The sequence below is a fragment of the Dromiciops gliroides genome, chromosome 2 (assembly GCF_019393635.1).
Source record: "Dromiciops gliroides isolate mDroGli1 chromosome 2, mDroGli1.pri, whole genome shotgun sequence".
NCBI classification, from domain to species: domain Eukaryota; kingdom Metazoa; phylum Chordata; class Mammalia; order Microbiotheria; family Microbiotheriidae; genus Dromiciops; species Dromiciops gliroides.
This window is the reverse complement of record NC_057862.1, coordinates 288091235-288235413: the sequence shown is the minus strand read 5'-3', so window position 1 is coordinate 288235413 and position 144179 is coordinate 288091235. Positions and strand designations below refer to the sequence as shown.

Genomic DNA, 144179 nt, shown 5'->3' with positions numbered 1-144179 from the left:
GTTGTCAATAGGTTGTTGAAGAAAGGCACTTTATAAACCTTAAGGCACTATGGAAATAGGGAATTATCCCTCTTTTTAATTCATAATGACATGGTGTAAATGGTGTTGTGTAGGAGGACCTGAAGTGGCTAGGCCCTGTTATGAGCAGACCTGGAGCTCTGGACAGGAACCACAGCAAGCCCAGCATACAGGCAGAGGCTATATCAAAGATGATGTGTCACCAGGATCCGGACAATAACTCTGTCTGACTTTTGCTTTGGCTTGCGCTGCATTATCCAAAGGCCGTTTATCATCCTCTTCTTCCTCCTCCTCCTCCCTGAGCTCAGGCCCCTGCTCGGTTCCTCTAATCGATCATTAGGCAGAGAACATCCAGGGAAGATGGATGAGAGCCATCCATCCTCATGGCAAAGGGCAGGAAATGAAAATGGCTACACAGGGAAGCCAGTTCTAGAAGAACCTGTTGGATTCCAAAGGGGTGAAGGGACCCCAGTGGTCACAGAAACCAAGACACTCCCTGACTGAACACTCAGCTCAGGATAAAAACAATTTCTTGCTTGTTCTCACCAGTCAAAGAACTCTTGGAATTGTTGTACCTAACTCACTATTGTGACTTGGGGTTCTAGTTACCCCTTTTAAGGGGCAAATTAGTTTGTTCTGTATCTTATAAGAAAGAGAGGTATTAAAGATGCTTTGTTTTGTTTTGTTTTGTTTTAACAGAAGGATAACATATGATAGTTACGAACAATGCCCACTTAAGTATGTGATAGACTGGCTCTAATCTAAGCTCTGCCACTCTTTTTTGTGACCTTGAGCAAGTCACTTTCCCCCTTCCTCTTTTCTCTAAGCCTACACTTTCTCATTTACACAATGAGGAGTTTGTAATAAATTATCTTTAAGGGGGCAGCACTGGCCCTGGATTCAGGAGAACCTGAGTTCAAATCCACACTCAGACACTTGACAATTTCTAGCTGTGTGACCCTGGGCAAGTCACTTAACCCTCATTGCCCCACAAAAAAAAATATATATATATATATATATAACTTTAAGTTCTTTTCCAATTCTAATTATCTATGGAGTATTATGTGGAAAAGGGATTAAACTAATTCTGTTAAGCTTCGGAGGACAGAACTAGAAAAAATGAAGGGTTAGAATTTGATTTGGGAGTGATGAAAGTTTCAAAGAGGCAAATTTCAGTTGGACAAAAGGAAAAACATCCTAGTATTCAAAGTAGTCCAAACATAGAAAGGGGTATGTAACAAAGGCCTGACCAATAGGGTTCTAGTCTTTAAGCATGTGTAGTGTATTCTACCTACTGCCAAGCAATAGAGGTGAGCTCCCTATAGATGTTCCCTTGGTGAGGCTGCTTCCAGGTATACATAAAGGAGGACCCTGTCCTCTACTTTGGAGCATGCCCAAGTGTTCTATGATACTTTCTTCTTAGCTTACTGTGTGATGATGAAAAGTATTTTCATTGCCTGCTGAGCCAAAATGGTATACGTAAACAAATGGCTCCAACCTAAGAACTTGACTCTTCTCTCTTTCCTGTTGGTGAGCAAGGAAGAAATGTTCTGAGCTTCCAGGTGAGGAGATAGCAGATGCTACTGGATGGATGGATGGATGGATGGATGGATGGATGGATGGATGGATGGATGGATGGATGGATGGATGGATGGATGGATATGTGCATGCATATATATGTACATACACACATATATAGACAGTTATGAAGTATGGGAAGTATACATAACAACTGGAGTGAGGGAGAGAGGGGCAAATACTGCTGGAAGATGAAGAAAGGCCCAGTGGAGAAGGTGGAACTTGAGGTGGTACCTTCTCACAAGAAATTAGGGACACCAAGAGGCTGGATGGGAGAATATATGGAGGAGGGATAAGATGTCAGGCTGAAAAGATAAGGGTCCAGAAGAAGCCAGGACCAGGACCTAGTAGCATCCCCTGCTACCAAAGCCAGTTCTGGACAGTTTTTTATCTCTTCCATCTCCATCCTCACTATGCCCACTGGCAGAAATTACAATAGCTAAAGCATCCTTGCTCTCAGTTCTTCCTGAGAGTCCAGGAACTCATGGCACAACTCACTGTGCAGCAGCTGAGATTCCCTCACGCTAAAACCAAGCTTTCCCTTCCCCCCTGCAGAGTCCTCCTCTATTCCTCTGGTATAACCTTGATGAATGTGACCTGCTTAATATGGAGAAGACAGATGAGCCAATAACTCTGGCGCTGGGCTCTGGGCACCCGCATGGTTCTGATTTACTAGGCTATGCTCACTCCCCTCCTGCTTCGTGTTTTCTACCTGCCTGTTGGCTGCATTCCTCACATTTCCCACTGTCTTCATGATTGTTAACCAAGGCAAAGGCTCTTCAGAATAAGAACAGCCAGACCCATCTCCCAAATTCTTCCCATTCCCCTAACTTCCCAGCTGAGAAGTCCACTAGAAAAGATTTGGAAACTGGAAAGAGCTTTGGATTGGGGGTCAGGAGCCCCTAATCCAAATCTTTACATTAACACACTCTATATGACTTTAGACAACTCACAGTCTCTGTACTTCATCTTCCATCATCAATATATTGAAAGGGTTGGGCCCAGTGATCTTCAAGGTACCTTCCAACTCCAAGTCTTTTAGAATGTAGAGATTCCTCCTCCGATCTAGCCCAGAGTCTGCCAGATGGACTTCCTGAAGCTCACCTTTAATCACGTTCCCTCCTTCCCTCAAAATTTCTCAATGACTTCCTGTTTCACAAAAGATAAGGTCCAGCCTCTTCACACTGGGATTCAGGACCCCACAGTCTGATCTCAGCCCACCTTTCTAGTCTTATCTTACACAGCTCCCTTCAAAAACTCTATTTACCAGGAAAACTGGAACTACGATCTGCATCCTAAACCTGTTCCAAATTCTTCCAGCCTTTGGAAATATGTTGCCTTTGATCACATTATTCTCTTTTCTTATAAATGCCAGCCCATTCCCCAATTAACAGTTGAAATCCTAGGCAGCCTTCCAAAGATAAGATGGAATGCAGTCCCCATTAATAAATGTGGTCTCCCTGCTCCATACTTCTCCAGCTCCATGCATACCTCTCATAATCCTGATCACAGTAACTGTTTTGTAGAATCTATATCTAATTTCCTTGGTTCAATTCAATTTAACAAAAATTTATCATGTACCAAACAACATGTAAGACCTTGAGCTTTCTCTTGGGAAAAGATATAACACAGACCCCAAAGATAGTGGGAAAGCAAGAGGTAATGACATTTACACAAATAACTATATACCATGAACGTGACATAAGGACAAAGAAGGGAGTCAGGCAAAGTGCAATGACAAATTTGAGTCAGGATTGATCATTTTCACTTGGAGAGATAGAAAGGACAGGAAAGAAAGGTTCCTACCAGATTGTAAGCTCAATGAAGACAAAGACAATTTTATTCATCTCTGTGCTCCCCCCAACCCATCTCTTGGCACAGGGCCTTGACTATATAGGTGATCAATTAATATGTATTTAGCAAATGAATGGATGGAACAAGTACCTTACAACTGGTCCCATTCCATCAGCACATGTGTTGTGGGAGATGGAGACATGACATGATGCTCCTCTTTGTGTCACAGCTGGTTCACGCAGGATATATACGTAGATGAGTCTCACAAGGATCTTATCAAGATTGATATGATTCAGTTCCTCTGGTGATTTATCCAATGGTAGATCATTGGACAAGTATTTCTTATGTGGAATATCAACAGCCAACTTAGTTTATTAAATAGACTAAAAAATTATATGATTCTGAGTATCTCTGTCTCCTTTCCCACAATTCCACAGCTCACTACAGAAGGAGAATGGAGCCACATAGGACAGAAGTCCAATTTGACTTTTTCTTTGTTTTATGGATTGCCACAGCCAAAGGAGCCTGCCAGCCTACTGGTGGTGAGTCTCTCTTTAATTAGCTTGTCTTGTCTTCATTACATGGGCTGGTTCTGTTGCTATGATCACGCTTGAAGCCTTTCCAACAATGATCAGACTTGCCAGATGTTGTGTCCACTGGCATAGGTTTCCAGAAAGCAGTCCCTTCCATGCCACAATGAGGCATAAGGGTAGAACTTTGAGGAAGGAAACAGAAGGGATGTTACAGAGCATAGGATATAGAACCCTGATCAGTGAAAAAGAATTTATTAAACACATTCTCTGTGCCAGGCACTGTTCTGGGAGGGAACTCAGAGAGCTGCTAGCCCAAATCCTTCCTCCTGTGCATGGGGAACCTACAGCTCAGAAAAGGGGATCGTCTCCATAGTCACCATTTCAGATACCTGTGTTGACTTATTTAACTTCAATGTCCTCAGGGGATTTTTCCTGACCTTAGCCCATGTTAAAGAGCTCAAAGCCCTCCAAGGCACTGATTTGTCACAAAATCAGTCCTGGGGATAGGTGAAGTCCCCTTTGGATCATGGGCTTCATACTGGAAGAAACCTTAGAGGCTACCCAGTCCAGCCCCCTTATTTGACATGTGGAAAAAGGATCCTATAGAGGGTTCCCTGAGAGTGTGTGTGGTAGTAAGTTAGAAGAGCAAGGAGCTGAATCCAGGGCTTTAAATGCCAACATTCCTTCCACCAGCCTATGCTGACTCTCTGGAGAGGGAACTAGGGTCTCAGAGAGGGAAAGAGGGAGGATCACCCTTAAAGCGCTGGGCCTAGCAGTGCTCAAGCAGGGAAGGGAGGTAAAGAATGAATTAGACAAAGGGATATGATTATTACACAACTGCAATATTTCTCAGATAAGATTTCTGGCCCTCACCAAAGTGTAATTGAATTAAGTTAATTATATTCCAGAGTGAAGCTATTTTGAGGCAACACATATGTGCAGGCTGGAAGGAAGGGGCTTGTTTTCATTCTTACAGTTTTCAAGGGAAATGTCTATGCTTTAATTATCCAACTGTGAAGACGTTTTAGCTTAATAGCATCCACTGTCGCAGGTCCTAGGAGACCGAGGTTCATTTATAGAGTCTTGAGTCCTATTCTCCACATTGCATGTGTGGGGGGGGGGGGGGAGAGAGAGAGAGACAGAGACAGAGACAGAGACAGAGAGAGAGACACAAACACAGACACAGACAGACAGAGACAGAAACAGGAACATAGGCATTTCCTGATTCCCCCAACTCCCCAGCCCAAAACCATCTATTTTCTTTTTACATATTTTATCTATACTTATATAAGTTGATGCTGTTTTCCCTAATAAAATGTAAGGTACTTGAAGGCAAGTTTTAGTATCTCCAGCAACTAGCATCATGCCTAGCATGTAAGTACTTAGTAAAGGTAGAGTAAGTAAAAAACAGAGACAGAGATATTAAGAGAGCCAGAGACTGGGACAAGAAAAAAGAGAAAGAGGAGAAAGAGAAAGGAAAAGGTGAAAACAAAAAAGAGAGAAGGGAGGGAGGGGAAAAAATTTAACAGCAAAAATGTTTTCTCATTTTTGTATTTTAGAAATTACTCCTTGGGAAGACTAAAAAGTTCCTACAAGCCAGGGACCATGTTGTATATGTCTTCTGCACTAAATACATAGTAGGTTCACAGCAAATTCTTAAGAATTGAGTACGACACCCAAAAAAGCCCTCTTCTTTTCTCTTTCTCTTCCCTTTTCTTCTTCTTCTTCTTCTTCTTCTTCTTCTTCTTCTTCTCCTCCTCCTCCTCCTTCTTCTCTCTCTCTCTCTCTCTCTCTCTCTCTCTCTCTCTCTCTCTCTCTCTCTCTCTCTTCCCCCTCCCTCCCTCCTCTTCCTCCCTTTCTCCCCTTCCTCCTTCCCCTCCCTCCATCCCTCCCATTCTCTCTCCCTCCCTCCATCTCTCCCTCTCTCTCTCTGTCTCTCTCTATCTGTCTGTCTGTCTATCTCACACACACACACACACACACACACACACACACACACACACACACCCTACTGCACTCTCCCCTTTTCAAAGAAAGAATAATCTCAGGGAAGACATCCAGGAGAGACTGATAGACCCTAGGTTTGGAAGGATGGGTGCCATTTTGAGAGCAGAAGAAAACCAATATGGGATAGCAAAAAGAGCCCTGCACTTAGAGTCAAAAGACCTGTATCCAAATCCAGACTCCAGCATTTATTGTCCATGTAACCTTGGGGAAGTTACATCATCTTTTTTAGTCTCAGTTTCCTCACCTGTAAAATGGAGACAAGAATATTTGAATTAATTACCTCAAAGGGTTAGGGTGAAGAAAGCACTTTGTAAACTTCATAACCCTATAGAAATTAGAGATATCATTATGTTTGTATAATTCTTTAATTTTTCAAAGTATTTGACTATTAATTATCTCTCCTATTCATCCTGGGGAAGATGGGACTGCCTGGAGGAGAAGCAGTGAATTTCTACAGCCCTCAAGTGATAGGAAATGGAGAGAACAGATAGGGAGGAACACCACCCTCAACAACACACTGAATCTAAAGGACCATATAGGTCTTTGGGAAAAATGGAGGCCAACTGGAAAGGGCAAGAGAGTAGCTTGGGCTACTCAGCAGTTATGGGACGAGTCTTTTATGATTTGTTGTCTGGCTGGTAAAATCTAGCCTGTCCTATAGTCACTCCATTGTTAGGCTGAGTATTTGCACGAAGTTGAGGCTCTTTACTTTTCCTATAGAGACCTAGATGTGGATCAAATTTTGATTCTACAGGAGAAACTCCAAGATGGGGGCTTAAAACCCTTTAAGTTCAAACCCAAAGCTTTGGTTCTGGAACATGCATTCCAACAGCGAACACCCCAGCCCCGCTCTTCCTTGGTCTACCTTAACCCAAACTCATATTTGCAAACACATGCCTAATGTCAGTGTGAGGGTCCATAGTGCACCTTGTCCTTTGGTTAGAAAAGTTTGAATTGATGAATGTAAGAGAGGGAAGGAAAGCTTCTGGACTCCTAGGGAAGGACATATTCTGAAAGTAAAACCTGATACAGGGACAGCTAGGTGGTACAGGGAATAGAGCACCAGCCCTGAAGTCAGGAGGATTTGAGTTCAAATCGGATCTTAGATGGGGGCAGCTAGGTGGTGCAGTGGATAAAGCACCAGCCCTGGATTCTGGGGACCTGAGTTCAAATCCAGTCCCAGACACTTGACACTTACTAGCTGGACAAGGCACTTAACCTCAATTGCCTTAAAAAAAATATACAGAAGAAAATGTTTCCTCTTGAGGTAAAAAGAGAGGGAAGATGGGAGGCATAATGGAAAAAACACTAAATTTGGTGTCACAACACCTAGGTTCAAATCCTACCTCTGTTGCTCACTTCAACTCTGAGGTTCAGGAAGGGGTTGGATTAAATGCCTAAGGGCTTTTCTATTTTAAAAAAGAAAAAAAATATTATGATACTCCAGTTCTGTTCCCACTGTCTTTTCTTCTTTCATTATTATCAGAGATGCTTATTCTCCCTCCCTCCTTCCCTCTCTCCCTCTGCAACACCCTCAGGTCTTAAAGCACTATGCAAATGTGGATCCATCTTATTCTTTCTCAGGAGGCTGCTCCAGTGGCTCGTCAGAAGACATGGGTCCTAGCTCTGACACAAGACTATAGATTAAAAAAAATAATAACAAAAATCTTCATTTTAATTTTAAAAACTTAAATTTAGATAAGAAAAAGTCTATAGGTAAGTCACTGAAACTTTCTAAATTTGCTTCATGTGTAAAATGAGAGTAATATCTACCTTACCTATGTTACAAGGCTGTTGGGAGAAAAATACCTTCTTCCTGAAAACTATTCTTATTACCTCTTTGCTTCAACCCCTCTACCTTTTCATCTCTGGCCCTAGAACCTTCGATTTGTGCCCAAGCATGTGGCCCCTGAATTCCTTCCAACTTGGGCCAAACATCAGCAGTTGGAAGTAGCCCAGGTCAAAGGGATCTCCAGTTTGACAAAGACTGAGCTCCTGACTTGGCAAGCTCTGGAGCCTGACTCCCCTGGAGCAATCATTCCCCCTCCCAAAGAGTAAACTGATCATTTCCCAAGATAGAATCAGAGAAATTCATCAAACTGGCTTTTAAATCCACTGACGGGTGCCCCCCCTCCCTCTCCCCCTCCTCCACCACCCAACACAGCTGAGATTAAAATGCATTATCCTTTGATATGGGGGCTAATAAACTGAACCATCCCTCAGCCTCAGGACTCAGACCATAATTCACTCTGGAAAAATTGTAGATATCCACCCAGATAAATTCTAAATATACCACTGAGGAGATAAATATTCATACTTAGGAGGCCCCATGGAGGGTACAAATCTCCTGCTAAAACTGCCATCCAAAGTCTTCTTTTGATGCTCAGATAAAGCTAATCTTCAGAAACTTGGGGTCTAAAGAAAGAAGGAAGCTGGGGATTCTAGGAGCTAGTGAGTACTTCCAAGGATTGAGCTCTAGATTTGGATTCAGAAGATCAAGGTTCAAGTCCTTGGTTCTACTATTCATGAGGAAGATGATCTTGGACAACTCCCTCCTATGTTGGGGGGGGGGCGGGGAGCCTCTTCCATCATTATCTAGAGAATGGGGTCAGATGGTCTCTAGAACCACTTCTCATAGACTGTGCCCCCTTGAATAAGGCCCTTCTGCCAGAGCTGTAAAATGAGGGAGTTGAGCTACACGATTTCCTAGGCCATTTCCTTCCTTGTGATTATTGTGTGATGAGGTGATGAGATTCTGTCATTCCTGCTACAGCGAGGGTCCTAAACCTGGGCTCCATCATTTGTGGATGAATTCAGGAGAAGCCATGGGGAGGGTGGGGGAGGGGAAGGGAATTGCATCTTTATTTTCACTAACCTCTACCTGAAATTTAAATTTCCTTCCATTTTATTTAAAAACATTGTTCTAAGAAGGCATCATCAGACTTCCAGAGGAACCATAACACAAAAAAGGTTATGAACTTGACCTTCAGCCCCTCCTCAGGACTGGGAAATAGCTTATGCTATGGATAGATGATGGATAATGATAAGGTTCTGTTATGGGAGTATTATTTTTTTTTATTTATTTTTTTTTTTTAGTGAGGCAACTGGGGTTAAGTGACTTGCCCAGAGTCACACAGCTAGTAAGTGTTAAGTGTCTGAGACCGGATTTGAACTCAGGTACTCCTGACTCCAGGGCCGGTGCTCTATCCACTGCGCCATCTAGCTGCCCCTATGGGAGTATTATGGGCCCTGTTACCCCAGAAGTTGTCTGGGGAGGTCAAGGAACTTTTTCCTTGAAACCCCAGGAGTTTTCCCTTGAGGAATAAGAAGAGATAACATGAATTCTTATTATTACATACAACATGCCTATGAGGTAGGTACCAGGGAAAACACTAGCAATTGGGAGGGTGGAGAAAGAGACAGAGAGAGACAGTCAGAGACAGAGTGAAAGACAGAGACAGAGAGAAACAAAGATAGAAACAGTGTGGGGAGGGAGGGAGGGAGGAAGGAAGGAAGAAAGAAAGGATAGAAGGAAGAAAGGAAAGTGAAAGAAAAAAGAAAGACTGGGGGGGGTGGAGCCATGATGGTAGAGGAAAGGCAATAACCTCTCAGAGCTCTCCACATGATCATGCTAAAAACCTCCAAATAATTCCATAAGACAACTCCTGGAGCAACAGAACCCACAAAAAGATGGGGTGAGATCATGTTCCAATAAAAGATGGCTTAGAAAGTTGGCAGGAAAGGTCTGTTGTACCAGGGTAAGAGCAAAGCACAGCCCTGTGGCTGTGTGTGCAGATCCAGCCCCAGGCTGGCTGCACCAGAGAAAGAGACCCCCAGAACTGAATTGCTGATTTGGCAGCAACAACAGCGTCTTCTGTAACTAAGCTCATGGTCTGCTGAAAGGGCTAAGAGGTAGTCCAGGGGGAGATTATATGGGTCCCTGCTGGTGCTGAGGTGAAACTTAGTTGTTTCACCTGTGCTAGGAAACAGGAAGCAGTCTTGAGTGACAGCGGCCCAGGTGAAGAGGAGTTCAGACTCACCAGAGTTAGCAACCACAGTGAAACGGAATTTTTTTTCCAGGTTAAAGAGCAAGTAGGCCTGAAGTTATTTATAGACCAGAGCACAGCCCAGGTGAGTGAAGAACCTACTCCTTCTTAAATCGTACAACTTTAGACTCCATGAAGCTTGGGACAGTGCATCCTAGAAACAGTGCCCCACTTTAAGAAGGAGTTAAAAAGTCAAAAATAGGTTTGTAAAATGAACAGATAGAAAAAAATGGGGACCATAGAAAGTTTCTTTGGTGATAAGGAAGATTGAGGTGCACCCTCAGAAGAGGATAACAAGGTCAGGGCTCCTACATCCTAAGCTTCCAAGAAAAATATGAATTGGTCTCAGGCCATAGAAATCCTCAAAAAAGACTCTGAAGACAAAGTAAGAGAGTAAGAGAGGAATGAGAGTGAGGTAGGAAAGTCATGAAAAAAAGCCAACAACTTGAAAAGTGAAATTGGCCAAATGGAAAAGGAGGTATAAAAGCTCTCTAAAAACAATAATAATAATTGCTTAAGAATTAGGATTGAACAAATGGAAGCTAATGACATTATGAGAAATCAAGACACAATGAAAGCAAATCCAAATGAATGCAAAAATAGAGGGCAATGTGAAATATCTCCTTGGAAAAACAGCTGACCTGAAAAATAGATCCAGGAGAGATTATTTGAATATCATTGGACTACCTGAATACCATGATAAAAAAAAAAAAAGCTTAGACAAGAGGGAAAAATTGCCCTGACATTCTAGAAGCAGAAAGTAAAATAGAAATTGAAAGAATCCACCAATCACCTCCTGAAAGAGATCCCAAAGTGAAAACTTCCAGGATTATTATAGCCAAATTCCAGAGCTCTCAGGTCAAGAAGAAAATATTGCAAGTAGCCAGAAAGAAAGAATTCAAGTACTGTGGAGCCACAGTCAGGATAGCACAAGAACTAGCAGCTTCTACATTAAAGGATTGGAGGGCACGGAATAGGATATTCCAGAGGGCAAAGGAATTGGGATTATAACTAAGAATCACCCACCCAGCAAAACTGAGTATAATCTTTCAGGAAGGGGCAGGAATGAGACTTCAATGAAAAAGAGGACTTTCAGGTATTCATGATAAAAAGACCTGAACTGAATAGAAAATTTGGCTTCCAAATACAAGACCCTAGAGAAGCATAAAAAGGTAAATAGGAAAAAGAAATCATGAGGGATGTTAAAAGGTTAAACTATTTACATTCCTACATGGGAAGATGATACTTCTAACTCATAAGAACTTTCTCAGTATTAGGGCAGATGAAAGGAATAAATTTAGACAGAGGGCACAGGTGGGAATTGATTATATAGGGATGATATCTGTAAAGCATTTATTTTTTTGTTTATTTTTTTGTGTGGGGTGGTCAGGGTTGGGTGGTATGCCCAGGGTCAAGCAACTGGTGAGTGTCTTGTGTCTGAGACCGGATTTGGGCTCAGGTCCTCCTGAGTCCAGGGTGGGTGCTTTGTCCACTGTGTCACCTAGCTGCCCCATGAAGACATCTTTAAAATAAAATTAAGGGGTGAGAGGATTGTACTGGAAGAAAGGGAAAGGGAGAGGTGAGATGAGGTAAAATACCTCACCTAAAAGAAGCAAGAAAAATCTTAACGAGTGGAGAGAAAGATGAGGGAGGAGCAGGGGAGTGAATGAGCCTTACACTCGTAAGAATTGGATCAAAGAAGGAATAACATACACACTCAAGTGGGTATAGTAATATATCTTCTCCTGCAGGGAAGTGGGGGAGGAATCAGATAAGGAGGGAAGGGTGAAGGAAGGGAGGGCAGATTGGGGGATAGGGCAGTCAGAAGCAAAACACTTTTGAGGAGGGGATAGGGTAAAAGAAGATAGAAAAAAGAGTAAATATCATGGAGAGCCAATAGGATGTAGGGAAACACAGTTAGCAATAGTAACTTGGAGGAAAAAATTGAAGCAAAGGCAAGAGCAATGTAAGATGAGGATGATGATGGTGGTGGTGGTAGTGGTGGTGGTGGTGCTTACTTTGCTGAGCTATTGTGAAGAAAATTCTAAGTCAGGTATAAGGTACTATATAAATGTTAGCTATTATTGTTATTGCAATAATCAACCCCATGAGTGTTTTGTAAGGAAATTTCCCTTTAAAGTACTATATAAATGTAGTTTACCATTAAAAAAAAATGATGAGCAGGATGCTATCAGAAAAACCTGGAAAGACTTACATGAGCTGATCCAAAGCAAAATGTACTGTATACAAAATAACAGCAATATTGTAAGATGATCTGCTACAAATGACTTAGTTATTTTCAGCAATGCAATGACCCAAGACAACCCTGAAGGACTTATGAAAAATGCAATCCATCTACAGAGAAAGAACTAATGGTATCTGTTTCTGTTTTTGTTTTTTTGGCAGGGCAATGAGGGTTAAGTGACTTGCCCAGGGTCACATAGCTAGTAAGTGTCAAGTGTCTGAGGTCAGATTTGAACTCAGGTCCTCCTGAATCCAGGGCCAGTGCTCTATCCATTGCACCACCTAGCTGCCCCCTGAACTAATGGTATCTGAATACAGATGGAAGTATATTTTGTCGTTGTTGTTAGTGCCTTTTTCTAAAGGTTTTTTTGTCTGAAATGTTTTGCATGACTGCACATGTATAACTTATATTGAATTGCTTGAGTTCTTAAGGGGAGTAGGGAGGGAGGAAGAGAATTTGGAACACAAAGTTTTAAAAATCAAAAGAAAAAAGGAAGGAAGGAAGAAGGGAGGGATGGAAGAAAAGAAGGAAGAGAGAGGACAGAAAGTGAAAGAAAAAGAGAAAGAAAGAAAAAAGGAAGGAGGGACATATGGAAGAAAAGGAAGGGAGGAGGAAAAGGAGAAGGAAGAGGGGGGAGGAGAGACAGAGAAGAAAGTGTTGTTGTTTTTCCTTCATTTTCAAAATTGGATTTAAGTGAGCAAGAGCTGTGCAAGGTCACCAACCTCACTCTCTCCCCCAAAGCCATTGACTAGAGATGACTCTGGATCTTTAAGGCAATTGGGGTTAAGTGACTTGCCCAGGGTCACACAGCTATTAAGTGTCTGAGATGAGATTTGAACTCAGCTCCTCCTGACTCCTAAAAAGGAAGGGAGGAAGGAATAAAGGAAGGAAAGGAGAGAGGGGGGAGGAAGGGAAGCAAGAAAGGAAGGAAGGAAGGAAAGAAGGAAGGAAGGAAAGAAGGAAGGAAGGAAAGAAGGAAGGAAGGAAGGAAGGAAGGAAGGAAGGAAGGAAGGAAGGAAGGAAGGAAGGAAGGAAGGAAGGAAGGAAGGAAGGAAGGAAGGAAGGAAGGAAGGAAGGAAGGAAGGAAGGAAGGAAGGAAGGAAGGAAGGAAGGAAGAAGTCCTTACATAGAAGGTGGTGCTTGGGCTGAGTATTAAAGTAGGCCAGGCTTCTTTAGTTGGGAAGGCAGCATAGTGCAAGTCATAAGACCTGAGTTGAAAGATCACTAGCTCTAGAGTCAGAGTACATGAGTTCAAATCCCACCTCTGATGTTTTTTACCTGCATGACCTTATATGTCATTCATCCTGGAGCTCAGCTTCCTCACCTGTAAAATGACAGATGATCTCTAAACTCCAAATCCTAGGACCTTCCAAAAGTTCTTACAACTTTGATGAAAAGCTTCCGACACTACCTGGTTGAAAGGCAACATCAGCCACCCCTCACTCATTACAGCACAGGAGCTATTAAATGTGAAGTAATGATAATTGTCAAAAAAAAAAGATGATAGTCTAATAGAATCTCTATCATTATCAAAGCAGTATCATAACAGCAATAGCTCGATAAAAGCACTAAATAAACTCCCCAAAAGGAAAATAGGAGAATTTTACCACAAAATCAATTCACCTTTAATTCGAATGTGCTGAAAAAGGTATTTCATCTTAATGACTCAATTATTTCATTATAAGGTGAGTAATAAAGTTTCCTATCCACTCTTTGCTTGACTATTTAATCCTCTTTTTCCAACGTCTTCTGGGGAGGATGCATTTATAGATTCGCACTTTGTAAATTGAGTACTTTGTTTCCATTTTATTAGTGATTTTATAGAATATTTAGCCATTTGCCTTAATGTAAAGTCTATCATTTAATTAGTCATCGGTGGGATTCTTGGAATACTAATCTCAGTGTGTTTGTTTGCATGCACACCCACAATGCAATTACACCCTATCCTGAGTTCCCATCATAGTACTGGGACATAGGTTTGATATTACATACTCTCAAATTCATTATGGCCAAGGAAAGGAAGCTAATAATTGTGCTTCAGTTTCTGACTCACACCACTGTTTCTGCTTTCTGCTGCAGCCTGAAAAGGCCCTGAATTATAATATACCCTCATCTTCCCAAAGCAGGGTAAAGGAAAGATTAAGCCCCCCCCACCCCCCCACCCCCACCCCACACACACACACACACACACACAAAGAGCCAGGCTAGATCAATTCTTGCTAACCCACAACTGGTGCTGCTGACCTGGAAACCTTTGTTATAGAGAAAATCAAACTCTGGGAGTGCTGGTATGTGTCTGTATGTGTCTGTCTGTCTGCTTGCACACACACTCACACACAGATGCTCAATCTGTGGCTGAAGCACTTAACATACATTATCTCACCTGATGCTCACAACAGCCTCATAAGCTAAATGCTTTTGTTATCTTTGTTTTGAAGGTAAGGAAACTGAAAAGTGATGTGGCTTTCCCAGTGTCAAGGGGGAAAAGGGTGTGGGGATCCTTAGGTATTCCTCTTAAAGAATTACACTCTCACACACAGTCCAATTAGAATTAAAATGGCCTTTTATTTGGCACCAGAGAAAGTGACTGAGGGGTAAGTCAAAGACTTTACCCCTGGGGAGGAGCACTCAAACATTCTCCTCCCCAAATAGAAGGAAGGCAAAAGCTTTTGTAGAGGATAGATGGGGTAACTACCTGAAAATAGAAAGTTCCTTTTGGGGATGGGGTGGGGAAAGCTTAGGTACTTGTTATTCCTGAGAGCTAAGGGGGATTATTTTTTAGGAATTATGGTCCTGACCTCTAGAGTTATCTCGGTCTCCTGGCTCTAGTCAGGTGATGGCCATGCCTAATTGACTTTCCTGCTATTGCATTTTATCTTCCCTTATTTCTTAGGTGTGTCTGTTCTGATATATAGTTGGCCAGTTTAAACTTTAATAGGCCCTTATTTCCTTGATATGTCTGTCCTGCTATCTGGTCATCCTAATCCCCATGTCCCCAGGCTCATACAACTAGTAAATATTCGAGGGTGGACCTGAACACCAGTCTTCTTAACATCTCAAACAGTTCTTTATCCAATATACCATACCCCTTGGACATTCCCTGGAGAAACCTAGCAGAATAATGTGGGGTTTTTTTTGTTTTGGGTTTTGTGTTGTTTTGTTTTTTTGTGGGGCAATGGGGGTTAAGTGACTTGCCCAGAGTCACACAGCTAGTAAGTGTCAAGTGTCTGAGGCTGGACTTGAACTCAGGTACTCCTGAATCCAGGGCCGGTGCTTTATCCACTGTGCCACCTAGCTGCCCCTCAGAATAATGTTTAAAGAGAACACATGTCAGATTTCCAGGTCATGTGAGCAACAAGATGGCAGACAAGACATTTTCTCAGATCACCATTACCTCTCAAATCTCTCCAAAACAGAAATTTATGCACCAAAGATAAAGCATCTTCAGCTGTTTCCATGGTTTAGGACACCTAGAATCCAAATAGAAGTTCAAACAAAAAACAAACCCCAAAACAGAACTGACTCTCTTTGATCCTGAGTTCACTCAGCACCCCACGCCAACATCCCATGCTACCAGCAGCAAGGCTGCACTAGCAGACCGAAGCCCACAACACAGGCTTCCATCAAAACCCATCCCTGCAACTCATTGCCCCATCCCCTTTCTAGGGCCATAGAGACCCTGGCTCAAGGTTGCAAAAGTTTGCTTGTGCCTCAACAGCCTGCTTGGTCACAGCTCTTCAAGATCCAAAGCCTGCTGAAGGCTGCAACCCAGAAGCAACAGTGCTATAAAATTCTGAACAAGGGAAAGCAGGCTCAGGACCACCAGTGCTAAGCCAGAAACCTAAGGAATAGAGAGAGTGGAAAAGGTCATCAGGATAAGACACTGGTCATGTTTGGGGGGGGGGGTGCAACGATCCACCAAGCCTGAGGGAAAGAGCACGGCACCCAGCTGGGACATTTCTACATAATAATAACAAAACAGAAGAAGCAATAATAAGAGGGGAAATGCCATTCTAAATAATTACAAAATGCACAAACTATCTAGGGATCAACCTCCCAAAGCACACAAAAGGCTTGTATAATTCAATTACAAAGCATTCCTTAAAAAAGAAATCTAAATAGCTAAAAGAATATTCAGTACTCATGACTAAGCCATGCCAATATAATAAATACCACCAAGATTAATTTTTACTTTTAATGCTATACCAATCAAATTACCAAGGGGATAATTTTCCAGAGCTTGATGAAATAGTAACAAAATTGATTTGGGAAAACAAAAGATCAGGGAAGTGATGAAACTAAGGACAAAGGGGAAATAGCACTTCCAGACCTCAAATTATATTATAAAGCAGCAGACATCTAAACCATCTAGTATTGGTTGAAGTATAGAGAGATAGATCAATGGAACACACACAGAAAAAAAATAACTCAATAACTCAGTGTTTGACAAAATAGAAAACAGGAAAAACTAAGGGAAAACTCTCCATTTGATAAAAACTGTTGGGAAAACTGGGAAGCAATCTGGAAGAAATTAGATTTGGACCCACATGCTAATCTACATTCTAAATGAATACATGACCTTAATATTAAAGAGAAACTATAAAAAAGAATCAGAAGAGAAACAGATAATATACCTCTCATATAGCTATAAGTAAGAAATGTATTCTTAATCAAACAAGAGATAGAGGCAAATATAAAAGATAACTAACTGATTAATTGAAACTGAAAAGTTTCTGCATAGACAACATTAATGCTTCTAGGAGAAGAAAGGAAGAGATCAAATAGGGGAAAGTTGCACATCACATTTCTCTAATAAGGTTTTGATATTTGAGATATATAAACAATAAATACAGATTACATATGTGTATATACATATCCATACATATGTGTGTGTGATTATATACATTCATCTATATGTGTGTGATTCTATATATGATATATGTATGCATATATACACCTGTGCCACCTAGCCACATATACACATATATATGACATATACATTTACATGTAATGATTGGAATGATGCCACCTGCTGGAGAGCTACTGTAGGAATGCTCCACCATGAGGAGAAGGCATCTGAGGGCAAGCCATGTGGCTTTCTTTGGCATCAGGAAGTGATGTTTGCTCATGGGTACTGTCAATCAAAGACCAGCCAATTAGCTTGGAGCTGTGTGGGGGGGAATTTCCCAGTTTCACAGGAGGCTTCTGGGAGGAAGGAGGAAGTGTTGGGTCTTTTTTGTTCCTGACCTTGCCATGGCAGGTCAGATGATGGGGTCTCTTAGAAATAGATAGATTTTTACCTTTCTCTCTGATCCTAATGCTCTTTAATAAATACTTAAACATTTAAATACTCTTGCTAAAGCTTATAATTTATTGGCAACCACTCATTAGATTTTAGATAGTATAGCTAGAATTTTAGCTCCTTACATACACATACATATACATCATATACATGTACATATATATGACAAAGACATAATACACACGTACATCATATGCGTGTGCATATGCATACACATACACATACACATACATATACATATATATTAATAACCATTCCCCAACAGGGGAAGTTAGGTGGCAAAGTGGATAGAGCACTGGCCCTGGAGTCAAGAGGATCTGAGTTCAAATCTCATCTCAGACAATAGCACTTAACCCCAATTGCCATAAAGTATCTGGAACCATCTCCAGTCATTATGATATATATCTTACCACTGGACACAGATGGCTCTGGAGGAAAGAATGAGGTTGGTGACTTTTCACAGCTCTCCCTCACTTAAATCCAATTCAGTGCAAGTCATGACATCACCCTGCTGTCATGGTCTTCTTTGAGAATGAAGGACAAACAACAAAAACCTTCTTCCCCAACAAATAATCAAAGTAGATGAACAAATAGTTGACAAAAGAACTGCAAAGTATTCACAAACACATGAAAAAATGCTCCAAATCACTAATAATAAGAGAAATGCAAATTAAAATAACTCTGAGGTTTTACCTCACATCCTGCAAATTGACAAAAATGACAAGAAATGGCCACAGTCAAAGTTGAGAGAGTTGTGGGAAGATAGGCATACTAATACTTTGTCAGCAGATCTGTGATTTTGAAAAACAATTTGGAATTATGGAAATAAGAGACAAAAACATCTATATGCTTTGAACAAGAGACTCCATTATTGGATTAATACATCAAGGAATCCATCAGTAAGAAAAAAGCCCCCTTATACTACAAAATATTTATAGAATGACTTTTTTTGATAGCTAAGAATTGGAAACAAAGCAGATGTCCACCAATTGGGGAATGGCTAAACAAACTGTGGTACATGAATGTAATGGAATATTACTGAGCTTTAGAAAATGATAAATACAGAGAATCATGAAAAGATCTATATGAATTGCTGGAGAGTGAAGTAAGCAGAACAAAGAAAACAATTTGCACAGTAACTGTAACAATATGGAAATGGAAAAAGCAGTGATGCACCAAAAAATCAAAAGTAAATGTAACAGAATTATAAGTGGGACTTGAATGAAGACATATGAGAAGACACTCCCAAATCTACCCTTTTGTGCAGATGAGAGGACCATGAGTGTTAATGTATTAATCAGTTGTGCTGACTTTTTTTTTTCTTCTTAAAAAAAATATTATGGGGGGCGGCTAGGTGGCGCAGTGGATAAAGCACCAGCCCTGGAGTCAGGAGGACCTGAGTTCAAATCCGGCCTCAGACACTTGACACTTACTAGCTGTGTGACCCTGGGCAAGTCACTTAACCCCCATTGCCCCACAAAAAACAAACAAATAAACCAAAAAAAATATATTATTTGTCATATGGGATGACTCTCAGGGAGAGGGAAATGGAAGGCTACATGGGATACTATGGTGATGAAGGAAACAGAAAATATCAATAAAAACTTTTTTATTTTTTATTTTAGTGAGGCAATTGGGGTTAAGTGACTTGCCCAGGGTCACACAGCTAGTAAGTGTTAAGTGTCTGAGGCCGGATTTGAACTCAGGTACTCCTGACTCCAGGGCCGGTGCTCTATCCACTGCGCTATCTAGCTGCCCCAAAAACTTATTTTTTTTTTTAAGAGAAAGACAACATATCATAGTGGTAGAGTGATAGATTTGAATTCAGTTAGCATAAGGTTCAAATTCTACTGGCAATACGATGAAAGAAATTATTATGTTAATAAACAATAATTATATCCATAACCAAATATTGAATTAGGACTAAGGTTTTTCCCCTTTTCTACTTCCTTATTCATAAATTATCCCCTGTAGGTTATTCAGGCAGCCTTTGAAGGGCTGATAATAACAGGGAAAACTCAAATCTGATCTGTTCAAAAGGTAAAGAAATTTTAGTTTAGATGAATTGATAGATTTGGACTCATTGTATTTTACTCAGACAGGTCTGGGTAAAAGTGAATTCCCCCTTTTGTTTAGATTACCCTAGGCAGGGTGATATGGGTACAGATAAGTCTCTTTGACCATGACTAAATGATCAGTCACAGCCCTTGGACTCATTAGAATAAACCCACCTCTCATTATAATATCCATTTTCTCATTACTTGTTAACCAATCAGAGTTGATTTCCATCCTCAAATGCACCCCCTTTTCCAAAGGCTTTATAAGTATTGAAGGTTCCCCAGGTTAGGCCTCTTTGATTGTCGAGAGGAAAAATTAGTCCTTTCTTTTTCATTATTTACTAGCTGTAGTTGGTAAAATTGATTATCATTTACCCAGAAACTCTGTCTCTGGGAAATTTTTACTCAACCACAATGGTTACATGACTCAAATGAAATATTATATATAAAGTGCTTTATAGCCTATATCAATATCAGTCATTACTTACAAGAAAACCAGCAAATAAGACAATGGTCACCAAAAGTGGTTGCTTGAAAAGCTAGAGGTTGGCCACTCTCTCTGTGTGGTTAATGAACAGAGCCTCTGTGTTCTTCACAGCAGTCAGAATTTTCTGGATGATGTAAAGATTCAGAAGCGAAAAGTTTAAAAGACACACGGACTAGGGAGAATCAATCACAAAGGAAAATTTCACCTCTTTTATAGATGTTACTCAGCTACTCTCTCTAGTACCCTACCCCTGCTTGAGCATCTCAAACCCCCTCCCTCTATTTCCAGACACACAAAGCTAGCTGCCCGATGCCCTGGGCATGTCCTAAGTGCACACTGTCTACCCCAGTGGATGATGATAACCTACCTGAACTCATTCCTCAATAATGAACATACTTCTACCCTATCATATTCACCTCATCTCATTGATTCTGAACCCCCAGTTGCCATTATTCAAACCCCATATTCTAGCCCCCTTTATTCTGATCCCCCTTTATTCTGATCACCCCTTTATTTTCAACCCCCTTGAGAGTGAGAGGGAGTAAGAGTGAGAGCAGACCAAGAGCAAGAGGGAAAGGGAAAGGGAGAGGGAGAGGAAGAGGGAGAGGGAGAGGGAGAGGGAGAGGGAGAGGGAGAGGGAGAGGGAGAGGGAGAGGGAGAGGGAGAGGGAGAGGGAGAGGGAGAGGGAGAGGGAGAGGGAGAGGGAGAGGGAGAGGGAGAGGGAGAGGGAGAGGGAGAGGGAGAGGGAGAGGGAGAGGGAGAGGGAGAGGGAGAGGGAGAGCCCTGATCTACTCTAAAGGTACCAAATTTTTCTACTGTGCTCTCAGAAACACCAGCTCCACTGGTAGCTTTCGTCTTATATCTTTTTCTTTTCTTGCTCCCTCCATCTCCTTGCACTCACTGAGACAAGGCCACTTTCTGATAACGTCTTTCCTAGCTACCCTTTCCAGCACTGGTTGCACTTTTGCTCATACCTCTGACTGATCAATGTGGCATGTGGAATAATCCTTGCTCCTCCTCTTCATCTCCATGCTAATGATTCTCAAATTTACTTATCCAGCCCTAACCTCTCTCCTGACCTCCATTCCCTCATCTCCAACTGCCTAGTGGACATCAGACTGAATAGAAATCTTAAGGTCAACATGTCTAAAACTGAACTCATCACCTTTTCCCCAAAACCCTCCCCTTTTCCTAACCTCTCTATAACTGTTGAGGGCAGTACTCTCTTCCCAGTCACTCAAGCGCACAACCTAGTTATCATCCTCACTCTCTCATCCCCCCTCTATTCAACCAATTGTCAAATCCTGTCATTCCAACCTTCCTAATAGCTCTTGTATTATCTCTCCTCCAACGTTGCCACCACTCTGCCTGGGGTAAGTTCTCATCACCTAACTTCTGGACTATGCAATAGCTTACTGGTTTGACTCTCTGCCTCAAGTCTTTCCTCTCTCCAAACCATCCTCCACTCATTTGTCAAATTGATCTTCCTAAAATGCAGGTCTGACCATATATCACCTCCATTTTGATTGACTCCAGTGGCTCCCTTACCTCCAGGATCAAATATCAAATTCTACATTCAGTCTTTAAAGTCCTTCATGATCAGGTCAATTCCTAATCTGTTCCCCATGCCTGGGTTATATGCATTCATGCATACATACACATATATACACATGTGTGTATATATTCACCTATATTCCACAGTCTTGACTTTACTTTGCATTTGCTCATGGAGAAGAAGTTGATGCTATCACCTTCTTACACTCTGGAAACTCCCGTCATGCTGGTAAGATTCTCCTAAAATTGTTGTCTCCCTTCAAAGCCCAGCTCAAATGCTACCTTCACCACGAAAACCTCCCTGATTCTCTTGCCCCTTTCTTTACCACGCACACAGTCTGCTGGAATGTGATTTTCCCCTCCTCCCATGTTCTGATAGGTGTGTGTGTGGTTTTTTTTCCCTTGGCTCTCCTTTGTCCTTAAACACTCTCACTAGTCCACATCTTATTCTCCATTATGGAAGCCACTTGATGCAAAGTAAAATTTTGTTGAATTGAATTGAACTGTATTGAATCGACAAGTATGGGGGGGGGGTGGAAAACTTTTTAAATGACTCTTTTTCTGATGCTTAGTCACTTAAAAAGCAGTAAAGCCAGAGATGTCCTAGAAATGTGTAATTGAAATGCAAATAAGAGGCCCCTGGCTCATCACAGCCAGACTGTGTGGTTAATCAGAAATAGAAATGAACCATAACAAAGGGAAGTCCTGCTCCCAGCCAAAGGGTGTCTACCAATGCAAATTCTGAGCACACAAAGTAACCTATCTGCCTATGGCCTCTGTACCCAAATGGGCCCTGCTCTAGAAAAAAACTGTCAGAGCCAGAACAAGTCAGAATTGGACCTAGGGCCAGTTTCTTTGGGGTAAGGGACACAGACACACTGAAGAGAACTAGGCAGCAAGGTTCAGTGGAGACAATGTGTTACAGTCATAAGATAGCTGGATTTGGGGGCAGCTAGGTGGTGCACTGGCTAAAGCACTGGCCCTGGATTCAGGAGGACCTGAGTTCAAAACCGACCTCAGACACTTGATACTTACTAGTTGTGTGACCCTGGGCAAGTCACTTAACCCTCATTGCCTCGAAAAAAACTTTTTTTTTTTTTAAATGATGAGCTCAATGATCCTAGAAGGGCATGGAAAGACTTGCAGGAAATGAAGAGTGAAGTGAGCAGAACCAAGAGAACATTTTTTCCAGTAACAACAATTTTTTTTTAAGAATGACTTTGATCAGGGCAGCTAGATGGTGCAGTGGATAAAGCACTCGCCCTAGATTCAGGAGGACCTGAGTTCAAATCCGGCCTCAGACACTTGACACTTACTAGCTGTGTGATCCTGGGCAAGTCACTTAGCCATCATTGCCCCATCAAAAAAAAAAAAAGTAAGAATGACTTTGAGCAACTAAGTCATTTTGACTATTACAAATACACAAATTAAAAATAAAGGATATATGAAGAAAGATACTATCTGCATCCAGAGAAAGAACTAATAGAAGTATGTATAGAATATATATATATATATATACCTATTTGTGTCTAATGGTAGCCATGGGGGGGGGGGGGTAAAAGGAAGGGAAGGAAAAAAAAGAAGAAAAAAGAAATTTACATGATAACTTTGTTATTTGGAGGGAATAGCAAATAGCACATGGTAGATTTGCCGTTTCATGTGCAATCATCTTTTTTATTGTCCTGTTATGAAAATGTTTTTTTGTTCAGTGAATTGAAAATAAAATTGATTTTTTAAAATTTAAATGGAGAGTATTGGCCTTGAAATTAGGAGAGACCTTAATCTGATTGCTGCCTCTGACACTTTCTAGCCTTGTGACCAGGGAAAGTTCTCTTAATCTCTCTCAGATTGGATTTCTTCAGCTATAAAATAGAGATAATAATGCCTGTAGTCCTTAACTTAAAGGGTTGTTTTGTACCTTACAGAATCCACTGAGACAACGTATGTAAATTGCTTTGTGAGCCCTAAAGCTTCTATAAATGTCACTTACTATTACCTAACTGTACCTTCTCCAGGCATCTCTGTTCACTGTAGCTGCTTGTTGTGTTGGTTGAGTTAAATTGAATTTCCCAACAAGCACTCTACCTGGAGAGCACTGGATGATTCACTCCTGCCCTCCAAAACATTCTGAAAGCACCTGCCAATGTCAATTGGCAGAAAGCCTCCTTAGGATTCTCCCTTGTCAGCGTGGCATCAGGCCTCTGAATTCTCCTAGTCTGCTCTCTACACACCAAGGCAACCATAGCAACACAAAGGGGTAATCAGTAATGGCACATTTAGAACCAAGCATTGGTCTAATGGGGAAAGTGTTGCATCTGGCACCTGAACTATAATCCTGGCTCTGCCAACAAATCACTGACCCTCTCTGTGCCTCAGTTTCCCATCTCATAAAATGAGGGGATTGCTGTTGATTCCTTCTAAAGTCATCTAAAAAATAAACATAAAATCATATATGCTACCTCTTGGAAGAGGCCTGTTCTGATGTCCCTAAGTGATCTAATACCCTCCTCCCTTCAAATTGTTTTTCATTTATTTTATGTGTGCATACTTAAGTGTGTGCATGTTGTCTCCCCCAATTCGATATGTTTCCTTAAGGCCAGGCATTGTTTTACCCTTGCCCTATATTTCCCACTGTTAAGGGCTAAAATTCTAGCTAAACTGTCTAAAATATCTAATGAGTGGTCGCCAATAAATTATAAGCTTTAGCAAGAGTTAGACTTTTAAGCATTTATTAAGGAGAATAAGAATTTGGTAAAGAGAGAGAAAAAGGCCTAGATTCCTATCTATTAAAGGGAGAGCACATTTCTAGCTCCCTTCTCCGCCAGAGTCCAGAGGAAAGAGCGCGAGAGCGAGCGCCAGTCTCTTCCTTCCTCCTCCCACTAGCCCGCGTCACTTCCTGACTCCTGGTCTTGCCCTCAAAGACCTTCGCTTCATGGGCAGAACTCTTCTACAGTTAAGTCTCCAGCAGGTGGCGTCATTCCAATCGTTACAGTCCCCCCTGTTGTTCCTCAAGAAACAAAATGTTTCCTTGACGGAACAGTAAAAACAATATAATAACTATTGCTAACTAATAATATGTGAACAACAATATAGAAAAGGAAGAGAGGAAAGTTTTGTCCAGAGGGGCGATTTTTTTTTTTTTTTTTTGTCCTCATGAACCGACGCTTTGACATTGGTCTTGCAAAGGGAGGGCCTCTGCAGAGAATACATGTTACAGATGGTGTATATTATAACAGAAAGAGAAAAAAAAACAACAAAAACAAATCAAAACTGTTCATTTAAAGTCTCTGAAAGTCTTTTCTCAGATGTCCTCTAGGTGTAGTCGTGGAATGGAAGTCTTTTCAGGGGTTGAGGTATGGATGCTGGTAATCAGCCAGGAAATTTCCTACAAAATTGAGCTTAACACAACTTTAAAATAGCTTTGTCAATAATAAAATCAAACAATGAAAGTTCTCAAAAACATGTCTAAGGGAATACAGAATCTTAGTTGTTACACATGAAACATATAATAAAACAAAAATTGAAACATTCTTTAAAATTATAATATTACTATAGTCCCCCCCCTTATGGAGGGTAATTGAGAAGACAATTGCTGCAATATTAATTATTAAAAATAATTTTTATCTGTTTCATCACTTTTTGCATCATCTGCCTAATTATCCTCATGCCATTATGAGAAATTTTAAAATCTAATATAATTAGTAACAGATGTCAAGGCCAAATTCAACACTGTTATTTATCATGACACCTGAGATAATTATGGGGGTTACCATAAAAGAACAGAGAAATGATGGGATATGAGCATTCCCACACTTGAGCAATATGTACTGCCCATACAGTATGCCAGGCTTAAAATAGGTGGATGGAATATATGTCCAAGCCACCGAACATATTGGAAGAAACTGAGTCAGACTTAATCAGATGCATGGGATTGAGATGTCCATGGCATCAGGCATATAGGAGGGAGCATAGAAGCCAGGTGTAGAAGTGAGATGGGTGGGATCAATACTTCCAGCCATCTGTACAATATTGTGGGGGAAAAGAGAATAAAATATTAAACCAAGAGAATCCAACCTCAACATTAGTCAAAAGCCGTTCCCTCGGCCATACCTTGACTTCATGCATGTCTCCCCTCATGTGACAGTTCAGTGTCTGCTCCTTGAGCAATATGTATTCCTCTTGTGATTGGATGGCACCTTGGCCAACTGGCATCTGATAACTCAGAATAAAGGCAATTAATGTCTTAAATGATAAGTTCCCATAATCCAAGTCTCATATGGATTTAAAATTGAGGATAATAAATGATTGCAAAAAATGTGAATACATCTTGACTCAAAATATAATATATAATTATGCAACAATTTCAAATAATACCCTTTTTTTTACTTAGTATACAATTACTTTTGTGAAAAATCAGAACATATTTAAATACAAGTTAAAGCACAACAGAATCTCAAAGAAAACTTTTTTTTTGAAAAAAGAAAACTTTTACAAATGTTCCCCTCTTTTTTTTTTTGAATATGCTTATCAAAAATAATACTTCTAGAATCAATTTACACTTGCCATGGCAACCAATTTGCCAGGGAAATGCTTTGAAGAGTTTGATCAAATAATCAGTTGAGAAAAAATAACAAAAACAAACAACTCAGAACATGGGAGCACAATACTCCTAGAATTAACATTGTATTATGAAATCAAAACCATCTTGCAATTTTTCAAAATTAGATAGACAAATGAATAGAAGAAAATACACATGGAACAATAAAAGACAGTGAAATTCAAACTAAGGAAATCTAAATGAATATGAACTTAATATCAATAAGAGTATTATAAAATATAAACTTGATCACATGACTATAAAAAGCTTTTACAAATATTCTCCTTGTTTTAGAAACTAGGTATAAGACACAATCTCAAAAGCATGAAAATCTCTATGAAAATAAACCCATACCATTAATTTCAAAATGTATATGTAATAGCATAGAAATCCTATGTAACCTCTAAACTGATACTATTAGTAATCTGAGTGAATTTAGAACACTTTTGATTCCGATATCTAAAATCCCCAATACTCATATCAATACCTTGCTGCTTACTTCTACATTTCTGTAAAATATGTACCCTTCCATGGCAAAAGAAGCGGAGTCTTGAACTATGGTGATGATTGTCATTCTTATTCAGCTTAAGTTTTTCTTCTTTAACCCCTCTATATTGTCTGTCAGTCTTTTCACCATACAAATGCTTTATAAGATTACTAATTAAAGACAAAAGCAGGTTAGCAAAATTATGAACAAAACGAGCATATCTGGAATTTAAAGAGTTTTCTAAAGTTGTCTCCGAAGCACAGCCAGGCTGGGGAAGGGGTGAGCCTGAAGCTGCAAATGCAGTTAGAGAAAGTTGAGCATGCGCATTAGATCTTTGGACTTCCCGGGCCAGGGAAGCAATGGGCTTGGGCTTGGCCATGGGAGGAGTAGAGGGTGGGGTTTGGAGAGGAGGGGAGGGACCAGAGCAATTAGAATCAGACTTGATTTTGAACTCAGGCCTGGATTCCTCTTCCCCCACTTTGCCTCCAGGTGCTAGGGGATTAAAAGCTTCTAGAGGGTGGGTCATTGCCTCCAGGCATGCAAAATTAAAGCAACAATTAGTGTTAGAACTGGGAAAAGCTGCAGGAATCTCTTCAGGTTTCTCTGAAAAAGCATGGTTGGGAGAGGGAGAGATATTTCCTTGTGTGAGTAAGTTGCTGGCTCTTTTAACAAAAATAAAAAGAAAAATAGAAAATCCACAAAAACAAAGCATTAACATGATCTTATCTCCCATTTGTCTGGTTAAACAGACTAAAATCAAAAATAGGGTAATTAGGGAGTTTAAAAGGTCCATTCGAAAAAATTTAAAGGGAAAACACAGCCAGTGCGCCAGTACTTAGCAGTTTAAAGGGTAGGGGAAATTTCTTACCCAACCAGAAGATCAGAAGACAGGTTTAGCTTTCCTCTTCGTGGTCAGCCATCTGTTAAGGGCTAAAATTCTAGCTAAACTGTCTAAAATATCTAATGAGTGGTCGCCAATAAATTATAAGCTTTAGCAAGAGTTAGACTTTTAAGCATTTATTAAGGAGAATAAGAATTTGGTAAAGAGAGAGAAAAAGGCCTAGATTCCTATCTATTAAAGGGAGAGCACATTTCTAGCTCCCTTCTCCGCCAGAGTCCAGAGGAAAGAGCGCGAGAGCGAGCGCCAGTCTCTTCCTTCCTCCTCCCACTAGCCCGCGTCACTTCCTGACTCCTGGTCTTGCCCTCAAAGACCTTCGCTTCATGGGCAGAACTCTTCTACAGTTAAGTCTCCAGCAGGTGGCGTCATTCCAATCGTTACACCACATATAGCCCAGTACCTGGCACAACAGAAGTGCCTGTTGATTGATGGATATACTTCAGAATTCCAAGAACAGTAATCACACTGACTTTTTTTGTTGTTGTTATAAAGGACTTTTCTACACTTTCTTTTTGTTGTTGTTTCTGTTTGTGATAACACTTTCAAATTTCACATACCCTTGTGAGAATCAGACAAGAATTGACTTGCCTAATGTCACATAGCTAGTAATAATCAAAGCCTACACAGAAATCTGTCTACAGCAACAGACCACACGTACACAGTTGAATAAGAAAGAAAAGGAAGAAGAGGATGCCTATCCCTATCAGTGAAGGGTATGCTCAAAGCATCTCAAGTCAACTGGTTCAGAGAGCCTAAATTTTCAGTGTAAGCATTTACACCTGAGATACCATCAAATACTTGCTTTACAAGGCTTAATTTATTGTTCTGTTGATTGTCAGATCTAAGAAAGTGACCAGAAAAAAGGTTAAAAATGAAGGTTAAACTTAAGTATGTCATGCATACTTGGCAAGTCAGTTGTTAAGCACTGACCAACAAACCCCTGCAGGGAAGTTGCTTTTGATAAACTTTCATCTCACCAGTTCCAGCTGCTCCTTTCTCAATGGGCTGTCGCTGGACTATTCTGTGCTGGTGTCCCTGATTTAGGACTATTACTCTTAATTCCTTGAGGAGTCCTCCTGAGGCTCTATCACTGCAGTTTGGTATATTTTCAGGAAATGATTTTTTCATAGGAACCTAGGATTTAGAATCACAACAGAACTTGGAGTACATTTTGCCCTATACCCTCAATTTATGGAAAAAAAAACATGATTCCCAGAGAAGGTGCCCAGAGTCACACAATGAATAGTCTACTCAGATTTAAGGAAATACTGGAATGTTTGGCCATTTCTTTCTCCAGCTCATTTTACAGATGAGAAAAATGAGGCAAACAGGGTTAAGTGACTTGCCTGGGGTCACACAGCTAATATGTGTCTGAGGTTAGATTTGAATTCATAAAGATGAGTTTTACTGATTCCAAGCCAAGTGCTCTACCCACTGCTCCGCTTAGCAGCCACCTAGCATTTATATTGAGCTTTAAGTTTTTCAGAGTGCTTTACATATGTTATCTCATTTGATCTTCACAGCAACCCTAGGAGATAGGTGCTATTATTATCTCCATTTTACATATGAGAAAATCGAGGCTCACTGGTCACATAGGAATAGGACTTTCCTGAAGTCACTGAGTTTATTAATGTCAGAGATAGGATTTGAACTCATGTCCTCTGATTCCATGTCCAGTAGTACTCTTTTTTGGGGGGTGGGGGAGGCAATGAGGGTTAAGTGACTTGCTCAGGGTCACACAGCTAGTAAGTGTCAAGTGTCTGAGGGGGGCAGCTAGGTGGCACAGTGGATAGAGCACCGGCCCTGGATTCAGGAGTACCTGAGTTCAAATCCGGCCTCAGATACTTAACACTTACTAGTGACCCTGGGCAAGTCACTTAACCCCAGTTGCCTCACGAAAAAAAAGAAAAAAAAGAAAAAAAGTGTCTGAGGTTGGATTTGAACTCAGGTACTCCTGAATCCAAAGCCGGTGCTTTATCCACTGATTCACCTAGCTGCCCCCAGTAGTACTCTTTTTTTGTTTGTTTGTTTGTTTGGTGAAGCAATTGGGGTTAAGTGACTTGCCCAGGGTCACATAGCTAGTAAGTATCAAGGGTCTGAGGCCGGATTCGAACTCAGGTCCTCCTGATTCCAGGGCCAGTGCTCTATCCACTGCGCCACCTAGCTACCCCCCAGTAGTACTCTTTTAACTGTACTTCTTCCAACTCCTGAAAGAAGCAAGAGACCCACATGGGCTTGACAAGTCAAGGAGGGCATCCTGGTGACCTCTTGGGGTTTAGGCCAGTGGAGAAAAGGGAGAGGGTGGGGTGGGGCAATGGGATCCAAGGTCCAGAACAAGTCTGATGTGTCCAAAGGGCGACAAGACCAGGGAACATTTCTAACTGGCAGACTGGGGCAGTCACTACCCCTGGCCTCCTGCCCTGGTCTCTTGCTTGTTTACACAATCATATGCTAAATAGAATGGCCAGAATGCCACACTTTGCTAGGGCTTTATTTTGGATGCAGACACTCTAGTGCAGAGATAATTCTAGGGCTTTGGAACCAAAGTCCTCCCCTAGGAATCTCCCCTCACACACACCCTCTCTCACTGACAAGGGCAACCCCTCCTCCCTGGAGGGCAAAGAATCATAGAATGATAGAGCCTGGGGGCCTTTGAAATCATTTAGGCCATTCTCTCACATATAGAAGGGGAAATCAAGGTTTCAAGAAGTGAAGGGACTTATCCAAGGTCTTCTATCAAGTTTGTGACAGTATTGGGACTCAGACCTATGAATACCTCTCGACTCCAAGCCCAAGGTTAATTCTGCTAGAATCTTAGAAATGACGAACCTCTGAAATCACATAATCCAGTACATGCTCGAAGGTGCCTAGGAATTGTGACAATTGGCATGAGACCACCTGTGGAGAGATACTGTAGGAAAGCTCCGCCATGAGGAGAAGGCGCCTGAGGGCAAGCCATGTGGATTGGAAGGTCAGTTCCTTGGCATCAGGAAGTGACTTTTGATGTTTCCGCTGTAAGGATTAGAATGATGCCACCTGCTGGAGACTTACTGTAGAAAAGCTCCGCCATGAAGTGAAGGTCTTTGAGGGCAAGACCAGGAGTCTTTTCTTTGGCATCAGGAAGTGATGTTTGCTTGTGGGAGGAAGAAGGAGCCTGGCGCTCTGACTGGGTTTTTTCCTGAGGACTCTGGTGGAGAAGGGAGTGAGAAATGTGCTCTCCCTTTAATAGATAGATGAATGTAGGCCTTTCTCTCTCTCTTTACCAAATTCTTATTCTCCTTAATAAATGCTTAAAAGTCTAACTCTTGCTAAAGCTCAGAATTTATTGGTGACTACTCATTAGATATTTTAGACAGACTAGCTAGAATTTTAGCCTTAACACCTGTTTAGACAGGAGGCTTGTGGGACAAAGAAGGGATGAGGCTCTCACTCTCTTTCATCAGGACCTCATGGAGAGTGGAGGCAGAAAGGCTGGCTCCCTGAGAGAGAGAGATGTAGGCATCTAGGCCTCTTTCTCTCTCTTCACCAAATTCTTATGCTCCTTAATAAATGCTTTAAAGTCTAAACTCTTGCTAAAGCTTCTAATTTATTGGTGACCACTCGTTAGATTTTTTTAGACAGACTAGCTAGAATGTAGGCAGCAACCATTCAGTATATAGAATGTAGAATGTCAGGACTGGAAAGGACATTAGGGCAAAGAATGTTAGAGCTGCAAGGACCACTGGAGCACAGAACATAGGAAGTCTTATTAGCAAAAGATCTTAGAAAGAGAACATCAAAGACTACCAAATCTACATATCCAACCCTAACATCTCTCTTAAATTCCGGCCCTATGTTACAAGTCAGTCTTCTTCTAGACATCTCCCCTAGATATCCCATAGATACCTCATGGTATGTCCAAAGCAGTATGGTCATCCTTTCCACATAGAGGGGATTAGGAGAGATATGGAAAATCCATGTACAAAATTTTGGCCCTCCCTTCATACCAGACAAGAAGTCTGAATTATTATCATTTTAAAAGATAAAATAGGTTGATATTGTACAATATTATACATATATTTTATTTCTGAGTTTTTACACGTTTCCTATGTCATCCGCAGGCCTTCACATTTCATCTGCAGCTTCTGCAAAACTCCCAAAAAATTACCATTTAATTTCTTATGCCAACCCACGATATATCAAAACCTTGACAGGAAAAGTCATAATGTGGAAGGGATAACTGTACACATTTTCCCAAAAATGTATTCCTCTTTCAAACTTTCCTATTTCTATTTAGGGAACAATTACTCTTTCAGTCACTTGGACTTGAACCGTTAAAGCTATCCTTGACTCCTTCCTCTCCCATATTCCCCAAATCTAGTCAAGTATGAAGTCTCATCCATTTGACTTCCACAATATCCCTTGCATTGACCACCTCATCTCTATTCATTTGGCCTCCATATTTCTTTAGACTCTCACCTGGACTCAAACAATAACCTCCTGATTGATCTCTCTGTTTCCAGTCTCTCCCACCTATTAACCATGCTACACAAATCGATATTCCTCAAACACAGATCTCACCATGTCACTCTCTCAACTCAGAAATCTTCAGTGACTTCCTATTGCTTCTAGGATAAAATATTAAATCATCAGCTAGCCATTTAAAGTTCTCTAAAAAGTGGTTCTCTTTTAGCTATTCCCTATGCATGACATTCCATCTCTGTTCCCTGTTGTACCTTTGCACAGGTTGGCTCCATTTCTAGACTGTTCTCCCCTTGACTTCTACCTCTCAAAATCCCTAGCTTCTTTCAGAGCACAGGTCAGATGCCACCTCCAAATAAGGTCTTTATTTACCCTTCTGCTAGTTCTTAGTATTGTCTCCCTCTTTGAAATTTCCTTACATTTATTAATCTGTGTATGTGTTATTATGTTCTTCCCAACAAGCCCACCCAGATCCTTGGTAGCTGGGGATGTTTCGTTTTTATTTTTGTGGCCCTAGAACCTAGCCCAGAACTTTGCAAAAAGGAGGTGTTTGTTGCTGAACTGAATAGAATGTACGACATGTGTGTGCCCATGTGCATGTTCATATGGGTTATTAGAGGTGGTTCACAGATGGCATGGATAAATATCTCTGGACTCTGGCTGACTCCTTCCCAAGGGAGTCTTTGATTTCTACCTTGAGGGGAGCAGCAGGACTACACATTACTAGTGTAGAGGTACAAGTCTGGTTCAGAACAAAGGCTCCCTCTTGGATTGCTCTTAGTGGGACGGGTAGCTACAAGCTTCCACCCGCCAACTTGACTTCTTCCCATCAAACACTGGTTACATAAAATATTATCACAAATAGCAAATGGTGCAAAAAATCCATTTATCCAAGCAAACAGAAAGCAGAGAAGCTATGCAGATTAGAATATATCAGAAAATAGACAATAATGAATGAGCAAGAGATAGGAGTAAGATAAAATCCCAGCTCCAACCAAGAGAGAGAACTCACACGTGAAGAAATTTTCTAGCCACAGCCTCTAAGGAGGCAAGCTGGAATTCAGGGACCTGTTGAGGACTTGATTTCCCCTACATGTCTGTAGCTTCCAAAGTCTTTTCCTCTCTACACATCTCTCCTGAATAGTCTCTGGAACCACCACTGTTTCTCTCCCAAGCAGCTCTGAAACCAAACTACCCCTTCTATGGTAAGTAATAATCGTCTCAGCATTCTCTCTACCAATTAGAAGTCCCATTTCATCCCACATACCAGAAACACACAAAATGTCCCGGTTTGGCTGGAAGTCCAGGTAACAAGAACATAGACTACGAGAGAAGTAAGAGATCATCCAACCTAATCTTATTAGTGTGCAGATTGAAACACTAAGGGGACGAGGGAGGAAAGACTTGCCCAGGGTCACACAGTGACTTTTTAGTGACTGGGTCATTATTTGAGTTGCATTGTTTTTCTTTGCAAACACACAAAGAACAGAGTCTTGGAGGGTCTAACTCCATTGGACAGCTCCAGGCCCTGCTGGGTTTATGTGACATGATGGTGAAGGAAGATAAAGACCATATTGATGAAAATTTCTATTAGAAATCAAGGAAAAGAAGGAAGGAAATAATATTTTTTAAGTCCCTACAATGTGCCAGTCATTTTGTTAATGACTTAAGGAATTTATTTCATTTAATCCTCACAGCCTTAAGTGGTAGGTACTATTATTATCCCCATTTTACAGTTTAGGAAACCAAGGCAGAGAGAAGTGAAATAACTTGCCCAGGGTCACACAGCTAATAAGTGTCTGAGTCTAGATTTGAACTCAGGTCTTCCTGACTCCAGGCTGAATGCTCAGTGGATACACTGCACCACCTTCTCTCTATATGTCTCTCCTGAAAGGTCTCTGGAACCACCCTTTCTTCTCTCCCAAGAAACTCTGAAACAAACTCTAGCCCTTTTGCATGTAGTCAGCATTGCTTCAGCATTCTCTCCACCGATTAGGATTCATGTTTCATTCCACATACTAGTAACACCAAAAAATGTTCAGGCTTAGTTAGAAGCTCAGATTACAAGAACAAAATGTCAGAGCAGTTTAGAGACCATCTCATCTAATCATACTGTACAAATTGAAATACTGAGGGGAAGAGGGGAGTAAAGAAGACAGTAAATCATCCTCTGATGTCTCACTGTAATGTGGCTGTGACCGTAGGCTGCAATAGCTGAAGATAAAACTTATCTGTAAAACGAGGGCATTGGACTGGAGCAGGAGTTCTTAACCTTTTTTTGTGTCATTGACCCCAAGGGCAGTCTGACAAAGCCTATGAGCCCTTCTTAGAATAATGTTTTAAAATGCATAAAATAAATACAAAGCATTACATAGGAAACCAATTATATTGAAATACAATCATCCAAAAAAAAATTAAGTTCATGGACCCCAGGTTAAGAACTCCTAGACTAGGGGCAGCTAGGTGGTGCAGTGGATAGAGCACCGGCCCTGGAGTCAGGAGGACCTGAGTTCAAATCCGACCTCAGACACTTAACACTTACTAGCTGTGTGACCCTGGGCAAGTCACTTAACCCCAATTGCCTCACTAAAAACAAAAACAAACAAACAAAAAATATGAAAAAAAAAAAAAAGAACTCCTAGACTAAGGGGGAGCTAGGTAGTATAGTGGATAGAGCACTGGCCCTGAAGTCAAGAGGACCTGAGTTCAAATCTGCCCAAAGACACTTAATAGCTGTGTGACCCTGGGCAAGTCACTTAACCCTGATTGCTTCAGAAAAAGGAAAAAAAATAGAGCTCTTAGACTTAGATGTTTGCCAAGATGTTTGCTTTTGTTTATAAGACCCCTTCCAACTCTTAATTTTTTATTTCTAAGGTTCAGCCCAGCTCTAGGATTCTTTATAGAATTATACTCCCAGAATCCTTCAAGCTCTGCCATGTGATGTTTTATTCTAATATCTAGTTCTTGACTCCCAGATCTAAATCGTATGATCCCTTGAGTTAAAGCCTTGTCAGTAAAGATATTCTTTCTAGGGGGGCAGCTAGGTGGCACAGTGGATAGAGCACCAGTCCTGGAGTCAGGAGGACCTGAGTTCAAATCTGGCCTCAGACACTTGACACTTAGTAGCTGTGTGACCCTGGGCAAGTCACTTAACCCCAATTGCCTCAGCAAATAAAAAAAAGAAAGAAAAGAAAAGAAAAGAAAAAGAAAAAAAAAGATATTCTTTCCTGCAACCCCATTTGTTAGTGAATGAGATCTCCCCACCCCCACCTCCAAGCCTTTCTCCTCTGGCTTCTGGCACTTCTCACAGGACAGCTTCACAAAACACCAGAGGCACGGACCTTTGAATGAATTCACCAGGGAAAAGCCCACAATTTTCCTTCCTGGTTCATTCTTAAGCTTGGAGAAATTCAGTCTTCAGTTCAATTCTGAATGGTTGCTTATTGGGGATGTTGTAGAAAGGGATTCTTGTTTAGGGATGGGTTAGACTAGGTGGGCTCTGAGGTCCCTTCCAACACAGAGCTCCTGTGATTCTGTGACTGCTCTTCAGAGGGCCTTGTGACTGACTGTTATACCACTGAGAATTCGATTAGCCACCTGGGGACTCTTATCAGAAAGCCATTAGTGGGTTTTTATTAGATGCTTCTCATTTGGGTTTGACTTTTCTAGGTCTCCTTATTGGGTTACTGTGTGCTCTGTAGACATTCACTGATAAGGTTACTCACTGTTCAAATGTCTCCTGCCAGCTTTCATTTGGGTCACCCTGCCCTACCAAGCCCCCCTACTCACCTTGCACTGATGTATTTTGAAGAAAAGTGAAAATACCATGCTAATAAATAGGTAACTCATGAGGAAACCGAGGTTCAGCGAATTGGAGGGGCTTGCCCAAGTTCACTAATTGAGTTGGTGGCAAAACAACAACAAAAGTATGGTCCGCCTGACTGCAAGTCTTGCACTTTAAGTAGTATATAGTGAGAAGAAGCTGTAAAGAGAGATGGAAGAATCCTGCATTCACAGTCATAGAATGTCAAAGCTGAAAAGAACCTCAGAGTCCAACCCATATGCGAGAAGGGATCCCTTCTTTAACACCCCTGACAGGTAACACCCCTCCAATGATAGGGAATATCCTCCCAAAGGAGACTATTCCACTTTAGGACAACCTGCATTGTTAGGACATTCTTCCGTACATAGAACCAAAATCAGCCTCTGTTCAACTTCCTTCCATGGCTTCTGTCCATCCAGTCATTTCCCCATCCCTGGACCTCAGTCACCCACTCTGTAAATGTAGTGGATTGAAAGGTATGATCTCAAAGGCCCTGTCAGCTCAGATATTCTGTGATTCCGTTGCTGTTTCATTGTGAAAGCAACTTTTAGAATGGTGGGTTAGAGAATGGAAAGCTGTGAAGCAAGGTCAGTGTCCAAGACAGGCCTGACCTCTCAACTAGGCCAGTATCTCCCATAGTGAGTATCTTGGTGACATCCTCAGACAAAATACTAAGGGGACTCTTGAAGCTAAATGATGGTATTTCCCATTCAGCTTCCCTCACAACTACCCAGAGAATAATGCACAGTGTTTACATTATTACCCCATTTTACATATGAAGAAATCAAATCCCAGAGAGAAGTGACATTGACAGTAAAAGGATGAAAACCCAGGTCTCTTCCCACTATACAATTTTGTCATTTACTGGTGGCTATTTGTGTATTTCTTATCAGTGACCACAGTAGTTTCCTTTCTTTAACATCTCTCTGAAGGAGAAAAGTAAGTCAATTACCATGTTTTCAAGTAGTATCTACTATGTGCCAAGCACTGGGGATGAGGTGGGGAAGTGGGGAGAAGAGAGAGGGGAAAGCTAAAGCTAAATGTGTTTTAGAGAGACAGACAGACAGACAGAGAGACAGAGACAGAGAGGGACACAGAGAGAGACAGAGAGACAGAAACAGAGACAGAGAGAGACAGAGACAGAGAATGGAGCAATTCAAGCTGTCTCCAGCCGTGGAAAGAGTCCAGAACTGAGAGAAAAAATGTCTGGGTTGTTGGCACTAGATTTCTGGGCTAAATTTGATCAGAATATATGCTATATGTCAAGTGTTTCAGGGATTTCCAGGTGGATCAGACCTGTTCCATTTGACCTCATAGGGCAAAAGTAAGATGGTCATTTCAAAGAAGATTTAGACTGAATAAGAAGGAAATGTCCTTAAAATCAGTTGTCTAAAATCAAATAGGCTGTCCCAGAGGTAGAAAATTTTCCCACATTAGAAGTGCTTAAGCTGCCAGTGGAACTTGATGATGGCTTGTCATTAAGGGGATTCCATCCTGAGTATGTTCTGGACTTCCAACTCAGTCCTGTTATGCTTGCCCCAGCTCTACCACTGATAGACTCCTGAGGCCACATGAAGGTGAGAGAGACCCTTCCCCTTTCTGGTCCTCAGTTTCCTCTTTGGTATAACTAGGGGGCTTGGACCCTTCTGATTCTGACAGTCAGGGTTTCTGGTCTGGTGAGAAAATTTCTGGTTAATAATTTTACCCCCAGCAGTCGTCTTCTTCTTCTTCTTCTTCTTCTTCTTCTTCTTCTTCTTCTTCTTCTTCTTCTTCTTCTTCTTCTTCTTCTTCTTCTTTCTTCTTCTTCTTCTTCTTCTTCTTCTTCTTCTTCTTCTTTCTTCTTCTTTCTTCTTTGTCTTCTTTCTTCTTCTTCTTCTTCGTCTTCTTCTTCTTCTTCGTCTTCTTTCTTCTTCTTCTTCTTCTTTCTTCTTCGTCTTCTTCGTCTTCTTTCTTCTTCTTCTTCTTCTTCTTCTTCTTCTTCTTCTTCTTCTTCTTCTTCTTCTTCTTCTTCTTCTTCTTCTTCTTCTTCTTCTTCTTCTTCTTCTTCTTCTTCTTCTTTGTTTCTGTATCCCTAGCAGTAGAACAGTGCCTGGCATACAGTAGGTGCTTAATGAATGCTTGCTGATTAATCTTTTTTTTTTTGGTGGGGCAATGAGGGTTAAGTGACTTGCCCAGGGTCACACAGCTAGTAAGCGCCAAATGCCTGAGGCTGAATTTAAACTCAGGTCCTCCTGAATCCAGGGCCAGTACTTTATCCACTGTGCCACCTAGCTGCCCCCTAGGACCTAGCTTCTTAAATTATGGGTCGGGAGTCCATATGGGGTCGAGTAACTGAAATGCCTGGGGGGAAGAGCAGGGTGTGAAAAATTTGACAACAGTAAAATGTTATGTATACCTCTTTTATATACCCACATACCTGGGGTCCGATCAAAATTTCTAGGGCAAAAAGGGGTCGCGAGTGGAAAAAAGCCCTGCTCCTGGGGGCAGCTAGGTGGCGCAGTGGATAAAGCACCAGCCTTGGATTTAGGAGGAGCTGAGTTCAAATCCGACCTCAGATACCTGACACTAGCTCTGTGACCCTGGGCAAGTCACTTAACCCTCATTGGCCTGCAAAACAAACAAACCAAAACAAAAGAAGAAGAAGAAGCAGCCCTGCTCTAGGTCTTTGAAGGCTTCTAAGAAACATCAAGGCCATTAGATGAACCAGGGAAACTTCCCCACTCAGACAGAACCCATCCTGCCCTGCATTCTGGGGGCTTTCAACACAGAATCTGCTGCTCTTGTTTGCAGACACCCCATAGCAAAGGAGGCGGATGAAATGGGCCCTTCCCCCCTCCTCCTATCTTCACCCCCCTCCTCCTATCTTCACCCCCTCCTCCTATCTTCACCCCCTCCTCCTATCTTCACCCCGTCCTCCTATCTTCATCCCCTCCTATCTTCACCCCCTCCTCCTATCTTTACCCCTCCTCCTATCTTCACCCCCCTCCTCCTATCTTCACCCCCCTCCTCCTATCTTCATCCCCCTTCTCCTCCATCCCTACCCGCTGCCCCTCCCTTTCTTCCTCCTGGCCCGATATCCTCCCAATTTGCTCCTTCTCCCAGCTCCCTGCCATCTCCCAGCCTTCCCTCTTTAATTCCCTAATAGTCATCTCCCGGCCCCTCCTCTTCCTCCCCCTCCCGCTCCCAGCTCAGAAATTCCAATCCCCGGACCCTTCTCCGAAAAGATTTGGGATGGCCTGGGGGCGGAGAGGGAGAAGGAGAAGAGGCGGAGAGGGGAGAGGGGGAGGAAAGGGGAGGAGGAGGGGGACAGGGAGGAGGGATGGGTTGTGTTTGCAGAATATTCCCAAACCGGGCTCGAGCTCGCAGGCTCCTCCACCTCCGGGCCGTTTCCCCCCCGAACCCGGCTGAGTCGGAGAGGAGGGGGCGGCAGAGGAAGAGGAAAAAAGTGGAGGGCCGATCCCTGCTCGGGAGAGTAGGAACCCCGCTTCTTCCCCCCACCCCCCAAAAAAATAGGCCACAGGATCCGCCAGGGAGGAGACAGGCCTTGGCCTGAGAGAACCGGACCCAGGGAGGATCTTGGGACTCCAGCGGCAAAGAGCGGGGCCGCGGTCCCCTGAGCTCCACCGCTCCCTCCGGAGCTGCTGTGTCCCGCCCCCGGAAAGCTTGGGGCTAAACAGCCACCCCCTCCCTCCACCTTCTCGCCACCCCCATCCCCCACCCAGACTTTCCAGCTGCAGCTGGAGAGACTCAGGTAAGACCTCAGAGAGAACAGGGCGGGCTCAGTCTGACTTCCTTTGGATTTGGGAAAGAAACAAGGCACTGTGTACAAAACATCCATTTTCCAGGGCTTAGAACTAGAAGGGATCTCAGCTGTCCTAGGATTTAGATCTCGTCCAACCCTCTTATTTTATAGATGGAAAAACTGAGACAACCTCTCGTCCTCAGGCTAAATTAACCGAGTAAAGGTTGTGGAAAGATGACTCGGCCAGGGAGCCATGGGAACTGAATTCTAACCGAAGCGCGTCCATGCAAGTATGACCCTGGCCAGTTTGGGGGAGGGGGGGAGGGGAGAAGGGACGGCCTTAGTTTCTTTATTTGAAAAATGGTAATAAGGCTCAAAAGAGAATGCACTTGGAAAAGCTGACCAAAAGTAGCCAGCTTGGAAAAACCGTTAGAGATAATCTCGTCCAGCCCTCTTGTTTTATTACAGAGACAATGAAAGGTCAATCCTCTCTTCAAGTGTGGGAAGGTTTATCCTGAGATTTCTCTCTTTCTTTGTGGCCCTAGAAGGGAAAAGTAGAAGGAGAGAGAGACAGAGACAGAGACAGAAAAAGAGAAATAGTTACAGGGAAATATTACAGGCAAATAGATTTTTAGCATGGGGAAAACTTCCTGACAATCCTGTTTGAAAATGGAAGAGGGATCACAATCCCTTTGTCCCTTGAGGTATTCAAGGGAAGGATAAATATAAATACTTGTCAGGAACGCTATGGACAGGCTTCCTGGTCTGGTAGAGATCGGGCTACATGTCCTCTGAAACTTGTCATTTTACATTTTGGGGAAAGACTAAATTCCCACTTTCCTGTTATTCCTCCTTTGCATAATTAGGCATTCGTCATCCTTCCTTATCCTTTGAAGTCTCAGGCTTGCCTTGTATTTACCATTTGTCAAAGCTGGAAAAGATCTCAGAGATGGGAAGTGATTTGTTTAGTGTCCTACCAGAAATTAGGGCCAGAGCTGGGTCCAGGATCCAGGTGCCCCATTTCCTCCTTTTTTCGATGCTGAGAGGCTAGAATTCTAGCTTAGACAAGTTTCGGGATCACTTTCCAGGTGAAGGTGTGAGGAATCATCATCTTTCAGTTGATAACAGACAGCTAGCAGTCAAAGGCAGAAATTGATCCTTGAGTTTCTTTTTGGTTTCTTCTCTTTCCTGTTCACTGGAGTTTCCAGTCCCTACACCTAATAAGATAATTACTCTTACTCTAGACTCCCTGAGGGGAGTCAAAGATTAAAGTCATCAAGAAGTTTTCTCTATTCAAAATCAGCTGATAATTAAAGTCTGTATTTTTAGACATTCATTTCATTTTCTGAGCAGGCTATGGCTGCCAAGCAGGCCCCTGGGGCTATTGTATAGTCCGGAAAACTAAGCTGAAACTTAATGACTCATTTGGTGAGATAGAAACTAGACCTGTGTTTTCTAGCTAATCAATATTATGGAGCAAACTTCTCTTGAAAGATCCACCTCTCCTGAGGGAGCGAAGATGTATATTTTACATGAACCTCAGTGGGGTCAGATAATGGTAACTTAGGGTACACTTGAATTAATGTTAGCAGGCCTTGCTTCAAACTCTGGTTCTGATGCCTGTGACCATAGGTAAGCCATTGAACTGCTATAAGCCTCAATTTTCCTATCTGTAAAATGAGCGAATAGGACTACATTTTTTAAGTGTTACTTTAAAAAAATAACAGACAGAAAAAGTAAAACTCTCCTGATTTGATATTGACAGGGCATGTTAAGATTTCAGTCAACAATTTCACACATTTTGGGGTTTTTTGTTGTTCAGCCGTGTCCGACTCTCCATGACCCTATTTAGGGTTTTCTTGTCAAAACCACTGGGGTGGTTTGTCATTTCCTTCTCCAGTTCATTTTACAAATGAGGAAACTGAGGCAAACAGCGTGAAGTGACTTGCCCAGGGTCACACAGCTAGCAAATGTCTGAGGCTGGATTTGAACTCAGATCTTCCTGACTCCAGGCCCTTAACTCTATCCCCTTCACCACTCACTAAATTAAGGCCATAGTCATTTCCTAGCAGGGAGCCTTTGTTGAAATCAATCACATTTTTGGAGTAGGGATATGCAGAAGAAAGAATGGCAAAGGATGAAAGAGAAAGAATAAAAGGAGATGTAGTCAGAGGATGATAGAAAGGAACAAAAGCAGCAGCCTGGAAGGGAGAAAAAAGGAGCTGGGAGGCTGAGGAAATTTTGAAATATTCAGTAGTAAACTCCTTTTTTCCTTCTCTCTGCTATTTATATGAACTATTGACACGCAAGTCAGCAGCATCTTAACATGGGAATTAGCTGGTTAAGCACAGTGAAGATTTAAGTGGAAAGGGCCTTCCAGATCATCTGGTTCAACCCCTTCATTTTACAGATCCTTATTCTTAAAAGCAAATATTGGAGGGGAAAGGAGTGGGGGCGGGCAGCTAGGTGGTACGGTGGATAAAGCATGAGCCTTGGATCCAGGAGGACCTGAGTTCAAATCTGGCCTCAGACATTTGACACTTACTAGCTGTGTGACTTTGGGCAAGTCATGTAACCCTCATTGCCACCACCACCGCCCCAAAAGAAAAAAGCAAATGTGCAGCCACCCTAGCAGAGGCATCAAGTAGAGTGGACTTCAGAGTCAGAAGCCCAGGCGCTGTGCAACCATGGACAAATCACATAATTTCTCTGAACCTCAATTTCCTCATCTGTAAAATGGAGATGATAATACTTGGCTTCCCTGCCACCCAGAGTAATTTTCAAAGCAGAAATAAGGTCATGTTTGTAAAGTGCTACAGAAATGTCAGCTGTGATCATCATTATAACTATAATTATTATTGATAAAAACATCCAGATGGCCCAAGCCTTCCCCCCCCCCATTCCCCCAAAAATGCTTGTTTCAGTTATTTATGAGGAATAGAGAGTATGTTGTGGCCAGCACTGTATTTGAGAGTCAATAGATCTGACCTCTAGTACCATCTAACCCACCTGCTAGCCACACGACCTAAGGGATGTCCCCTTGTCTGGGCTTTAGTTTCTCCCTCTAAACCGGGAATAATGATCCTTTCTGGGCTTCCCTCTCAGAACTGCTCTTAAGGTCCATGGAAGTAATGGGATGATATTTTGGAAGCTGTGATTCCCCTTACATACTTGAGGAATTATTATTATTGCCTTTACATCCATTAATTGCATGTCTTGTGGATTGGTGATATTTTTTTTGGTTGACAATCCCCAACATCTCACTGTATGTTCAAGTCTACTTGGTGTTCAGCAGTCAGAAGCATCTCTCATGTCATTAATATTTCCTGACTCCATTCCATCTCAAGTGAGGAATATAAGAATGTCAGAATTAGAAGAGCCCCTTAGAACACAGAGCATAGAATGTCAAGACAAAAAAACCAGTCATTTTTTTAGTCATATTCAACTCTTTGTGACTCCATTTGGAGTTTTCTTGGCAAAGATACTGGGGTGGTTTGTCCTTTCCTTCTCCAGCTCATTGTACAGATGAGGAAACTGAGGCAAACAGGGTGAAGTGACTTGCCCAGGATCACACAGCTAAAGTGCCTGAGCCAAATTTTAACTCAAGAAGAAGAGTCTTCCTGACTTCAGGCCTATCACTGGCCGCCAAAAGACCTTAGAATAAAATAATGACTATTATTTATATAGCATTTTTTAAATTTGCAAAGCACCTATTATATATTATCTCATATAAACCTGACCCTATGAAGTAGATATATTATCTTCATTTTTCCACATAAAGAAATGGAGGTTTACTGACGTGTTAGCAAGTTATATGACTAGTTAAGTGCCTGAGAACAGGGACTTTTGAACACAGGCAGGGGTGTCCCGGAGTCAGCTCTTGATCCCATCATTAAATATTAGTGCAAACATCAGAAATCAACAAACACTACCAATGAGGGCTCGATTTATTGGTCATCTAGGCTTAAGAAAGAAATGGGAAGGGGGCAGCGAGGTGGCACAGTGGATAAAGCACCGGCCCTGGATTCAGGAGGACCTGAGTTCAAATCTGGCCTCAGACACTTGACACTTACTAGCCGTGTGACCCTGGGCAAGTCACTTAACCCTCATTGCCCTACAAAAAAAAAAATTGAAAAATAAGAAAAAAGAAAGCAATGGGGAGAATAGTAACAATGCAGATTAGACTTAAAAGCATTTTGTGGGGTTTTATTTCCAGAGAGCTGGTTGTTAAACATTTATCAGCAAGTCTGCCTCCAGAATTAGTTGTTATCCTCAACACCACAGTATTGTCATTGTCATAACTGACAGGCCACTGAGAGCCCATCTAGCCCAACCTTCTCATTGTACTGAAAAGAAAACTGAGGACCAGAGTGGGTGGAGAAAGGATTCATTCAAGTCATGCAGCTTATTCCTTACTACCATGGAGTGAGCCTGGCCAAGCTCCCTCTATCATCAGCATTCATTTGGGAGGAGCAATGTTTAAATTGGCTCTGCCCCTTCTCCCCAAACACAATTTGCAGCACACTGTTCATTATGTTGCTTTATTTTTCCCAGAAAAGGAAGCAAACTGTGGTGTCGCATGGCTTTTTGTCTTTTCAAAAGAAGACACAGTGTGAGATAGTGTTAAGGGCAGTGAACTGGGAGACATAGGATGGTAAATTTTAAGAACTAAAAGAGAACCCAAGAAGACACCAAACCTAGTCCAACCCCTACCTGAACAAGAGCACCTCAACCATCCTCCACCTAAAGAGCTCCTGGAATGGAGAGCTTCCCCTCCTGAGTCTGTTCCCCTTGAGGGCAATTCCATTTGTTAGAAAGTTTTTCCTTTGGGGGCAGCTAGGTGTCTCAGTGGATAAAGCACCAGCCCTGGATTCAGGAGGACCTGAGTTCAAATCCAGACTCAGACACTTAACACTAGCTGTGTGTCCCTGGGCAGGTTGCTTAACCCTCATTGCCCCACCAAAAGAAAAAAAGAAAAGAAAAAAGAAGGAAGGAAGGAAGAAGGAAAGAAAGAAAGAGGAAAAAAGTTTTCCCTTCATCAAACCAAAATCTACCCCTGTATCTCTCTACCACCACCATCAGCACTAGTCCTCCACCAATGTTGTTGTTCTGTCCTCTGAGGTCAAGCTGAGTCTGATTTCTAATTGCTCTTCCTTAACTAATCCAGTATCTTGGCCAAGAAAACCCCAAATGGGATCACAAAGGGTCAGACATGACTGAAACGAGTGAACAACAACTATATGCAGCCCATTCATCCCCCCTCAAATCAGATCCCATCTATGAGACTTCCTAACTTCATGAACTTCTAAAATGGGGATGAGTCCTGATAATCACCTACTTCCCAGGCTTTTATGAGAAAAGGGCTTCATGGAAACCTAAAAGCACCATGGAAATGAGAGTTGATTTTATTGTTGCTATTATTTCCATAATGTATTTTCATAACATTATTTTCATGATAATAGCTAGTTTCACTTTAAAGTTTATAAAGCCGTTTATATATGGTATTTTGTTTGGTCCTCACCACAACTCATTGAAGTCTAGGCTCTATCCCCATTGATTTTACATATGAGGAAACTGAGGTTCACAGGAGTTGAATGATTTACCCAGGGTCACCCAGCAGTAATTTCCTGAAACAGGATTTGAACTCAGGTCTGCCTAACTCTTAGGTCCAGCACTATATTTACTCACTATAAATACTCACAACACGGCCGTGTCATGGGCTAGGACAAATTAATAAATGAACAACATTTATTAAATACTTACTATGTTCCAGGCATTGTAGGAGGCCTAGAGATACAAAAACCAAAAAGGCTTTGCTCTCAAGGAACTAGGGAACAATATGTACACAGAGAAGATATACAAAGTAAATCAAATGGTCTACTTTATTACTTTATATGCTTTTCTATTTGATCCAGTAATAAAACATATCCCAATAGGGTAGACTTTAGACTGAAGTTTGTATCTTGTTCCTGGAGTCACTGGAAGAAACAGCCCATCATTGAGCTCACAGCAGGGTTTCTGGCCTCCTTCCAGGGGGTGTTGGCTCCTGGGCTGCCCCTCCAGCTGGCAGGATTCCCCAGAGGACTCTGCAGTGAGTGAGCAGCCCTGTGTTTCTAGTGACTCCTTCTCTTCTTTTCCAGCAGTTGTGGTTGTCTTGTTGCCTCGTGGATGGAAACTTTAGAGTTGGTTTTGAACTTGGTCAGTGAAGCCAGATGCTCCTTCTTGAGATCCGGTTCCCTAAGTGGCCTTGGGGGATCTGGTTCTGATGCTCTGGTCTGATCGCCACAGCCACAACAGCGGCAGTCCAGGAGAGGGTTTGGCCAGGCTCAACAGGCCATTGCTTTGCTGACGCTGCTCTCCCTGGGAGAAGCTGGCAGGTCCTCCAGCTCAGCAAGGAGATGTTCCTGGGACATCTCATCCAAAGCCACAGGTAGGTCAGAAATGTGACATGCTAGCATGAAAGGGGAAGGATCTTGTAAAGAGTTCTCATTTTATGGGATGTAGTAAAGAAAAGGGACAGAACAAGAAAGACAGAAACATAGAGACAAGGAGAGAGAGAGAGGCAGAGGCAAACAGAGACAGAGACACCAGAGAGACAAGGAGAGAGAAAGAGACAGAGGCAAAGACAAAGACACAGAGACAGAGGCAAAGACAGAGACAGAGACACAGAGACAGAGGCAAAGACAGAGGCACAGAGACAGAGACAAAGATAGAGACAGAGACAAGGAGAGAGAGGGACAGAGGCAAAGACAGGCACAGAGACAGACACAGAGACAGGCAAAGACAGAGGCACAGAGACAGAGAGACAAGGAGAGAGAGAGACAGGCAAAGACAGAGGCACAGAGACAGAGAGACAAGGAGAAAGAAAAACAGGCAGACAGAGACACAGAGACAAAGACAGAGGCAAAAACAGGCACAGAGCCAGAGGCAAGGAGAGAGAGGGGCAAAGACAGAGACACAGACAAGGGGAGAGAGACAGAGAGAAAATAAGAAGTGAAAGAGAGAGAGATACAGTAAAATATTATAAAAGAATATCATATTAGTCCTGATTTGAATCCTTGCTCTGCCCCTTACTACCCATGGAAGACCAAGCTTATCTCTTCATCTCACTGGGTCCCAGTTTTCTCTTCTGGGGAATGAAAGGGTTCATTCTCTCTAAACCCAATGATCCTGAGTGACTTAGCATCAGATTTTTACCCAAGCTGTCTGAGATCTGGGCAAGGATATCTGGAAGAGTATGTCTCCATCCCCAAGGAAGGCAGAGGGGAGAAGAAATTGGCTGAACTTGGCATGGAAGAAACTTAGATTTTTAAAAATGTAGACTGTGACCTCTTTGAGAGCAGGGATGTATGTATATGCATGCTTGCTGCTTTGTAGGCAATTAATAAATGCTAGTTGACTGACCAGGTGACTGAATTCTAGAATACTGTGAGATTCTGAAATAGGCGATCAAAAGACACTAGGAATCTCAGGGCATTTTGTCTGAATCCCTCAACCCCCTACTAACCCTCATTCTACCCTCATCCCCAAGATGAGTTTGATTTATCTGACTCTCCTTTGTCTCATTTGGAATTTGTGACCATGTCTTTATCCTTTTAAGTAACTTCCTGAGGTCAGATATTGTATCATTTTTCATCTCTATAGCCCCAGCACCAAACACAGTGCATAGCATATAGTAGGTGTTTACTACATCTAGTGATTTGAAGTAAGGTCACATTAGTCCAGAGGTGTCAAACACGTGACACCTGGCTAACAGCACTCCCTAGTCCTCTAGAACCAAATTAAAAAGGAATTGGGGGGCAGCTAGGTGGCACAGTGGATAGAACACCGGCCCTGGAGTCAGGAGTACCTGAGTTCAAATCCAGCCTCAGACACTTAACACTTACTAGCTGTGTGACCCTGGGCAAGTCACTTAACCCCAATTGCCTCACTAAAAACTAAAAAAAAAGACAAGAACAACAAAAAAAGGAATTGGGAAATATTTAACAAAAATGAAAAAAAATACAGTAAAACATTGGTAACATTATACTTTAAAACTCTTAATATGTGACCCAAAGGAATCTTTATGTATGGTTTAGTGGCCCCCATTTCAATATGAGTTTGATGCCACTGATGTAGCCCAACCTTCTAATCACTGCTAATTAAAGAGGGATGGTCTTCTCCATGGTGACTAATTGTGGCGTTTGCAGATGACAGATTTGGAAGGGACTGGAAGGCAGACTTGTCACAAGAACATTAAAACATGGTGGCACACTTTGACAAGCAAATGTTAGTTTCAGAAACTCTTTGTGAAACTCCACCCCCTGTTCAATCTCAGGATTGAACCCTGTGATGTGGCCCTGGAGGTGGTGTGGTGCGTCAGAAGGTATCCCAGTCTTAGAGCCAGAAGGCTTGGGTTCAAATCCTAGCTCAGAAGCTTACTACCTGTGTGATCTTCAGCGAGTCCTTTTGCCTTCTCTGGTCACCATTTTCCCCATCTAGAAAATGAAAACATTTGGCGAAGGGATCTCTGGGGTCAATTCTAGCTCTAAATCTTGCAATCTCATATCTCTTCATTCAGTCCCCTCAGCCTCTGCTTTTGAACCTGATACTGACCCTTCTGATCTAGATGACACTTTCCACCTCTGAGCCCTCAGCTCAGCCATGTGGCCCTGGTCTCCAAGTCTAGCTTATTGTATGAAGTTCTAGGTCCAAACTTCCTGGACACTGTCTTTTCCTCATTCCAAAGCTAGAGAGCTTTCAGCCTACACCACAGAACAGTCTGAGCCTAAATCCATGGCAAGTAATATCCCTAGCCCTGCTGTTTCTAAGTTAATGCTGAGTCCATTCTGCAGCACCTCCAACATCTCTGTCAAGGGCTCATCATCAAACCTCAACTTGGACACTCCCATTAATAGGGAGCTTACTACAAAGGAGGAGCAGCTGGGGGGCCCAGTGGATAGAACACTGGCCCTGGAGTCAAGAGGACCTGAGTTCAAATCTTACCTCAGATACTTACTAGCTGTATGACCCTAGGCAAGTCACTTAACCCCAATCCATCTCTAAACATCATGATGTATATCTTGCCTCTGGACCCAGATACTTCTGGAAAGTGAGGTTGGTGACCTTGCACAGCCCTCCCTCACTTAAATCCAATTCAGTGCAAGTCATAACATCACCCTGATATTATAGTCCTCTTCTAGAACAAAGGACAAATAACAACTACAAATGAGAAAACCCAGAAATCTTTCCTATTTGTGAGTTTGGTTACATCACTGTTCTGCTCAAAAATATTCAGTGGTTCCCTATTTCTTACTAAGTAAAGTTCAAACTCCTAATCAGAATATTCAATGCACTCAACCATCAATGTAGTCATTGAACCTGGTCATAGAACCTGAAATACATCCCTATCTCTACCAAAAGTCTACCATGGAGTCAAAGTAACTGGATGAGTTATGTGATTTCTCTGGGCTCCAATAGCCTCACCTTTAAAATAAGAGGTAATAGTAGTAATACTAGTGGTGGTGGTGGTGGTGGTGGTAGTAGTAGTAGTAGTAGTAGTAGTAGTAGTAGTAGTAGTAACAGTATTTATATAGCAACTGCTATGTTCCAGGCACCGTGCTCAGCACTTTACAAATATTATCTAATTTGATCCTCGCAACAGCCCTTCAAAGTAGGTGATATTATTATGCTCATTTTACAATTGAAAAACTGAGGCAGACAAATTAAGTGACTTGCCCAGGATCACACAGCTAGTAATTGTCTGAGGCTAGATTTGAACTCAGGTCTCCTGAGTTCCAAGCCAAGAATTCTTTCTATCCACTGAGCCACTTTGCTTACTTCAAAGGTTCTTCTAGCTCTAATTCTATTATCCTGTAATCTTTTCTAACTTTATCTCATATTACTCACCTTCACAAACTCTAGAGTCCCACTGAATTGTATTTCTCCCTGCCCCAAACATGCCCTTTGCTCTCTCCTCTTTATGCCTTTGCTCATGCTATTCTGTATGCCTGGCATGCCATCCCCACCTTAACCTGATGAATTTGCACCCATCCTTTAAAGCCACAAACATGTCACCTCTTCTTTGAAGCCTTCTGGCAACTCTCTTTTCATAAAGTTCTTCTCCTGTTGAACCTCACATAAAATTGTGTCACTCACTCTCTTATGTGCATATTGAGTGTTGTTGTTCTTCTTCTTCAGTTGTTTTTCAGTCATGTCCAACTCTTCATGACCCCGTTTGGGGTTTTCTTGACAGATGCTGGAGCGGTTTGCCATTTTCTTCTCTAGCTCATTTTATAGATGAGGAAACTTAGGCAAACAGGGTTAAATGACTTACCTGAGGTCACACAGCTAGTAAATGCCTGAAAGCAGATTTGAACTCAAGGAAGATGAGTCTTCCTGACTTCAGGCTCAGTGTTGTATCCACTGGGCCACCTACCTGCTTATTGAGTAGTATTGCATATTACTGGTTTTTGTGTTGATGACTTAAGTATGGATTTATATTGAAGAAGTGGTTCATCCTTCCTCATCCTTCTGACTTCTAAGCACATTCTGCCTTGTCTTTTAGCTGTGCATGTAAATGTCATGGCCTCACAGATTTACAAGACATCAGTTCTGGGAGGGACCATAGAAATTTTATAGGAAACAGGTGTGGTGCAGTAGACAGGAGTATTGGGCTGGGAGTTAGAAAACCTGGTTTCAGTTTTTCCCTTGTATAACTAACAGGCACTGTAATATGGGGTGGTAGTGGGGTATACTGTGGGGCAAGATCAATACATATTGAGTTGTTGTTCATTTTCAAAGAGGACCAACAGTATCACAGGTGATGTCTTGACTTGGCATGAATGAATTTAAGGGAAGTTGTCAGCCTTACTCCCTTTTCCTTAAGCATGGAAGTCCAGAAGAAGGACAAAAGTCAAGACAACTGGTGATGGCCCAGGATGCAGTGAATGACTTTGGCATCTTCAATGCCAAGCTCTAAGCACTTCACAGCCACCCTTTGAGCCATTGGAATAAATTGTTCTCATTCACCCCTTCTATTGGGGGAAACCTTCACATGCTTGGGGTAGACATCCCCCTAACTCACTGATGGGTTTGGGGCTTGTCAGTTACTTTCAACCTGGTTTAGTCCATTGCCAAAAAAGTGTCCCTGGGTATGACCACTGTGGGTAGTATAGCTTCTTGGAGCCACCGGTGAGAGTTGGATGAAGGTGGACACCAAATGTGGATGAGCAGCCCTGAAAAGGAATTGGCAACCCTCTCACCAGAGGGGCTGGTCCTCCCTGAACACCCCATTCACCCCATATTGAGTCCCTACTCTGCAAAGGACTCCATGCTAGGATGGGGCCCTACCAGGGCCATTCACATCACTCTATCATAGTTAGCCTCCTACTCTACTCAGCCTATGGCTGAACTGGTCATTTCCCTAGTTTCTCAATCTGAACAGATGAGATTTGTTCTGTGTTTCCCCAAAAGATAGAACTTTGACCAAGAGGAGGAAGGAAGCAGATTTCTACTCAGTGTAATAAAACACTTGAAACAGATTGCCTTGAGATGGAGTGAGAGCCACAGAAAGTATCCAAGCAGAGGCTGGAGTGACCCCTTCCAGGGGAAGCTACAGAGCAGGTGTGTTTCATGGATCCTCTTGGCAGTCTGGTGAAGCCTATGCAGGCTACCTCAGAATCAGGAAATAATTGAAGAAAATGCTAAATTTCAGTTAGAGGTCAAGGAAAATTAAAATACCATTTTTCCTATCCAAATTCATGGACCTGCTAAAACCTACCCACAGACCTCCATGCCTGGGAACCCCTGCTACAAAGGGATGCAGGCACTGGGAGGGCGGCTGAGCCAGATGACCTCCAAAGTTCCTTCTTCAAGGATTCAGCCAGTTCTACTCCTTAAGCACTTACAGTGCTCCGCTCCTATTGTATGCAGAGCAATATTCTAGGCCTTGGATAAAAACAAATTTAGTTGAGCCACAGCCTCTGCCTCCCTAGAGCTCAGCCTCTAGGGAATGGTGCAAGACTATGTCTACACTGGGACATTTCTGATCATGCATCACACAGTGTTGGAGTTGGAAGGGAGCTTAGAAGTTATATAATCCACTCACCCTACTTTGCAGATGGGGTCCATAAAGGGGAAAGTACTTACTTAAGGTCACATAGTCATTAACTGAGCTTGGATTTAAACTCACTTCTCCTGCTTCCAAGTCCAATGCTCTTTCTTAACAAATATTTCCATTTGATAAATATGAAATACCTATATCATGACATATGACTAGAAGAGGAGGTGGACTGGTTGCCCAGGGAGATAGATAGAAGACCTGAGTATTGCATTATTATCCAAGAAATTTTTTAAGTTCCAAAGGAAGGTCCATAGTGCATTGGGTAGGTCCCCTATAAAGGATTTATTGAAGGATAAGGTGAAGAATTGCATGGAAATCATGGAGAGGTTTCCATATGTTCTAGTGGAGGGACTCCTCACACAGAAGAAAGCTCATGGATCCCTCAAAGTACAAACCAGATGCTGCCAGGCACTGACACAGTCTCTGCCTTCAAGGAACTTAACTGTACCAGGGCAAATACTAAGTATGATACATGACAGGATGTGATGAGGCTGAAGAGGGATCCAGACCAACATAGGAAATTTTCAGAAGGGATAATTCATTTTCAGGTGGGAAGCGCAGGGAAAGTTTCATGGAGGACTTGGTCCCTGAGCTGGAACTTGTATAAAGAAGAGGGTTTCTATCATAGAGTGAGAACTGATTGAGCTGCAGAAAGGTACGGAATCTAGAGAAGGCACAATGAGCTTTTCACAATTGGGAGCTGTCCAGGGTGAAAGGAGTTTACCTGGGAAGTAGTAAGCTATCTTTAGGGAGCACCTAGGTGACACAATGGATAGAGTGCCAGACAGGAAGGTAGGAAGGCAGGAAGACTTGTCTTCCTGAGTTTAAATCTGGCCTTGGATACTTACTAGCTATGTGACCCTGGGCAAGTCACTTAGCTTTATTTGCCTTAGTTTCCTCATCAGTAAAATGAACTGGAAAAGGAAATGGCAAACCTCTCCAGTATCTTTGCCAAGGAAGGGGGGTCACAAAGTGTTGGGTACAACTGAAAAACAACTGAACAAAAAAGATGTGTGACAACATGTTAGGGATCTCTTAGAAGAGATTCCTGCCCAGATATGGGATCAACTAGATATTCCTTCTCTGAAATCCTACAGGAGATATATATAACTCTCACCCATGTTTGAAGCCAACTGGAATCCTCCAAACTAATTTTTCTGGGCCCATTGGGTGCCCCTTGGTACAAGATTCTAGCACAAAGTCCTGATTCTAGGACCCATTTCACAAATTAATTCTTGCAGGAACAAAAGTCTATGCTAGTGGCTTTCACGTCCTCTCCTCTCACTTCTCAAGCCCTTGCAGTCTATCCTTTCTCATCACTCAACTGACACTGCTCTAGGTTTACCTCTTAATTGACAAATCTGAAGGCCTCTTTTCAGTTATCCTTCTTTATCTCTCTACAGCTTTTGACATTAATGGCCTACCTTTAATGGCCTAGCCTTCCAGACATTCTTCCTGTTGCTTCTAATTCTCTTAATGCCTGATTGCTCCTTTTCGGTCCCCTTCACTATGTCCTTCTTTTCATAGATGGGTATACTGCAGGGTCTTGTCACCTATGACCCCTCTTCTCTTGCTGTGCTCTCTTTTGGTGATTTCCTCATCTCCCGATTCAATCATCAATGACTACATCGATGGCATATTGACTGCCATGGGCCTCAGTTTCTCCATCTGTAAAATGGAGGGAGTTGAAGTAAGTGGAAACTGAGGTCCTTTTCAGCTCCAGAACACTAATCCTATGATATCTACAGAGATGACTCCCAGCTTTATATATCCTGACCCAACCATATTACCAACATCTTTTTTTTACTTTTTTTTTTGAGGCAATTGGGGTTAAGTGACTTGCCCAGGGTCACACACCTAGTAAGTGTTAAGTGTCTGAGGCCAGATTTGAACTCAGGTCCTCCAGACTCCAGGGCCGGTGCTCTATCTACTGCACCACCCAGCTGCCCCACCAACATCTTAATGCTTAAAATGTCCAAAACAGAACTTACTATCTTCCCCACTAAGTCCTCCCCACTCCTGAACATCTCTCTTCCTGTTGAGGACTTCTCTTTCATTCTAGTTAGCAATCTCAGAGTCATCTTCCCCTCCTCATTCTCCCTCACCATAGCTCGTCATCATCCAATCATTTGCCAGTCAATTCTATCACTAAAATCAATCTGTACTCTCCTCTTGATTCACATAGCTAACACCTTAATTCACATCATTATCCCCCTCAAGTGGGCTATCACAGTAACCTCCTGATTGGTCTCCCTGCCTCCAATCTCTCCTCCCCAATGCACCCTTCTCACAGCTGCCAATTTGATAGTCATAAAGCTTAGGTTTGACCATATCGCTCCCTTGCTCAAGGTGCCCCAGTTCAAGGCTTCAGAACTTGTTTGTTTCCCTAACATTTCAATGTTATTATTATCCCCATTTTACAGATGAAGAAACTGAAGCAGAAAGAGGTTAAATGACTTGCTGACTTGCCCAGGGTCACACAGCTAATAAGTGTCTGAGGCCAGATTTTAATTCAGGTCTTCATAACTCCAAGCGCAGAGCTCTATCCACCGAGGCGTCAGTGGCACAGTGGAAAGAGTGCTAAACTTGGAGTCGCCCACTTGCAACTTACAACACTCCCAACTGTACCTGAACCAGAAAAAAATGAAATGGGAAAGTATTTAACCGGATAAATAAAAACACAATAAGACATAAATAATATTACATTGAAAACTAAGTCGAAATGGGATCCTTATGTGCAGATTAATGACCCCTATTTCTATATGACTTTGACACGACTGATCTCAGCTCGATTGTCACATGGGAGACAGAATGGATTTGTTCTGGGCCCCCTAGGGAGGAACAAAAAGAGAACAATGGGAAGAAGGCAACATAGTACAGTGGAAAATGAGTCAGTCCACAGGTCTTTTTTATCAAGTGGGAGGGGGTACAGAATGGAGTGTCCGGGCCTGAGTTCTAATCTTACCTCTCTTCCTTATGGATTTTTATGACCTGGAGCCCAATCACTTTAAGAGCTTATTGGGCCAACATTTTGTTAACCATTAAATAAAGACCTTTGGACGAGATGATCTCTAAGAACCCTTCCAGCTCTAAATCCATGATTCCGAATTGTAGGGAGATTTTGTCTTAATATATAAAGAAAGAAATGAAAAAGAAAGCTTTTCCACCAATCGGATGGCATGCCACGGTGCAAAGAGCCTTTTGGCTCGACCTATATTCAGATTTTGACCCTGAGTCTTACTCTCTGGTTTGACCTTGGATGAGTGCCATTTTTTCTACTGACCTGATTTTCCTTGTATGTAAGAACAAGGATAGACATTCTTGCCCACTCCTGCTTGATGGGATTGTTGTGACCAATGCCTTTTAAGCCTCAAGGGCTTAAAAAGGTAGAAGAAGCTCTAGGTTCAGAGACAGAGGTCCTGAACTCAGAATTCACATCTGCCACTTATTGGTTCTGTGACAACGGATAAGTCATTGGACCCATCAGCCCTTTGGTTTCCTCATTTGTAAAATGGAAGGTTGGACTAGATCTTTAGGGTCCCTTTTGTTTGTTGTTCATTTCAGCCATGTCTTTGTGACCCCACTTGGAGCTTTCAGGAGAGAAATCCTGGAGTGGTTTGCCGTTTCCTTCCCTTAGGGTTCCTTTGAGCTCTAAATTTACTTGAATTTTATTAAATTTAATTTATTAAAAGTGGGAGGCAGCTAGGTGGCACAGTGGATAAAACACCAGCCCTGGATTCAGGAAAACCTGAGTTCAAATCCAGCCTCAGACACTTGACACTAGTTGTGTGACCCTGGGCAAGTCATTTAACCCCAATTGCCTCACAAAAAAAAAAAAAGCCTATTCTGTTCCTGACTCTATGCTAAGTCCTGGACATACAGAGACAAAAATAACAACCGCCATCCTTGCCCTCAAGGAGCTTACATTCTACTGTTTGACCATTGAACACATACTTCTATAAAATGAACACATTCAATAAAACATCCTATGAACTCACATTCCCACAAAACCTTCAAATCGACAGAGTGTGAGTATATCTCTCTGCAAGTGTGATCGTGAGAGTGTATATGAGTGTGTGTACCTCTGTGAGATTGTACTAAGAGCATGCCTGGCTATGAGATTGTGCCTGTGCGGCCAGATAAGTTTGGATGCCTGTGCTCAACTGCCTCCCCGACTATTGTGAGTGCCAACCTCAGGCAAAACTTAAAGGCAACAAAGTTGGACTTTGGAGTCCTGTTTTGTGGCGGCTTCTTCATCACTTATGCATCAGCCTCCTGCTGTTCTCAGGTTCACCCCTGCCACCTCCAGTTACAAGGGCCCCCCCTGGCTTGATTTAGGTTGTCCAAGAAAGACCCAGATCTCTTGTTATTAATCCGCCTGCAGGAGGGGGAGCTGTGGGTGGGGGAGCTCAGGCACGCATGGTGGGCAAGCCTGTCTGAAGTGTGGAGAGCTGAGATAAACCACATTCCCCATCAGTCCTGATGGCTGGCTCCAGCTATAACCCTATTTGCAATAAAACCAGATTCAGTGATATGAGAAAATTGCTTGGTTTCGGGATAATTGAACCAGCCAGGACAGATCTGCACAGAGGCATCATTAACCGAATACTTTGCTCATCTGCAATATTTATTCCTGCGGCAACATGAACAGTCACCCACCCTGTTATCTCCCAGGCGTAAAATTGTTTTATGGCCCCACACACCGTTCTCTATCTAGCTGTCCTCACCAAGGAGCAACCTGCCCCCAACTTTCCACCTCCCACTTCTCAGAGGCATCTGTTCCCTTCTAGAGCAGTCCAAGGGTGAAGGAAATAATAGAATTCATGGGACTTAGAGCTGGAAGGGACAATCTGGTCTAACTGCCTCCTTTTACAGATGAGAAAACTGAGGCTCAGGGGGGCTGACTTGCTAGAGGTCCCACAGTTCATAACAGAGGCTGTATCAAACCCAGGACTTCCTGCTCCACAGACAATGCTCTTGCCATAGAACATGGCCAGATTTCTTTTTTCTTTTCTTTTCTTTTTTTTTTGGTGGGGCAATGAGGGTTAAGTGACTTGCCCAGGGTCACACAGCTAGTAAGTGTCAAGTGTCTGAGGTCAGATTTGAACTCAGCTCCTCCTGAATCCAGGACTGGTGCTCTATCCACTGTACCACCTAGTTGCCCCCAGCCTCAGACTCTTAATGGGCAAGTCACTTCACCTCTTTTTGCCTCAGTTTCCTTAACTGTAAAGTGGGGCTAACAACAGCACCTACTTCCCAGGGTTGTTGTGAAGATCAAAAGAGCCATTTGTAAAGTGCTTAGCACAGTGGCTGACACATAGTAGGTACTTTACCATTGTTTTTTTCCTTCCCTCATCCCCCACTATTACTTTTACTGACTCCTGTACTACTACCCACCCTCCCCTGACACATTATTTCCCTCTTCCCATCACCTCCTCTTCTTTTAGGCAGAATGGTATAATTCTAGATTTAGAATTACAACCACTGGGATTGAATCTCAACTATGACACTTCAGGCTTGGTGACCTTGGACAAGCTGCTGAATCTTGGGATTTTTTTTATCACCCTAATAGCTCCCACTCTGATCCTGAGACCCCTTCCCTCAGGCCTCAAGCCTCTGTTTCTTCATCTGTGAAATGGGGCTAGTAATTCTAATGGTGGGGAGGTAAATTCTTTACAAGTAAACCTTAAATCTTAATAGAAGTGAGTTTTTTGTGGGGCAATGAGGGTTAAGTGACTTGCCCAAGGAGTGTCAAGTGTCTGAGGCCAGATTTGAACTCAGGTTCTCCTGAATCCAGGGCCGGTGCTTTATCTACTGCACCACCTAACTGCCCCCTAGAAATGAGATTTTAAAGATGATTATTATACAAGCTGCCTCTTTCTCTCCACAATCCAAGGGAAAGTTCATCAATCACTAGGAGAGTGCAGCTAAGCCCTGTGGCTAATTATAGTCATCCCTTCCATATCCAACTTTCTCTATCACAGTTTCAATATATCACAGGTCAGCATAAAAAAATTAAATGGGAATTTGGGGGGAGTTTTATGGAAACTGCAGATGATACACAAAAGCCAACAGATGACAAAAAAAGTTTAGAAACTCAGAAGTGCATAAAATATATGTAGAGTATTGCATAATGACATTTTATCTTTTAATAGCATAATAATTCAAACTTCTCTGGTACAAAGGGAGGGCCAAAAAATTTTACACAGATTTTCCAGATTGAGGGGGTGCCATGCCCCTAACCTCCATGACATGGAAGGGATAACTGTACATTGGGTTTTCTACTTCCAGCCCCCAGACATTTTCATCCAGGTGTAGTCAAGTCAGAAAGTCCCCAATTCTGTTTTCTGCTCTTCTTGCTGAAGTCGCCGGGTAGCCTTAGCCAAGTCAGAATCTCAGAATTCTGAGGGACCCAAGAAGCTCTCTAGTTCAAGCCAAAGATCAACAAGCATGCCCTCAACCATACACCCCACAAATGTTTGAAAAGGAGCCTGGTACCTTCCAAAGCAGACTGTAACTTCCAATTTTCAGACTGTAACAATTGTTAAGTCTTTTCTCAGGGGGCAGCTAGGTGGTGCAGTGGATAGAGCACTGGCCCTGGATTCAGGAAGACCTGAGTTCAAATCCAGATTCAGACACTTGACACTTACTAGTTATGTGACCCTGGGCAAGTCACTTAACCCTCATTGCCCTGCCAAAGAAAAAAAAGTTTTTTCTCATCTAAAATAAAATTTACCCATTTCAGTCTTCCCTGTCCTAACACTAAAAAGTGATTCCACCTTCAACCAATCTACATATGTCATGAACCTGAGGCTCATCATGCCCCCTCTCAATGTTCTTCATCTTATTATTCTCTTCTCTAAAATAAGGGCCCCTGAAACTGAACACAATATTCCAGATGGAGATTTAACCAGAGCAGAGGATAGAAGGGGCTATCTCCTCTCTCATTCTATATACCAAATCCTTCAATACAGACCAAGATCATAGTAGTTTGTTTTGGTTTTGGTTTTTTTTGCTAATATGTTATACTCTTAAATTATACTAAGCTTGCATTCCACTAAGAACCCCAGATCTTTTTCAGATGAACTGCTGTCTAGTTGGGCCTTTACAATCTCATACTTGTGAAGATGACTATTTTTAACCAAAGACTACACATTTAGCCTATTAAATTCATCTTGCTAATAGATTTGGCTATCTGGGCCTGTCAAACTTTTTTTGAATCCCAATTCTGTAAGCCACCCAGTTTTATTTCATCTGAAAATTTGATAATTAAGGTCACCTAGGTGGCACAGTGGATAGAGCAGTGGACCTGGAGTCGGGCTCAGTTCAAATTCAACCTCAGACTCTTACTAGCTATGTGACCCTGGGCAAGTCACTTAAGTTCTCTTTGCCTCAGTTTCCTTATCTGTAAAATGGGGATAATAATAGCACCTACCTCCCAGAGTTGTTGTGAGGATTAAAGGAAATAATAATTACAAAATGTTTCGAACAGTGCCTGGCATGTAATAAGTGCTGTATGTAGTATGTTAGCTGTTGTTTGTTGTTGTTGTTGTAGCTATCTATCCAAGTAATTAATAAAAATCTTAAACAGCACAAGAGCAAGAGCAGATCCTTGAGACGGTTCACTTTACATGTTTCTGTTATTTAATTCGACCTCACAAAAATCTCATGAGATAGTTAGCACAGCTCCTACCTCTTTGACAGATAATTGTTGTTGCCGAGTTGTTTTTCAGTTGTGTCCAAATACTCATGATCCCACTTAAGGTTTTCTTGGCGAAGATCCTGAAGGGGTTTGTCATTTTCTCCTCCCGCACATTTTACAGATGAGGAAACTGAGGGAATCAGGGTTAAGCGACTTTCCCAGGATCACACAGCTAGTAAGTGTCTGAGGCCAGATTTGAACTTAGAAGATGAGTCCTCCAGACTCTAGGATTGGCATTCTATCCACTGTACCCTGTTATCTTCCCACTCTATCTTGGACAGATAGAAACCATACCTGTTTTTCAGAGAACTAGAAACGTTGGGGAGGGGGTCCCTAATGTAGCCTACACACCCAGTCAGTCTTTCCTATTGTGGCATCAACTAGTTTCATCACATCCCTGGGAAACCTGTGGAAATCATGACATCCTGCACCAAGGACTGTTCCTCAGATTTGGGTCTAAGGGGAGGTATCTGAAGTTGAGAAACACTGATGTGAAGGGAAATTTAAAATATATCCTTCTTCTTTTCTCCTTTTCTACATTGTGAGGTCTTACCACTTGGGACTTTCAGGAGCAGGCCCGGCAAAGATCCAGGCCAGAGGCACGGCATCAGCTTGGGACAGTATGAGAACGCAAAAGATTCAGTTACTCCAATGCACAAGAAAGAGCAGGTAAGGCAGCCAGGTCAGTGTCATCCAAAGAGTCACAGAATCCCTGGTCTGGAGGGACCTCAGAAATTGGCTAGTCCAACCCATACAGGCGTTCCCTCTGCAGCATCCCCAAGTGGGTACCTAGCCTCCACTTGGATAGAACTGGTATTATCTCAGCAAGTAGAAGGTGAGAAGAGAAAATACCAAACAAAGAGACCAGCACAAACAAAGACTTGGAGACCAGAAGTCAAGCTCTCCAGCCTCTTAAAAAGAAGGGTCAAGTATTACTGACATCACCATAGTGATGTATCTAAATATCTAAATATAGAAGCCATTTTAAGGCTATTTGGCCCCTGTCAGAAGAACAAGGAGAGAATCAGTATATTATACTTGAAAGACTGATGCTGCGGGCAGGTAGGTGGCTCAGTGGATAAAGCACCAGCCCTGAATTCAGGAGGACCTGAGTTCAAATCTGGCCTCAGACACTTGACACTTACTAGCTTTGTGACCCTGGGCAAGTCACTTAACCCTCATTGCTCCACAAAAAAAAAAGAAAAAGAAAAAGAAAAAGAAAGTAAAGACTGATGCTGATAACAAATATAGCAGACCCAGGTTTGAATCTCAGCTCAGCTGTTTTGTTACCTTTAGACCTGGAGCAAGTCATGTAGCTTGGCAGTACCTGAGTTTCTAATCTGTAAGATTCTTTGGTCCTTAAAGTATTATGGGAACAGGTGTTACTGCTTTATTAACAGGGCTTTCAAAAATGGAAGGGACTGGGGGCAGCTAGATGGCCCAGTGGTTAAAGCGCTGGCCCTGGATTCAGGAGTACCTGAGTTCAAATCCAGCCTCAGACACTTAACACTTACTAGCTGTGTGACCCTGGGCAAGTTACTTAACCCCCATTGCCCCGCAAAAAAAAAAAAAAATGGAAGGGACTGCCCTGAGTTACTCAAGGCATTAAGACAGAAGATGCCAGTCCCATGAACTTGCTGTCATGTCAGCACTGTCCAATAATGGAGCTCATGGCATCTGGAGGTCATGAGTTCTGTGTCACCAGAATTGTTCAGACAGAGGGTGGCTGACCTCATGTCAAGAATATTGTCTAGGAGATTTCTGCCCTTGAAGGGAGTTTGGACTAGGTGCCCAATGAAGTCCCTTCGAGCTCTGGGATTCGATGATTTTATAATGGTATGAATCACCTCTGACAGCTAGGTCCTGCCTTGGGGCAGGGCAGTTAGCTTTAATGCACATGGAGAGAACTGGGCTGAAGTAACAGGCTGGGAGCTTTGAAACTCTGGTACTGTAAATCAGGTGGAAGCCGTGCTCCCAGCACTAAGGGTGACACCTCCATGGAGACTTAAGCCAAACCTTCCCTTAATTGCTGAAATAATGGACCCAGTGTCGGAGGCTGCTGTGAACGTTCAGGCATTGAGATGGGCGGGGGGAGGCAGAGGAAGAAGAGGTGAGATACAAGCTCTGGCAGAGAGATCCGTCATCCTTCTATGAGCTCCATATATTCAGTCATTCTGACATTTAAGATCAGCGATGTTGGAAATGGAATGGAGAGGTAGGGGAAGGGAGAGGGTACAGAGGTGAATACCATGGGGTCCTGATTTCAAAGGCATGTGATTTATACTTGAATTACAGGGGCAAGGAAGACACCTCCAGCCTCATACAACCCAAGCCATTTGGGTTGTATTGGACTGAATTTGACCAGAACTGTCAGGGTGGGTAGGCAGTGGGGAAAAGGGAAAGGAACAACAGACTGGGAATTAGGAACTCACATCTCAGCTCCTCCATTTAATACCTGAGTGACCTCGGTCATTTCCCTTCCCCTGTCTGTCCTCTTCTGAAACAAAATAAGGAATTAGACAAAATGGCCTAGATTTCCAATTTAGCCTGTCTATATATTGTTTGTACAGAATTATTTCCATATTGCCTTTCCCATTAGACTATGAGATCCCTGAAAACTTGTGGGGTTTGTTTGTGGGGTTGCCTTTCTTTGTATCCCCAACACTTACTACAGAACTTGGCACATAATGGGTGCTTAATTGAGTGAGACAGGGAGATAGTGCCTGAAAGGGTTAACAGATAAACTAACCTTTGTGTTCTTACAGTAACCAAGAGGATTTGTCCCTATCAACCCTCACCATCAACAGAAACAATAACCAGGGACCATTAACCATTAATAGCCATTAATGCTCCTGGATGACAGAACACCTAGATCAAAGTACTGGGCAGATGGGGCCCAACATTTCTTCCCTTCAGGGACTTTATTATCCAATCAAACTGGCCTTCTTGCAGTTCTTCAAATACAACTACTCATCTCCTCTCTCTTCACCTTTGCATGTGCTGTTCCAGATGCCTGGAAGGCACACCCTGGTCATCTCTCTCTCTCTCTCTTAAAGATCCCTAATTTTCTTCACAACTCAGCTCAAGTGCCACCTTCTACAGGAAAACTTTCCCAATCCCCTCCCCTCAAAAAATTACATTGAATTTATTCTGTATCTACATATACACACATCCATACGTCCATACATACATACATACATACATACATACATACATACATACATACATACATACATACATACATCTTCCCCCAATAGAATATAAACTTCCTGAGAATAGGGAATATTTCACTTTTGTATTTCAAATTCCAAGTACAGTTCCTGGCACACAGTCGGTGCTTAATAAGTGCTTATTGATTCTTTAACCAATTAAATCTTATCCCCTTCCCAGACTGGAGGCTGTAAGTGCCCACCTTCCATCTTGAGACGGAAGCCACCAGAGTACTCTGTGACAGGTGACAGAAAAAGGGCTGAGAGGCGGGTACGCTTCCAAGAGCCCGAGGGGACGGCTGTGCATGGTATGTATGCAGTGGTATGTATGCTGGAGTGGACATGGGCAGTGGTGTGAGCCTGCAGGAGGCAGTGGATGAAGGGCTGCAGATTTTTGGATGTCAGATCCAATGTTCTTTCCACCACTACCCTCTATTCCCTTCTCTTCTCATAGATGGAACCATAGGGCCCTTTGCAAAGACTTAGTTGTGTCATCCGCTCCCACTTTGAGAATTTATTCATTTGTTATTGGTAACATCAAACCCTCTTGAACTTCTGAAGTGAAGGGAAATCCTATTTATTCCAAATCCACTAATACTACCTTCTTCCATGTGCACAGCCCTATACAGCTTAAAGGAGTTTCAAGCACACTCTCTTTTGATCTCTCTAACAACCCTGTTAGAAAATCAGGGCAGATGGTATTATCACCATTTTATAAATAGGGAAATGGAGGGCCAGAAAGATGAAGTGACTTATCCAAGGTCACACAGCTCACCAGTATTGGAGCAAGACGTGGGAGACAATTGTTCCAATTCCTAAATCTATCCACTGCACCACTTAGCTGCCTATATTTTTATTTTTGTTACCCTGAGTTACTTCTCTATAAAACCAGAGAGTTCAAATTCTCAAAATAATGTTTACATCTAGTACAATGACAAATGAAAATCATAATAATGACTCTGTGTCATGGTGGAAAAAAAAATCTGAATCATTAGGGGAAAATCATTATAATCCTATAGCTGAGAGCTATAGTGGAGCAGTGAGCAGAACACTGTGCCACCACCATCATGATCAATTTAGACCTGAAAGTGACCTTAGAGTGATGTGGGGATGGATTTAATTGATCGAATTGATCTTGAGGCATTGCAGAGAATTATAAGACTCAGTGACTCAGTTTCCCAAGTTTTATTAAAATACTCTGGAGGCAGCTAGATGGTGCAGTGGATAAAGCACCAGCCCTGGATTCAGGAGTACCTGAGTTCAAATCCGGGCTCAGACACTTTACACTTACTGTCTGTGTGACCCTGGGCAAGTCACTTAACCCCCATTGCCCCGCAAAAAAAAAAAAAATACTCTGAGGCCACAGGGAGACACCAAGGAGATTGTGTCTCAATTTGGGAGATGGAAATGGTTATATTTATAGTGAGAAAAAGTAGGTTATCTCCTCATTATCTTACTCTCCTCCTTAAGGAGGTTCATGGGAGGTCTTATCCTAATTTGGACTTCCTGGGGTCCTAAGACAACCCCCAGGTGGGTACCTTTTTCTTGGAGGTGTGTTTTGGGGGTTTGCAAGTCATAAGGGAAACCTAAGGACACATTTGGTCTTTTTCTGCGCATGTTCCGAAAGACCTGCTTAAACTTGTCAGACCCAGAGGGTCTCAGTGTTTTTGACATTTCTTTACTTAAGATCTGGTTTCTAGGTGTTCTGTCATCCAGGAGCATTAATGGCTATTAATGGTTAATGGTCCCTGGTTATTGTTTCTGTTGATGGTGAGGGTTGATAGGGACAAATCCTCTTGGTTACTGTAAGAACACAAAGGTTAGTTTATCTGTTAACCCTTTCAGGCACTATTGATAACTCAAGTCTTAGGTTATCTACTCACCTTTTTTGGAGCTCCTGTCTTAGAGCTCAGATTTTAGGTTGTCTGTTAACCCTTTTTAGCCTCCTCCATCAAGAGAACTCCTAACCCAACCTCCTCATTCTTCAGATGAGGAGACTGAAACCCAGGGAGGCTGAATGATTTTCCTGACACCTGACAGGTCAGATTCAAACTTGGGTCTTCCTGACTCCAGGCCCAGCACTCAATACAGTTCTCTAGCTACCTGTCTCCATGATGAGCACATGTCATGAATTAGTCCATAAGGCCTTAGGATTTAGGGAAACAGACCTTAGATAAGATCATCTTGTGCTGGGGTTCTTCACCTTTTTTATGTCATGGCAGTCTGATGAAGCATAGCTTTGGACGCCTTCTCAGAATCACATTTTTTATTTTTATTTTAAATTTTTTTTTTTAGTGAGGCAATTGGGGTTAAGTGACTTGCCCAGGGTCACACAGCTAGTAAGTGTTAAGTGTCTGAGGCCGGATTTGAACTCGGGTCCTCCTGAATCCAGGGCCTGAATCCACTGCGCCATCTAGCTGCCCCTAGAATCACATTTTTTAAATGCATAAAACAAAATACATAGAATTCCAAAGGAAACCAATTATATTGAAATACAGTTATGAAAATATTATAAAAGCAAGCTCATCGACCTCAGACTAAGAACCCTTGATTTAGTCTAATATTTGATAGGAAGTAGTTGAAGCCCATCGAGTTTAAAAGGACTTGCCCATGGTTACACAAATAGCGAATAATAGAATCCAGATTCAAACCTAGATCTCCCTTCAAATTTATATAGTACATTGTACTGCCTTTCCTAAAGAGAAGTCACCAGAAAGAAAAAATAACAGATTATCTTCAATAGCCACCCAAGAAATGAAGCTTGATCTAATACCAAAAATAAAACAAACTAAGCAATATCAGATAATAATTGCTCTAAAGGGAATTATCAATTATTTTTGGTATCTGTAAAGAAATATCTATTATCTATAATGTAAGTTCTGTCATCAATAAAAATGAAACAAACTGATAGCAGAAGTCAGCTACATGGAAAAAGCAGTGGAAATTTTAAATAAAGAAATGGGATCAATGGGAAATGATTCTCTTGCTGGAAGGCAAATTAGAAGCAGCAGAGCATGAAGCAAAACAAGGTCAAAGGATAACTCAACTGGAAGAACGTTTGATGACTTTAGAAGCAAAAATGGAACTAGTAGAGAGTTTAGAGAGAGAATTTGTTATTATATTACCTGAAAATGAAAAGAAATCAAGTCTAACCACTTTTTTTCATAAAAATGTTTAAGAAAAGTTCCTGGAAATAACAAGATTGCAAGACAACTATAGATGAATGAAATTCAGGAAACCTCCTAAGAGGTACAAGTCAGATTCAACTCACCCAAACACTTATTGTCCTCAAACATCAAAGGTGCCCCAATTTGAATTTCACAGGATTATTCACCCATCATGAGAAAACAGAGAAAAAGCTGGAACATGATGTATAGAAAGTAAAGAAAATTGGACTTCATCTGTGACTCTTCTACTGAGCTAAACTATGGAAAATATTCAAAGATAAACAACATATGTTTGATTCCCCACAACATTTCCAAGTTTCTATAGTAAAAAGACTGACTGGTGCCTTTCAAATGCAAATCAACCCAGGAACAAGCCTCCAGGTGCTATAGTTCCTGGAGAGACCTTATTTGAAATGCAAATCATTGGTGACCATGAAGTAAAATTCTGAATCAGTAAATCACTAGAAGGGAACTCTGTGTAAATGTTATATGGGGTTAGCAAAATAACAATAGTTGTGTTATGACCTGAAATTATCTTTCGGGGCAGAGGAACAGAAGTGCATGGAAAATAATTATCATTCATGCTCAGAGGGAACAAAAATTCAGATGGGTTGTTATAGTCTGATATGCTCTCATGGGATGGAAGCATAGACTCTGAAAGGGGAACATGGAAATGTTGTACAGAAATAGAAACACTTATGCAGCTAGAGAGAGAGGTCTGCAGCTGTGTTGTTGGAGTATGAGGTATCAGAAAGTACACAGGAATGACCAGAATGTAGACATGGTTCTTGTCCTGGAACCATCATGTGGGATCGTCCAAAGAACTAAGGATTTTTCACAATGAGGAAAGGCCAGAAGCAAGGTCTTTTTGATTGATAATTAAAGGTCACGAATGGACTCCTGGTTATGGGGAGGGGGGTGAGGAGAGGGAAGGGAATGCTAGAGATCAATTAACCAACAAATAGTATTTATAAGCCTAATATAACAAAGGAACAAAAGTAAATGGAGGGTCACAAAGAGGAGGGTTTTTATTATGAAGGTCACAAATACCAAATTAAAAAAATATTGGGAGAAAGAGGGGAGAGTGGGTAATCTTTTTTTTTTTAAATGGGTAATCTTAAAAGCTGGGAAAGGTGAGAAAGAGAAGAAAAAGCATTTAAGTTCCAACTATATGACAAGCATTGTGTTAGGTACTATTGTAATAGAGGAAAATGGGGTATGGTTTGGGTTAGGGGTTGGGGTTCTTAGGAATTCCTCTTTAAAGAATTACACCCTCTTGCACACAAAAGTGGTTAGAATAAGGTGGTAGTTTATTTAGGGGCAAGGGAAGGGAAGGGTGGGGGGAGGGAAACCATGAAAGAAATCCTTGGACTTCCCATGGGGAGATAGGCACAAAGCACGTGGCTCAGAGGTACCAATCTCCTCGTGCAGGAGACTGGCAGGTACTTTTATAGAGGACTGATGGGAATGGACCATCTGCTTGTGGAAAGTTCCTTTAGTGAGGGAGGACCATCCCCCACTGGCAGTGACTGGAGGAATTGGGTGAGGGGTGGCTGCGGATCTCTCTTCAGGACACTAAGGCTGCAGCCACACCCAAATTTATCTCCCCAGGGATAAGGAAGACCAGAATGAAGGGTGGGAATCCGAAGCTAGCTCAGTCCAGCTCAGTCCGATTTGGTTCTGATTATCTCTCTGTAGGCATATCTGTCCTCTGGTTTAGCCTCTCAAGGACAAAATTCCTTGTGTGCCCCAGAGAACTTCTCCATGACACTATAAAGGGAGAAAAAGCACTAGTCAGTTGAACCAGTCCAGAAATTGAAGTTAATGCTTTGTGAATGTGTTGAGGTATCTGGTTTGAGGAGCTATAGGGATTGGTGAGGAGGGGTGCAGTATAAATACAGAAAAAAAGAAAAATCCAAACAACTGAATGTTTCTTGTGCTGGGCACTGTTCAAAGCCCCAGGAACATAAGGAATAAGGGGAGAAAGCCCTACCCTTAAGGAACATACTATTAGAGATAAATGAACTAATCCAGAAACTGGGGTATCTGGATTCAAATTGTGTCAAAGGTTTGGGTTGTCACAGGAAGTATGTGTGTATTAAGTGTCTCAACAGGTGGAGTCTAAAAGGCCTAAATTCAAATCCAGTCTCAGACGCTTACTAGCTATGTGACCCTGGTCAAGTCACTTACCTTCTATTTGCCTCCAGTTCCTCATCTGTAAATAAAATGTCAATAGTAATAGCACCTACCTCCCAAAATTGTTGTAAGAATCAAATGAGATAATAATTTAAAAGTACCTAACATATAGTAAGTGCTATATAAATATTAACTATTATTAATTTACACAGAACATGTAACCAAAAGATGTAGGCCCAAATATAGATTAAAAAGCAAAAATGACTTGGTTACGACTGAATTAAGGACCAAATTATAAAAAAATATATACTTATACGTATAATAATACAGAATACCAAAATTTATGGAATGCAGCTTTAGTAGTTCTAAGACAATTTGTTTACTTATTGATAAAAGAGAAAAAGAGGAGATTGGTGCACTCTTTCCAGTTTTAAAAAATTGGACACCTAAATGAACTCTAAAAAAAACTTTAAGGTCAAATGAGAATTTTTTTAACTTAAATAAGAAAGCCTATTTAATTAATAAATAAAACAAAGCATTGACATGGGGATTGGGACCTATCATGGAATTAAGGGACTTAAAGTTTAAACTGGCCAACTAGATATCAGGACTGATGCACTTTAAAAGTTTGGACAGACTAAGTTCTATAGCAGGAAAGTCAGTTAGGCAGCTACTACCTGAGCTAGAAGACAGAGATAACTCCAGAGGTCGGGACTATCATTCCAAAAGAAAATCCCCCTGACTCTCAGGAACTTTTCCCCACCCCACCCCACCCCCAAAAGGAACTTTCCATTGTCAGGTGGTCACCGCATCTCTCCTCTATAAAAGCTTTGGCCTCCCTTCCTGTTGAGGAGAAAGATGTTTCTAAACCATCTCCTCCCCTTGAGGTGAAATCTTTGATTTCCCTCTGGGTCACTTTCTCCATCACCCAAATAAAGGACCATCTTTATTCTCATTGGATTGTGTGCAAGAGTTGTCATTCTTTAAAGAGGAATACCTAAGCACCCCCACCACCTATTTCCCTTTCCCCATGACAGCATTTAAATTAATAAACTATTACCTATAGTGACAAAAAAGAAGACAAAACAAGTTGGCCAGGATAAAAAGCAATAAGAAAGAAATCATAAGTCATAAAGAAATAAAAGAAATTATTAGAGAATATTATGCAGTGTTATGGCAAAAATAAAAATGTAAAAGAAATTAATACCTATAAAAATATAAAATTTTCAAATATACAAAACACAAAATAAATTATTTTATTTTAGTAAGTAAATATGGAAAAAAGCCACCAAGTGAACTCCCCTATAGGAAAAAAAATCACCAGAACTAAATATATTCTTGAATGCATTCTAGCAAACATTCAAAAAAACAAATGAATTCAAGTTCTCAAAAATTAAGAAGAGATAGTACTCTACCCAATTCCTTCTATGAGACAAATGTGGTTTTAATATATAAAATGGGGAATGACACGGCAGAGAAAGAAAACTATAGGCCAATAAAATGAATATAGGTACAAAAATATTAAATTCCTGGCAAATACAATATGTCCATAATTTACTCATCATGATCAAGTGGGACTTCCAGGAAGATTACAAGGACAATTAAATGTTAAGAAGTTAATTGGCATAATAGAAGCTCACCATTATTAATCAACATAATCCTAGAAATATTGGCAATAGCAGTAAGAAAAATGAATGGATGAGCATTGGCAAGGAGAAAGCAAAAATATTTCTCCTTGCAAATGACTTGATAGTTTATTTAGATAAACAATAGAATAACGCAGAATAATAATAACAGCTAACATTTAAATAGCACCTTCTATGTGCTGGGCACTGTGCTAAGTGCTTTACAGTTATCATTTGATTTGATCCTCACAACAACCCTGGGAGGTAGGCACTATTATGATTCCCATTTTTACAGTTACTTGGGGGTCACACAGTCAATAAAAGTGATCAAGGTCAGATTTCCTGTCTCTAAGGCCCAGTGCTCCATTCACTGAACCACTTCATTGCCTCAGTCTCAAAACTTCAGCATAGAAAGAGATGTCAGAGGCCACGTAGTCCAAACTATACCTGAACAAGAAATCTCCCCACCGTGTAATCATTTATTATGACTAACATGAGATCACTTAGTTTTTGCTCATAGTCAGTTCATGAGAAAGAATCTGCTAGTCTTTCTGCCATCAAAACTTAATCTAGAGGCAGGTAGGTGGCTCATTAGATAAAGCACCAACCCTGGACTCAGGAGGACCTGAGTTCAAATCTGGCATCAGACACTTGATACATACTAGCTATGTGACCCTGGGCAAGTCACTTAACCCCATTAGCCCTGCAAAAAAACAAAAACCAAAACCAAAACCTTAATCTATATCTATAGTTCTGCCCTCTGAAGCTAAGCAGGTTATTGTAATCTTTCTACACTTTAAATATTGAAAATTGCCTCACCTTAATTTTCTATTACCCATGCTTAATTTAAATAATGTAGGGGGGGACACAGTTGATAGTGCACTGGACTTGGGAACAGGAAGACCAGAGTTTGAATTTGCCTCAGACATTTCCTAGTTGTGAGATCCTGGGCAAGTCACTTAATCTCTCTCAGCCTCAGTTTCCTAATCTATAAGATGGCTATAATAATAATACCAATTTCATCAGATTGTTGTGAGGTTCAGGTGAGTTAATATATGTAAATTGCTTCGCAGAGCTTAATGTGCATATATAAATGCTATCTATGAACTATTCAATTAAATATGTTGGGGAAATAGGTTAGTAATTTGGTAAAAAAAAATGGAACCTTGCCAACATCTCATATCATAAGCCACAATAAATTCCAAATGGATCAATGAATTAAATATGAAACACAAACAGATAAACATCACTTCTTTTAAAAAGCTATAGGATAAGAGAATGTTATATATCTTCACAACTGTAAAAATAATGAAACTTAAATTATGACTTGAAGGAAATTTTAAGAGCTAAAGTTAATGAAATTTATTCTATAAATTCTTTTGCACAATGAAAAGAAAATGCATCCAGAATTAAGAAGAAACACAAATGAAGGAAAGTGATTTTTCATCAGTCTTTTCTGATGAAAGTCCAACATATAAAAATCATAAGAAACTCATAAAAAGAATAAGAGTCATTCTCCAATAGATAAATGCTCATTGTATCCAAAAGACATTTCCTCAGAGAGTGAAACAGAAATTTACAGCATGAAAAAATGTCCAGAATCTCTCATTCTCAGTAAAATACAAATGTAAGCAACTGAACTCCTACTGAAATTCATCAGTTTGACAAAGATAATAAAAGATACAAAAATCCATGGCTAACATTGCTAAGGGAAAACAGATACACTGTCAATGCTGCTGGAGTTGCAGGTTCCTAGTATGTTTTTGGAAGGAATGTGAAATTATACAGTAAGACAATGAAACACAAATGGGTGTCCCTTTTGACCCATTGATCTCATTCCTGGAAATATTCTCCAGGGTGATTATTGACAGGGGTTGGGGGGTGGGGGAGTTATAAGTACATAAATATTCCTATTTATAACAGCAGAAAATGTTAGAAACAAACTAGGTATCCATCCATTGTGGAACTGCTGAACAAATTATGGTAAATAAATGCAAATAGAAAAGTAGTGTGTCATAAGGAACAATTTAAAGAAATATCAGAAGATTTATATGGAGTGATAAATGCAAAAAAGTAGAACCAAAAGAACAATATACATGTTAATAACTATGTAGTTAAAGTCAACAGTAAGAACAACAAATTCATCTTATACACACAGTGAGAAAGTTCAAAAAAGATTGAGAAAACAGGGATGAAATGAGTTAAAGACAATATACACATTTTTAATAGGGTCAAGGACTGGTAAGCTTCAGGAGCTTATAAACTCATCCACTTATTTACAATATCGTGTTTGCTTCAGCTTTTATCCTTTTTTCTTGTTTCCTTCTTCTTAGTCATTTGTTTACATATTTCGATGCCTCTCAGTGGAAATTAAAATAAATTTCATATTTAAAAAAACAAAGATAATTTGCAGTTCTCCAGCCCTAATGGGGTATGAGCTGTTTTGATTAACTGGGAAATTGAGCTCATTTTCCAACCAAACCATGATTCACACCCCACCCCCACCTCCCGCTTTCCTATTCCTTCCTAGACACAAAACCTTGCAATAATATTTTACTCTCTGCAGTCCTTTACTCCCCCACCTCCCACATCAATCAGTGTCCAAGACTTTCATTCCCCTCCTTTTCATTCTCATTTCTATGACCTTAGTTCAGGCCCTCATCAGCTCTTACCCACACTTTTATAATAACCTCTCAACTAGTCTCTCTGCCTCCTATCTCTTTAATTTTTCAAAACTCTTTCAATTAATTACAGAACAAACATATGTTGGGCATGCAGAATCCTATACTTGACTTCACTGTGGGAGAGTTTTAGATGGATATGAACCTCCCATTATCAACAAGCATTACATCAGAGCCCCAGAGTGTTTTGAACTAATTGCTACTGTTAGCCAATGCAGTTAAATTACAATGGTCCTAAGTACATTTCAAAAGGATTGCACTTTCAAAACCCCAATGAGTTATGCATAGTCCCTTATGCTCTTTGGAGAAAAGATGCTATTGTGCACAAAGCAAAACTATAAGACATTACCTACCAAAGACCTAAACTGAAGGTATTAAACTCATTGGCCCACCAGGCATTTGACCAACTCCTGAGTGGGTCCTGGACCAGATCAAAAGATAATTAGGAAGTATTTAACAAAAATAAGTTAAAATATAATACATTAAAAAGAAAAGAAAAAGGCAAGTAGCTTTTGCTAAGGGACCAATGAGAGTAGCACCTGGAGTTCAAAGATCAGTGTGGACCAAAGCAATCTTGAAATACTTCCAAGAGGCTGCTGGGGGGGGCGAGGCGGGGGGCGGGGGGGGGGGGGGGAGGGAGGCTGGACCTGGAGTCAGAAAGACCTGAGTTCCTCCAGCCTCAGTTACTAGCTGTGTGGCTCAGGACAAGGCACTTAAATGCAATCTACCTCAGTATCTTCGACTATAAAAGAATAATAGGAGCATGTCCTTCACAGGATTGTTATGAGGATCAAATGATATAACAGCAAATGTTTAACGCGATGCCCGACACATAGTCAGTTCTTATTAAGTGCTTGTTCCCCTCCCTGGAAGATCTGGGCATAGAACTAGACCCATAAGGAAGGGAAGAATTCAGGTACCTGTACTTAGAGTGAGAAGCATTGGGGTGTTCCATCTACAATCTCATTAGGAAGGTCTCACTCCCTTTCCCTTTGGATTGGCCCTTTACTCTGTAGTTTGGACTAAAGGATAGAGGACCACCTGACTGCTAATACAACTAAGCTCACCACCTTTTCCCCAATCCTGCTCCTCCTTCCAATTTCCCTGTTTGCCTAGTGCGACCTCCATCCTCTCAGTCACTAAGAGTGTCAGAGAATCACAGAATTGCAGAAGAGTGGGAAGGAATCTCAACAACCATTCAGTTCAGCTCAATGATGATATACTTACCAATTGGTCCTCCAGCTTCTGCTCCAAGACTTCTCTATCCTGGCTCTGTCACTTTCTCCTTGTGTGACATTGGCCAAGTCATCTAACTTCTCTCTGAGCATCAGTTTCCTTATCTGAAAGATTAGGGAGCTGTACTAGATCATCTCAGGAATCCCTTATATCCTCATAACCCAAGATCCTTTCTTCTTCTCCTGACTTGATACCACTCTCATTCCTAGTGTACTCATGATGTCCCTTGGTTGCTCACAGCCACCACCTCCCCAGACCCCCAGTATTAAGCCCTACTTAACTCCACCTCCCTGATAGTTCTCCAAGATCCAAAATTATCTCCCCCTATTCCCTCTAGTTCACAGTCCTACTCCCTAATGGATGGTACTGCCAGCCATCTGAAAAGCCATTTATAAATTCACCTACACAGAGGTGTGAATGATTGATTAGAGCTTAAAATAAGCCTTTCTGGGGGCAGCTAGGTGGCACAGTGGATAAAGCACCAGCCCTGGATTCAGGAAGACCTGAGTTCAAATCCGGCCTCAGATATTTGACACTTACTAGCTGTGTGACCCTGAGCAAGTCACTTAACCCTCATTGCCCCCCCCCCAAAAAAAGCCTTTCTGGTATGCTGCAGTTGAAAAGAAGCCTAAAGGGAAAGGAATTAGGTGCTCATGAGTAACTTAAGACATGAAGCCAGGTCAGAGAGGCTTTCCCTAGTCTGCCAACATGTAGGGCTTACCTGAGGAGTCAAGAACCCTATACCCATAGTCTTCATAGAGAAGTAATTTGTGAGATCAATGTGATGGAGTTAAAAAAGCAAGAACTGGGAGTCAAGAGACCAGGGTTCAGGGGCAGCTAGATGGCGCAGTGGTAAGTCACCGGCCCTGGATTCAGGAGTACCTGAGTTCAAATCTGGCCTCAGACACTTGACACTTACTAGCTGTGTGACCCTGGGCAAGTCACTTAACCCTCATTGCCCTGCAAAAAACAAACAAAAAAAAAGAGACCAGGGTTCTAGAATCAACTTCCTTCTGGGTCTAGTTCTATGCCCAGATCTTCCAGGGAGGGGAATAAGCACTTACTAAGAACTGACTGCATTTGCTGTTATATCATTTGATCCTCATAACAATCCTATGAAGGAGATGCTAAACTCTAAGGTATGAGGGCAGGAAATGTGTCTGACCTAAACTTTATATCTCCTCAACCTTTGACACAATCTTATGTGTAGACTGCATGCAAGACAGGCACATTCCTAAAGACCTACTCTATGGCGAGTTAGCCTCAGGCCAAAGACCTGCTGGATGCCCTCAGCTTTACTGCAGAGATGTATGCAAGTGAGACTTGAGGGCTCTGGGAATAGACATTGGCAGCTGGGAGGAGATGGCCAAGGACCACGCCCGATAGAGTGCAGTACTCAGGAGCAGCTTGCGTGCAGTTGAGATGGACCTTCAAGCTCGGGAGGAAGAAAAACGAATGAGACGCAGGAACCAACGGGCAACAGAGAGTGCAGTTTTCCAATGTCCTCGTTGCAGCAGGAGCTGTGGCTCCTGTATCGGACTGCACAGCCACACTGTGGCTTGTGGCTCTTCAAGGCACTGATCCATGGTCATCCACGACTGGTGGAAGCCTACTACTACTATGTGTAGAGCATATTGTATTGAATATGTGTAGATGCTTGTTGCATTACATCATTAATGTTGCCATTATAATTCTCTCTAGTATGGTGGAATGACCTCTGGTCTTTGAGTCAATTGGGACTTGAATCCCAACCAGCTCTGATGCTTGTCAGCTGTGTAACCTTAGGATAGTCACATCACATCTATGATCTTTAATTTTCTCACCTGTAAAAAAAAAGGGCTCACAATTGCAATCTCTACCTCATAGGGCCATTGTGAAGAAAGTGTGGTTTTTTGTAAATGTCAAAACACTCTAACAAGAATATTATTATTATGATCAAAGGATCTAGGAATAAATGGATCTAAGAAATCATCTATTCAAACCCCCTCACTTTCATCTAAAGAAAGGGGCGATCAGAGAGGGGAATCTTCCTCAAGGTCATGTAGACAGTCACAGAGCCAGGATTCCAATTCAGATTCTCTCCAAATCAAGTGTTTGTTTTGACTCTAATATACTAATGCCCCATCCCACCTTGCCCCAGCTGAAGAACATGTGTTAACACTCCTGTTTTCTCTTTGAATTCCTAGACGACATCTGCATGGACACCATTGTAGGTAAGTGTTGAGTAGTACCCAGTGCTATTTCCTGCCTGGCTGGCTTTGTACTGGGGCTGGCTCTGAACAAAACCTAACTGTTCCCCAGAAACAATGACTCCAGACTATGTGGGAGAAGCTCAGAGGAAATCTTGCCCCTCTCTACCCTGCCTCTTACTCCCACACTGCTCCAGAGACCAAGAGTCAGGGAAAGAGAGCTTTCCCCACCTCCCGATCCTACCAGGTAATCCTCACTCAGACCTATCCTAGGTACTGTGAGAGAAAGGAGAGAAACAAGATAGAATTTTAAGGTTTCTAGCAATAAGGAACCATGGAGAACATCTCATTCAACCCCCTTACTTTCTTTTTTTCTTTTTCTTTTCTTTTCTTTTCTTTTTTTTTTTTGCAGGGCAATGAGGGTTAAGTGACTTGCCCAGGGTCACACAGCTAGTAAGTGTCAAGTGTCTGAGGCCAGATTTGAACTCAGGTACTCCTGAATCCAGGGCTGGTGCTTTATCCACTGAGCCACCTAGCTGCCCCCCATACCCCCTTACTTTCTAGATGAGGCCTAGGGTGGAAAAGTCAAAGTCACACAAGAAGTAGCAGGGACAGTATTTGGATTTTTTTCTACTCATCAAGACACAAATTGTCCCCTTATGTTTCCAATCAATGGGAAGATAAGCCTTACCCACAGTAATCCTTGGGACAAGACAATGTGTAGCTCAGAAGAAATATCACAGAATCAGCATCTCAGAGTCCCAGAGAACTGGAACAGAGGCAGAAGAGGGAAGAATAGGCATTTCTATAGCATCGATTGTGTGCCTGGCACTGTGCTAAACACTTTACAAATAGCATCTCATTTGATTCTTGCAACAACCCTTGGAGGTAGGTGCTATTATTATCCTTATTTTACAGTTGAGTAAACTGAGGCAGGCAGAAGTTCAGTGACTTGCCCAGGGCCACACAGTTAGTAAATGTCTGAGGTCAGACTTAAACTCTGGTTTTCCTGATTCTAGGACCCAGAACTCTATCCACTGTACCACCCAGCTGCCTTTGCCTTCCAGTCCAACCTAAACCTATCCAGGCAACTCCTCTTTCGTTGTTTGTCCTTTGTTCTCAAAGAGAATCATGACATCTGGGTGATGTCATGACTTGCACTGAATTGAATTTGTGAGACAAGACTGTAACCAAGTCACCAACCTCAGTCTCTCCTCCAGAGCCATCTGGGTCCAGTGGCAAGATATATATATATATCAGTATGACTGGAGATGGCCCTGGATGTTTAAGGAAATTGGGGTTAAGTGACTTGCCTAGGGTCACACAGCTACTAAGTGTCTGAGGTGACATTTGAACTCGGGTCCTTCCAACTTCAGGGCCAGTGCTCTATCCATTGTGCTACCTTGTTACCCCTAACCCCTCTACAACATCCCTTATAAATGGATATCCAGGCTCTACTTGAAGCCCAATTCACTTTTAGATGGGTCTCATTTGGGGGAAGTTTTTCTGACATCAAACCAAAATTCACCTTTTCATTCGATTCTACAAACATTTATTAAGCAGCTGCATATTGCTAAACCCTTTACTAGGCATTAGGGATCCAAGACCAAGTTCAAACTTGGAGGGAGTTCCAAAATGTTACCTCTCTTTAGCTTGTATTGTGCATTGCCCCCACTCAGAGTTCCCTGGTGTTGGTGGTGTTCAGTTGTGTCCAACTCTTTGTGACCCTGTGGACCATAGCTTGCCAATACTGTCCATGAGGTTTTCTTGGCAAAGATACTAGAGTAATTTTACCATTTCCTTCTCCATTGGATGAAGGTAATAAACAGAAGTCAAATGACTTGTCCAGGGTCACACATCTAGTAAGTGTCTGAGGTCAGATTTGAACTCACATCTTCCTAACTCCAGACCCAGTGCTCTATCCACTAACAATCATCTGGAGTTAAGTCTCAAAATACAGCTCTGTGTCTATAGATGTGAATTAAAGGACACCTAGTGCAAGCAAGCACTCAAGATAACAATGCACATATTGGGTTAAAAAAAAACAGCCTTTTTTATACCTTACAGAAAATGCAAAAAAAAACTAACTCACGGTAGCCCATAATGGTAAATATAATTCTCTTCTCTTGATGAATCCCACCTTTCACCAATGCCTCTGCAGTCCCCAGCCAACCCCCATTCATAGGACCACCTTGGGGTTTGGCCTTCATGTGATAAGGAATTTAATTCACTAAGCATTTATTGAGTTCCTACTATTTATTGTGCCAGCCACTGTGCGCCAGGGATAACTTGAGATTGCTAGGAAAATAGCCCCAGAGCATTGTATTGAATCCTACTTTTGCCTCAGAGACCTATGAAGACATCCAACCTATAGCCTCGGATTCCCTCAGAAGGGAAATGAACTTGGTGTTTCTAGTGTCCAAAGAAACATATAGAACCAGAGTCTCTTACTCTCCACTGTCAAGGATTATATATTTCCTTGCCACTCTTCAAGCTGTGGAGGCCACAGGTTTGAGCCTTTCCAAGAGGCTGGCATTGACAAGGAACTTCCCTTCTCCTTTAGACTGGACCCAGGAACTCTCACTGTTTGGCCACTGTTTCCCCCTCCTGGGTATGTTTCACTATTATTTATGTTTTCCCTTACCTCTTCAGGATTGGGTTCAGAACTCCATAGATTCACTCCACCACCTACATTTCCTCCCTTCCCTCAAGAGCCACGTCAGATGCTTTTTCTCTATGAAGCTGTCATAACACTCTTACCAACTGTATCCCACCCCAAATGCATAGAACCTGTGTCAGGGACACAAATTTCTCATTCCACTTTGTCTGGCTCTCCTTTGCTTTTTGCAGCATTTATTCAGGAGTGACTTTTCCAATCCCAACTCAGACTTTCCCAATCCCAAAACAGACAAGCTGCTTCTTATCCCCTCACAGTCTGTGGCTTACTCTCCCACAAATGTACAGAGAATCCAGGGGGACGTGAGCTCATGTTTACAGAAAGTACTAACAGCTTCCAATTCCTGGAAATTCTTTTCTCCCTTTACTAGAGGCATTCATGAATTTCCATTTCAGCACAATATACAGTTTTTCTACTGGGCTCCTTATTGGAGTCTTAATGCTTTGTTTGCTTATTGTATCTTGTTTGTCTTCAGTTGCCACATAGTAGCTAGAGGCTGGTGCTCCAGGGACACTGTTAGGATGCAAGATGAAAGGGAGCCACAATGTAGCAGATAGAGAGATCGCCTTCGAGTCAGGAAGACTTGGCTTCTACCCATTAAGGCATACTAACTATGTGCCCACAAGCAAGGAATTTAATTGGCCATGCCCTTCAAAGTTCAAGAAGCCAAATATAGGGGCTCTTCTCCCCTCCAAGCCATTTCTTCTCTGGAGCTTGACTAGAGACTCCCCCTTGTGGAGGCTGTCAAAACTTTGTGTCCCATTTCTGAATAGGCTTCCTGTTTTATAAACAGCCTCCAGGGCATGACCATATCTTCTCAGCCAATACCAATAGACCTCTTGTTGAAACTCCCTCCCTTTCATCTAATGGCTTTCAAGGTTTGATCAAGGACTTTTCACATTTTGATTTATTGGTTTAATAGAGTTATCTACGCCTTGTTCATGCCTATGATTTATTGATTGATTGCTCTCACCTGACAAATTTATCAGAGCATAGCATTTTGTTGGTTACTTTAAGAAGGAGTGATGTGATAGATCAACTCAGTCGACCCCACCTTTACACATTCTTCCTTATATCATGGTTATTTCTGTCCATGTCCTATCTCCTCTAATCAGACTATACGTTTCCTTTAGGGTGAGTCAGTGTCATAAACCATAGCATCACAGAATTCTAGTTAGAAGGGGCTTCAGGGACCATCGAGCCTAACCAATGCCAGAAAAAGAATCCCTACTATAATACATCTAATAAGTGGATGCAAGCCCATACTTGAAGACTTCCAATGAGGCCAAGGACTTGTGACTAAGACTTTATTTTTAAGGGGAAAAAAAATTCTTTTAAGCATATGCAGGATTTAGGGTAAGGAGAAAGAAAGGTAGGCCCACACCTCATGCCTGGAGAAAAACTTTGGTCCCAGTTTCCAGGGTCTGCTTTCATCCTGCTTGACCCCAAGCATGGTGAGGGAATGCTGCCAATGAACCAACACTAACCCTATTCTGTTGCTGTTTCCTTCTCCTGTACCTGCAGCCCCAGACAGGTGGTCATCTGGGTGCTCTCTGTTCCTGTGCCTCTGCCTTTGTATCCTGCTTGGCTTAGCCCTGAGCCTCTATTGTGGTCACACCAAGCTGGGCTCAAAAGCCCTAGAAGAATTCCGAGCCTGGATCCTCTTCGTCCTCCTTCGGGTAAGACACATGGCCGTGACCTTCTGGAAGTGGTTTGGGAGGCAGTGACAGGCCTCCACAGAGCCCCAGCATTTGTACAGCTGCAGCCCTTCTGCTTTTCTCCGTTTGAGGAACCTCTTCAGTTGCAATTCAGAAAAACGACTTCTATAGCCCTATACCCTCCAAGGCAATGAATGGTGGCAGAGCCTGGAATATGAGAGGTTCTGACATGAAGTCCCAGGAAGCTGAGGGTCTTCTGAGCTGCATAGTCAAGTTCAAGGAGAAACAAACAGTGGGTCTACTAAAAAAGCTCCAACCACCCATGTTCTAATGGGTTCTCCAGGGCCAGGAGTAAGTGGGTTATAAGAACTTCTCTCTATCGCTACTAAAATACACATGCATGCCTACATACACACACACACACACACACACACATATGCATACACAGGCATATACACACACAGGTTCAGAGCTGGAAGTGATCTCAAAGAACATCAGGTTCAATTTGTAGTTACCTGGGAGAATCCCTTCTCAACAAGTCCAATAAGTAGTTATCCAGCCTCCACCTGAACACTTCTAGTTATGAGGATCTCATTATGTTCAGGGGCAAACCACTCCACTTTGGGTCAATTCTAATCATCGGGGACTTTTACCTTAAACTGTACTAAAACCTGCCTTTTATTAACTTTCACCCATTTCTCCTAATTCTGCCCTCTGGACCAAACAGAATAAGTCTCCCCCATGATAGCCCTTCGGGTCACTGAGTGTAGTGACCGGTGTATCTGCTGAGTTTTCCCATCTCTAGGCCAAATATCCCCAGGTCTGTCAACATATCCTCATACAGGGGGGCAGTTAGGTGGCGCAGTGGCCCTGGATTCAAGAGGACCTGAGTTCAAATCCAGCCTCAGACACTTGACACTAGCTGTGTGACCCTTGGCAAGTCACTTAACCCTCATTGCCCCACAGAAAAAAAAAAAAGCATATCCTCATACAGGATGGTCTTCAGTTCTCATCATTTGGGTCATCCTCCTCCCTACACAGTCCAGCTTTTTAGTGTCTTTCCTAATAGGTAATATGCAGAAATTCATACTAGCTATGTGTGTGCCATGGCAGAGGCCAGCCAGATGATCGCCTCCTTTGTTCTGGACACTAGGACTCTTTTAATGCAACCTATAATTGCATTTGCTATTTTGGTTACCCAGTCATCCTGTTCACTCATATTGAGCTTGTGGTAAATCAGTTAATCCCATGTATACTTATCCCCATTCACATATATGCACTTACCAACACGTGCATACAAGCATACACATGCATGTGCACACACACACACACACACACACACACACACACTCCTCTAGAACTCTCAGAAGCCCAGACACTGCCAGGTTAAACTGCTGTTCCACTAATCTCAAACTGGACTCATGTTACTATAATTTTTATCAGGGAACACTGGATCTTGAGCACATCACTTTCTCAATAATTAAAGAAAGTTTCGCTTGTTTATCCACAAATAGATCCATTCTGTTTTCCATATTTGTCGCCTTTCTCCAGTTTAACTCAAGCCCCGCAATAACCATGAAGCGATTATGCGACATGCAAGGTGAAAGATTGCCAGGGTATGATAGAAAGAGAGATGGCCTTGGAATCAGAGAGCCCTAGCTTTCATTCCTATCTCTAACACATACTAGCTATTGACCATAGGCAAGTAATGTACTCTTCCAAGCCCTTAGACTTCTCAAGACTATAACTTATAGATGTGTTGCTGGTTGGCATTGGTGGAAGGAGTTTCCATAATGAAATTTCACCTATGGAATCACATCTGGAAAAAAAAATGTATGACACTCTTTTAAGTGCTGGCTAAACATAGCCCCTCCCTTCAAGAAGGTTACGCTCTAATGGGGGAGGGAAGGAAAGGAGTAGCTACAAGTTGTAAGTAGATAAGTATGACACAAGAAAGAGTTATGATGACAAGGATAACCACAGACAAAGTGATTTAGGAAAATTTGAAGGGGAGAATTTTCAGCCAAGGAGATTTGGAATAGGTAACACCTGAACCGGGTTTCAAAAAAAGATGAATATCTCAATAGGCAGAGGTGAGAAAAGCTTGAATTTTGGTCATGGGAGGATAACCTTCAGGGCTACACCAAAGTGGAATACAGTGATAATGTCTACTAACATTTTAGAGAAAAAGAGTAGTCCATTTTGTCTGAAATAGACAATGCATGAAGGTGGAGATGAACAAGCTGACAGGAAATGTAGGTTAGAGGAAGATGATAGAGAGCTGCAAATGCCAAGCTAACAAGTATTTGTTTTATTTATCCCATGTAAAGAGCTACCAAAGGCTTTTGGACCTAAGAATAATATAGTGAGAGCTATGTTTTAAGATTCTTTTAGCAGTTATTCAAAGGATGTGTCCTGCTCTATGAAAATGAAAGTTCTTTGAGAGGAGGGCCTGTGGTTTTGCCTTTTTTTGTATCCCCAGTACTTAGCACAGAGCCTGACACATGGTAAGCACTTAATAAATGATTATTAACAGACATGACTTAGTTCTCAAAGATAATGTCATCTGTGAAAGCTCTCCTAGTTTCTACCAAGCTGGGAAGGCTTCCAATGTAGTCAAGGCAACAGACATTCTGGCTGGTGACCTACCTAGCTAAGTGGAAAGGCACAGCAGGTTGGTCACAAGATAAATGATTTCTTGGGCCATGGAAACCCATGAAAAACACTTTAAAATGAAATAGTCCTTAGTCCTGTGTGACTCCCTTCTGTGGTCTGCAGAATGGCTAAAAATGAAGGAGAGAGTACTAAGAATCAGTTTTTACATAATCCACAAGCATTAACTGTTGTTTCTTTAAATATCAAATTTTTGTCAACTGACAAAAAGGTTGACATACTACCAGAGGAAGTGAAATATACCAAATGATTGTTTTCACTGATAATGAAGTCAGAAGTCATCAAAAAAAAAAAAAAACCCTTACATGTAAGTGTAAACATCACTCAGTCATTTATTAGATGCCTGCTAAGTGCCAGAGACCATGCTAAGTGAAAAAGTGGCGGGGGGGGGGGGGGGGGGGCAGCATGTAGGCAAGTAAATAGAAATATACAAAATAGAAGATAATTTGTGGAGGATGATGATGACACCTCCTGAACTATTTCCTATTCTCTCAGGGTGCCTGGATCATGATTGACTCTCAATTATAAAGTAAGGGATCAAGCTAGATGATGACTTAGGTTTCTTCTCTAAATCCTGATCCTGTCATCCTAGTGTTTTTTCCATATGAATACAGTTGGAAATGGGAAAGAGGCAAATGAAGAAAGCCATAGATAATCACAAAAATAACAGGCACTAAAAAGTCATTTCTCAGGGACTACTGAAAAGATGTAGTATTGATATGTCGCAAGAGAGTCTATCACCTCAGTATACCTCCCAACAAAACAATAAAAATGTCCCTCTCCTCAAAGAAGTAAAATTAACAGAAATGCTTTAATGAAATTTTTGTTTAGGGTAAAAAAATGCTCAGAGATAAATAAAGAACTCTAACAGTATAAAAAATTATATGCATTAAAAATAAAAGATAAAATTTTTTTAAATAAGAGACAAAAGCAACAAAGTATATGCAAATTACACCAGAAGCACTAGGAATAAAATTAGAATTTTCTCATTAATACAACAAAATGGAAAATAGTGAAGAAATTAGAAGTAAGATATTGAATATAACAAAAAAAAACTCAGGGCAAGATGATTAAACTCAACAGTTTAGAAATATCTGTAGAAAATATTAGCAAAGGAATAAACTGAAAAACAATTATTTCATTGGAGGACAGAACTGTGGACCCATCAGAGAAAGTAGAAAAGTACAGAAAATTACACATCTAGGGAAAATTCATAATCTATACAGATGAAAATAATAGTCATACTTCTAGAGCTGAAAGAAGCTTCAGGGTCATCCATTCCAACCTACTCATTTTACATATACAGGAAGCAGAAACTGACATTCAGGGAGGTTAAGTGACTTGCCCAAAGACACACAACTCATAAATAAGAATGTCAAGGTAGAATGAGAGAAAACTTAAGAGTCATTTTGTTTCCAAAAATAATTGGATGAAGAAAATAATAAGGAAATTTAATAAGAATTTTTTCCAACAATAAAAATGTACAGATTTCAAATCAACAGAATTTACATAGAGCACCAACAGAGTGAACCCCATATTCAACTCACATGGAAACATGATTATTAAGCTTCAATACTACAATGACAAGAGGATACTTCAATAAGAAGGCAAGAAATAAAGCATAACATATCCAAAATTATCTATTTTTATTATAGTAGGTTCTTCTTTGGAAAAATAACAGGGAAAGTAGAATATGATAAAGTAAAAATTAAGAGATATGAAACTTCATACTAAATCTAGTGTCCCAGAAAATACAATTATTCTTTTCAAAAAAAAAAAAGAGTCATTTAAGAATCTGCAAGAATTAAATATTTTGTAAAGGACAGAGCCAAACAACAATCTGAGATGCTGCATCAAGGGGAGTACTAAAATCAATAAGTTCATTATAACTGTAATCACCATAGAAGGAAAAATTAATGTTGTTTTGATTAGCCACTTAATTACAGAAACAGACTTCAGGGCATGGTGGGAAAAAGAATGAGGAGACAGAGGATGTGTAGCAGAGTTTGCATGGAAGAACAATCCCTGAGTAATGTATACATCTCGAATAAGCAGAAGGTAGAGAACTCAAAGTCTTGTAAAAGTTAGTGTTAATTAGTATTATATAATAAAAGAACTGTGAATGAAAAACACAAGCACAGAGATTGAATAAGTAGGTCTTAAGATTGTAATAAAATTAAGAAACAGGTAAAATTAGGAATATTATATTATCTTCTGAAAATAATAAAGTATGGTAAGATAATGAAGTATTATACATATTACTGTTGTGAAAAGATGGAAAATTTTTTGCTATTCAACAAATAGAAGATATTATAGAACACAAAATAGGTCAGTTTGATTATGTAAAAACAACTACCTTTTGCAAATCACAAAGTAATGTTCCCAGAAAGGAAAGAAACAAATTAGAAAAATCTTCATTATATAAGTTCCTGATCAAATCTGACATTAAACTCTATAAGAAATAGGCACACATTTGTAAGTAAGGTACATTCCCCAATAGTTCAATGGCTATGAACATACAGGACATGAAAGAAAAAATATATTAATTATCAATACGAACTGAATAATTGTTCAAGAAAGTATGATAGAGTTTTCAAGTGCTTATTGATCAGAGAAACAGCAAAGCAAATTAAAACAATTCTGAGATATCATCTTAGCTAAAGGTGTTGGGGTATCTTGAATCTCATCCATTCCATTAGTTATCTCAGTCAATCAGTCAATAAGTATTTATTAAGCACCCACCTGTGCCAAGCACAATTCTATGCTCTAGGAATACAAAGAAAAGGACAGTCCCTGCTCTCCAGGAGCTCATAGTCTAGTGAGGAAGATGATATGCAAACAACTATGTACAAACAAGTTATATACAGAATAAATAGGAAATCACTAACAGAGAAATTACTAAGAGAATTGTGAAAGAATTTCTGTGGAAGGCGGGATTTTGGCAGAGCCCTGAAGGAATCCAGGGAAACCAGGAGGCAGAGATAATGATGGAAGTCTTTCCAGGCATTAGAAAATGCTTAGACTGGAATCAGGAGAGACTTATGACAGGCAAATGCACCAGGAAGCTATTTCAAGAATCCAGGCATGTGAGGAGGGCTTATGATAGAGTGGTGAGAAAAGGGGGCTTATACAAGAGTACAAGAGATGTTGCAAAGGTGAAATTGACAGGCCTTGGCAACAGATTGAATTGGGGAGGGGGGGAGATAACAAATAATTAAGAGTTTAGTTTAGTTGTAACCCTGAGGGACTGGGAAGATGGTAGTACCTTTGACAATAATAGGGAAGGTTGGAAACAGGGAGGGATTAGGAAAAAGATAATGAGTTCATTTGTGGACATGTTGAGTTTCCAGCTTTGCATCATCTGAAAATTTTATAAATATGCCATCTGTGCTTTTATCCAAGTTGATGATAAAATTTTTAAAGAGGATAAGGCCTAGCACAAATCCCTGGGGCATTACAATAATTATTATTTGGGGTTTTCTCATCATTTTTCAGTTGTGTCCAACTCTTCATGATCCCTTTTGGAGTTTTATTGAGAAAGATACTGGGGTGGTTTGCCATTTCTTTCTCCAACTCATTTTACAGATGAAGAAACTGAGGCAAACAGGGTTAAATGACTTGCTCAAGATCACACAACTAGTAAGTGTCTTAGACCAGATTTTAACTCAGGTCTACCTGATTCCAGGCCTGGCATTCTATCTACTTTGCCACCTACCTGTCCCTAATAATTATTATACTATAGCATTATAGCTACATATGAATGTGTTTTATCCCCATACAAAACTATGCTCTCCACACAGCCAGGGACTTTGTGAAATCTAAACGTTGTATCTCTTCTAGCATGTAGCACTGGGTTTTATACCCAGTAACCACGTAATAAATGTTTGTTGAATTAAAATATTTACTCAAGGGGCAGCTAGATGGCGCAGTGGATAAAGCACCAGCCCTGGATTCAGGAGTACCTGAGTTCAAATCCGTCCTCAGACACTTGACACTTAGTAGCTGTGTGACCCTGGGCAAGTCACTTAACCCCCATTGCCCCGCCAAAAAATATATATATATATATTTACTCAATAGCATAGAGAAGCCATTGTAGGATCTAACATTTTACAAAGATCATTCACAGAACTGATCATTCAAAATGTACCATTTTTCTCAGGAATCTCAATCTCAGTAGAGCCTCCAAGAGTCTAAGTCCTATAGATAAAATGGGAAATGGCCAATGCCCTCCATTTATACCAATGGGGCCATCCTCAAGAAATAATGATAACTGGTATTTATATAGCGCTTCAAAGTTTGCAAAATGCTTTACATGTATCAATTCCCAATAACCTCATTGAAGAAAATAATACTGTTACTATCCCCATTTTACAAATCATAAAATCACGGATTTTCTTTGATTTTATCTATATTCTAAAGCTAGAAGATATGGCAAAACTCATCTGGTTAAATCACATCTCTTCCACTTACCACCTGTGTGAACTGAGTTATATATTTTCAACTCTTTGAATCTCCACAACCTCCTTTAAAAGATGGCAAGTATAACAAAGGGCTACATAGGTGTGCATTAATGATCATATGAGATAACATGTGAAATACTATGATACCACAATCCTGAAGGAGGTAAGTAAATTAAATTGTGGGGCAAAGGAAATGGAACACTCATAGACCCCCTGACATTTAACAAAAGGAGTATTACTTAACAATAGCATAGAAAGGACAAGAATACAGCATTGATTCCATTGAGTACAGACCCTGATTGCCTTCGCATTTGCCATGGCTACACACCAGGTCAAGAAACATGAGTCAAGGGGATAGCTAGGTGGTGCAATGGATAAAGCACCAGCCCTAGATTCAGGAGGACCTGAGTTCAAAGCCAGCCTCAGAAACTTGACACTTACTATCTGTGTGACCCTGGGCAAGTCACTTAACCCTCATTTCCCCTCAAGAAAGAAGAAACATGAATCAAACCTGAGGAGTCCCAGCCTCTTCATGCACTAGGTTTTTGTTCTTAGGCCACCAAGAAACCATGCCAAGTGCAAGCCTTAGAGGGAGCTCACAAGGCATCAGTCTTTTCTCTCTCTGCCCTACCACCACACACACACACACACACACACACACACACACATTGCCTATAGCCATACTATTAAAGGAGAGTCTAAACCTTTGGGTATTATTTTCTAAGATATTCAAAGCAACTTTCCCAAGAATACAATCATTATTCTAACTGCCAGAACTGGGGAATTGAACCCCATTTCTCTGAGTCTATATCAGCATTAATTCTACTGCCCTGTGTTCACCCAACCCTTTCATTTTATAAATGAGGAAAGTGAGATTGAAAGAGATTAAGTGACTTGCTATGGGTCCCACTGATAGTTTGAGGCAGGATAAAACTAGGTCTTCCAGACTCCAAATACAGCATTCTATACACAAAACTCCCTCTGTTCTTTAAGCATTATCAACTCATGACCTTGCCAACAATGTAGACTGAACATCGAATCCTGTATTTGTGGTGGAATATGACTTGGTAGGAAGCTGCCTGCTCAGGAGATCGACACACCTGGGTTCAAATTCCACCTTTGTCCTGAACTTGGGCCATACCTTTCTAGACTACAATGTTCTCATCTGTGAAATGTCAAGGAAGAGTCAGAAAACCTGCCTCTGAGTTCCAGTTCTACCATAGCTTGTGTATATCAGTTGCTCAGAGCATGTCAGTTGCCATCTCTGGGCCTCAGTGTCCCCATCTGTAAGATGAGAAATTGAACTAAATGATCTCTAACACGATCCCTTCAAGTTCCAATTTTCTGACATTCTCAAATACTGAGTGTCTAAGTGACCAGTCCCTGTTCTGCCTCTTAACACAGCTATGATGAGGATTGGGTAAGATGCATGGAAAAACACAACCTTGCAAAGATACCAAAATGGTTCATACTTACATATGATTTTATGTTTTACAAAGTTGTTTATGTCTCCTCTCATTTGTTCTTCAAAACAGTTATGAGAAGTAATTACTGTAAGTATAAGTATCCCCATTTTAAACAAAAACAAACTGAGGTTTAGAAAAGGGAAGGACCTTGCCCAAGATCAAACAGGAAGTCAATGGCAGAACCGAGATTGACACTCGGGTCTCCTGATTTGAAATCTAAGACCCCTTCCAAAGCACCTAGATCCCTGTTACTTAAGAATCTGGGGGGCAGCTAGGTGGTGGATAGAGCACCAGCCCTGGAGTCAGGAGGACCTGAGTTCAAATCCGGCCTCAGACACTTAACACTTACTAGCTGTGTGACCCTAGGCAAGTCACTTAACCCCAATTGCCTCACCAAAAAAAAATTTTTTTTAAAAGAATCTGGGATATAACGATGGTATAGAAAGATGAACTGTGCTTACAGAGAGGAATCATTTTGCTTTTATGAAAGAAAGAAAGGGGAAAGAAGACTCTTCTGTTCTTCTCTTATCATGCGGAAAGTAAATGCATCTTCTATGAAACCAGGTCAGCCAGATGACTCCCAGCTGTCCCCAGCTCCCCCGGGGACCTGAAGCTTTACAAAATTCTCAACTGCCAGCAAGAGCAGCCCTCGATGGGCACTGAGCCCAAGCAAGGGCTCTGAGAGACTGACAGACGCCTTAGGGGGGGAAAGAGATGGGGCAGGCTGAACTCAGCAGGAGGGATAGCAAGTCAGGGCCCAGACAAGAAACAACCACAGAGACAAATGGGCCAGAAGATTATTCTTGCCCCCAGCTGGCCATCATGAGCTGTCACCAGTAATTAGGGTGAGACATGGGCTGTCCAGGCTAGTCACAGGCTGTCATGGGTACTCACAAGTGGTCATAGGCAGTCGTGTAGTCAGAGGCAATTACAGGAGGTCAAAGGCAGTTGTAGGCAATGATAGTCAAGGGAGAGATTCAGGCAGTCACCAATTGCCCATCATAGATAGTCAAGAGGAGCTAGAGGCAATCACAGGAAATTAGGGTTAATAATTGGCAGTCGTATGTCATCATGGGAAATCATTCATGATCACGAACAATCACAAATAGTTGCAGATTATCATGGACAGTCCTGTTCACTCCCAGACCGTTCTTGGCAATTCCTGGCTTCCATATCTCAATTTAGCCCACCCCCACCCCCACCCCCACTCAGCTTCCCCTCCTGGATCACTACCTTGTCATGGGGGTGGGGGGTAGGGGGGACAGACTTACATAGCTCAATGAAACTATGATCTATGGAGTACAGGGTTACCTAAAATGGACAGGTCATAGTGGAGAGATCCACTGGTGAAGGCAATGGCAAACCAATCCAGTATCTTTGCCAAGAAAACCCCATAAACAGTTGTGCTATGGTCCATAGGGTCATGAAGAAACAGACGAGACTGAATGACTGAGCAACAACAACAGCTTGGCTTCTCAAGTGGAGAACAGAGAAAGCAGAAGGATAGCATGAACCCAAAAAGCAGCCAGGTTTAGAAATTATTCCCAAGGGACTTTGCTTCTTAGCTTAAAAAACCCATCTCCAGGCCAGGCCCAAGTTGGATTCTTCCTTCAGGTCAAAAGGGACCACCAACGTCATGCACTTACTGCCATCCAAATGCCCAAATAAGGTTTGAAGTCCCTTATGATACATTGGGGAAGATGAGGTTCAGACCTTGGGGATGCGTCTACTGATCAGAAAGGAACTTTGCAGGGGCATCTAGGTGGCACAGTGGATAGAGCACCAGCCCTGGAGTCAAGAGGACCTGCGTTCAAATCTGGCGTCAGACACGACACTTACTAGCTGTGTGACCCTGGGCAAGTCACTTAACCCCAATTGCCTCACCAAAAAAAAGAAAGAAAGAAAGAAAGAAAGAAAGAAAGAAAGAAAGAAAGAAAGAAAGAAAGAAAGAAAGAAAGAAAGAAAGAAAGAAAAGAAAGAAAGAAAGAAGGAAGGAAGGAAGGAAGGAAGGAAGGAAGGAAGGAAGGAAGGAAGGAAGGAAGGAAGGAAGGAAGGAAGGAAGGAAGGAAGGAAAGAAAGAAAAAAAGAAAGAAAGAAAGAAAGAAAGAAAGAAAGGAAGGAAGGAAGGAAGGAAGGAAGGAAGGAAGGAAGGAAGGAAGAAAGAAAGAAAGAAAGAAAGAAAGAAAGAAAGAAAGAAAGAAAGAAAGAAAGAAAGAAAGAAAGAAAGAAAGAAAGAAAGAAAGAAAGAAAGAAAGAAAGAAGGAAAGGAACTTTGCAGCCATGGCCTCAGCCATGAAACGAAAGGCACTCATCTCCAACCACCATGCCTGTGCCCAACGCCCAGGCAAGATTACTTGACCAGGCCCAATTAAAGATCTCCGCTCTATTACAAATTGCAGAAGTACCCCCAGTTAGGGTAGAGCTGCACCCCACTGACCATGATGAGTCTCACCCACAGCAAGAGGATTCTGAGTATAGCCTGAACCACCCATGGGTGCCTGTCAGGACCCTCCCCTTTGCCCAACCCCTCTTCTCCATGACAAATGGCCAGGACTTGCCCTTCTTGTCAAAGCAGGATCGTGTTCATCTTGCCACTCACTCTTCCTCAGGAACTGGTTATCCTACACCTTCCAGGACAACAATGACAAACTGGATAAAATTCATCTTTTTTTTTCCAGAGCAATGAGGGTTAAGTGACTTGCCCAGGGTCACACAGCTAGTAAGTGTCAAGTGTTTGAGGACAGATTTGAACTCAGGTCCTCCTGAATCCAGAGCTGTTGTTTTTTCCACTGTGCCACCTAGCTGCCCCCAAAACTCATCTTTAGGGATGGGAGAGAGCAAGAAGAGACCAGCTACCCACATCCTTTCCTCCCCAGGAAACCTGTGGACTCGTATAATGATCTTTCAGAGAAAATGCCTCCAATGCAATTCTCATTATTGATTTGTAGGATCATGGAATGTTAGAGATATAAGGGACCTCAGAGGCCATTTACCCTGACCTTCCCATTATACAGATGGAGAAACTGAGACCTATAGGTCTCAAAAAAAATTTTTAAAAGAAGAAATGACTAATTCACAGTCAAACAGAAAATCATTGACAAAGCCAGAATTCCAACTCAGGTCTCCTGACTCCTCTCCCAATGTCCTTCCCATTCCTCTATGCTTAAAACTATTGACTAAACAACAAACTCCTTTGAGCTGAGAGTGGTTTTTTTCAGGCCATGTCAGAGGGGACATTAGAGTCATGGCATGCAGGTGAGAAAAATATTAGGCCAGGTAGGACCATTCTGTGCCCTTCTAACACTGTGTAAAAGAAACTCCTTCTCTACCGACATAGGCTATAAGACCTGCCTGGTGAGAGATGGTATAGCCATCCTCCAATCTGCTTCTTGGTCATGAGCACACTTCCTTTTTTTTATTAAGATTATTAATTAAGACAATAAAGTATGGGCCATGGGAGATCACCTCAGTTTGATCAAGCATTTCTCTTTTCAATCCCCTCTTTATTTTTTTCCTTCAGGAAGGGGCATTGTGGTACAAAGGAATGAGCACTGCAGCTGAAGGAGAACCTGAGTTCAAATCCCAGCTCTGCCACTTGTTATCTTTGTGACCATGGGCAAGCCATTTACCCATTTCCTCATCTGGAAAATGAGGGGTGGGGCAGCTAGGTGGCACAGTGGATAGAGCACCAGCCCTGGAGTCAGGAGGACCAGAGTTCAAATCCGACCTCAGACACTTGACACTTACTAGCTGTGTGACCCTGGGCAAGTCACTTAACCCCAATTACCTCACCGAAAAAAAAGAAATAAAGAAAATGAGGAGCTATAGACTAGATGGCTTCTAAGGCCCCTTTTGCCACTATACCTATTCTCTTATGAGTGATTCTCCTATTTAGTTACAACTTCCTTGGATCTTTTGGTTTCTTTTATAGAAGCAGTGGCAAAATTGATTATGCTTTGCTTCAGTTCTTCCAGCATTATGTCAATTCACTGGTCATTGGACAAAGATCTCACACATGCAGGGCAATAGGCAAATTAATATTTTATATGATAACGAAACATACCTCCCCCCTCTTGGAGGTGGGGGTTGAGAGGACTTCTTACAAATATAGAATATGCTATACACAATCAGGTATAATCACTTTGTATGTTGATTTTGCTTAAAGGTTTTTCTTTAATACCTAGATGGATGGGGAGAAGGTAAGAGGATAGAAGTTAAGGGGTACAAAAACAAAAGATAATGATAACACTTTAAAAAAATAACATAGAAAGTCTAAACTCTATGATTAATAGAATCATCTGCCCTTTTCCCTTCACTTATTGAAGTCACTGAACCAAGAGTCATTTTGCATTTTTCTTTGTTTCATGGGTTGGCACAAAGAATTCATCATCTAGTAATTGGACTTGAAGTTGAGCAATCTGTATTTAAATCACAACTCTTCCATTTATTTACTACCCATGTGACCTTGCATGAGTCATTTTAATTTTCTGAGCTTCAGTGTTCTCACCTACAAAGATGGGGTAATGATAATGGGGTCAAATGTTTCATAGGTTTATTGTAAATGATCTTATTAGGACAATATATGTGAAACACATTACGGGACCCCAATCCTAAAATAAGTTCTGAGACAAATCTGAGTGAAATGATCATAAACCATCTAACATATATTTTCTAATTCAATTTTATTTTATTTTCATTTCCAGATTCTATTTCCAGATTCATTTCCAGATTCCCTCTCACTGATAATTCCTCCCTCATCCTTCGAGAAGGCAAGAAATATAAACCCATCACAAATACAGTCATGCAAACCAAATTTCTGCATTAGCCATGTTCTGGGGTAGGGAGAGAGGAGGAAGAACTGCTTCAGTCTGCACTCTGAGTCCATTAGTTCTCTGTCTGGCAATTTTTATCATGAGTCCTTTGGAATTGTGCTAGATCAGAGTTAATGACTCATTCAGTTGATTATCATTACAATATTGCTGTTACTGTGTAAATGTTCTCCTTGCTTTGTATCAGTTCATATAAATCTTCCCAGGTCTTTCTGAAACCATCCACTTACAGCACAATAGTATTCCATCACATTTACATACCACAAATTGCTCAGTCATTCCCCAGTTGATAGGCATCCCCTCAATTTCTAGTTCCACAGAATTAATCACTTTTATAAATTATGTTTTATAAATATATTATACATTATAATATTACTAATAAGCACATTACATAATGAATAAAAGTAACATTTTTAGAAATTGTACATTATAAACATATTGTATAAATTATAATAATTCAAAGAATAATTTCAAAGAATGTGGTGGTTGGCCACCTCAAAAAGATCTGCTATAAATATTTTTCTATATATGGGTCCATTTCCTTTTTCTCTCATCTTTTTGATGTAAAGACCTAGTAGCAGTATTACTGGGTCAAAGGGTATGGATAGTTTTATAGCTTTCAGAGCATAATTTTTTTTCTGAATTTTTTTTTCCAGAATGGTTGGATTAGTTCATAGCTCCACCAACACTGCATTAGTATACCTATTTTCACATATTTCCTCTAGCATTTGTTATTTTCATGTTCTGTCATCTTCAGTCTAATGGGTATGAGTTGGTACCTCACAGTTATCTTAGTTTGCATTTCTCTATTAGCAATTTAGATAATTTTATATGGTTATTAATAACTTTGATTTCTTACTCTGAAAACTGCCTGTTCAAATACCTTGACCATTTAGCAATTGAGGAATAACTCTTATTCTTATAATTTTTCTCAGTTCCATATATATTTAATAAATAAAACTCTTATCAGAAAGATTTGCTGCAAAGACTTTTTCACAATTTCCTGCTTGTCTTGATCTTAGCCACATGGTTTTGATTGTTCAAAACCTTTTATACTTTATGTAGCTAAAATTATCCATTTTATCTCCCATCCACCTTTCTATCTCTTGTTTGCTCATGAGCTCTTCCCTTATCAATAGATCTTACATGTAATTGCTTCCATTCTCCACTAATTTGCATATGATATAATGTTTTATGTCTAAATCACGTACCCATTTTGAGGTTATCTTAGTATATGGTATTATATATTGGTTTATGCCCAGTTTCTGCAAGACTCCTTTCCAGTTTTCCTAGCAGTTTTAGTCAGAGTTCTTGTCACAGAAAGTTATGATCTTCAGGTTTATCAAGCATTATGTTACTATGTTCATTTGCTTCTCTATGTTATGCACCAAATCTGTTCATTAATCAACCACTCTATTTCCTATGCAGTACCAAAATATTTGAATGATTACAACTTTGTAGCATAGTTTAAGGTCTGGTTCTGCGAGGCCTCCTTCTTTTCCATTTTTTTCATTGATTCCATTGAAATTATGGACCTTCTGTTCCTCCAGATGAATTTTTTATTATTTTTTCTAACTCTATAAAGTAGTTCTTTGGTAGCTTGATTGGTATGGCATTGAATAAGTAAGTGAATATAGGTAGTACTGTCATCTTTGTTATGTTGGCTCAGTCTACTCATGAGCAATTATTATTTGCTCAATTATTTAGATCCATCATTTGTTTTGTTTTTTTGTTTTTGTTTTTCATTTTGTTTTGTTTTGGTGTTTTGGGTTTTTTGCAAGGCAATGAGGGTTAAGTGACTTGCCCAGGGTCACACAGCTAGTAAGTGTCAAGTGTCTGAGGCCGGATTTGAACTCAGGTACTCCTGAATCCAGGGCCAGTGCTTTTTCTACTGCACCACCTAGCTGCCCCACCATCATTTGTTCAGACTGTTTTGTAATTGTTTTCATATAGTTCCTCTGTGTGTGTTGGCAAGCTGACTCCTAAGTATTTCATTATGTCTGTAGTTATTTTCAATGGAATTTCTCTTTTAAACTAACACTTAACGAAGGACTTTTGCTTAGCAATAACATGGAAAGATGCAGCATTGATTCAGTCGAGTGCAGCTCCTCACTGCCTTCCCATTTGCCATGGTGTCACACAAGATCTGCCAGAGGAAGCCTGGATGCCCCCATGCACTAGGCTTTTGTAATCAGGCAAGCAAGAAGTATGCCAATAATTCAAGCCTTAGAAGTGACTGAAATACAGCAACCAGTCCTGAACAAGGAATCGGTCCCTCTCCCCTCAATGTTGTCTGCAAGCAAAATATAAAAGAAGAGCCCAGATTTCTGGTCATTCTCTTCTAAGATGATCATTATATTGTGGTTATACAGCTGAGTATGTTAGAAAAAAAGAGAGCCCAGTAAGCCATAATTACAGCAAAGCAGCACAGCCATGTGAAATGGTGACCTATATGTTCCCCTTGGCTGCATGTCCCATGAAAGTCTGATACACCATAGACTTGGAAGGAACCTCATACCAACCCATATCTGAACAGAAATTCCCTCTTCAATATCCCCAACATGTTGTTAAATAGCTTTTGCTTAGGCATTATTATCATCATTAGTGGTCCCCAGGGATAGGGAATTCAGTGCTCCCCATTTCATTTAGGGACAGCTCTGCTTGTTAGAAAAATGTTTGTTACAGCAAACCAAGACCAGCTTCTTGGAAATTTGTACCCATTACTCTTTGCTCTTCCCTCTAAAGCAAAAAAGAACAACCCTAATCCATCTATCCCATCGTAGTCCATCAGTAATTATCTCTCCAGCCCCAAGTCTCTCCTCAATGTTAAATATCCCCAGTTCCTTCAACTAACCCTTATCTTTAAAATCCTTTCCCAATCCTGGTCACCTTCCTCTAGGTAAACTCCAATTTCCTAATATTTTTTCTTTAAAAAAAGATAACCCAGGGGCGGCTAGGTGGCACAGTGGATAAAGCACCGGCCCTCGATTCAGGAGTACCTGAGTTCAAATCCGGCCTCAGACACTTGACACTTACTAGCTGTGTGACCCTGGGCAAGTCACTTAACCCACATTGCCCTGAAAAAAAAATGATAACCCAGAACTTAACCAGAGAAGATTCTATCCCAACTATTTTGGATCAGGGATGACAATTTTTCTAATCTTCCCAGGTCAGTAAAGGTCCCCTAGAGGACTAGTCCTCTAGAGGACTAGAGGCATACAGCCAGAAGCACCTCCAGAATCATGGTAGCCAACAGGTGTAAGAGTCCCTTATCAAGGTATCTGATCGAGGCATGTAGGATTCCTCTCACTGCACATTGCCATTCCTCCCCTTTAACTATAAAATTAGCCATGATGTCAGTCTTACCCAATCTTGCTAACTCCTACAAAATGATGGAGGTCAGTCTTCCCTTAGTACCATCCACTGTTTTCAGATTCAGAACTGGAATGAAATTAGACACTTGTAGACCTTTTACTAGTTAATACAAGGAAGTTTACTTAGCCATAGCAAGGAAAGATCATTCAACAAGGATGTGGCACTGATCCAGCTGCACTCCACTCCTCTGCCTCCATGTGCTGTGCTAGCACACTGGGTCAGAAATGGGTCTCGAGCCAATGGAGCCTGTGACTCCTAGTGCACTGGGTTTTTGTACTTAGGCAACCATGAAGCTATGTCAACAGGGCAAGTCTTGTTCCCTTGGAACAATAATGTCTAAAAGACAGTTTTATTACCCTTTAGGGAAAAACTAGCCTGACTGAAGTGGCAAGAACATTCTAGCACCCCACCGCACAATGGTTTCTCTCTCCTCTAAATCCCTGAGGTACTGAACAGTTTAGGCTTGGGTCATATATGCTGTCATGTGATTTCTTCGTATTAGGCTTAGGTCCAGGAAGTCCTCCCTTACCTCTCATCATCCCTTCCTTGGTCTTTTCCTAGTACTCTGTCCCTCTTTTAAGTCATCTCATTCTGTCTTTCATTCTAGTCCATGTCTTATCTTGTCAGGACCCCATAATCACCAACTCCAAACTAGATATGCAGAGGAGCATCGAGAAGGGAATAGAGAACCAGAAAGCATGGCCAAAGATGAAATCTCCACAGGCCTTGTGTTAAGGGCTAAAATTCTAGCTAAACTGTCTAAAATATCTAATGAGTGGTCGCCAATCAATTACAAGCTTTAGCAAGAGTTAGACTTTTAAGCATTTATTAAGGAGAATAAGAATTTGGTAAAGAGAGAGAGAAAGGCCTAGATTCCTATCTATTAAAGGGAGAGCACATTTCTAGCTCCCTTCTCCGCCAGCGTCCTCAGGAAAGAGCCCCAGAGTCAGCCCAGTCTCTTCCTTCCTCCTCCCACTCGTCCGCGTCACTTCCTCCCGCCAAAGAAAAGACTCCTGGTCTTGCCCTCAAAGACCTTCGCTTCATGGGCAGAACTCTTCTACAGTAAGTATCCAGCAGGTGGCGTTATTCCAATCGTTATAGTCACCCCTGTTGTTCCTCAAGAAACAAAATGTTTCCTTGACGGAACAGTAAAAAGAATATAATAACTATTGCTAACTAATAATATGTGAACAACAATATAGAAAAGGAAGAGAGGAAAGTTTTGTCCAGAGGGGCGATTTTTTTTTTTGTCCTCATGAACCGACACTTTGACATTAGTCTTGCAAAGGGAGGGCCTCTGCAGAGAATACATGTTACAGATGGTGTATATTATAACAGAAAGAGAAAAAAACAACAAAAACAACAAATCAAAACTGTTCATTTAAAGTCTCTGAAAGTCTTTTCTTAGATGTCCTCTAGGTGTGGTCATGGAATGGAAGTCTTTTCAGGGGTTGATGTGTGGATGCTGGTAATCAGCCAGGAAAACTTCCTACAAAATCGAGCTTAACACAACTTTAAAATAGCTTTGTCAATAATCAAATCAAACAATGAAAGTTCTCAAAAACATGTCTAAGGGTATTCAGAATCTTAGTTGTTACACATGAAACATATAATAAAACAAAAATTGAAACATTCTTTAAAATTATAATATTACTATAGTCCCCCCTTATGGAGGGTAATTGAGAAGACAATTGCTGTGATATTAATTTTTAAAAATAATTTTTATCTTTGTTTCATCACTGTTTGCATCATCTGCCTAATTATCCTCATGCCATTATGAGAAATTAGAAAATCTAATATAATTGGTAACAGGTGTCAAGGCCAAATTCAACACTGTTATTTATCATGACACCTGAGATAATTATGGGGGTTACCATAAAAGAACAGAGAAATGATGGGATATGAGCATTCCCACACTTGAGCAATATGTACTGCCCATACAGTATGCCAGGCTTAAAATAGGTGGATGGAATATATGTCCATGCCACCGAACATATTAGAAGAAACTGAGTCAGACTTAATCAGATGCATGGGATTGAGATGTCCATGGCATCAGGCATATAGGAGGGAGCATAGAAGCCAGGTGTAGAAGTGAGATGGGTGGGATGAATACTTCCAGCCATCTGTACAATATTGTGGGGAAAAAGAGAATAAAATATTAAACCAAGAGAATCCAACCTCAACATTTGTCAAAAGCCGTTCCCTCGGCCATACCTTGACTTCATGCATGTCTCCCCTCATGTGACAGTTCAGTGTCTGCTCTTGCATGTATTCCTCTTGTGATTGGATGGCATCTTGGCCAACTGGCATCTGATAACTCAGAATAACGGCAATTAATGTCTTAAATGATAAATTCCCATAATTTAAAATCTCATATGGATTTAAAAATTGAGGATAATAAATGATTGCAAAAAATGTGAATACATCTTGACTCAGAACACAATATATAATTATGCAACAATTTTAAATAATACCCCTTTTTTTTACTTAGTATACAATTACTTTTGTGAAAAATCAGAACATATTTGAATACAAGTTAAAGCACAACACAATCTCAAAGACAACTTTTACAAATGTTCCTCTTTTTTTTTTTTTTGGAATATGCTTATCAAAAATAATACTTCTAGAATCAATTTACACTTGCCATGGCAAACAATTTGCCAGGGAAATGCTTTAAAGAGTTTGATCAAATAATCAGTTGAGAAAAAATAGCAAAAACAAATAACTCAGAATATGGGAGCACAATACTCCTAGAATTAACATTGTATTATGAAATCAAAACCATGTTTCAAAATTAGATAGATGAATGAATAGAAGAAAATACACGTGGAATGATAAAAGACAATGAAATTCAAACTAGGGAAATCTAAATGAATATGAACTTAATATTAATAAGAGTATTACAAAATATAAACTTGATCGCATGACTATAAAAAGCTTTTACAAATATTCTCCTTGTTTTAGAAACTAAGTATAAGACACAATCTCAAAAGCATTAAAATCTCTATGAAAATAAACCTATACCATTAATTCCAAAATGTATATGTAATAGCATAGAAATCCTATGTAATCTCTGAACTGACATTAATAATCTGAGTGAATTCAGAACACTCTTGATTCCGATATCTAAAATCCCCAATACTCATATCAATACCTTGCTGCTTACTTCTACATTTCTGTACAATATCTACCCTTCCATGGCAAAAGAAGCGGAGTCTTGAACTATGGTGATGATTGTCATTCTTATTCAGCTTAAGTTTTTCTTCTTTAACCCCTAGTCTGTCAGTCTTTTCACCATACAAATGCTTTATAATATTACTAATTAAAGACAAAAGCAGGTTAGCAAAATTACGAACAAAACGGGCATATGTGGAACTTAAAGGGCTTTCTAAGGTTGTCTCAGAAGCACAGCCAGGCTGGGGAAGGGTTGAGCCTGAAGCTGCAAATGTAGTTAGAGAAAGTTGAGCATGCGCATCAGTTCTCTGGACTTCCCAGGCCGGGGAAGCAATGGGCTTGGCCATGGGAGGAGTAGGGGGTGGGGTTTGGAGAGGAGGGGAGGGACCAGGGCAATTTGAATCAGACTTGATTTTGAACTCAGGCCTGGATTCCTCTTCCCCCACTTTGCCTCCAGGTGCTAGGGGATTAAAAGCTTCTAGAGGGTGGGTCATTGCCTCCAGGCATGCAAAATTAGAGCAACAATTAGTGTTAGAACTGGGAAAAGCTGCAGGAATCTCTTCAGGTTTCTCTGAAAAAGCATGGTTGGGAGAGGGAGAGATATTTCCTTGTGTGAGTAAGTTGCTGGCTCTTTTAACAAAAATAAAAAGAAAAATAGAAAATCCACAAAGACAAAGCATTAACATGATCTTATCTCCCATTTGTCTGGTTAAACAGACTAAAATCAAAAATAGGGTAATTAGGGAGTTTAAAAGGTCCATTTGAAAAAATTTAAAAGCAAAACACAGCCAGTACACCAGTACTTAGCAGTTAAAGGGAGAGGGAGGGGAAATTTCTTACCCAACCAGAAGATCAGAAGAAGACTGAGGGTTAGCTTTCCTCTTCGTGGTCAGCCATCTGTTAAGGGCTAAAATTCTAGCTAAACTGTCTAAAATATCTAATGAGTGGTCGCCAATCAATTACAAGCTTTAGCAAGAGTTAGACTTTTAAGCATTTATTAAGGAGAATAAGAATTTGGTAAAGAGAGAGAGAAAGGCCTAGATTCCTATCTATTAAAGGGAGAGCACATTTCTAGCTCCCTTCTCCGCCAGCGTCCTCAGGAAAGAGCCCCAGAGTCAGCCCAGTCTCTTCCTTCCTCCTCCCACTCGTCCGCGTCACTTCCTCCCGCCAAAGAAAAGACTCCTGGTCTTGCCCTCAAAGACCTTCGCTTCATGGGCAGAACTCTTCTACAGTAAGTATCCAGCAGGTGGCATTATTCCAATCGTTACACTTGGGACATAGAGTCATCCTCACTGTTCCCTTTCTTGTATCCCAGATTTCAGGTATCCCCAAACCCAGATCAATGCATGAGACCTTGGGAGGAGCAGGAAGAGGGGAAGAAGAGCAACTACAATGTATTGACTCATCACTTTATGGTCTAGAAAGCACATTTTTCACAATGACCCTGTGAGACATAACACTGGGTGGCACAAACAGGGAAACCCAAGGCAAGCCACCCAGCAGTATCCAGTGTTCCCAAAACCACTTGGCTCTGCAACAGAGGCCAATTGCTCTTCTTTTAATATAATTAGTTTTACAACCACAATATAAAAGTCAGTTTAGGAAACACTGACTCAGAGATTCAAGCTTTCCCTAGTTTTTAGTGGCTGCCTTTGGGTAGCCCTAACAGGAGAAAAAGACAGCTTTGCTCATTAGGGATATTGGCACCGGTTGCTGCTTCCTGCTCAGCTTCCTGCTTGTAATAACACATCAGCTGGTTCTGGGATGGGAGTTGCTTATGGGACGAGAGCCTGTAACTTACTTTTCAATCTCTCCCAAGAATTTAACAAATGGCCCTAGACAAAAAAGTTACATGATAAATGGTTTTGAATGAATAAATAAATGAGTGGATGAAAGAAAGAAAGAAAGATGTAAGAAAAAGAGAGAGAGAGAGAGAAAGAAAGAAAGAAAGAAAGAAAGAAAGAAAGAAAGAAAGAAAGAAAGAGACAGGCATGTGTGTCTCCTTCCCTCCTTCCATTCTCCACAGTATATCCCTAAAATATGTTCCCCATAAGAGACCAATAAGGACCAGAAGCAGGACTTTCCTGTCTCTGTATGCTCACAAGCTGGAGTTGCCTGGTGTTCCCCCACCCACCCAGACGCATAGTATAGATCCAGCCTTTATTGTGGTAAGTGCTGGCTCTGTAGTTAGAAGGCTCAAATTTAAGTTCTGACTGTCGACCACTAACCATATGGTCTTAAGCATGTTCCCTAACTTTTGTGAGCCCCAGTTTCCTTCTCTATAAAAAGAAGGGATTGTGCTAGAGCATCTCTAAAGACCCTTCCAGCTTTAATCACCTCTGATTTTTTGAAGCATCCCAGTACTTCTAGAAGTGGCTCAGTCCAGCTATGGGATGGCTTTTGTCAGCATTTCCACCAAAGTCTCCGCTTATCCAGAAAGTTTAGAAGAGTTGGACAGAGGGAATGAATGGAGGTGGTTCAACAGTGGTCAGGCAGGTGGCTTGGCAAATACATGGTGGTGAGCAGAGAACAGAGGGGTAGAGGGCTGGATGAAGGGGCAGTGACAAGCACTTGCTGTGTTGGGGATACCATGATGTCTTCCCTCCTATCATCTTTAGGGTGAGTGTGGGTTATTCCTGGTATCTGTGTGGATTTGTGGTAATGATTAAGCTACTCCAGAGTCAGACACCTACTAGCCATGTGGCTCTGGTCAAGTCATTCTCCTGCCTATGCCTTAATTCCCTCCTCTCTAAAATAAGAATAATAATAGTTGGGATTTATAGAATACTTTAAGGCTTGAAAATTTTTTACAAATATTATCTCATCTGATCCTCAACCCTGAGTGGTGAGTGCTTGCCTGCTTCCTAGGGGTATTGTGAGATCAGCAATTTATAAACTGTAAAGTGCTAAGAAAAGTAAACTAGGGGGCAGCTAGGTGGCACAGTGGATAAAGCACCAGCCCTGGATTCAGGAGGACCTGAGTTCAAATCCAGCCTCAGACACTTGACACTTACTAGCTGTGTGACCCTGGGCAAGTCACTTAACCCTCATTGTCCCACAAAAAAAAAAGAAAGAAAGAAAGAAAAAAGAAAAAGTAAACTAAAAGAAAAAGATCTTTCTATCAGAGAGGGGATGGACACAAGATGAAGAGATACACATTTTTTAACATGGCCACAGTAAGGATGTATCTCACTTAACTATGCTTATTTGTTATCAAGGTTTTTTCCTTTCAGTTAATTAGGGGCCCGGAGCAGGAGTTAGCAAGAAGAGCCATTGGAACATTTGAGGGGGGTGGGGGGGGCTGGGGAGTGCCAGGGCATTGAGGGTTAAGTGACTTGCCCAGGGTCACACAGCTAGTAAGTGTTAAGTGTCCGAGGCCCGATTTGAACTCAGGTCCTCCTGAATCCAGGGCTAGTGCTTTGTCCACTACCTAGCTGACCCCGGAACATTTTTAATGCAAAGAAGTTCAGAAGGATGCTCAGATAAGCAAGACGATTTTGAAAGTAATATATAGAATAGAGGTCCTTAACTTTTTTGTGTGTGTGTCATGCCAGGGGTAGGCTGGTAAATGTTTAACAACCAGCTCTCTAAAAAATGTATATATTACACATTTTTAAACTTTAATCTGTATTTTTTACATTTTTTCCAACATTTTCCCAAGTCTAGACTATGAACAAAACAATAAATCAAGCCCCGTTTTGTAGCATTTTCTCACACTGAAAATTGAACAGTTAGTTCTCACTGATTCCAGCCTGCCCTACATGGTCCCCTTTGGCAATCTGGTGAAACCTACGGACTTATCAGAAGAACTTTTTTAAATGCATAGGAATATAAAGGAAACTAATTATGTTGAAATACAGTCATCAAAATATATTTTTTAAGTTCATGGACCCCAGGTTAAGAATCTATTGTATATTATATCAAATTGCTTACTCTCTCAGGGAGGGGGAAGATGAGGGAAGAAGAAAGAAAATTTGGAACTCAAAATTTTTTAAATTAATATTAAAAATTATCTTTACACGTAGCTGGGGGAAAAGGTAGTTTGTTTTTTGTTTTGTTTTGTTTTGTTTTTGTTGTGGAATGAGAGTTAAATGACTTGCCCAGGGTCACACAGCTAGTAAGTGTCAAGTATCTGAGACCGGATTTGAAATCAGGTCCTCCTGAATCCAGGGCTGGTGCTTTATCCACTGTGCTACCTAGCTGCCCCCAAAAGAAAATATTTTAAAGTACTTTGTAGCCATGAATTGCTATAGAAATTATCTTAAAATTGCTATATAAAATTTTCTTAAAACACCAATAGTAAAAATAGTATATATGGATGGGGAAAGAATCTATGGTATAGAATTTTATTTTATACCTTTAAAAAATTCAAGTGGTAAGAAATAGAGATTCACAGTCTCATATAGAATTCACTTTCTGTTCTACTGTGCATGTGGTATATATGGAAATGCTCAATGAGAACATATAGATCCCATAAAGATGCTACATTTCTCTTTAAAGGCTATTAATTTTTTGAGTTTAAGGTTGGGGAAAAAATTAAATATATACTGATATACATACATATAGATGACCTCATGCCTTTCTCATTCTCAAGTCCATAGCTCTATGGGATGACCAATACTGTCTTGTCCTATGGGACATTTCTCTCCTGGGGAGCACAATAGCCCTAGGTCCCTGGTCTCCCTGGAATGAGTCTAAAAGGTGAACTAGGGGCAAGGAATAAGGTATCTACACTCAAGGAGCTCCCTGTCTGGAGGAAGATCTGCCCACAAACTCAGTGATCCTTTGTATCAATGGGGGGAAGATATGATCCTTGACACTGAGGACTTTAGCTCTCAGAGTGATGAGAAAGATGAAGATGGAAGGATTAAACTCTGGACATAACTTCTAGGTATTATGTCAAGTGATCCCAATCCAGTATGATAAACCTGGTAAGGCTTCCTAGAGGAGTTGAGTATTCAGCAGATCTTTCAAAGAGAAGATGGGCCTCAAAGACTTGGTGGCCCCATCTATAAACTGAACCGGGTTGACTAGGGTCCCTTCCAGCTCTGATGTTCCATGACTCATTTGGAGCTAGTCCAGAATAGGCTTGTAGAGATGCTTTTCTGATTCTCTCCAATGACTTTACTCTCACCTTTCCAAAGGGAAAATGGCAGCATTGAGGGAAGAGAGAGTTGCAAAGTACCTCAGCACACAGAGGGAAGCTCAACCAATATAGTCTGTTCAAGGCTTGTAGATACTGGGGCATCGTTTTGCAGGTAAAAAGCAAAGTCCCAGTGATTTCCAATATCAGTGATGACTTTCCCCCAGAACTTCCCTCAACACTTATCATATATGTGTGTACATGTATGTATGTGTGTATCATATATGTTTGTGGTTCCCTCCTGGCACAAAGAGTCTGAGTCCATTTTAAAGGAAATCTCAATCCTCAGATTCATTTCCCCCACCCAGACAATCTGGGAATTTACTATATGACAATAGCATGTTATCACCACCCACCCTCATGGTGACACATGATTGTCTTGGGAGCCCACAAAGATGCTCTCTTTCTCTTGAAGACTACATTAATTCAGGCACTTATGGCACCCAATGGCCAGGGCTCCCACTGGAACTCTGCCTTGTGGGCCTCCTGTGTATCCCATGGACTCCCATGGACTTCTTCTACTAGCTTAGTCCCACATCATTTCAGTCACACCACTCTGCCTACAGATCCCCTTGGTTTCAAGCAGGTAGTGTGAGCCTTCTCTGTGCAAAACTTCTGGCACAGCTCTGATAGTCCTCAGATGGACAATCCATTGGAATAATGACCCTTTCTTGTAGTCAGCAGTTTTCAGACAGGTGTGTAGAATACTCACATCATTCTTTTGAGCTCAGTCCATTTCTGACTTGCAATCTGTCATTCAAGGCTTGCCTCTTGTCATAAGATGCAAGTGTCTTACCTTACAGGGGAGTGTCCAGCTTCCAAGGGCTCTCCTTCAGGAGTACCACACTCTTCCCCACACCCATGTTAGATCTTATTTTATTTTATATTTAGAATTTTATTTTCCCAAATTACATATAAAATACAAATTTTGACATTGATTTTTTTTAACTTTGTGTTCCAAATTCTATTCCTCCCTCCCTCCGCACCCCTCCATATTAGATCTTAAAGGCCAAAAATACTCCCCAGCTTCTTCTTCCTCCAAGTTCCCTCTCCTGATGTCTCAGGAGGGAGGAAGCCACACAATCCCAGGTACCTTCCAATGAAATGTGGAGTAGAGATGAGACATGGGAAGAAAAGATATGCAGTTCCACTGACCTATTATTATAATTATTTGTTTTCCTTTCTCTTCTCCCCTATTAGAATGTGAACTCCAATGATGGTAGGACTGTGTCTTGTGGACAGTTAATAAATGTTTGTTGAATTTGAATTTGAACCCAGCTCCATATAACCCTTGGCACCATTATATTCCCCTATTGAAAATTTTCCCTGTGCCATGTATCTACTATGTAATTTCCCCATCCAAAAACCTATTGGGAACATGTCCCCTTGTCCTAGAGATATAAAAGTGAAAGTCTCTGTGCTGTGCTATGAACTTATCATAGGTGATGAAGAGATTTGGTCTTTGGGTATGTACTAGAAATGATTATCAGAGCTTTTAGAACATATAGAATAGAGTGTCAGAGCTGAAAGGAGCGTTGGAATAAAGAAAACCAGAACTGGAAAAGCCCTTGGAAATCTTTATAGTCTAATTCTATCATTTTACAGATAAGGAAACTGAGGCACAGGTAATAAAAGTGCCTTGTCTGTTGTCCCACAAGTAGTAAGAGTTGGAGCTAGGATTTCAACCCTATCTTCTTACTATCTAGACCTCTACTCTTTCTTCTGTGCCAAACTGCTATGTAACTTTGGGCTTAACTTTCTGTCTCAGTTTCTTCATCTGTAAAAAAAAGAGCTTTGCACTAGATGACTTCTATAGTTTCCTGTACTTATAAACTACTCCTCATTTCTAACCCTCCCTGTTCTAAGATTCTTTGATTTAAGGTAAGTAAACCATAAATCTTGGGACATGAGACTTGACCCCAATGCCTATTCTTTCCCATGCCAAGGCAATGATGGGTTCATCTGCACTGGTCTCCATGATGCTCTAAGACACCCAACTCTAGCCTCTCCAGTGGCTTTTGGAAAGCCATGGTTTCCCCAGTAGCAGAGTTTAAACTGCCTGACCCAAATGAGAGGTGCCAGGGGGCACAAGATAGGAAGGAAAAGTGCTGCACCTAAGGCACAAAAGCACACCAGACACATGCTGAAGACAACTTTATTGAGAGAGGGTACAGAAATGAGACTGAGACACATTGAAGGGAGACAAGCAGAAAGAGGAGGGAGCCATGATGCTGGTCAAGGGCAAAGGAAGCAGAGTCACCCTTAACTGAGGAAAATTCCACTTCATACAAGCAGCAGGAAGAAAACATCAGGGGCTCAGCAACAGATGTAACTGTCCATCTAGGAGGCAGCAAAACAGAGGGTGAACACACTTGAAATCTCTCCTCAGGCCTCAGGCTGCTTATGCCTGGGCCCCAAACCTCATACAAAGAAACTGATGAGAGAGGAGAGGAATCTATCAATCCCTTGATGTCTACCCAGGCAGTTCAGCACCTGCTCTGCAACTAATAATCTTAATGAGGAGCCTGGGCTTTAAGGGACTTCCCTGGGGTCATGCATGAAACGCGTCTAAGACAGAACTGAACCCCAGATCTCCCTGACTCAGCTATGCATCTAGTACACCATGTTACCTTACTCCTAGTAAATACTTAGAGGTGAAAGTGTTTTTAACAATGTATATACAAATGATATTTTAAAAAAAGAAAAAGAAAAAAGATTGGGCGAAATGGAATTGAAATCAGAAAACCTGTGTTGGAGCCAAAAAGCTTTTTCACTTAGTAGCCGTGTGACTTTAAGTTACAGTTTACCCCTCTGTAAAATGGGAAGGTTGTACTGTATGGTCTCTCCCAGGTCTAAAGCTCTGAGAGCAATCACTCCATAGTCATCAAATAAAGGAGAAAAAAAAAAAAGAAATGGACAACAGTCAGATTCCAGCCCATAATTCTGTTTGGTCCATCCAGAAGGCTCATGCCAGAGGCTCTCTCATGACACACAAGGCCCAGGTACATTTGGGGGAATTCTGTCTCTCTCTTGGCTTACAACCTTGGAATTGCAAAGGTCTTGTCTCAGCTCCCTGCTTTGGGGAGGAGAAGGAAGGGTGGGAACCTTCTCATCTCCTCTCTCTTTCATTGACCTGATCTCTGAGATATCTGAAATCCATTTTTCCCTCTTGGAACAACCACCCTTCAGCTCTGGAAATGAATTCCTCTTCTTCAAAAAGTGATCATTCTTCCCAGGGAAACTGATAACACCCCCGATCATTGCTATTTTCTACCTGTGTGGCCCCACACAAATCACAGCCTGTGTCTCCTCTTTTGAAAAAGAGGATGAAAAGACATGATCTCTATGGTCTCTTCAGACTCTAAGAATGATACCTTATAGAGAGAGCTTAGTGTCACCCTTAGCAAGAACCAACTACGAACTTCCTTCACTCTCATACAAACTCTCCTTCCAGTTGACACAATGCAGAGGGAACTTCCTATGAGCTTAGATCCTAGATTCGGAGTTAGGAGGGACCTTAGAAGTCAGCTGGTCTGCCACCCTCATATGCATTTTTTTTGTTTTGGGGGGGTTTTTTGGTGAGGCAATTGGGGTTAAGTGACTTGCCTAGGGTCACACAGCTAGTAAGTGTTAAGTGTCTGAGGCTGGATTTGACCTCTGGTCCTCCTGACTCCAGGGCTGGTGCTCTATCCACTGTGCCACCTAGCTGCCCCATATGCAGTTATTTTTATAGACATTTTACAGAAAAGGGAGGTTAAGAACCCTGGCTAAGGTCACATGGGTAAAGGCTGGCTCCAAACCCAACCTTCTTGTTGCTGTCCCAAAAGCTGGTTATAAAGCCCTTCAGCTCCACTAGCCCTTTTCATTTAACAAGCCTGTGATCTAGGCAAAGCAAGTGTCAATATTCCCCTTTAACAAATGGAGAGACAATGAGGCTCAAAGAGTTTAAATGACGACCAAATCACACAGCTGCTAGGTGACAGAACCTGGGTTTGAACTTAAGCCACCTTCTTCCAAATTCAAGGTTCTTTCCACTATACCATATCTGCCTCCCAAGTGGAAAAGACCATTTTTGGTTATCAAAAGCACCTTAAAGATCTGGCAGCAGTAGGTCAAGGTCATGATTATGTGCCATCTAGAGTACTTCCGTACCACGAAATAGCTAAATCAATGTAAGATGAGGCAACATGATCAAGTGGGGAAACCATTAGAATTGGAGTTTGGAAGGCCTGCATTCAAATCCTGTGTGAACTTCCAGGCTTCAGTTTCCTCATCTATAAAGTAAGTAAGACGCTTGGCCTCCATGATTCTGAGTTCTCTTTTGGCTCTCAATCTAAAATTCATATAATCTATATGATAATTACAGAAACAGCAGTGGGTAGTAGAAAGAAGTCTAGACTTGAACTCGGGATACCTGGATTTAAATTCTGGCTCTTACTCTTCATAATTGTGCAAACTTGAGCAAATCACTTCATTTTTCTGATCGTCAGTCTTTTTATCTCTAAAATGGAGCCAGTAACATTTGAGGTACTGATGTTATAGGACTATAATAAGAAAGCAATTTACAACCCTTGAAGGACTATAAAAATGAGAGTAGTTTATTGTAAATAAGGCACAATACTTGCCACTATGAAGTTTATAGACTAGCTTGAAATCTCTCAGATTCAGCTAGAGAAATCCTTAAAAAATATTATTCCTGAAAACCTTTTTTTCTGTACTCAGGGACTATACTGGATCCCAAATATCACAAAATCACAGAATCTCAGATTTGTTCTCCAAACAAGAGCTCCTTTTTCAACCAACCTGACAAATGGACATCCAGATAAGTGATCCATAGGGAGAGTGGACTGCCCACTCTCCCATCGATCAAAAGGGGAAAAATTGAGAGAATTGAGGGAATTAGGACAGCAAGTGGTTAACCATGGGCATTGAGTGAACCACACTGACTCTATCTTGTGACTCAATTCTGGGGCTAGCTCAGTTCTCTTTCTATTCAGTTATGGGTTTAATCCAGTTTCTGTCTTGTGAGAAAACATAATTGCATTGTTTGAACCTAGCCCTGCCTGGTGGGAAACTGGACCACCTCTACCTGTTACTTAGAAACCCTTTAGTTAGTTAATTAATGAGTTGGGATGTCCAGAAACCCAGTTAGATTCAAAGACTGATGCAAGGAGTTTTCTCTCAATTGTACATCTCAAGCAATTCATATGTCTTGTCTGAAAACTGGCCCCATACTGATCAATCAGTTATTGTTTCCATGTTCGTTTGATTGTTTACAGACACTTTGGGGGAGTGGGACACCTCTTTTTCTGAGTTCAGGAAATTGCACCTGTCCACTCTCCCCCTCCCAACTTGGAAAGTCCCTAATCTTTCCTCCGATTAGAAATCAGATTTAAAAAAAAAAGAAATCAGATTACCTAAAATTATCTTGTTTCCTTTTAATTAATTGGCTTATTTGAGTAATTTTTAATGCATAAAAGTGTATTTCCATGTGTAACCTATATCAGATTGCTTGCTGTCTTAAAGAGGGGGATAGTGAAGGGAGGGAGGGAGGAAAATTTGGAACTCAAAATCTTTCCCACAAAATGAATGTTGAAAATTATCTTTACATGTAATTGGGAAAAAATAAAATACTATTAAGTGGGGGGTCTATTTTCCCCTGTATTTGGGGACCAGGGCTAAGCTGAGGTGGTCTGGTCCCAGTTTGTTGGGCAATTGGCATGCACTGCTTAATGAATCAATATGATCAGAAGATGGGACCTTTGTTAGGTCAGTGATTTCATCTTTCACATGCCACACTGCTAAGGCTTCTCTTTTCCATGCTGAACATCCCTAGTTTCTTCATATGGAATGGCCAAAAAGGCCTTCCCCCTCCTGGATACCCCTTTCTCAGTATAACAATAATAATTATTAATATTAATATAATTATTGTTCATATTAGTATCATAATTAATCATAATTAATAACTAGTGTTTATATAACACCTGAAGGTATGCAAGATGTTTTATGAATATTACTTGATCCACATAACAACCCTGTGAGACGATACTATTAACATCCCTATTTTACAAATGAGGAAACTGAGGCATATAGAAGTTAAGTGACTTGCCCAGAATCACACAGCTAGTGAGCATCTAAGGCCAGATTTGAACCCAGGTCTATCCTGAATACAAATCCACATTCTATCGACCATGTCACATTATCAATCATCTTCCTATGCTGTGGTATCCAGAACTGAACACAGTATGCCAGATGGGGACTGACCAGGTGCTAAATAATATCTTTTTTTAATGGCTGTGTGATTTGGGTCCTCAAAGGCCCATGGGCCCCTCACTGTTCTAATGGCTCTCCTTTGGATGAGAGATAATTCCACATGACTATTATCTCCCCTTATATCAGATCCATGATGAGACCTGATCTAGGGCAGACAGCTCTAAGGTCTGCTGCTACAGGGTTTGGAGGCTACTCCAAGACCTCAGACCCTATGGTGGTCACAAAGCCAAAGATTTCTAGAATTTGGAATGAGAAAGGACCTGAGAGATCAGTGAGTGCAACTCCTCATTTTATCTATAAGCAAACTGAGGCTCAGGGAGAATAAGGGACTTGCCTGGGGCATGAAGGTATAACCACTCACCCAGTTGTGAAACTTCCTGAGTTCCTAAGACATTCAAAGACATGAAAACTCAGTAGCCCAAAGAAAGGGTTACTGCGGTATCTGTCGGGAGTCCCCTCCTGGCTAGGAAATGCCAAAGCATCTGAACATTAACTGAAATGCCTGCCACACATCCAGATGTTTTGCCTGCATGGTGCCAAATACAGGGATGCTGGGCCTTCGTGATGACCATTATCCAGATGTTTCTACTTGGGGAATTGAAGCAGCAATCCTGGGAAATTAAAGGGAGCAGCTGAAGAAAAAGGGAACATTGGTGATGATAAGGTTGGGGACGGTTTGGGGTCTGACTTCTGTGGGTTGATGCCCAGCCCAGTCTCGGCTCCCCAGGAATCATGTAAGACACTGACATGATTTCTGGTCAAAGGAGTGAGATCTGGGGCTAGCCTCAGACTCTGAAAAAAGGAAATACTGAGGTCAAAATAGGGAGTAAGAGAGAGGCTTTGTGACTAGCCCAGTTAATTGGGTATATAAGATTTAGTAACAGAAGAGATGACCTCGTCCAGCTCCTTAATTTTACAGAGGAGGAAACTAAAGATGAGAGGAAAGGATGATTTGCCCAAGGTCACAGTCAAATAAGGATCAGGTTGGAACCCAGGTCTTCTGACTCTAGGTTGAACACTCTGTTAAATGACATGGCCTCGATGATCCCTTTTATCTGAGTCTGAGACAAAATCTACATCCACAGATGGGAGAAGATGTCAATTGCAAATAAGACTCACTTTCTAAATGGGGCTGTTGGCTGGGTTGGTCAAGTCATGCTCACAGGGGATAGGGAGATAGGAGGTAGCTATTCATCATTGTTCAAAGGATAATGGGTTTAGAGCCAAGAAGGGGCCACCAAGTCCACATATTTCACTAATGAGGAAAGTGAGACCCAAAGGGGTTAAGGTACTTTTCCAGTGTCACACAGCTATTAAAGGTTTAAGGCAGGATCTGAACCCAGGTTTTCATGATTTCAAAGCTAATGTTCTATATACCATACCATGCTGCCTCCAGGTACTGAACAACTTATATTCAGTAGTGAAAACTGTCCTTGGGGTGTTGAGTGGAAAGTTGCTGCAAAAATGACTTGGGTCCACTTGGCATATTACAAGGCAATTTTAAACACCAAATAAGGTAAGCTTTAAGTTAAGCAATTGGACTAAACAGTTAATAAGTCAAATCAAATCTTACTAATTCAGACCTACTCCTTAATAGGTGCTCAAGAAATATTTTTTGATTGAACTGACAAAAAAGATTAGAAACTACTTCAAAATGGGGTCTGTGCCCTATCTTTGTATCCACAGCCCCTAGAATTATGTCATATACATTCTTCAAGGATCTGTAATTTTGGGGGGTGAGAATTCACCCCCTCCCACCACCACCACACCACAGAGTATTACTCATCCATAACTTGGTAGAGAACTTGTAACCTGTTGCCAAAGACCCAGAGACACTAAATGGCTTGCCCTGGGTCACACGACTAATTATTGTGAGAGGCATTATTTAAACCCAGGAGTTTGGGCTTCTGATTCAGTATTATACCAGGTTGCCTGTCTTGCACAAAGTAGGTGCTTCTTAAACATCTCAGGGATTAAAGTTCAAATTTACATTAATTCAAGCGGTGAATATGTTATTCTCAAGCAGAAAAAAAGTGATTACAAATTTACTGCTAAAATGTTCTCCAAGCAGAAATCACCTCAGTGACATCAACCACATTGATCCTGCTGATGTGAAAGGAAATGTGAAGCGAAACTGATTTGTCTAAGTCCTTTTAAAATTATTTGTTCCTGAAAGCAGTTTAAACATGCCTCTTCCAATCTTGTTCATCAATTTACTTCACAAACCCTTTCTTGAGAGGCCACTCAAAATTCAACATTAGCCCCGTTAAACAGTGAGCAAAAATTAGCTACCCATGCCACATTAATTGCTGAGTCTATACTGTAGCTAAAACACTGGCACCATTTGGCTAGATGGGCACTGCCAGGACAAGAGAAAATGACAAAACAGCTGGGGGAGGGAAAGCCTTGAAAGTAGGGCTAGGGAGGACATAGAATAAATAGCCTCTCAATGCTACGTGGGACAGACCAGCAGACATTTCAGGTGGACACAGGTGACTTTAAACCAGACCTAATTACAGTCCCAAAGAGCAATGCCTTTGCTTCAGCAAGCACTACCAGGGAAAGGCCAGGCCAGGGGTTCTGGGGCACAAAGGGGAATGGGAGGAGGGATGGGATATTGCAGGGAAGGGGGGAAGGAGGGTGGCCCTGGAGTTAGATCATGCCACTCTTCTCATCTTGAAAAAAGGTCCTCGACGAGGCTCGGCCCAACAGCAGCTCTTTCTCGTGGATGAGGTTCTCCAGCAGGTCCTCCTGCCGGTAGTTGTGGTAAACCTTCAGGAAGGCCAAGATGGTGATGCCCAGCCAGGCCAGCCAGGCAGCCCAGAGACCAAACTAGGACAGAAGGATAGAGTGGAAGGGTCTGAGGGGGGTACAAGGGAAGGCATCATCTCCCTAGGGTTGGGGCTTAGGAGTCAATAGTTCCAAGTATTGGGAAGCGTGTTCAGTAAAGAGGAGGTGCAGAGAGAAAGGAAGGTTGGCACTTGGGCGATCAGTTCATCTGCTGAGTCAATTCGGAGCTTTATGGTGTTCCTGGGCCACTGGCACGAGCAAGAGAAAAACACAGAGTCCCTCTGCCCTGGGCAAATCTCCAGTTTCATTAGTGCTCAAACAGAGACTGGATGATGGCAGGATGTAAGCTCCCTGAGGGCAGGGACTGTTTGTTTTTGTCGGTACACCTAGTGGCTAATGAAGTGTCTTGCCCATAGTAGGTACTTATTAAATGTTTATTGAATTGAATTCAATAACTACTTGTCAGGGATTATCATGTATGTGTTAGCCTAGATGCTCTCTGAAGTCTGCTCTAAAATTCTATGATTTGATGACCTGAGAGAGAAATAAACCAAAGACAATCAGGTACTGAACCTTGGTTCAGTCAAGTAGGAATTCAGGGAGGGTGATAACCCTGGAGGTCAGGATAATCAGGGAGGACTTCATGGGGGAGGTGGGCCCAGGTCAGTAACATCTTCTCCATCCTCCAGTTGTTCCATCGAAAAATGAGGCAAGGAATCCCTGCCTTGCTTACCTCATGGGGTGTTTATGAGGAATAGGTGAGCAAATGAATGGGAAAGCATTTTGAAAAGTAAAAATAATGATTCAAAAATAATCATAATAACAGTAATAAATGATAATAATATATAACTCTTTCTATAGTGCTTTAAGATTTACAAAGTATTACCCTGTGAGGTAGGTGATAAAAGTATGATTGTCCCCATTTTACAGGCAGGAAAGCAGAGTCTCAGAAAGGTTAAGTTGATTCGCCCAATATCACACAGCTGGTGTCTGGCAGGGTCAAGAAATAACCCCAGGTTTCCTGAATGAGGATTTTGCCACTCAACCATTCTTCATCCCATGACAGATTGACTATCATTGTTTATTATTATTTTCCAATTTAGCAATCAACATGAACCAAATAAAGCACATAGCTTCCCCCTCTGTACTCTGTGAGCCCCGGCAGAATCTAGCCCGATGGGTATAGGAGCCCAAAGTCTTCTTGCGATCCCCTCCCAGCCTTGATGTCTGTGGCTCTATCTCACCTTCAGGGGCAATGGGGTTTTTCAAGAAAGGGCCATCCCCCAACACAAACCACTACTCCTTTAGATGGTGAGCTTTCTGAGGGCAGGAGCTGTCTTTTGCCTTTTTGTATTCCCAGCACTTAGCCTAATGCCTGACACAAAATAGAAGCTTAAGAAATGTTCGTTAATTGATTGTCTTAACCCCAGCCAAAATCAAAAGACCAATGGGAGCAGCCTCTTATATTCCCTGGAAGGATGCATCTCTTGTTTCTGAATCCAGGGGAAATTATGAAAATACTTTGATGACAACTAGCAGTATCTGGGCCCCCTTCGCTGCCTGCCTTTTATACACACATCAGCATCAGGGGATCCTTATAAGGATAAGGACACAATCTGTGACTCCCTTGGGATAGTGTGGTCTTTGGTCCCCTCCACACACTTCCCCTTCCTGAGGACGGACAACCAGACAATCTCCTCATTTTACTGACGAGAAAAAAGACTCAGAGAGGGCGATCAGCTTGCTCAATGTCACACAGCATTTGAGCATCAAAGCCAGGAGCAGAACCGAGGTCTGACTTCCAGTGCAAAGTTCTCTCTGCTATGGCCAGCCTGCCTAGTGAGGGCTTAGCCAAACTAAGTCAGCTTCACTTCAGCACTAAGGAATGTGGAAAGCTAACTGTCCTCCAGTGGCTTGGATGACTGGAATCTCTTGTTTTTCAGACTTTGGGGGAAGCAATCAATCAAGAAGAAGAAACAATTTTGTGAGCTTCAAGAAGGAAAAGTCTGACTAAGAGTCTGCTGTGCTCAGGAGTGGGGGACAAACTAAAGCTGGTACATGTTAGACAGCATTTGCATAAAAATCTCTTTAATATTTATTTGGAGGGTCTTATGAAAAAAGTTTATTTTTACATAAATACAATTGTTATTTCTACCACATTCTTTTAAAAATATTTCCTCTATCATTGAAATAAGTACCATGGGGGAGAGGAAAGGGCACTGGATTAAGAGTCAGAAGACATGAATTCAAATCCCAGCTCCACCATTTTACTGCCTGTGTGACTTTGGGCAAGTCACTTAACCCTATTTGTTTCAGTTTCCTCATGAGCTGGAGAAAGAAATGGCAAACCACTCCAGTATCTTTACCAAGAAAACCACAAATGGGGTCATGAAGAGTTGGATACAACTGGAAAAAAAAACAACTAAATTTCTCTTTAAAATTCTGTGAAGTAGGCAGTACACATGTTCTCATCTACTTCTGATAAAGAAGAACCAAAGTAACTTGCTTAGGGGCACAAATCAAGGCAGCAGCAGGGGAACTTGGTCTCAACCTCAGGACCTCCTGAATCAGAGCCAGTGCTCTCTACATTAGAATTACAAAACTCAAGCTGGAGAGGACCTCAGAGGCTGTCTAGTCCAAACTTCTCATTTCACAGCTGAGGAAACAGAGGACCAGGGAGGTCGTGACTTGCCCCAAGTCCCATGGACAGTAAGCATCAGAGAGGTGGTATATGAATCGGGTTCTCTGACTCCAAAGTCACTATCCTTGGCCCACTGTACCTCACTTCCTCACAACAAGCACAATTGCCAAGGTCTCTCTCTCCTAACTCTCAGTGCTCCTTACCAGCCTGTAACGGTCTGAAAGGATGTCTAGTGTAGGAGGGTTCTGGCTTTTTCTGCTCAGCCCCAGGGACACTGGAGCTAAGAATAAAGGGAGAAAGTTACAGGGAGGAAGACACTGACTCACTACAAGGGAGAATTTGGTAAAACAAACAAACAAACAAAAATCCAACTGTCTAAAAAGTGGAATGGTCTATCTCAGGATAGAATGAGTTAATGACTTCTCTGGGCCTTGGTTTTCTTATGTGCAAAATGGTAGCACTGGATTAAATGATCCCTAGGGTCCCCTCTACTTCTAGACCCATGATGCATGATCCCAGCTAGATGGTGCAATGGATAGAGCTCTGATCCTGGAGCCAGGAAAACCTGAGTTCAAATCCAGCGTCGAGCACTTACCAGATATGTGACCCTGGGTGTATCACTTAACATCTGTATACCTCGGTTTCCTAAACTATAAAATGGGGACAATAATGGCACCTACTTCCCAGGGTGGTTATAAGGATCGAATGAGATAATAGTTATAAAGCAATTGGCACAGTACCTGGAACATAGTAGGGACCTAATAAATGTTGATACCCTTCCTTATGGTCTCCTTACAACTAGATATAACCCAGCAGAGTCTGAATATCCATTTATCAGAGATATTGTAGAGAAGGTCCTTTCTCATGCAGAAATGGACCAAATACTCTCTAAATTCCCTTCTAGGTCTGTAGAATGGGCCACAGGGCCAAGGTCAGCAGGCCTCCCCCTCATCCCCAGAATGGTCCTCCTTAACAGCTAACAGCATTCCTCACCCCATCTCACAATCACTCCTACCTGGGCAAGAGAAAACTGGTCATAGAAGGCTGAGTTTTCAGGGTTCAAATCCAAGTCCATATTCTGAAGCTCTTCACAGCTAAAAGAGCAAAGAGATGGGGACAGAAAGTTATTTCCCAAAATTCCCCTCTACCACCAAAGGGAGCAGTCTCACTTCAAACGATTTCCTTCAGTGGTGAAAAACCTCTGAGAAGAAAGCAATGTAAATGCAAAGAAGAAAGCAAATCCTAGGCTTTGATGCAGCTCCTTCTAACAAACCTGATGTGGTCTCCTCCCAGGACTTAGAAGAAATCAGATACTTCCAGTTCCAAGGACTTTTGGTGAAAAGGAGTCCCACAAATGTTTTGTAATTCAATTGGAAAAAAGCTAGATAGTCTACTGCAAGAAGCCATCCAGGCCCAACACCCCCTTCCAACTTCATTTTACAGATGAGGAAATGGAGGTCCTCACCCAGGTAACCCATGTCAGTTGCCTTTTGATCTAATTCCTTACCCCTCCCCTTAAAGTCCTCCCTCATTTCCTGCTCCAGCCTTAGGTGTCCCAGAACCCATCCAGGACTGCCAATGGGTAAGAATGAACCCCACCACAGGGATGCCCAGTCCTCTTGCCTTAGCCTAAGATGCTGGTTGCTCATGTACCTCGGATGATATGGGAGTCAACAACTCCATTCCTTCTGATGAAATAGAAGACCACCCATCCTTTACCACCTGCCCTCCCACTGCCTCAGAAAATCCTCCAGACCTTAGCAATTGCCCTGTCTCTATAGCCCACAGACACCCAGTTCTATCATCTGGCCTCCTTATGGAAGCCAAGAACATCTGGACCTTGCCATGTACAATGCCCATCATTGTATCCTTCTGGATCTTTCTATCCATGCTGTAGCCACACTTTCTTTAAATGTTGTCTCTCCCAATAAGAATATGAGTTCTCTGAGAGAAGAGACTAGCTTGCTTTTTCTATTTGTATCTCCAGAGTTTAGCACAATGCATGGAACAGAGTTTGCAATTAGTAAGATCCTTTTTTTCATCCATTCATTTGAACATAGAGCTTTCTTGAACTTGACTTCCTTTCATCCTCAAACACACACACACACACACACACACACACACACACACACACACACACCTTCTGCCCTGGGTACAGGGAGCAGAACACAAGCACATACCTGTTGGGCATGCTTCCTTTCTCTGTGATGGCATCACACCACATGTCAAATCCCACACTGATGATAGTACAGGCGATGAAGACAACAAAGAGGATGAAGATATTAAGCATCAAGGCTGCAAAGGATTCAAGGCAGGTCCTGTAGAGAGGAGAGCAAAGAAATGGAGCTCAGAAACAGCCAACCCGTGGCATCTGCAAGCTCTCTGGGAGTCCAGAACCCACTGCCCTCCATCCTGGCAGCTTCTCTTCAGAACCCCACATAGCTGCCTAATCCAGACCAAGCAGATCTAATTCCATCTTCATTTAGATGTATTTTGTAAATGACTAGTTGGGACATTAAATTGCCAACAGTAGATAAGATGGATGAAGAGTCACACATGAACCTATCTTCATTAACCTCAGGGAAGGAAATCCTAACTGTATAAATGATAGCTCTCATTTTGATGATTTTCTAAGGCTTACAACAGTCTTTCTTTACAATAAACCATAAGGGTAGGGAACCCCCTTTGTATTCCCCAGTTTAGTACAATGCCTGGCACAAAGGAGTTGCTTAATATTGGTTGATTGATTATTAATTATTATTTTGCAGATAAAGAAACTGAAGACTAGAAAAGTAAATGATTTACCCAGGGACTCTAAGTCAATTCTAAGGAAGAGCATGAAATCCTTAAGGCAGGATATGAAAAGACCTGCTGGGAAAACTGTAGAGTAATTTGAAAGAAATTAGGATTAGACCAACATTTTATAAATTACATGCCACAAGAAGCTCAAAATGCTTATGGTACCCAATTGTTATGAGTCAAACCATTAAAAAAAAAGGAAAGGAAAGTAAACCAAATCAGAAACTTTTTTACAACTATGACATGGGAAAAGATTCTAACCAAATATGGGACAGAAGTGACCACAAAGGATAAAAAAGATCATTTCAATCATTTTCAAGAATTCTTGACTTTAGGTCATCATCATTTTGTTGTTCAGTCATTTCAGTCGTGTCTGATTCTTCATGACTTCCATTTGGGATTTTCTTGGCAAAGAGTGGTCTGTCATTTCCTTCTCCAGCTCATTTTGCAGATGAGAAAACTGAGGCAAAGAGTGTTTCTTAAATGGCTTACCCAAGATTACATGGGTAGGAAGTGTCTGAGGTCATATTTGAACTCAGGTCTTCCTGATTCCAGGCCTGGCACTCTATCCACTGACCACCTAGCTGCTCTCCTCAACATTAATCCACATCATAATTTGTATCATGATTATTGAACAACTAAATTGGAGGTAATACTGATACTCTAGAAAGAGGAATCATCCCACTATGTACCCAGGCCTAGAAATATGTGTGCAGAGCTTCCCCAGATGAAACACACACACACCCTACCTTGGAGAAGCACCTCAGCTGAGAGGCAAGAAACTACCCTCCCCTCAGAGAATCAGCCAAGTTGAATAGTTGGATCACAGGGCCACAGTGTTTTCTTTTCAACATGAACACAGAACCACACATTATTAGGGTTGGAGGGGCAGGTCCAACTAAAGGCAATACCATGTACTTAGATCACTGAATTTAAAGAGAATCTTCTTTTGAATCTTTCCTCTGCCTCTTTGAAAAAATCCAATCTGCGAAACTAGGGGGAGAGGGGAGAATACATGATTTGGATCTCTTCTAGCTCTAATTCTAGGACTCTACAGACCTGCATTTCATCTGCAAGGAAACATAATAATATTTCTATTCCAGAGCTCACTAGATTCAATTCAACACCTATTATGAGCTAAGTGCTATGCTCATGAGGTGGTAGTGATGACAAAAATAAAATTAAACAGTCCCTGATCTCAAGGATTCAACTGGGGGTGAGGAGGAAGGAGAACATTAGCATAGACAAACAAATACAAAATAGAAGAAAAAAAGATCAATAAAATTGACTAAATGAAAAAAATCACAAATAATTAAATTCAACAAATAAGTGCTCAGTGAACCCTAGAACATAAAATCCTTAGGAAAGAACCCCATATTTGACATGACCATCTAGAAAAAAATCATAAATTAATTTGGAAAAAAATAGTTGTAGACAAACATTTTACAAATTACATACTGGAATATAAGTTCTATATGGATATGGTACTTGATTTTTGCAGGTATTTGCAGGCTTCTAAGTCAGTAGCTATTGATGTCATATTTTTGGAATCAACATGGTCCAAGATTTTTTTACATTACTTTCATATTTATAGCTTCTTTATATATGTAGCAATCCTTTTTTAAAAAAGCAAACTAGTCTGGCATGAATTTTGACAAAGCTAATTATTTTTTTCAATGAAAATCTGTGTTCTCTCCATTCCACATCACCCAACAAACACATTAGGAAAAAACACTTTTTATAAACATATATAGTCAAGCGAAACAAATTTCTACATTGGCTAAGTCCAAAAATAAAAGTCTCAGTTTGTACTCTGAGTTCATCACCTCTCTGTCAGGAGATGAGTTGAATCTCATCAGTCTTCTGAAATTATGATAGGGTCATTGTGTTGAGCAAAGTTCCTAAGTCTTTCAAAGGTACTTGTTTTACAATATTGTTATAATTGTTTAAATTATTCTCTTGATTTTGCTCACTTTACTCTGCATCAGTTCATACAAATCTTCCTAGGTTTCTGTGAAACTAGTCCCTTTGTCTTTTTCTATACTATTCCATCATATTCATGTGCCAAAACTTCTCTACCTAAACTGTTAAACTGTTGTCCTAGTTAGCTTTCCCCAAAAGGGGACAGGATGACAAAAAATAAAACTGTAATCATCAACAAATATTAGACATGTTCTATGTAGTTTTTACCACAATGCCCAAAATTATGTTATATCTTAAGAAAAAGGAAAAATGATTATCAATTTAAGAAAAATTTATGAATTAATTGCCCATGTGAAGTCAGACCAACAAATAAAGCAATGATTGAAATAAGTACCAAAGTAGAAGAAAAAATAAAGATAAAAAGAGCTTATGGGCAATTAGAACAGTTCAAATCTGACTTACTTAAATCAGTTCTTCTTTCTTTCTTTCCTTCTTTCTTTCTTTCTTTCTTTCCTTCCTTCTTTCTTTCTTTCTTTCTTTCTTTCTTTCTTTCTTTCTTTCTTTCTTTCTTTCTTTCTTTCTTTCTTTCTTTCTTTCCTTCTTTCTTTTTTTTGCAGGGCAATGAAGGTTAAGTGATTTGCCCAGGATCACACAGCTAGTAAGTGTCAAGTGTCTGAGGTCAAATTTGAACTCAGGTCCTCCTGATTATAGGACTGGTACTTTATCCACTACGCCACCTAGCTGCCCCCTCAAATAAGTTCTTGATGGTGAAAAAAGATAAATGAAAAGACATTAACTTTGTCACCATTTCTTACAAAAATTTAACCAGTATGTGGCAACCACCACAACAAAGAGGCCAAAAGAGCCCAGAAAAATACTTCAGCCAATCAACACTTGAACTCCTTGCTAAGTAGAAAGACCACTGATATCAGTTTAGAATTTAAGCTGATTTATAAAATATTACAAAGGAGGATAGTAAAAGATCACAAACAATATCAATTCACAAAACAGTAAACAGTGGTGGGAACAAGTGGGAGAGGGGACAAGTCTGCAAAAACCTAGGCATGAAAAAATAAAATAAAATAAACTTGGCATTGAGATCCATCTAAGCCATACTATTAAGAGACAGTTTATAAATGAAACCAGGGGCAGCTAGGGGGCGCAGTGGATAGAGCACCAGCCCTGGAGTCAGGAGGACCTGAGTACCTGCCCCCTCCATAATTATAAATGAATTCCCAATAAGCAGAAGTGAAAATGACGCCTCAGAAAATAAAATCACGAAGAACATCTGTAGCACTCTGACAGAAAAATTCCATCCTGGAGGCAAAACAATTTTGAAAGCATTAGAAGGTTGTTTTGAAGTTGTCTGAAAGAGGGAAATTTATGAACCATATTCTTACCAAGATAAAGAAAATTGAAAGGTAATCAATAATTATCAAATCATATGACCACTCTCTCATCTCTGTAAACTCTTTATAAGAATGACTTACACATGCATTGAGGGTATCCTTAATGAAAAATGAGACTAGAATAATCAGACATTCCCACAAAAAGTTCTTCTGTAGCAGGCTACATGTTAAGGCACATGATTAAAAGACACAGTGAACACAAGATCTTCCTGTGGTTGTTGATTCCAAAAAACACATTTGGCTTTGTAGAACAAAATGCAGCCTTTAAATCTCTCCCTCTAAGAAGGAGACTTATGCTTCTATTAAAATTACACCTTAGGGGCAGCTAGGTAGCACAGTGGATAGAGTACCAGCCTTGGAGTCAGGAGGACCTGAGTTCAAATCCGGCCTCAGACATTTGACACTAGCTATGTGACCCTGGGCAAGTCACTTAACTCCAATTGCCTCACCAAATAAATAAATAAATTTTTAAAAATAAAAAATAAAATGTCTTGAAAGATGCCGCCACAGAGCTATAACTTTATTCAGTAATCATTGGGCTATAAATATGAGTGAAGCACAAAACAAGGAGACGAATGCTTACCGAAATTATTTCTTTCTGTCATAAAAGATGCCCTGAGTAAATCCCAAAATAAAAAAGAGTCTTGGTAGAGAATGCAACCCTCCAGATGCTTCTATCTGTACATAATATTTTAACAATTGCATCAAGCCCTAGAATACTCAGGACTTCTTTAACCAGATCCATGGCTACTCAAAAACCATTGGCCTACCAATTCAAACAAGAAAAACCAAATGGATGAAGAATGCCATACAGTTAGGTGAGAGAACAGTTCATTGAATTAGGACATCAGTACTTGTATCTTGGGCACAAACTTCAGATAAACAATGAACTTGTCCCAGAACTGAATAAAAGGGAAAAGGTAACCTAGATTGTATGAAATATTGCTCAAACTTCTGCCTCACACAAAAGTAGTCCTTTTTAACACCAACATTCTTCCAGTATACAGTATATAGGGTGCCATAGAATGCCATGATTTCCAAAGAATACAATCAAAGGTGACCCATAGTGCATGTAAGTAGGCTTAGCTTATTACCAGCAATGATTTGAAAGCAAAGAACAGCCAGAAAAGATTTTATCCTGGAAATTATGATCAGAAAAGAAGGTGGTACTGTTTTGTAGCAATAAGCAGAGATGACAAATTGATAATCCATGAGCTGCACTGGTTACCATAAATTTTTTTTTAAGTGAGGCAATTGGGGTTAAGTGACTTGCCCAGGGTCACACAGCTAGTAAGTGTGTGTTAAGTGTCTGAGGCCGGATTTGAACTCAGGTACTCCTGACTCCAGGGCCGGTGCTCTATCCACTGCGCCACCTAGCTGCCCCGCCATAAAATTTTAAATGCAGTTGAGGAAAGCTTCCAATTCATTAAGTAGATCCTTTAACAAAGATATATTGGAAAACCTAGGCATGAATGACAAAGGGTGAGAAGAATGGGTGAACTGCAATCTGTTGCATAGGAAGGAAGATCCATATTGATGAGCTCCTGGATACATTAAATTATTGAAATATTACAGTATTAAAATATAAGCCTTGGGGGCAGCTAGGTGGCATAGTGTATAGAGCACTGGCCCTGGATTCAGGAGGACCTGAGTTCAAATCCGGCCTCAGACACTTGACACTAGCTGTGTGACCCTGGGCAAGTCACTTAACCCTCATTGCCCCACCCAAAATATATGTGTGTGTGTGTGTGTGTGTGTGTGTGTGTGATGTATAGATGTATACACACACATACACACACACACACACACACATATATATATATATCTTGTCTTTATTAAACAGGATCTCATAGGCTAGGAACACAATGAGTGCTCAGAAAATGTATACTAATTAACTGATTCAAAATTAATAAATATTTATTAAGCACCTACTATGTTCGGGGCCTTTGATCAGAGCTCAGAATAAAAAGATGAAAAATGAAAAAAATTCCCTTCCCTCCAGGAACTTATAATAATAAGTTATAATAATAATAACTTATAATAAGGAGAACATGATGGGTACCTTCCTATTAATATCAATAATAACATACTTCAAAGACTAGTGATATCATTAGGGTAGGCTATTCCTATACCAACACAGATGCCAACCCCTCCACACCATATCAGATAGGCTTCTTAAGTTATGTTTATCTTGAGGATAAGGAATTTATCTTAGGAAGGCAAACCCTCTGTGGATAAGCCCCTTGAAAAGGAAAGAAATTTTGTAGGGCTTCCCTGACTTCCTCCTCAGACCTTAGGACCTTTCTAAACAGTAGAGAGCCTCATCAGATTTGGGGAGGGGAAACAACAAAAAGAAAGAATGCCATTCCTGAGAACTAACATAGGTCTACAACCTTCTAAATATGTACAGAAAGGTTTTAAAAATTAAATTGAACATCCAAATGTTTGACTACACAGTGTGCCCAAACACCTGAGAGGGTTTTAAATATCCATATATCTGTATTGCACAGATGGGGAAGTTAAGTGGATACAGTGGAGAGAGTATTAGAACCTGAAGTCAGGAACACCTGAGTTCAAATCCTACCTCAGACACTTCCTACCTGTGTGGCCCTAAGCAAGTCACTTAACCTCTCATTTTCCTCCTGTGTAAAATGGGGGTAATAATAGCCTCTACCTCACAATTGCATCAAGCCCTAGAATATACAGGACTTCAACCAGATCCATGGCTACTCAAAACCTTAAAAGGCTAAATAAATTCTAGCTATTATGAGATCTAAGTATTTTCTCACGTTATCTCCAGCTGGGTGAAGGAAGGAGTGTAATCAGTATTATGCCTATTTTGCTGACAGAGAAACTGAGACTCAATGAGGTCAAGGAGCTAATGTCAAATGGCTAATTAATCAAGTGGCTAATAGATGCATTGACTCAAATGCCAGCTACCTAGATTAATGACTGATTTTTCCCATCCAGAATGAAAGAAATTTGTTTGTAGGAGAATGAGGTGAAAAAAAGGCTTTTGTCTCCTCTCCTCACTCAGGCCTCAACCTGGCCCTTTCCCCCCTCACTCTGTACCAAGTCTCTCCATCAAACAATAAGACTATGGGAGAAGTGTCCATGGTACTAACGGGAATATTCTCTAGGCCAGAGTCAAGCTTGGAGAGATGACTAGGCAATATTTGCACCGGGAAGGAGGAAATTTGCCTGGGGCAGGAGGAGTCAGAGGGGTCAGATCTTTGGACGGTGGATAGAAAAATAGTGTTTGTAGAGGAGGATGTCTATTTGAAGGGATTGGGGAAGGATAGAGTTCAATAATGATGGGGACAGCTTGTTTGCATTGCGATGATTTTTGCTTGGGAGTGGAGACAGTTTCCACAGGAAGGGGATGTTTTCCGGTGGAACTGTTGGAAGAAGGCTGTTTACAGGGGGCTGCGTGGAGGGATCTGGGAGAGGGTGGCTTTTTACATTTGGGCGGGGATTGTTTACAGGTGAGGGAGATCGTTGCCTATGGGGCCCAGAGGAGAGAGTTGCGCCCTAGGGCCATAGCTCTTAGCCCCAAGCAGGTTAGGCTGGGGCCAGGGGCCGCGTGGGAGCCGCCACTACTTACTCGTCGAATCCCTTGCACAGGAGATAGAGCGACCGCCAGGCTAACCCGATGGCCACAGACAGGGAGAGAAGGGCAGCGAGCAGAGAGTAGTGGCAGGCAGCGGGCGAGCCCCATTCCTGCACAGTGAAGCGCTGGTGCTCCTGCACGGTCAGATTGGTGTTCAGCCACATACCCTCAGTGAAGAGCAAGCAGCGGCCGTGGAAGTCATGGCAGTTCTCAGTCAGTGGCACCACCACGATGAAGCTAAACAGGAAGGCAAGGAAGTAACAGGAGCCCTGGGCGAAGACTAATTTGTTTTTCCCCATGGTCGGGCCTGGGCTCAGGAGCCCCGGAGGGGGAGAAGAGATGGAGGAGGGGAGATGAAGAGGAATGAAAGGAGGAGGAAACGAAGGGGGGTAGTAAGAGATAAAAGAAAAGAGATGGATGTGAAAATTCTGAGCGGCAAGAGAAAAAGACAGAAAGGAAGGGAGAAGAAAGGGGAAAAGAAGGGGATGGGGAAAAAAGAACAAAGACGAGGAAGAAGAGGTAAAAACAAAACAAAAAAGAAATGCAGGAGAAGCGGGTAGAGGAGGACTGGGAGAAAGAGAGAAGGATGCAGAGGAAGAAGAGGAGGTGGGGGCAGTGGGCAGTAAAGACCTGGAAATCCGCAGTGAAGGGCGGTAGTCTCTCACCGTTGGTGCAGGATCTGGGGCTGGGACTGCAGTCTAGGGGTGGGGGAGCCGAGGAGGATGCGCAGTGGGATCTTGTCCAGGCCACGGCCTCCTCCCCCAGGCCCCTTCTGGATGTTCTTCCCACCCTACAACAGGCGCTTGCGCACTTCCTTTGTACTGCGGAGTTTTCAGGACGGTGGACAGCTCCCAGAGGGTTGTAGATGCGTTGGCCCTGGTAAGAGAGCAATAGGGAAGGGGGAAGTCAAGGATCTAGGGATGAGGGATTATGTATGGAGATGCAGTCAGAAATTCAAATTCTTAGTCCAGTTTTTGATCATTAGATTCTAGTCAATTAGACTTGTGGCAAAGTAATGGGGGTAATGGATGAAAATATGACCTCCACCTCAAAGATCCACCAGGGTGACCAAATCTCAGACCTCACTATCAACTTGAAATTACTACACCTCCAAGATTCTGAAGTCTGAATATTTCCACTCTGGCCATGGTCTCCTGCCTGCCAATTCTCCTTATTCCTTATTCTTCTCCTATCTTTTGCCCTCATCCCATTCAGTCCCAGTCAGTTAACCCAGTTCTAAACTTACTTTCCTTCTTACCCAGTCTTAACCACTTAAGTACTCCTGTCCTTGAATCTCTTGGACCTGAATCCTTCTACCTCTTACTCCTTGTAAACCTTCAATATTTAGTACCTCCTACCATCCAACTACTCTAATCCTCCTCCTCCTCCTCAGGCATCTAATGCTACTGGGGGGGGGGGGGCGGGGCGGGGAAGACAGGAAATTATTAACTGGATCCATTACAGATTCATGTCATTTAACCTCAGCTATGACCTCACAAATGCACAGTAATCTTTTTTATTCACTTCTGAATGAGTACCTTTCATACTCCACATACTTATTGTTCGAAATCTTCTCTCTCCTCAAATCTCTAACTCAACCCCTATCCTCTTCTCACAGAAAATGGCCATACGTCTAACTTTAATGAGAAAATTAAGACTATCTGTTGTAAACTATCATGTCTCTCCTCCTTCATTCCTCTATACCTCAATGTCCTTTACCCATTCTCTTCTTCCTTATGGCCTCCAAAATTCTCCTTGCTAAAGCTAACACCTATTCCTGTACCTTCCATCCCATTCTTTTCAGCCTCCTCAACAGCACCAATTAATTCTTCTCTCTTACACCCAAAATTTCTCCTTCTTTGGGGCAGCTAGCTGGTGCAGTGGATAGAGCAGTGGACCTGGAGTCAGGAGGACCTGAGTTCAAATCTGACCTCAGACACTTAACACTTACTAGCTGTGTGACCCTGGGCAAGTCACTTAACCCCAATTGCCTCACCAAAAAAAAAAAATTCTCCTTCTTTGTAATGACATTCTCCTCAGCCTATAAATCAGTGCTTTGATACACCACCTCCGGCTGGACAGAGAGGGAATTTTGTCATGGAGTACTGGTACAAGTCACACTTACTAAGAAGCCCTAGGAAATCTGGTTGGTGGTTTGTTCCTAATGGGATTAATGTTTGTATTGTAGATAATGTTTGTGCTTAGATAATCTAAAATAAAGTCTTCATGCATTTGATTAGTAAAGTTTAGTTGCTGACACTGCAAAATTTAAGTATGATTCATGTTTCCATCACAGTAATTAGCATATGTTACAGTAAAATGGTTTTTCATATGTATCATGGTTTACACTACATGGGTTACTACAAGGAAGAATCACAGAATCAATGTCTTAGAACACTCATGAAATCTAGATTCTCTAAGCTGAAAGGGACCTAAAAGAGCATCTAGAAAAGCCATGTCAGAACAGAAGAACCCTCTAAAACCTGATTATGTTCCTCTGGCCACTGCCTCCATCCAAGATTTTCTTTTTCTCTTTTGGACAATTCAAGAATTAAAGGAACATATGACACTAGGATTTGTATGACATTAACCTTAAAAATAATTTAATCTGATCAGGCCTCTCAATTTTCTATATAAAATCTTTTAATTTTTCAATTAAATTTTTTTTATTATTTTACAAGCATTTATTTTCTCTCTTCCAGTTCCCCATTGGATATTTTTTTTAAAACCTTCATAACAGAGATGCATAGTCCTACAAAGCAAATTCCCCCATCAAACATGTCTAAAAATATATCTTATTCTGCTTTTTAGGACCATCAGCTCTGTCACAGGAAGTGTATAATATGCTTAATCTTCAGTCCTCTGAAATCATGATTTGCATTGCTTTGATGGGAGTTCTAAAGTTTTTCAAATTTGTTTTTCATTATTATGCTGTTGTTCTATAAATTGCTTTCCTAGTTCTGCTCACTTCACTCTTTATCCATTTATAGAGAATTCCCTCATTGCTTCTAAAACTGTCCATTTTGGCATTTCTTGACATTCACATAATATAATTTGTTTAGTCATTCCCCCAAGAGGTGGGGACCCCCTTCATTTACAATTTTTTGCTACTATAAAAAGATCTGCTATAGCCATTTTTGTATAAATGTCTCCTTTCCCTCTTTCTTTGATCTCTTTAATTATTCTTTTTAATTGTTAGTAAGTTTTCATTTATATCAAACCTAAACCTACATCTCTGTAATTTCCACCCATTGTTCCTAGCTCTGCACACTTGGACCAAAATGAATAAGTTCAACCTTCCATGAAGCAGCCCTTCTAATACTTAGAGATAGTGATCATGTTCTTCCCCACCCTCCACCCCCTACCTGTCAGTCTTCTCCTGTCAGGACCAAAGTACACTTCATTTCCCTTAGATGGTATAGTCTGTAGTCTTAGTATGATTTTTATCTCCCTCCTAGATTTAGTCATGGATTTTAAAGCTAGAAGAGACTTCAGGAATTATCTAGTCCCTTATTTTACAGTTGAAGAAACTGGGAGATAGAGAAATTAAGTGACATGCCCAGGGTCTCATAAGAGGCAAGAGTCAGGACTGAGATTTGAACCAAGGTGCTTTAGCTTCCAATCCAGTGCTCCAGATCACTCTGAATGTGTCCCAGTTTCCCATTTGTCCATTCACTGATCTGAGTCTGAAAGAATAGATAGAATTTTGATAAGGTCAAGGAAAGTGCTACAATGAAGCCAAAGAATATAAGCAAAGGCTTATGAAGACTTTAAGAAGGAGGTAGGTCTTACAGTAAAAAGGAGACATGTGAAAAATTAACATATGAGCTATAGACAATATAAATGAAAGGTAATCTCAGAGGAAAGGCACTAGAAAGGGGTTACAGGGGAATAGAAAGGAAATAGAAAAGCCTCTTTCAGAAGGTGGGATTTGAATTCATCCAATCAATTCCACGTCACAATGAAAAATACAGCAAGGAAGTAAAAAGGGGAAGAATTCATATCTCTCTTTGGCAATTCACTTCTATGGAGAAATTAGCTAAGCACATAAGGGTTGACCAGCAAACAATGAATTCTTTTGGTGATAGTTACACATGAAGACCATATACAATAGCATTTAGGAGTTGGGGAATGTGTATTAAGGGAAGAAAGAAATTCATGCAACCATTCATTCATTCATAGACATTTTGAAGTTGAAGAATATGATAATTGAGGAAGCTGATGATCAGAGAAAGGAAATGCCTTTCAAGTTCAGGACAGATCCAGGCCTGACTTTCGGCTGTGCTCATCCCCTAGACTCTCTGGTGTGAAGCAGAACCATACACCTGGAAGGCAGGTATGACCCAGCACCACGCCGTTGGTTCAAATCTAGGAATCAATAGCTTTACCTTAGTAACAATTTTATGATGGTAACAATTTTAGCCCTTAAGGAAAGAAGTCCAAATGCTTGCTCCTCTGGCCCCACCTGCCTAGGTCAGGGCCCAAACCCGGAGACCCCAGGGGCACTCACAGCAGGAACAAGTATGTAAATAGAATCCCACCCGCTATTGAGGAAAGGACAGGAAGATAAGCCCCCAGCCCAGGTGTGGGCTGTCCTTTTTTTAAGAGAGAAATTGTACATCTATACACAGTGAGACAGACACTAAAAAGAGATCTATTAGCAGCTCCTTCTTCGGGGGACAATTACAGGGCAACAGATTTGCACATATGGGCAAATACTTGGTTCTCTGAAAAAATACAATTTGCTCCTTTGCTGAATGTAAATGAACTACTAATTGCTCTTTGCAAACAATATTTATGTAAATGAGTCCAACATCCTGCACAGCCTGTGGATTCCCATTTGTGTTTGTATCTTTTTTATCATCCCTTGCAGCTGTAGTGAACAGGCCTCTCCCCTAGGCCAGCTTCCTTCTCCCATCCCCCTGTGTCTCATCCCATATGCCTTTTCTCCCTGCAGGTGCAGCTCTGCTGCCTCATCTCAGCCTGCACTGAGCAGGCAGGCAAGTAGCAACATATGATATCCCGGATATCTTATTTCTTCTGTCCTTGAGCCCCAAACTCACCAATGTTTCCCATCTTCTACTAAACTCATGACTTTAGTCATAATATTCTCCACATCCAAAACACAATCGCTCACTTTCTCGGATTTTTGAGTGCCTACCACTCTTTTAAAGCCTTGCTTAAAGCTCCAGTGCCACAGTATCTTAGGCCAAGTTCTAAATGCAAATTCAAGATCTAGAGAGATTGATTCAATGACACAATAAGTGGAAAGGTAGACAGACAGGCAGGCAGAGAGAGAGAGAGAGAGAGAGATGAGCAAATGAATAAATAAGTAATTGGATGACTGGATGAATAAATAAATATGCATCTATATATCTATGTGTCTTACTCCATACAAAATTTGGTAAGGAGATACAAAAAGACATTCAACAAAGATATTCAGGTATGGTTTTCCCAGTCCCTTGGGAAATGCATCCAGGTCATTAATAAGAACAGCCCCTATGGAAAGAAAAGTTTATCAAATCTGAAGTTAGCCTCACTTGTATAAGGGTTTATATAAACATAGCAGAGAGTCGGCACATCCCAAGACCACTTAAAATGGAGACATCCTGGGGCAGCTAGGTGGTGCAGTGGATAGAGCACCAGCCCTGGAGTCAGGAGTACCTGAGTTCAAATCCGGCCTCAGACACTTAACACTTACTAGCTGTGTGACCCTGGGCAAGTCACTTAACCCTAACTGCCTCACTAAAAAAAACAAAAAAAAAAAAATGGAGACATCCATATAGGAAGTGCCAAGGACCTACTTCTGGGAGGCAGGAGATTTGACACTGTGTGAACATTCTACCTTAGCCTACCACATGGTTGGGAGAAACATTTTTCCATTGGCTGCATCTTTAAACCAACATGACTAAGACAGTCTTCTCTCTTTCTGTTGATGTCTAGGAGTGAAGGATTCATTCACTCATACTAGCTGTACCACATGGTAACCTGGGACTATGTGGCCCCAAGAAATAGGCTTAGGGTTAGCTTCATTTGTCTTTTTCGGTTCTAAGTGCAAAAAGTAGAGTCCCAGACCCAGGATTTTGAACCATTGGGACTTTGGAATCCAATATTCCAGGTCAGATATTGCAGCTAACCCAACAAGAAATCCTTGAGAAGCCAAGGTCCCAGGCAGTGATGTGCTGATAAATGTCTAACAACTGCCTCTCTGAAAAAATGTATGCAGGATACACTTTTAAGCTTAATATTAATTTTATTAACATTTTCTCCACTACTTTATGAATTCTAGGCAATAAACACAACAATAAATCAAGCCCTGATTTGTAAACTTTGCCAATTTCCAAGGTGTAAATGCTCACCATTGAAAATTTAACAGTTGGATCCCTAGTATAAGCTTGCTCCAGCACTCTTGTGGCCTACAATTCCAGTCAGAAAGGAGCTTTGGGCTGTAAGTTAGGGGAGCTAATGCTAAATAGGAACTAGGTTAAACTGTGAGCCTAATTCTCTTCTCCTCCAAGAGTCTGAGATGTTATAAAGGGGAATTATATCCCCAAGATGTTAGAAGAAATGATTATCCCTTAGTCTTGCTGTGCCTTTGAAGTAAATAGTCTTTTGTAAAATCAGATGTAGGGTCCAGCTAGGTGGCACAGTGGATAAAGCACTGGCTCTGGATTCAGGAGTACCTGAGTTCAAATCCAGCCTCAGACACTTGACACTTACTAGCTGTGTGACCCTGGGCAAGTCACTTAACCCCCATTTCCCCAGAAAAAAAAATTTTTAATCAGATGTAAGTAGTTAAATGGAACTGGGGTGCTTGGATCCCTAAAATTGGGGGAACACAAATTGGTAAGGACTCCAGCCAATAGCAGAGACTCCCTAACATCCTGGGGTACTGAAGAACCCTGGGGGAAGAATGAAGCATAACAGGCCTGGCCCTTAAACAGCAGGACCAGAAAAAATGCAGGTTAAATGAGATTATTCCTCAGTCTTGTCTCCACGAGCAAGGGCTACATATATATTTCAAATCATTAATGGAGGGTCCAAGGTCTGGCCAAACAAATAATGTCTCCACTTGGGTCCTGAGCAATGAGACATGTCCATCAACTCTCCCAACACAAACTCACCACACAGCTGCTTTCTGGGCATCTTCATGCCTCCTGACTCCTGTCCAGTTCTCCAGCTCCTACCCTGAAACCCTGGTTCTTGATTGGTCAAAGTCCTCCATAACTATAAAGCTAGAGCAGCCACTCTCCAACTATCTCCATGCCATACATTTTCTTGTCCCCCCATTCCTTTTCCATGTTTTGCTCTGGTAATAATACTACCACTTCTGGAAAGGATCTGCCATGAGGTCACTGTGACATAGTGGCTAATGTGCTGGAATTGGAGTTAGGAAGCTTGAATCCAGTCTCAGACATTCATGATATGGGCAAGTTCTATTTTTTTTTTTGCGGGGCAATGGGGGTTAAATGACTTGCCCAGGGTCACACAGATAGTAAGTGTCAAGTGTCTAAGGTTGGCTTTGAACTCAGGTCCTCCTGAATACAGGGCCAGTGCTCTATCCACTGTGCCACCTAGCTTCCCCTATAATTATTATTAATAAGCCTTGTAAGATATTATATATGCAGATGACTCCTGAATTTTTGTACCCTTAGGGGGTTTGCCTATGGTATAGGGACTATTGTGTAGAAAGAGATGAAAAAGTTTGAGTTTGTTTGTTTTCCCAGATGCCAGTTGAATGGCACTAAGGAAATCATAGGAGAGTTTTTCCCATGAGAGTTTGATTTCTTACCTAAAGGTGAGGGCTTGACTGGAAGTCCAATCCAATAAACATCTATTAAGTTCCTTCAATGTGCCAGGCATCATGCTTAGCAATGGGATACAATTAATTTAAAAAGAAAGACAGTACCTGCCCTCAATGAGCTTGCAATCTAAAGGGAGAGACAACACACAAAATTGGAGGCAGGAAAGCAGGGGTGTTATGTTGTTCCATAGAATTGAAACATACAGTGCAGAAGATGCAAAGTGGAGTGATCTGAGAGTCCAGTTGCTACCCTCTAAAGGAAGGCAGTGAGTGGGGTTTGGTACTCCACTTTTGAGCTCTCAAACAAAAGGGGAGAGGAGTTACCCTAATCCCTCCCTATTATGAGAGCCCCATATGTTCTAGAATCTTTGTAGAAACCAGGGCTCTAAAAGAAATCCCCCAAAAGAGAAAAAGACCTATTTTTACAAAAATATTTATAGCAGTTCTTTTTGTAGGGGCTAAGAATTAAAAATCAAAGGAATGCTCATCAATTGAGGAATGGCTAAACAAGCTATGGTAGGGGCATCTAGGTGGCTCAGTGGATAGAGCACAGGCCCTAGAGTCAGGAGGACCTGAGTACAAATCCAGCCTCAAACGCTTGACACTTACTAGCTGTGTGACCCTGGGCAAGTCACTTAACACCAATTGCCTCACAAATATATATATATATATATGTGTGTGTGTGTGTGTGTGTGTGTGTGTGTATGTGTGTGTATATATATATATATATATAGTTTGGGGGCAGCTAGGTGACACAGTGGATAAAGTATCAGCCCTGGATTCAAGGGGACCTGAGTTCAAATACAGCCTCAGAAACTTGACACGTACTAGGTTGTGACCCTGGGCAAGTCACTTAACCCTCATTGCCCTGCCCAAAAAACAATAACAAGCTATGGCATATGATTGTGATGGAATATTACTGTGCTATAAGAAATGATAAGCAGGATGGTTTCAGAAAGGCCTGGAAAGACTTATATGAACTGATGTATAGTGAAGTGAGCAGAACCAGGAGAACGTTGTGCACAATGACAGCAATATTGTATGATGAAGAACTGTGAATGACTCAACTATTTTCAACAATACAATGATCCAAAACAATCCCAAAGAACTAACAATGAAGCATAGTATCCACCTCCAGAGAAAGAACTGATATTGATTGAATACAGAATGAAGCATGCTATTTTTCATTTTCACTTTTCTTTTTTTTCTTTTATTCAAGTTTTCTTATACAAAATGACTAACGTGGTAATGTTTTACATAATTGCATATATATATATATATATACATATATATATATATATATTACTACCTCAGGGAGGGGGGAGGGAGAGGGAGGGAAGGAGGAATAAAATTTGGAATTCATAACTTTAAATAAAAATGTTTTTTAAAAAAAGAAACCAGGGTTCTTTCTGAGATATAAAGTTTTATTTTCTTTTCTTTTTTAAGTTGATTAATGACTAAAACTGGTTTGGGTAAGGGGTAGGGAACAAGAGCAAAGGGCGAGGGAATCTCCCAGGATCCAGTGCCAGTTTGTTGTAGTATTTGGTAGCTAAATGAACTCAGAACAAAGGTACCCCCTCACTGGGAGATGGCAAAGGTCAACCCTCTCTCCTCTTCTTCCCCACCTCCATCCTCAGCCAATTGATCAGTGTTGCTACATAAGTACCCAGCTAAATGGTTTGCTTTCTCACTTGAATGGTGACTTCCAGTAGATCCAAAGTAATCTCTTTGGGGAGAGCCCAACATAATCTAAGGGCCTCTGTAAGGATCAGGCTTTCCCTCTGAGAAGGGAGGCTTGGTATTCTCCTTTTTATGTTTTTTTATGATCTACATATTTTATTAGAGACTGGAGAAGGCCTTTTGCAAGCACAAATACAGATAGAACTTTAAAAGTGATGTTTTTTTGTTAAATCGTATCACCAAGAATTTGAAAATACAGGAGAATGATAAGTTTTTAATTTGATTATGACTTTTCCTGAGATCCCTTAGTGTCAGGCACTGAGGAATGTATCCAAAAAAAATAATGCTGACTCTGCCAGGTCACTAGCAAGCTATTCAAGATTTGCACTGCTGCCTTTGCCAAAAGTACTCCAATTGATTTGCTGAGGACAGCAAATGTTAAACTGGAGAGAAAATACAAGGTAGGGTCCACCCCACTTCAATCAAACACAGAAGGCCCAGACTTCTCACTAAATCAATCAATCAAATGTGTAAAACTTAAGGCCTAGACACCTCTACTGAATCAAGTCAATCAATCAAAGGCATAAACTCTGTGTGAACAAGCTAGTTAATCAAGATGGGAAAGAGTAGAGTGTTTTGAGGCATTGAAAATGAAATAATTCTACAATGGAAATATATTAAGTTGGTAAGAGAGTACCCTGTGAAAATGTCCTGTGAAGGTTGAATAAAAACAGCAGGCTAGCAGGGAGCTACGTGGCACAGTGGATAAAAACTGGCCCTGGATTCAGGAGGCCCTGAGTTCAAATCCGGCCTCAGACACTTGACACTTATTAGCTGTGTGACCCTGGGAAAGTCACTTAACCCTCATTGCCCTGCCCAAAAAAAAAACAAAAAACAAGCAAGCTAGCTCATAATCTGGCATTCCAGTGGTGGGCCAACCTGGAGGTGGAAAAGCCTCAACTAAGCCCCTCGGGGGAATCATATGGGGGCAGAAAAGAGGAAGGGTATCCGTCTCCTGCCCCACCCCCATTGCCAGAGGAAGACCTAGCTTTGAAAAGTTACAAAATTTGGTACTTCCCAATAAACATGTTATTGGAACAGCCGAGGCGACAGCACCATGAACAGCTGAGAGACTATTTGGCAGTTAACCAGACGCTTTGCAGAAAAAGGCACCTTTGGGACTTTACAAGGATCCCCAGCAGAGGGATACACCATGCCTAAGGGGACCTTCAAGAGGACCCCATTAAGGGACCCCAAAAGAACAAATCAATTATTTCAATTATTTGAGTCTAAGTCCACTTTCCCTGGACTCTGCGTGTACTCTTGAGAGAGTGTGCCTCTGGTTTGGGATGCTTTGTGCCATTTTTTCTACCTTAGTCAATATCTATTTCTTTTTTGCCAGGCAATGAGGGTTAAGTGACTTGCCCAGGGTCACACAGCTAGTAAGTGTCAAGTGTCTGAGGCTGGATTTGAACTAAGGTCCTCCTGAATCCAGGGTGGGAGCTTTATCCACTGCGCCACCTAGCTGCCCCCTAATATCTACTTCTAAAAGCTAATTCAATCAGACTAGCTAATTGATATAAACCAATTATCAATGGGTAGCACACTGGTGGCAGTTTGTGAATAATAGTATTAAAGAAAAACACCCCCTCAATCCCTCAGTATTAACTCTAGAAACCTGAGAGAAGCAGTAGCCAGCACCCTCTGACAACCCAACTGAGTAGTGGGAGTGAGAGTTGGGAAGTAGTCCTAGACCCTATGCTCCATAACCTGACTCCAATATATCTTCCCATCCTCATTATGCATCAATCACCTTCACACACTCTACAACATTGCCAGACTGAACTTTGTGCTACATGTAATAATCTATCTCCTATTTCGATGTCTTTCCACGAGCCGTCCTCCCTTTTCTAGCTTCTTTTCATAGTTCCCATTTTCCAATAAGAAACTGAGTTGTTTGTTTCGTTTTTTTTAGTGAGGCAATTGGGGTTAAGTGACTTGCCCAGGGTCACACAGCTAGTAAGTGTTAAGTGTCTGAAGCCGGATTTGAACTCAGGTACTCCTGGGGCCTGTGCTCTATCCACTGCGCCACCTAGCTGCCCCGAGCCGTCCTCCCTTACTTGAAATACACTCTCTCCTTCCTTCCAACTCCTAGAATCCTTAGCTTCTTTCAAAGAAAAGTTCATGAGGCCTTTCCTGATCCCTCTAGATATTAAAGCCTCCCCCCAAAACTGTCTTGTGTATGTTTTGTGTGTGCATAATATATATAATATAATGTCTCCCCAAAATAGACTATAATCTTGGAGAGGAAGCATGGTGCTGTGGAAAGAATACTGGCTCTGGACTCATAAGACCAGAGTTCAAAACCCCTTCTGCCATTATCAGTGTGACCTTGAGCAAGTCAATTAACTTTCTTCAGTTTCCTCATCTGTAAAATTAGGTCATTGGGTGAGATAGTATCTGAGGTCTCTTCTAGATCTAGATCTTATGACCTTTGAGGGCAGGAAATATGTTATTTTTATATTTGTATTGCCAAAATTTAGCACTGGCAAATTCATTCATTCTTTTTGATTGATTGATTGATGGAAGCAGAACCTTCATGTCTTCTCTAAACCATCTCTCCTTAGCCCAGTTTCATATTCAGAGTATTTAATAAATATTTATTGAATTAAATTGAACAGTACTTAGGATGATTTGGTTCCCTAAGGAGGACATTTTGTATTTTAAAATGATAGTTTTATGATGTTTATTTTTCAAGTAATAAATATTTTTTATTAATCTGTCCCTCCTCCAAATCCCCCACTGAGCAGGGTTTTTTATACAAAAACAGAAAAATAAATCTTTTAATACATATTTCCATAATTTAGCAAAACAAATCCCCACATTAAATATGCCAAAAAATGTTTGTCTCTTTCTCCATTTTAAGTCCATTACTTTTCTTTCAGGAAGTGAAGAGCATGTTCATCTTCATTGTGTTGGGCTTCTGGTTAGTCATTGCATCGATCAGAATTCTAAAGTCTTTCAAAATAGGTGTTTTTCCTCTATAATGTTGTTATCATTATATAAACACTTCATGTCATTATATAAATCTAGTTCCACACACTTCAGTCAGGCATTCCCAGTTTCCTCTGAAATTGTCCACTTTGTCATTTCTTCTGGTACGATAATTTTCCATTACATCCATGTGCCACAATTTGTATAGCTATTCCATAATAGGATACTCCCTTAGTTTCCAGCTTTTACCTACCATGAAAAGAACTGCTATAAATATATTTGTACAAACAGAATTTTTTCCTCTTTCTTTGATTTCTTTAGGGTATAGGCAGAAATCTTTCCCACTCTTCCAGGAAAAAGCGAAGGAACAAAATCAATGTTTCTATAGAATCCTCTTTATCACCTCACTCTCCTACTTAAAATCCTTTCCAAACTTACACTGGCTACAAAATAAAACCCAGCTCCCTTGGCTTGCCTGGCACTCAAGGCCTTCAGCAATATGATCCCAACTGCCCTTTCCAGTCTTCTCTCTCATTAATCCCCATAGGACCCTATACTCCAACCCTCTACATACCCTGACATTCAAACCCCTTTATCTTTACTCCACCCACTTCTACCTGAGTCAGTTTCCCCCTTCTGAATCCTACTTTTCTTTCAAATGAATTCCAGCCTCCTTCCTAAAACCTTCCCAGACCACTCAAGAGACTGACATCTGAATTTCACAATCTCCAGAAATTCATTATTCTGCAAGATTAAATCAGCTCTATAACTCACACCTCCACAGATCACTTCTCAACCCAGAGGTGGGACTTCATGCTCCAAGGCTGGGTAACCTTTTCCCCTCCCCCTTTTCAGTTGTTTTTTAATGGTTGCTTCCCCTATTATAATGTGAGTTCCTTGAGCACTGTCTTACTCCAATGCCTAATACAGGGTCTGGCACATAGTAGGCACTTAGTAAATATTTATTGACTCTGACTCTGACTCTACTCCAGCACACACTGGACTCTCCATTCTCTGGACTCTTACAGAGCTTAGAGTCACACAATTTAGCTCTTAATTATATACTTTGCATTTTTTCAGTAATTGATGTGTGTGAATAGTGTCTCCCCAACTACACAGTGAACTACTTTGAGCACATCAACTGTGCCTTATTTATTTCTACATTCCTCATTGACTCTAGATAAGATTTTACACAGAGAAGAGGTTCAATAAATATTCAATCGAGTGAATAAATACAAAGAATGAAGTAAAAGGTAGATTAGGGAAACTACTTATGCCTGTCCATCCCTGGCAAGATTCTAGAAGAGATTATTAAACAAATTGTTTATAGAGTGGCAGAAATTGGGCTTAGATGAACACCTGGCACTATATTCCATAATATATTCTAATTGGATACATAACCTTAATATCAAAGACCACGCTTCGAAAAAATTAAAAGAGAAACAGATCATAAACCTCTCACAGCTATGTCTAGAAGATTTATTCTTAATCAGACAAAAGATAGAAGTAATTACAAAAGATAAAATAGATAATTTTGATTACATAAAACTGAAAAGCTTCTGCACAGAAAAAAATAATGCACCCAGGATAAGAAGAGAAGTAGTTAAATGGGAAAAATGTCTACATCAAATTTCTTTGATAAGAGTTTTATTCCAAGATATTTACATAATTTCTATAAATATGTATGTGAATATATGTGCTTATATATACATACATATGTATGTAGATGGCTATGTCATATAGATATAGATACAGATACAGATACAGATACAGATACAGATACAGATATAGATATAGATATAGATATAGATATAGATATAGATATAGATATAGATATGACATGGCCATTCCCAAATAGATAAGTGGTCAAATGATATTAACTAATGGTTCTCAAAAGAATTGTAAAGTATTTACAACCTCATGATAGAATGTTCCAGATCACTAACAGTAAGAGAAATGCTCATCAAAACCACCCTGGAGTTTCACCTCACAACCTATAAATTGGCAAAATATGTCAATAGTCAATGTTGGAGGGGTTGTGAGATTATAAGCACACTAATACATTACTGGTAGAGCAGTGAAATGGTACAACTAATGGTATAACAGAAGAATATGAAATTATGCAAATAAAGTTACTAAAATGTCCATAACCCTTTGAATCAGATACTTGATTACTGAGTTTATATGTCAAGGAAGCCATTGATAACAAGAAAGTCTCCATGTACATCAAAATATTTATAGCAGCACCTTTTTGTGATAACAAAGAACTGGAAACAAAGTAAATGTCCATCAATTGAGGAGCAGCTAAACAAACTATAGTTTGTTAGCCATATCCAAATGTAATAGAATATTACTATGCTGTAATAAATGACAAATACAGAGCATCATGGGAAGATCTACATGAACTGATATAAAGCGAAATAAACAGAGCCAAGAAAACAACAAACACAATGACTCCAACAATATAAAGAGAAAGAACAATACACCAAAAAATAAAAAGTAAATGTAACAAAATTATGAAGATCAAGCAGTACTAAAATGAAGAGATATAAGAAGATAGCTCCAATCCATGCCTTTGGGGAGTTTGGGGAGTTTTTCAGTTTATTAGTGGTCATACTGATTTTTTTTTCTCTTTTTTTTCTTTTTCTCTTTTTCTTTGTCTTAAAAAAATACTATTATATGGGATGGCTCTCTGGGAGGGTGAGGGAGTATAATGGAGAAAACTGCGATGATGTTAAACACAGAGGAACTCAATAAAAATTTATTTTTAAAATTAAATAATTTTAAATTGTTTGTAGACACTTAGAAAAGCAGAGCTAGGATGATTTCACTAAGAATTTTTCATGCCAAATTAACATCATTTCTTTTTATAATCGGTTTCCCAAACTAGTTCCATTATATACCATAGGATCATAGAGTTTCACTTTCTTAAGTCTAGACAATCAATGAAGCCCTGATTTGTAGCATTTGCTGATTTCTGAGATGTAAGTGCTCACACTGAAAATGTAATAATCAATTCTAGAAGCAATACTCCCAAGATGACTGATGGACATTTCTGATTATTGCCCACGTCTTGCTTTTATGTAACTTTTATTTTATTTTACTTTTTTCAACTAATAAGTAATTGTTTTCTCTCTTTCCCACCTCCTCCCCCCTTTGAAAAAAAATAAAATAAAATACAATCCTTATAACAAATGTGGATGGTCAAGCAAAACAATTGTATGGGGCAGCTAGGTGGCACAGTAAATAGAATTCCAGGCCTAGAGTCAGGAACACTCATCTTCCTGAATTAATCTGGCCTCAGACACTGACTAACTAAGTGACCCTAGGCAAATCACTTAACCTTTTCTCATCTGCAAAATGAGCTGGAGAAGAAAATGCCCAGAAAACCCCAAATGGGATCATGAAGAGTCAGACACCACTGAAAATGACTGAACAACAATAATGACAAGAGTAGTCCCAAGGTGAAGTGGGTGGCCTCGGAAGATAGTAGGTTCCCTGTTATTTACTGATAGACCTCAGACAGAAGCTGAGTGCCTACTTAAAAGAATATTATAAAGGATACATAGTGTTCAGAACACTAGGAAACATGCCTAAAGAGGACTCACATTCATCTGAGATCTCAAGCCTCTGAGCACTGGACATACCAGTGGGAGTCCAGTGATACTTCTAGATGCTCCTGTTGGCTAACTTCACTCTGCAGCCTCTCCTCCTTTGAATTTTATTCTCCAAACATCTCTATTACTTTGGAAAGAGCCTTGTTGTTACAACCTACCTGTTTCCATGAGACTTTTCCTCATTTCTCAAGTGATTCAGTACCTGATTTTAAATCTTCCTTTCTACCCCTTCCCCTGTCATCAGGAGCTTTGGAGCTTATAGAAAGATAGATAGATAGATAGATAGATAGATAGATAGATAGATAGATAGATAGATAGATAGATAGATAGATAGATAGATGGATGGATGGATGGATGGATGGATGGATGGATGGATGGATGGATGGATGGATGGATGGATAGATAGATAGATAGATAGATAGATAGATAGATAGATAGATAGATAGATAGATAGATAGATGGATGGATAGATGATAGATAGATAGACAGATGGATGGATGGATGGATGGATGGATGGATGGATGGATGGATGGATGGATGGACATGTGTTTACATAAATATACATAGATGTTTACATAGATATCCATGTATTTATATAAACGTACATGTGTTTTACATAGATATGCATCTATATATGTCCACTTGAACACTGTGGCCTCCTAATCACTTCAGCTTCATGACTTACACCTTCACTGTTCTCACCCACAAAGGTGATCATAGTGAATTAACATACACAAAACAGAGAAACCAATATGATAGAGTGTGATGAAGACCCTCCCTAAGCCTCAGTTTACTAATCTATAAAAATATGGAAAATGTTACTTGTACTACCTCCTTCATAAGGCTGAGGTAACAATACAAAATAATAGGTAGGTAGGTAGATAGAATTTTATCAACAATTTAACCCTATGGAAGAATCTGTTATTGTCATTCTTCTTTCACAGAATTTTGCATATCTGACACATTTTGCAATAAGGAAGCAAAGTGAAACCTGACAAGGATCCTAGAGACTGGCCAGCATCCCTTGGACCTTCCCTGAGCAGTATCCATGAAGGCCAGAGTCCCAAGACCCTGCTGTACCTTCAATCAGAGAGTAGAAGCACATGTAAAAATGGTGCCTCCTGCAGTCACACACCAAAATAGCATGGCTCCATCTGTCTCCGACTATGGGTTAGGCTCCGTATGCATGATGGTGGCTTGGCACACATACGGACCGTGTAAGATAGTGTCATCCCACTGGAAGACTAAGGAAACCACTCCCAGAAGACTGGAGAACTAGAGCACTTAGGACATTCTCTGAGGGCCTACCACCTGTTTAGAAGCAACCTTTCTCCATTGGCAGCATAACTAGAACTGCTGGAATCTTTAAAATAGTCTGACTCAGCACCTGATTTCCCTCACATCATGGGGTAAGAAGGAAGGACCTTTAGGATTGCCTTCTTCCAACCCCCCAGCTAAGCTATATGATCCCAGAGAAACAGACTCTTGTATTCTTGTTAGGTCTTTT

General features: G+C 41.1%; 2 protein-coding genes across 9 annotated transcripts; one reads left to right on the top strand and one right to left on the bottom strand.

Annotated features, from left to right (window-relative positions):
* Positions 1-39201: 39201 nt before the first annotated feature.
* On the top strand, positions 39202-94054 carry C2H14orf180 (chromosome 2 C14orf180 homolog). 6 transcript variants are annotated; one of them, XM_043985701.1, is made up of 8 exons: positions 39202-39638; positions 39801-39919; positions 45773-46059; positions 59981-60103; positions 62825-62951; positions 75675-75701; positions 79879-80033; positions 93315-94054. In XM_043985701.1, the coding sequence occupies exons 4-8, from the start codon at positions 60086-60088 to the stop codon at positions 93450-93452; spliced, it is 465 nt and encodes a 154-aa protein (XP_043841636.1). In that variant the 5' UTR covers positions 39202-39638; positions 39801-39919; positions 45773-46059; positions 59981-60085; the 3' UTR covers positions 93453-94054. The 6 variants fall into 6 exon arrangements, with proteins under 6 accessions (XP_043841636.1, XP_043841637.1, XP_043841638.1 ...); XM_043985702.1 differs by having other exon boundaries at positions 45770-46059; XM_043985703.1 differs by lacking the exon at positions 39801-39919.
* A 16598-nt stretch (positions 94055-110652) lies between these two features.
* TMEM179 (transmembrane protein 179) lies at positions 110653-127398 on the bottom strand. 3 transcript variants are annotated; one of them, XM_043982282.1, is made up of 5 exons: positions 127243-127398; positions 126572-126814; positions 119017-119154; positions 117852-117930; positions 110653-114237 (listed from the first exon to the last, which is right to left on the bottom strand). In XM_043982282.1, exons 2-5 carry the CDS (start codon positions 126739-126741, stop codon positions 114058-114060), a joined length of 567 nt encoding a protein of 188 aa, XP_043838217.1. In that variant the 5' UTR covers positions 126742-126814; positions 127243-127398; the 3' UTR covers positions 110653-114057. The 3 variants fall into 3 exon arrangements, with proteins under 3 accessions (XP_043838217.1, XP_043838216.1, XP_043838215.1); XM_043982281.1 differs by having other exon boundaries at positions 127208-127358; XM_043982280.1 differs by lacking the exon at positions 127243-127398 and having other exon boundaries at positions 126572-127201.
* Between the last annotated feature and the right edge of the window lie 16781 nt (positions 127399-144179).

What these genes read in the sequence shown, in the direction of transcription:
- C2H14orf180 (XM_043985705.1), top strand. An exon ending in CAATGCACAAGAAAGAGCAG is followed by an intron (nt 60,104 to 62,824) that starts GTAAGGCAGCCA and finishes TCCCCTTCCCAG; the next exon opens with ACTGGAGGCTGTAAGTGCCC. An exon ending in CTGCATGGACACCATTGTAG is followed by an intron (nt 75,702 to 79,878) that starts GTAAGTGTTGAG and finishes CTGTACCTGCAG; the next exon opens with CCCCAGACAGGTGGTCATCT.
- TMEM179 (XM_043982280.1), bottom strand. Translation starts at nt 126,876, where the DNA reads ATGGGGAAAAACAAATTAGTCTTCGCCCAGGGCTCCTGTTACTTCCTT. An exon ending in CTGTGCAAGGGATTCGACGA is followed by an intron (nt 119,155 to 126,571) that starts GTAAGTAGTGGC and finishes TCCTCTCTACAG; the next exon opens with GACCTGCCTTGAATCCTTTG. An exon ending in ACCAGTTTTCTCTTGCCCAG is followed by an intron (nt 114,238 to 117,851) that starts GTAGGAGTGATT and finishes CTTCTGTCCTAG; the next exon opens with TTTGGTCTCTGGGCTGCCTG.